Source organism: Mytilus californianus, unplaced genomic scaffold (genome assembly GCF_021869535.1).
Source record: "Mytilus californianus isolate M0D057914Y unplaced genomic scaffold, xbMytCali1.0.p SCAF_18, whole genome shotgun sequence".
In the NCBI taxonomy this organism is placed as follows: Eukaryota; Metazoa; Mollusca; class Bivalvia; order Mytilida; family Mytilidae; genus Mytilus; species Mytilus californianus.
The window spans coordinates 9,155,328-9,299,506 of NW_026262666.1; the positions used below are offsets into that span (position 1 = coordinate 9,155,328).

Sequence of the window (144,179 nt, forward strand, 5' to 3'; positions counted from 1 at the left end):
TCGGAAAAATCATTTATGTCATAAAATATTGTTCAATGGAGGAAAAAAATTGTCCATTTTTTTTAGGGAGTGCATTTATTTCATTAAACTGAAATATGGAAATTGACATGGGGTTTGTTTTGATATCAAAAATAGCCAGAGGAAAGTTAATTGGTTGTTAACATGCTTCTGACGAGAGTTTCTATTTCATATTATTCTGAGGAAATACGATTATAGACAGATAAGCATATACCTAAGGTGGTATTATGGATAAATATTTTCCACATTAAATTAATTAGAAATTGACTCATCCTTCCCTATTTGCACTTGTTAAATCATTTTGTACTCAACTATTTATTTTTACTTTGAATTTCCAAGCAATTTATGTTAAAAGCAACAACAAAATTACATAATCCTCTTTCCATTCCATTATTTCTCCATTAAAAATATTTTAATATTTTATGGTACATTTCATTTTTTTCTTTTAAAATTCCCTAATCATTTTAGTAAAAGACAACAAAAACAGCACATACATATAAATCTTCTTTTTCTCCCTAATGTGTCACCCAGTTTAGATAAGTTGTGTACTTTTATATTAATCTATTTCTATCAAAGAGCTGCAATCAAGAATAAATTCTTTTTGAAAAACTTTAAAAATTTCAGTTCTTTTGTCCAAAGGTGCCATCTAAAACCTTTCCTTTTATAATTAAAACTTTTGATGTGTGTATTGTTTTCACTGTTGTTAGGCTGCTGCCTCATTGACATTTACAAGGGTCTAGATAGGGTGTAGCTTCATTTCTGTATTCTTTAATATTTCAGGTCATTTTTCTCTTTTCTTTATATTTTTTGTCCATTATTCTCTATTCTTTATTTTTTCCCCCCTTATTTTTATATTTTTTATGATTTTTGTCCATTTTCTGTACAATTGGCCCATTATTTTCAATTCTCTCAACCCTATCCAGACCCTCATGATCACTACATGTACCCCAAATCTACTTTGAATATGATTTATTCTGATTCAAAAAAACATTTTTAGCCTGTTTTGTATGAAAACAAGACCAATGCCGACACTCTGCATCGCTGTGTACAATTGATTGAAATGTCAGACTATCCGTAAACAGGAAGTAGCTGAATGGCAATTCTAAAAATTGCTTACATGCTACAACAACATTATCAAGCTGCAAATCAAATTCAAAATCATAGAAGCCAAGAAAACTTTGAGGAAAACTTTCTTTCAAAGGTATCTTTGACAGACAGGCAGAATGGTAGGTAACAAGACTCAAATACCACGTCCAGACTTGTGTCACTGCATGGGTCCAGACTTGTGTCACTGCATGGGTCCAGACTTGTGTCACTGCATGGAATTGATTGATGTCAACAGAAGCAAAACTGATGAAGATGATTTCCAAAACTATATTTCAATTGGATAAGAATTAATAAAGGACTTTTATTGATGTAATGTTTTTTTGTAAAAGGAGAAACATTTTCCTTGTACAAAATGTATTAAAAGTGTTGTTAAATTTCAAATTATTAGCCAACATGAAGTGGCTGCACTGCAAATGTAAAAATTGCTTACATGCTAAAACTGAACATTATAAAGCTGCAGATCAAATAAAAAGTTTTTGCTTCTGTTAGAAGCTGATAAAAGATTGATGAACATTTTTCATGTACAATAAGGGTTGTCAAATTTTTAACTGTGGGCACATAAGAAGTAGCAGCATGACAGATCTAAAAATTGCTTACACACTACAACTCAAAATGATCAAGCTGCAGACCAAATAAATAAATATTCCATTTCATAGAAGCCAAGAAAACTTTAATGAAAGTTTATTATCCAAGGTCTTTTAGACAGAATGACAGAATAACTGACAATGTCGAGCGGATACTAGACCTGCTTTCACTGTTATCTTAATATCCATTTGATTCAAGGATATAACAAATCAACAGATTTGACCAGGAGTTATACACGACAGGTTAATCAGTGGAGCAAGAACTGCTGACCTTTCGGGATAACTTGAGTTCATCCAGGTTGGCATCACTTCTGTGTAGAATTAAAAAAAATTTTTTAACTCGACTTTTTTTCACAAGTTTTAGCTGATGAAAATGGGGTGTGTATTATACACAACTGCGTACTATATATAGCTGATTACTGTAGTTCATGTTTTATGGATTGTTATTTTCATCTTATTTTTGGCAATTGTGGTTTCTATAAAAATAAGAAGATATGGTATGATTGCCAATGTGACAACTCTCCACTGGAGACCAAATGACATAGAAGTTAATGGCTATAGGTCAACATACAACCTTCAACAATGAGCAAAATTCATACCACATAGTAAGCTATAAAAGGCCCCAAAATGACAAATGTAAAACTTTCTTTCTTCACATATTTACCCCCTTCCTTCCCCTTTGGACCCTCATACTTAATTTTGTAAGAAGAAAGATTTTCTGTATGGTTGGTACAAAATATTAATAAATAAGATTTTACAAAATGAAAAAAAAAAAAAAAAAACATCTTGTCATATTGTTGTAATAAAAGAGGTTTCATGTTCATTTCTGTCTGATAAAATCGTAAAAGTTATATAATTTTAACCTAAATCATCTGTTAGCTACTCCTTTATTACATGAAATTTAGTACTTGAAATGTTTCTTAGAAAAAATAACTATCTTCTCATGACCTAATTCACGACCTTCCTCTTTGTGAAAAGTTGTATATATCAACAAAAAAAGGGAGGACTCCCCAATGTCTCACAAAGGAAAACATTTAGTATAATTATATAACAATTTTCGTAAAAAATCTAATTAACTTCCATATCGTGTGTCGAATTCTTGTTTTTCATCAAATAATCGCTATTTTATGGAGAAAAAAATTGATTATATTGTACGACGCAGCAATAAAAAACATAGTTCATTCATGTTAGATTTTCTATAAAATGCATTCAGATCTCTTTAGCAGTGTTTAATGAAATCTGAGCTGCTTAGCTTAATGTCATTTCAAGTACAGTAGAAATTGTGTTTACGAAATAATTCTGTATCATAAATACTCTCTATACTTTCATTCCACTCTGACAAAGCCTGATGAATTGTTAGACAATAAAGATAGTTCTGATAAGCTTTTCCGCCTTAAAGGTATTTTTCTCTGTTGGATTATTTGAATCCCAAATTGGTCTTAATGACTATAGCGGCAATCAATTAATCAATTACCTGCTACGACCTGATTAGCTAGCAGCATTGATGTGGGTAATTGACATAAGTAGTTGATGACATGCTTCCTACAATAGATTTGTAAAGGATTTGAAAGTGAAAAGGTTACAACTTAGGAGTGTACACATTGAAATTGATAATAATTATTAATAGAAATATTGAAATACAAATTGATACATTACAAAATTGAAATACACAAACCAGTCAGGAGACAACTCATGATACATTATTTTTTTTAAAAATTAATAAATATGGTTCATTTTCAAAAGTAACTCAAAGGGAAAAAACCTACATCAAAATCGCACTTAAAATTAAAAAAGTTGAATTTTGGATTTTACCCAAATTGGGAATTGTAAGTGTTAACATATACTCAGAAGCGATTTTTTTTTAAAAATAATACCAAGAAAATTACTGTTTGACACATGAATTATATAACTTGTTAAATGAGAGTTAAAATTCAATGAAACAAGTAGTGACCACTTAAAAACTTTCCAAGAGTAAATTACTGAAAATATGACTTAAATTCAAAGACATTAATGAAAGCATGATATAAATGTTAAGAAGTTTATTTTGGTTGATTAAAAATTTTGTGATTTCTAGGGCCAAACTGGTTTGTGAGGTTGTTTTCCTTTCCTTTGTTTTTTTTGTTTTTTTGTTTTTTTGTTTGTTTTTTTTTGGGGGGGGGGGGGGGGGGGTGTCCAATTATGATTTTTTTCTTTAAGATATCTTTTTATATCTTTTTTATTTTATCATAATCACGAAAGTAGCAAAAAAAACCCTCTATATGATAATTTTACACTTTTGCAGTACTGTTGAAACCAACAAGTTTAGCTCTACACGTTGTAAAAAAATCAGCAAAGAGAAATTTAATAGAAAAAGGATATGGGGTATCCATTCATGACACAAAAATCAGTATATTGCACAGCAAAATACATGAAAAAGGAAAGGAACAGTGCTTTAATTGCTGTTTTCATCTCAAAGTCACAGTGAGGCCGTCAACACCAAGCAAAAAAACTCACCTCATTGCAAGTTTAATGTTTGAGCCAAATTTTACAGTTTCATTAATGATAATTAAATTCCAATATTGTAAATATATGATGAGATAAGATAACCTTTTGACACCATTATTAATCAAGCAATCTCAGAGGTCTAATACACAGAAGTTTGATTGCAAACCTTGTTAAATCTATTGAGTATTTATAACATCTATCATGTCTATACTGTCCTTGACTTGTTGTAATGTAAGATATAATTTCACCCAGGTGTGATATTAATATATTTGTGAAATACTTTACAGCTATCCAGAGATGGGTATATTGTTTAAATAAATATGATAGTATAATATTTCATAGTACTAGCTAGTTCAAGTCATGAATTTTTCATATTATGAAACTGGGATCTAATAAACATATTATGTTACATGATATATGTATCATATCCAACTTTACATCCCATTAAATTAATGTTTTATTTCCTTAAAACTAACATTTTTAGATGATATCAAGCTCAAATTGTTTTTTACTGTTCCAACACCTCATTCATTTTCATGTATAAGAACAATATTATTAATAATACTAATTTAAAAAAAAAAAAACAAGATATATAACAATAAAAAAATTTTTTTTAATTTTCTGTAAAAGTTTCATAATTTTTTAGTAATTTTTTAATTTTTTGAAGGTATTCGAGGTAGACAAATATGGTCCATGCAAACAAATTCCTATCTCTTTCTGTGGCTGTTAAACTTTGATTACTTTAATGTGAGAAATTATCACTAATTTTGCATTTAGATAGAATGGTGAAAATATCCCCACGTGTAAAATTGATCTCTGAATTAAAGAAAGATCAGAATATGATACAAAAACACAAAAAATAAAACCTTGTTTGGGCTCTGACATTTTCTAATTTCAACTCTGCATAAATAACCCATTTTACAGTATTTGTATTTCATATGTTCTTACATCCAGACTGAAATCAGGAAATTTACTAAGAAATGTCATACCTATATATTACTTCTGAATAACTGTGATGGCTTTCAGATTAAACCGCATGCAGTCGGATTCCTTATATATCTTGAAAGAGGTCATAATCAGAAAAATCCAGTATTTGTATTGTAATCTACAACAGAGATAAAATAATAATGAAACTTACAGCCATTATACACAATATGAGATGATTTTTCGAAAAAGTTAAACTGTGTTTTTAACTGTTGCTTTTGAAAGTACAAGTTACGAGGAGACTTTAATTAATTTATATGTCTGCTAGATGTATCACGATTAGGTTTATATTGTATACCTTTTTATACTGCATCTAGCTGTGCTTATTTCCTAAATATAGTAACAAAGCTATATTTTGTGCAATGTCAATTTCATCATGGATCACATTTTCCACAATCAGGGGTTCATTTAGGGATGAAAATATATTTGAGATTTATGCTACAATTTAAATAGCTATCAATGTATTAATTTAAGTTGCAGTATAAAAACAATATTAGGTCAACGTCAGAAAAATATAAACTTTTTTATATTTGGCACAAAACTGGGGAGGGGCTCATAACAACATCGCCCTTCCCCAGTTTCTCAGCCTCATACAAAAAAGTCTATATTTTTCTGACATTGACCTAATATTGTATATATATTTATAGTGAAACTACTACTGTAAGCCTGTAGTGTGGATTAGTGTCACAAATTTAAATTTGCGATGTCTGTAAGCATAGTTAGTTTTTGTGATTTCCTTGTTCCTGGTTAAGAAAAAATTTCGCAATGGGACATATTTTCAATATTATCTTCATCACCATATAAGGGAAAATATATCCTTTCATCGAGAAATAGTCCCTTACACAGTAGATGAGATTTTTTGTTATCTATTGAGATTCTTCCAAAGGTATTTCTAAATGCATCGTAGAAATATTGCGGATTTACCTCATCAAATTTTAATATTATTCAATCAGAGCAGTCAAGTCACAATGAACTAAATAACATTAAAATAATTTTCCTATTAAGAATTCAACTGGTGTAACCTCAGTTGACCAATAAAAATTACTCCATTACCAAGTATTAACCAAGAATGCCCCATAAAAGTTTAGTATTTCCTGTTATAATATTGGCCAAATGGGAAATCTGTGTACTGGTTATATGACTCAGGGGCTGATCCAGCCATTTTTAAAAGGGGGGTTCGCAACCCAGGATAAAGGGGGGTTCCATCTATATGTTCCCATTCAAATGCATTGATCGTCAAGAAAAAAGGGGGGGGGGGTGTGTTCCAACCCCTGGAACCCCCCTCTGGATCCGCCACTGTGACTTTCAATACATTCAATTAAATTACTCCAGCTTCAAATCAGTAAGGGGGAGGTAACTCATTGTGTAATAAGGGGACGAAGTCCCCTATAACAGTAGAAAAATCAAAAAAAAAAAAAAAAAAAAAAAAAAAAAAAATCGGGAAAATTTCCCGAAATTTTCATTGTACTAATGAACTCAAAATCGTTAACTTTTTTTTTGTAACTTTTTTTAATTCCCGCATTTGCCCAGAAATCTACTTCCTTCTTCCGGTCTCATTTGTCATGAGACTGAGTGAAATATATATTTATCAGTCCAGTAAAATATAGGAAGGAACACAATAACAATTTCATTTCTAATTATTCTTTGATATGAAAAAACGTTACCTGATGATAGCGTTTCTTTGTTTACATTGAATATGACGTCATAACTAAAATAACGTCACAACTAAAATCCCTAACAACAGAACCAAAATCGGAAACGTTACGGTATTTCCGTTTCTTTTTTTAACAGATTTAGAACTTAAAATATGTTTGAATTAAAAAAAAATAATTTATATAGACTTCGTCCCCTTTCACAGGTAATGCCTGCCTCATATTAAATTAAAGGAGGAATATATAATATACATTTTGATTTATACATATGATATCATAGTTTGATATACCCAGTGTTAAGTACATTGTATAGAAAACTGACAAAATATGTATAACATATAAGCTTAATGAGTCATACTTTGCAAAAGTTAATATTTCAAACGGATTTTTGCTGGTTTTTATTTTCAAACATAGGGAAATGTTACATCCTGTAATGATCTGTGCAAAAATAGACGTACTCCATACACATTATCGCTATTATTCCGCCATTACTGGACATCACAAAGGTAACCGTAAAATTTCGACGTCACCAAAGAAAATGTCTGACCCCACAATGGAAAAGTGAATGTTGTATGACGTCTATAGTTCAAGTGTCGCAGAGTCTTGGGTCATTAAGCGTCGCAGATTCCCAAATAGCAATAAGGTCTATTTTAGTACTTGGTATTTAAAAATATAGAAAAGTTAAATTGACAATTAGAAGTGCAAAAATACAAGTACTCCATTGTATTACTTTTTTTTTGGTATTTAAAAATATAGAAAAGTTAAATTGAAAATGGAAGTGCAAAAATTCAAGTACTCCATTTTATTACTTGATATTTAAAAATATAGAAAAGTTAAATTGAAAATGGAAGTGCAAAAATTCAAGTACTCCATTTTATTACTTGGTATTTAAAAATATAGAAAAGTTAAATTGAAAATGGAAGTGCAAAAATTCAAGTACTCCATTTTATTACTTGATATTTAAAAATATAGAAAAGTTAAATTGAAAATGGAAGTGCAAAAATTCAAGTACTCCATTTTATTACTTGGTATTTAAAAATATAGAAAAGTTAAATTGACAATGGAAGTGCAAAAATACAAGTACTCCATTTCATTTCTTGCTATTTAAAAATAGGGAAATGTGAAATTGAGAAATTGGAAGTGCAAAAATACAAGTACTCCATTTTATTTCTTGCTATTTAAAAATAGCTGGAAATGTGAAATTGACAAATTGGAAGTGCAAAAATACAAGTAGTACATTTTATTACTTGCTAAGCAATCAATAATGACCAACAAGTATTAACAATTTCAAACCAGATGTCAAATGATGTATTATTAAATCATTATCGCCTATTACAATTTCTGTTGACAATTCCGATATAAGCTGAAGTGGTTTTGTGGTTTGGCAAAAAACCAGGTTGCAGCCTAAGCAAAATGAAAGTACAACACTTATTGGTATTTGTATTTGGGAAAAACATATGTGAGTTTACTTCAACAACTGCTTACTTTTCCTTTTTAATCACTTAATTTAAGAAACAAGGCACAAATAAAAAAAAACCTTTTTCCAATATCCCCCTTATTGTATCTGTAGAAGAGAATTTAAAACTAAAAAAAAAATTTTGTTCTTTCATTCTCATCAAATTTGAGTAAAATAACAATTAAAAAAAAAAAAAAAACACCATATAATAAAAAAAAAAACATTTAGAGGTCAACAAACAGTCTTCCAATTTAAATCTGGATTAAGGAAAATAATTAATTGAATTCGAAATTAAAATATGTGGAAGCCATAAAAATATTGATGATGAGTTCCATTTCTTTTTAAAATGTACAGTAAATGTAAATCCTGGAGATATACTTTTTTTTATGACATTACCATTGAAAATTGCTCAAATTTTTAAAAGTCAAACATGACTACTTGCCATTGAATGATAAAAAAAATATTAAGTATACTGAATCCATCAACACCAGATGAAATTGGGGCTGTTCATCAAGGTTATGAAAGGAGATCCTATAATGATTGATGGTTTATTATAATTTCATTATTGTAATATGAATGATGTTATCATGTATAGTACCCAATATCTCATTAAATTCAACCTCTTTACCTTTGAGGTGTTTTGCAAAACTGATATTAAATCTTTATTTCTTGCTATGGTAATATATATTTATTTAGAATTAAAATTTTGTCCTTAAAGTAAACTACTAAGTTCAGGGGAAGGGGGCAATATGTCTAAAACATTTAAATAAAAATATAAACCATTAACAACTGGATGTTTTTTTCTCAAAATTATCGCATCATCAGCAAACCATTGGGATCAGAAAACATTGCTTTGTTAATAATAAAAGATTTAGACCATGACCCATGACCCACACCTACACAAGTAATACCATATATACTGATACATGCCCTGTTACATTTAACATCAAAAGACTGGAAACTTGAACAAATTATAGAACAGCTTGTTGACTTGTAGTACATGCAATGTTTACAGTCTGTTGATCAATTATATACACTGAGTCTGCATCATCGACAGACATGAGAAAGTTTTTATAGATTTGAGAACAATGCCCTCTAGTTCAGTTTTTTTACACTTTAGTCTTAAGTACCTCAAGTGACTTTTATTGAATTTTAGAACAATGCATTCTGGACCAGTTTAAGTACATTTAAGTCTTAGTACCTCAACTGACTTTTTGTAGATGCTAGAACAATGACCTCTGGTCCAGTTTAAGTAAACTTTAGTCCTATGGACCTCAAGTGGCTCTGAGACTTATAAACTAGAGAATTGCAACTTAGTGAAATATTGTGATATCATGCAGCCCTCAACATTTTTTAAAAAATATATAAGTAAGTTTTAAAATCATGATTTTCAAAAATTCATTAAATCTTTCGTGCAATATTCTAAAAAGAAATTTTAAGAATTTTATCTAAAAGTTTGTCAGGAATTGTTATTAACTGAAGGCAAACATGGTTTCTTTATATGCACTTATTTAACAGAACTATAATTGTAGTAAAAATATCGGTTGATTGGGGGTGTTTAACATCATTACACTGAGCAACTTTAAATGCTCTCAGTTGGATGGTGTAGTAATAAACTAAGTTATAGACTATGCTATGGGGCCCAAAAATACATCCTTGTTTCATGCCTCCTGGCAGAAAAAAGGAAACGTTTGAAAAATAAATTTTAGTTTTGTAAATATTTTGCATAGACTTTATAGGGAAAGGTTATGGACTTAAACAGTGCTTAACTAAAAATGTATTGACTTTAACCGTGCTTAACTAAACAAGAGGCTCCTAATAGAGCCTGAATCATTCAGCTGTTATATAATTGAAATAATAGGCAAAAAAATCGATAGTTTGTGTAATATTGTCATTTATAAGGGAGCTACCATTTGATTTTTAGGGGGGGGGGGGGGGGGGGGGAGAGCTAGGATGAAAAATTTTGTCCTGCATTTTTTTTTTAGTTGTAATCTCAGTCCTGCATTTTTTTTTTATTAGTTTATTGTGACTTTTTTTAACATAAATTGTCATCCTGCCTTTTTTTTTTTGCAAAGTGTCTCATCCTGCCTTTTTTTTCAAATTTCATCCTTTAGCCCCCCCATAAAAATCAAATGGTAGCTCCATGTTGGCATTCTTATAGATCTTGTTTACCAATTGTTGTACCTATCTATTATTTTCTCAAGATAAGAGGCAAATACACGAAAATTAGAAAAAAAAGTTAAAGGACAATAAATCCTATAAGGAGTCCTCTGATAGTAATGTTCATAATAGAATATTTGTAGATCTTGTATAGCTGATCATTTTTGCTGTTTACAGTTTCTATCTATCAATTATAGTTTTTGAGATTATAGGCAAAAACTCGTAAATTAGTCAAAAATTGTCTATTAAGGGTATTGTTCCTACATCTTTTGTATCTATATTGTGTCATAGATCAAACTTATTCGTTCAGTGTATGTTTACTTGTTTTTGTTTATATGTCTTTTTGATTGAGTTCAATTGATATATCATAGTGTGTCTTTTTATGTTGTAATGATACACTACTGTTTCAGGTTAGGGTGAAGGTTGGCGCCTTTTAAAACATTTAAACCTGCTGCATTTGTATGCACCTGTCCTAAGTCAGTAGCCTGTTGTTCAATGGTTGTCGTTTGTTGGTGTGGTTCATAAGTGTTTCTGGTTTCTAGTTTTTTATATAGATTAGACCATTGGTTTTCCTGTTTGAATTGTTTTACACTTCTAGACATTTCGGGGCCCTTTAGAGCTTGTTGTTCGGTGTGAGCCAAGGCTCCGTGTTGAAGGCTGTACTTTGACCTATAATTGTTAACTTTTCATACATTGTGACATGGAAGGAGAGTTGTCTCATTGGCACTCATACCACATTTTCTTATTTATAGTTACTCCTAGGAGAGTCATCCAATGGGTTTAGCTGATTTAGTATGCAGGGGTATAAAAACATGAAAACATCTTTAATCTACTATTTTTTAGTCAAGTACAGATTATTAGGTCTAGTTTTCCCATGTTTTTTTTTAAATACTTCAGGTACAAATTTATATTAAATATTACAGTACATATATAGATGTCCTTTACTTAAATCTGGTAGGTTTAAACTCAACGTGTATGTCATTATTGACGCCTATTTATCTTCTCGCTAGGATTCGGCTTGGAAAATAATGAGTACATTTACTTCATTTGATAAATCCTGAGTCCTTAAGGAGGCCAATTAATAGCAATGATTTAACAATAAATAAACCTAGGGATATGTTAACACTTTCCAAATTTAGTATTTAATTTTCTATAACAAGAAAGAAACTCGTTAAAAATAACTTTTTTTAAGAAAAGAAATTAATCTTCATTTGGCAAGCTTTCTATACAACCTAATTATTCTAATTATAGAACGGATCTGTGAAAAAATCCTTTCCCAGGACAATTTCTATGCTTAATTACGAATTGACGTGCAGTCTTCTATTCAATTTCAACAAATAGTATTGTAAATGATTGTATTACGCCTAGGTGAATAAACAAGCACTAGATATACCTGAATGACGTACAATTAAAGACGAAACAAAATGACGTGACGTAGTAATTTCAGTATCGTGATTACTTCACAATAGATTAAATCTTCTATATGTTGGGTAGTGACGTTTTACAGGTAACCCTCACATTTAAAAATAATTTGTCTACCCATACGTAACATCAAAATATAATTTGTTTATTCTTTAAACTTTTGGCGTCATATCGTTCATCTGATTAAATAACACTTTAGGCCATGTTTATAAATCAACTTGTTGATTTGATTTTTTAATGAAAATATAGTCTATTTCCAGGACAGTGCATGAAATGAAATGTGAAGTGCTTTTTTCTGGATTAATCCTCTTTTGGAAAACTGCCAAAAACGAAATACAAAGATATATCGTGGATTTCGTGGGTATAGGGAAACAACGAAATTAAATGTTCAACGAAGTACAAAATTATTATAAGTTTGTATGTAGATTTTGACAAAACAATAAAATCAAATATCCACAAAAACTATGTTTTTTCCACAATCCACGAAAATTGGTATCCACAAAAATAAATGAATCCACATTATACCTGAATATGTGAGGCTCTATATGGTGACCATAAGGGACCCAAAATTTTACCACACCAGCTTTTGTGTCTGTCCATCATTAAATAACTTGAATGAAATCTATAGTGTTACTATGTTGTGTTTTGTGTACTGTTGTTTGTCTGTTTGTCTTTTTCTTTTCTAAGCCATGGCATTGTCAGTTTATTTTTGACATATGAGTTTGAATGTCCCTTTGGTATCTTTCGCCTCTCTCTCATGAAAAACATGCAGTATACAGGATACATGTTTTTACTTAATGTCAAGGAATACATATGGAAATCTTGCTAAATTATTTTTTTTATCCTGATTTGCTTTCTTTTCTGGTTAATTTAATTTTTGCATGCCAATTACTTATTTCTATTATGCTGAGCTACTTTTCAGTGCCTTTTCTCCATGTTCTTATCTATGATATGCTATAATCTGTGCTTTTGGTCTATGTTCTTATCTGTGCTTTATGTCTATGCTTTCATCTGTGCTTTTTGTCTATGCTCTTGCCTGTGTTTTATGTCTATGCTCTTATCTGTGCCTTTTGTCTGTTCTTATCTATGATATGCTCTTATTTGTGCTTTTTGACTATGTTCCTATCTGTGCTTTTGTCCATGCTCTTATCTTATTTCTGTGCTCTTTTTGTTTATGTTCTTATCTGTGCTTTTTGTCTATGTTCTTATCTTTGTCTATGTTCTTATCTGTGCTTTTTGTCTATGTTCTTATCTGTGTTTTATGTCTATGTTCTTATCTGTGCTTTTTGTCTATGTTCTTATCTGTGTTTTATGTCTATGTTCTTATCTGTGCTTTTTGACTATGTTCTTATCTGTGCTTTTTGACTATGTTCCTATCTGTGCTTTTGTCCATGCTCTTAACTTATCTCTGTGCTCTTTTTGTCTATGTTCTTATCTGTGCTTTTTGTCTATGTTCTTATCTTTGCCTTTTGTCCATGTTCTTATCTGTGTTTTTTGTGTATGTCTTATCTGTGATTTTTATTGTCTATTTTCTTATCTTTACTTTTTGTATTTGCTCTCATTTATGCACTTATCTTTGCTTTTTGTCTATGTTCTTATCTGTGCTTTTCATCTATAATAGTATCTTTTTGTCTGAGCTCTTTTTGTGCTTGTTTCTAAGTTTTTTTGGGGGGGCTCTTTCGTCTATGCTTTTAATTACGCAGATCTTTGCTTGTATAGTTAGTAGTAAGAGCATCATTTTGTACATTTGTCAGTACACATGTTCTTGGTGTACTGTACTTTGCATCTATCTGTATGTTTTGGTAATTCTACTTCAATGTTAAATATATGACATGCACAATTTTTTACATAATGTAAAGGGTACACTACTGCTAAATTCCTGTTTAATTTGCCATGTTGGGCTATGATTGCAAAGTTTTCTTAAAAGCCTACAAATTTAGAATGTGCTTGGTTTTTCAACTTTACATTTAAAGTGTTTGTAAACGAATGTCAAAAAAATAAAGGATGATAAAATTTAATTACTTGAAATTTGAAATGAACAAGAGGCAGATTTTGCCTCCAGTCAGAAATGAACATTCAAACAAATATGTTATTTTCAAATATGACCCTTTTAACTTTGACATTTAAATAGATAATTAATAATCCAAGGCTAACATAAATTTAAAATCACTGAAGGGTATATATGAACTTTTTAAAGGGGTAGTCTTTTAATGAAAATAATAATATACAATTTCATTTAAACAGTAAACAAGAACTTATGACGAGAAAGCATTACCATTTATGATCACGATTCTGACCTTTAACTGGTGGGAAAAATAAATATTTACAAAATTAAAATGTCCAGCCACATGTGTGAAATCATATTTGTGGAAAAAAAACTTTGCCGTAGGATAAAGCATGTTAGTAAATAAAATTAAAATTATCTGCCTTTCCTTGGGGTAGGTAGATAAAATCAATGGTGACAAGTTAATATTAAATATTCGGTAGATTGCTGTTGTAACCGTGAAAAAAAGCGCTGTAGTATGACTGAAATTCAATTGTTTGCATTGACGTGTTAAAATATGAAACCATAATTTAAAGTACATGTAAACTACTGTTATGTTAAACAAGCTTTTAAAGAGTATTGCATGGCAATGTCAGTCCTCTACTGGCTAAAAATTCATTGTACTGGAAGAAAATGACATAAAAAGTGTGGAAAACTGATTACTTGTGTGTATTTTCTAAGTCCAAGGACCATAACTTTACAAAAAAAATCATCAAAACGGAACAAAATTTGAACTTGATCTATAACTTGTTTAAACTATATAACAAATATCAAATCAATATCTTCAAGCATGACGAAAAAAAGTGTGGAAAACTGATTATTTGAGTGAATTTTCGAAGTCCAAGGACCATAACTCTGCATAAAAATAATCATTTTAATTTGACTAAATTATTAATCCATTATTTTTTTTTCATCTAAGCAGTTATCTCTTTTCTTGCTTTCTAAAAATGTATCTCTTTTTTTTTTTGGCAGTCTAAAAAATTATCCCACTTTTGCTATTTAAAAAAGTATCCTTTTTTTGCAGCTAAGTATCCCCTATTTTGCAATCTTAAGTGTTATCTCCTCTATGGCAACAAATGACAACCACTGAATTAGAGGCTCCTGACTTGGGACAGGCACATAATGTGGTGGGATTATACTAGTTTGGTGGTGCCAAACCCTCCCCTTACATGGATAGTGGTGCAACAGTACAACATAAGAACAAAGTAATAAATCAAAGTACTGAAGTACTGAACATCGGATGACCACAAGTTCTTGAGGATGGTCAAAAGCACTTGTCTCAGAAAAAAAACAACATATCTCTTTACCTGAAACTGAGGTAAATGTGCAGAGATATATTTTTTTCTGAGACAAGTTCGTGCGTGGATGATGAATAAATGACAGGAAATTCATCTTCACCGTAATAACTACATGTATTATATTGTAGTGATACAAATCAGTATACACTGATTTGTTGTTATATATTATATTAAAATAACAGTTACATACATATATGATTTGCATCCATTTGTATATCATTCTATTCTACTATTCTAATAATAGTGCAATGCAAGTGCATGGTGGACACTTTTCTGTAATAATTCGATTTTTCTAAGATTGGATACGAGTAGGCATTCATATTTTCCCGCAAAAACAATTACAGAGTTACCGGTCCTTCAAAACGTTCTTTGAGATATTCTCCCGCATGCTTTAACACAATTTTTCGGTACGTGTGCATTGATATTATCAATGATTTTTTACTTATATATATATATATCTAACTACAAAACATTTTCATATTATTAATTTATGTTGTAAACAAAAATATTTTTATCAGTATTCATTGAAGAGATGTATTTATATCAAACGATAAGGAATGTTATTTTGCATTCGTTTATGTGCGCATATTTATCATGTTTATAGATCGGTTACAAACCCAAAACTAATTTACATAATGGAAATCTAGGCGATAGCAATACATCGGGATGACCTCAAGGTCATCGCGATGTAAAAAAGTACATGTTGTAGTTAGTCCTGTAAAAATTAAAAGAACAAAGGTCAATAATATTTACAGCATTTAGTTGAAATATTGTTTTAGCTGATGGTTTATTTATGAATCTATTCATTTGAAAGTTTATTAAATTAGTTTAAACATACATAATTGAACTGGGAAACATAAGATAAAATTTTACCTAATAGTACAGAAAACTTCCCTTTAGAAAATCATCTGCTTTGGAATTTTGAATAGTAACCTACTTGACAAAACTATAAACAAAATATTTAAATCATGTTCTGACAAAAATCTTGCTATATCATTGGATGAGAGCAACCATATTGTGATATTTCTTAGGAATGATTTATAATTTCGGTCCTTTTCCTTGGGTCAAACACATAATCTTTCATTAATTGACCTCAAAATCAACAAGCTTATTTCCTCGTGTACCATTTTATGAAGTTTTATAAAAATCCCTCATATGTACCTCATATAATCACCCGTTATTCGCAGAAAAAAGAAATTGCACCTCATATTTCTATATTTTCAGCCAATTTTCAGCAGCTTGACTGTGGACCTAGTTATTGATACGGTTTCTCCCATTCCCGCAATCTTTCATCTATCTTAAGTAACAGCTATCTTGAAAATTGACATATTGACCCAAAAATCATCAGGCTTCTTCCCAGTCCCCATATATTACAGTGATATAAGTTTCAATTCATTTGAACAAGGGGAACTCAAGATTTCATCCAGAGAGCATTTGTGTCTGACCAAAAGCAGACAGATCGACAGATTGACAGACAAGGTGACAACTTTGTGATTCAATCTTTTTACAAAGCATTATATATAAAAAACACTTGATATACTATTTTTTTAAGAAGAGCATTATATATAAAAACAAGAATGTGTCCAGTTGACTGTGAAATTTGGGTAAAACCTCTAATTTGGCATTAAAATTAGAAAGATCATATCATTGGGAACATGTGTACTAAGTTTCAAGTTGATTGGACTTCAATTTCATCAAAAACTATCTTGACCAAAAACTTTAATCTGAAGCGGGACAGACGGACGAACCGATGGAAGGGCGAACGGATGCACAGACCGAAAAACATAATGCCCCTAGGTGGGGCATAAAAACCACTTGTTTTAATATTTACCATGACACTGTTATTCATGTTGAAACCATTTCTTTCTACTGTTAACTCATGTCAGAATGATCTCCCCTACATGCACTTTTCACCATTTACACTCTTCGGTCAATTAATCAGGAAACAGTTCTCATTTTTTCTTCTGTAAAAAGAAAAAAAACAAGACCTTGAACCAAAAAATAATAACATCAATTTTCATAGAAATTTTTGAACTGACATTGAATTTTTCCCATTATTTTAGATTCCAATCCTTCCTAATTTGCCAGATAATCCGTCAAAGATTACAAAGTACATCTGAAGCAATTACGGAGTAAAAATTTGCTTCAAGCATTTTATGATCATATCCCACTCATTTATATATGTTACAACATATACAATTATTGCAAACTGATTTATAAAATCCCTAGTAGCACATAGTAATCAATTTCTACTGTCATTTTTCATAATTTGAAAATTATTTTTCTTTCCTCTACGCTGAGGGATACATTGGTGATAAAATGGTCTATTCTTTCCAGATCAAACCTTGTTATATTCATTTTTTATTATATAAATTTTAAATGTGATTCTTGAACAGACACCCTCATTATACATTATGTCTCCTCTACAGAGAGTACTTAAAATCTCTTTATAATAATGCCTGAATATCTCTTTTAATTCTCATATTTTTTTTTTTAATTTGACATTTATGATTTCTGTCTTTAGACTTTTTAATTAATACTATGAAGTAAGAAACAATTGTCTGCATTCATTATTCAAATAATAATATTAATCAATGGATAAAAATATGACTCCCATAATGCAATTTTCAGGAAAGCTATAAATAAAGAATGCAATCATAATCTTAGATGTTAGTGATACAAATCTCATCGCATTTATCACAATAAAACCATCACAAACATTTCCAAACTTACAGTAAATTATCTTTTTATTGCCCATAGATTGTCTTTTCTTTATATTCTTGCAGTCCTTTACACGATTCTCCTTTCAAAACATATAAAATCAAGCTTTTGAGAAAAAGATGGTACAATGGGCAAAGAAAGGAAATGTGCCTTGTAATACCAAAATCATCTATGGACCCCTTTAAAAATAATTTGAAATCTTTTTTCCCTACACTGAGTTTTAGGGTTTAACTTTATAACAACCTTATCATGACCAGAATGTTATTCAAAGTTTTAAGATGTATCACTTTCAAAATTGCTGTAATAAAATATGAAAAACTTTAACAGTCACCAAAAAAATCACAAAAGTTATATCATCTTATTTATTTATCACCTAAGAATTAACATAATTTTGACAAGATTGAAGAATGTTATGTATAAATAGGTATAAGGTTGCTTGGGTTCACAATAAACTAATGTTCTACTTCTTTCTACTGCAGTTGCCTTTAATTCAAGTGACTTTCTTACATAATGGTCCTCGTCTGTCTCATTAGGGGAGGTGAGGAGACCGAGTGGTCTTAAGTAATCGTACTACTGTATCACTAGCCTGTCAACACTGAGGTTGTGAGTTAGAATCCCACAGGTGGCAGGTGCGCTTGACTCCAATCTTAAATTACTAGGATTTACGGTTTTCCTACTGAAGGTCGGTGGTTCTCTCGGAGCGCTCCAGCCTCCTCCACCAATAAAAACTGACTGTCACGAAATAGCACAAAAGTGTTGAAAGTGGTGTTAAACACCAAATAAACAAATCAATCTGTCTCATTAGATTAATTGATTGGTGTTTAATGGTTGTGCTCATTGTTGAAGGCTGTATGATGACCTATAGTTGCTAACTTCTACGTCATTTAGTCTCTGGTGGAGAGTTGTGTCATTGGCAATCATACCCCATCTTCTATCTTTATATTACCTTAATCATGGCAGCCATTTTATTAGGTCAAGGAAGCTACAGTACCCAGAGAGAACCATCGATTGACCTTCAGCAGGAAAAGTGGTCATCTTGGTCAAATAAGAATTAGAATGCTTGGATGAAGATATACTTCTATCATGTTTTCAATTGCCAAATAATCTCTCTCTGGAAAATCTTTGCTTGTTATGTTATCTACTGAGATGTAAGGTACCTGTATATCAAAGAAACAGCAACTCAATGAAAAAAAAATGCATCTAGAAGTTGATGGACAAATTTTCTTACTGAGTTAAAATTTGTTGCAAACAATTGTCATACATTATTAGTGACAAACTGGAATTGGAATTCCTGAAAATCATTCATGCATGGAACTGACTGCTGTTTTAAAACTTTATATATATTTTACTTTCAACACCAGCTATGATTCAGACAGGAACAATTTTTAAAGTGATCTATGAACAAAATGTTTGGTGAACTTTCCTAATTATAATTAGTAACAACAAAGATCAAAAGAAAATTATCATTACCAAAAAAAGTCTATATATAGGTTATATTATGTCATGTTAAGATATGATGTCCATTCTAATATCCTAATTATAGATGAAATCTAATTAAATGAGAAATCATTGTGTATCTGTTTTAAGTGCACAATTTTTGATAACATCTACAATGCATCAAAATTACTGTATCTGCACAACATGCACATTTTCTTTACATTTATTAACAATTTATTTCTGTCAAATAACATTGGGAATCCATGTAAATATGCAATACACATTCAATATCTGGTTCTAACATACCTGTGGCTTAACCCTGCACTTCCTTTCCACTTGAATGACATTGTCAAGTTGGGGCCTTTGGCCTATTATAGCTTTCTTAGGTATAGGCATACATGTTCAGTGTCGACATACCTTGAACGGTTGAAACCTACATTTGGTCTCTGGTGGATAGTTGTCTCATTGACACTCATACCACATCTTCTTATATCTATATACATGTTCAGTGTTGACATACCTTGAACAGTTAAACCCTACATTTGGTCTCTGGTGGATAGTTGTCTCATTGGCAATCATACAACATCTCTTATTTTTATTAAAATGTTCAGTGTTGACATACCTTGAATGGTTGAACCCTACATTTGGTCTCTGGTTGATAGTTGTCAGCATTGGCAATCATACCACATCTCCTTGGTCTCTGGTGTATAGTTGTCAGCATTGGCAATCATACCACATCTCCTTGGTCTCTGGTTGATAGTTGTCAGCATTGGCAATCATACCACATCTCCTTGGTCTCTGGTTGATAGTTGTCAGCATTGGCAATCATACCACATTTCCTTGGTCTCTGGTGAATAGTTGTCAGCATTGGCAATCATACCACATCTCCTTGGTCTCTGGTGGATAGTTGTCAGCATTGGCAATCATACCACATCTCCTTGGTCTCTGGTTGATAGTTGTCAGCATTGGCAATCATACCACATCTCCTTGGCCTCTGGTGTATAGTTGTCAGCATTGGCAATCATACCACATCTCCTTGGTCTCTGGTTGATAGTTGTCAGCATTGGCAATCATACCACATCTCCTTGGTCTCTGGTTGATAGTTGTCACCATTGGCAATCATACCACATTTCCTTGGTCTCTGGTTGATAGTTGTCAGCATTGGCAATCATACCACATCTCCTTGGTCTCTGGTTGATAGTTGTCAGCATTGGCAATCATACCACATCTCCTTGGTCTCTGGTTGATAGTTGTCAGCATTGGCAATCATACCACATTTCCTTGGTCTCTGGTGGATAGTTGTCAGCATTGGCAATCATACCACATTTCCTTGGTCTCTGGTGGATAGTTGTCAGCATTGGCAATCATACCACATCTCCTTGGTCTCTGGTGAATAGTTGTCAGCATTGGCAATCATACCACATCTCCTTGGTCTCCGGTGGATAGTTGTCAGCATTGGCAATCATACCACATCTCCTTATTTTTATATAGAAGGAATACTATAATGGTGTATAAACTCAGGACACAAAATTATTACACACTTTCATTACTGTTCTTCATCTCAAAGTTACACTGAAGCCACACTTACCTCTACGAAATATCCCAGCTGGAATCTTAGACAGAATCATGTAGGAATCTGTCCATATTTTCCTACTTGGAATTTTATTTTAACCAAAGAGTTATTATATTGCGATAAATTTGCATATTCCTGCAGGAATGTAGCAGGATTCATACCCGAAAAAATGTGACAAATTTTAATTATCAGGCTGCACATAGGACTTATAAGAGCAGAATTTTTTGCTTTTTGTGGATGATGCTACACCTGTGCATTATAAAGAACACAAATTCTGGATGATATAATCAACAAATTAAATAAAATTGAGAATGGAAACAGGGAATGTGCCAAAGAGACAACGACAAAGTGCAGAAAACAGCCCAAGGCCACCAATGGGTCTTCAACACAGCGAGAAAATTCTGCACACGAAAGCGGGCTTCAGCTGGCCCCTAAACAAAAATGTATACTAGTTCAGTGAAAATTGACATCACACTAAACCCAGAAACATATAAATGAACTAAAATTAAAACGAATACTCACAGTAAACCAACTTATTTTCATGGAAACTTTTGTGCTTAACCATTTCTATATAAAAAATAAGTTTTTGTGCTTAGCCTTTTCTATATAAAATAAGTTTTTTGTGCTTAGCCTTTTCTATATAAAATAAGAAGATGTTTTATGATTGCCAAGGAGACCAATGACATAGAAGTTAACAACTATAGGTCACAGTACAACATTTCTAGCTGAATTCTAACCAATTTACTTTTTGCATTGTTGTTGTCTTTGTTTGTGTATTCATATAAAATAAGATCCAAGTTTGAAATGTATTTATCTACTTGCTAATAAGTCCCAATAATTAGTTAGGTGTCAGTATTTATACAGTTTGAACTTAAGCATAAGTCCCAATAATTAGTTAGGTGACAGTATTTATACAATATGTACTTAAGCGTGTAGTCAGAACAAACTTCGAAACGGGAGTGATGTTGCTTTGCTAAACTATCAGTAGTGTAGTGTAGCATTAGGACGTTACCACTGTTTTGGAGTTTGGGTACCGAACACCCAAGGGAGTTAACTCTTTAAAAATCAGCTGAACATTACATACTCTAGGTAAAGAGAAATCAAGCTTCTCAATGATCAAAATTAGTGTTTGTCAAACTGCTATATATCCAATGAAATTATTGCTGTAAATTATGTAGTTCAAATTTCTTGAAATATTTATATTTTTTCAACAGGTCGAAATAAATATTTTGTCAACATTTTATTAAAATTAAACAAGCCAAATCTATTTTAAACCCCTTAAATAGCTTTCAATCAATATATCATAGGTTCATATAGAATTATTTTCTTATTTGAACCATAAATCTACACTTTTATCAAAAAAAAAAATGAATTAAGCAATTCAATGACAAAAAATACAAAATAAAACACAAAACAAAAGAACAATAATTGTTTCAACCTCTTGCAAAAATACTCTAACAGGAGCAGGCCTTGTAAGACCCCTTTTTGGCCCCAAAATATAGCATTTTTACAAATTTGTTAAAAATATAAACTTTAGCTATTAATTGGAAAGAAGAATACTTTTGTTACATAAATATGGGCTGTTTTTGACAGTACAATGCACATACGTCAGGTACAAGCATCATTAATTCATGCAAAATTACTGAAATCTTCACAATTTTAGAATTTGTGCTAATATTTAGACGTTTTTTGTCTATAATGGAAGTGGCCGCATTTGTGTTCTGTCTTTTAATATTTCAATATATGTTGTATTTGATGATATTGCATAACATATATAAAGGTTGAGACTGAACACCAATGCGGCCACTTACATTTTTGACAAAAACCATCTGAAAAGTGACGTTTTATGGCATATTTGATAGATTTTTCATATCTAAGCTTAAATTTAAGCGTCTGTAATGACCAAATCAGTTCTTATCTTTTACATAAACTAATTGAATCGACTGAAGTAGATACTTAAGTGTTTTAAAAATGTCAAAAATCTTTCATCAGATGTACTTTAAATTTTAGGCCAAAATTAGCCCTTACCTTACCTTCTCCTTTTCCAAAATCATACAAATATATAGAAAATAGCCAGACCTGACTATAGTTTAAAATTTAAGTAATTACATGATCCATTCAACTTGCTCACAAGGGAAAAAATAACCTTGAACCAAAACTATTACTTTATTCAATTACCAATGAAAAATATGTTACAGTGATGTCAAATTACAAATTCATTTACAACTACCGTTAGACAAAATGAAAATATTATTAAACTAAATTAGTCAATTTCACATTGAAACATGAGGAACCTTTAAAATAATCAGATTATTGTCATGTAAATAGTTTATTTTTACAATTTAATCCAATCAAGTTCCTGTTATAAGAAATAAATTACATTATCTGAGCATATATAAATTTAACCTTACTATGAATGTACACAATATTAGCAAAGCTAATAATCGGCCACTCAACTAATTTACTTTGCAAACTTGACATATATCTCTTGATCTTGTAGCAGAAAATTATTTACCTATCCTGGAAATAAAATGAGATCTTTGATGTAAATCAGTTAGACAGTAACCCAAAGAACAAAAAAATCAGAATAGATAAAATTGAGTTTGGAAACGGGGGATGTATCAAAAAGACAACAACTCTACCAAAGAGCCGAAACCAGCTCAAGGCCACCAATGGGTCTACAACACAGAGAGAAAATCCCGCAACCAGAGGCTGGTTTTAGCTGGCCCCTAAACAAAAATGTATACTGGTTCAGAGAAAATGGATGTCAGACTAAACTCCGAAACATATAAATGAACCAAAATAAAAAAAAAAACATACAAGACTAACAAAGGCCAGAGTTTCCTGACTTGGGACAGGTGCAAAAATGTGGCTGGGTTAATCATGTTTTATGAGATCTCAACCCTCCCTATACCTCTTGCCAATGTAGAATAAACAAACAAACAACAATACACACAATAAAACTCAGTTTAAAAGAAGTCTGAGTCCGATGTTAGAATAGGTAACAGAAGAATCTAAACAAAATGACAATGATCAACATAAATTAACAAAGGACTACTAGCAGTTACTGACATGCCAGCTCCAGACTTCAATTAAATGGAGGAGTAGGATCTGCTTACCCTCCTGGAGCACCTGAGATCACCCCCAGTTCTTGGTGGGGGTTCCTGTTGCTCAGTCTTAAGTTTTCTATGTTGTGTTTTGTGTACTATTGTTTGTCTGTTGGTCTTTTTCTTTTTTAGCCATGGTGTTGTCACGTTTATTTTTGACTTATGAGTTTGAATGTCCCTTTGGTATCTTTCAGAGGCGGATTTAGGGGGGGGGGGGGGGGGGGTAGGGCCCCCCCTTTTGTTTGAAAAATTTGGTTGATTATATAGGGAATCACTGGAGCATGACTGGAGCAGGCCCCCTCTTAGGCAGTCAGTGGGCCCCCACTTATGAAAATTTCTGGATCCGCCACTGTCTTTCGCCTCTCTTTTTAAACTAATTAAAAGATGTTTATTTTTTACATTCTTTCGTCTTCAGTGGATTAATGTCAACTTGTTGTCATACCGCATTTCCTTGTTTTCATTAAAGGAACAAATGTATGCAAAAAACAGCTCCAGATAAAGTAGTAGGGGAGATAAGGCCCTTATTTGGCCCAAATATTAGTGCAAATTGAAAATACATATTCCTTGATTCGTTCTAAACTACCCTAGGGTACAAGGTCACTTAGGTGTTCAGAAAATAAAAACAAATTTCACATATAATGAGTAACTATGGCTACACACCATGAAGAAATTTGTATATTGTCTCAATGTAAGTTTAATGAAAGCAGTGCTTTCAAAGCACATTTGGCAAAAGCCCTTTAATAAATATTATATTTTAGTTTACTAGAACAATTAACACTTTTTCAAAACTTTTTTTTTTTTTTAAATAAAACATTTATTCAAATTCTACAATGACCTGGTTGTTTTGTTTTGTTCATATCTACACTATTGAATTTTGATTTAAAAACCAAATTTTATAGTCACTCAAACTATTTACTCATTTGATTTTCATTTTCCAGTTAGAATAAATTAAGTTATGAAAGCAAATAGGTTATGGCTTTAATGACACTTTTCCAAATTGTCCCCAAAGCAAGGTGGCAAAGTTTCAATTTATAACTACTGCGACATAATTTTTTTATAGATCACCCTGTGGCATTCATTCAAGTGTGACCACCCACTATACCTTACCTTACTCAAGGCTGTTTAAAAAAAAAAAACATGACCTTTAACATTTCATGAATAAAATTCAATACTAGTTTATTTTGTATTCAAATAAAAGGCTTTTGTGTCCTTTTCGTGTTAAGGGAGATCAAGTTTCTTTATGTCACTATAAGTGTTATGAACAGTATGATAGGATATTTTCTTTACGTCAGGAGGAAAGATATACGTAATTCTAGCTCAATCAAGAAAAATATGACTGGTTAATGAACCTCTCCCGACAACAAATAATTTTCCCATTCTATCGAAAAGACATGCATTGTGTTAAAAAAGAAAAGATTTCTTCACAAGTATAGTTTAGTAAGGTGAACTTGTTTTTGGACCTCTTATGAAGGTAAATAATTTCCCCATTCTACCAAAAGAAATGCATTGTGTTACATTTCTAATAGAAAAGAAAAGATTTCTTTTCTAATGTATAGTTAAGTAAGATGAACTTGTTTTTGGACCTCTCGATCATGGTATTAAATAATTTTCCCTTCTATCAAAAGTTTCACATTGTGTAAGAAAAGAAAAGATTTCATCTAAAGTATAGCTTGTTATTGAACCTTTCATGACAAAAATAATTTTCCCATTTTACAGAAAAAGAATTACATTGTGTTAGAAAAGAAAAGATGTCACAATTTAGTATAATAAAGTAAGATGACCTTATTATTAGACATATCCTGACAAAAAATTATTTTCCCATTCTACTGAAAAGAAACCCATTGTGTAAAAAAAGAAAAGATCTCATCACAAGTATAGTTAAGTAAGATCAACTCGTTATTGAACCTCTCACGACAGTAAATAATAACCCCACTATGCCTGTCGGCCAGTTTTAGAAAAGAAAAGAAGATATATTTACTATTGTATAGAAGTCATTATTTGACATCCACTTTTGTATAAGTTAAATTTTGACATTCACTCAAATTTCATCTCAACACTTGTAGTATTAAAGAAAATACAACCACAATACCTACGTGATTCCGAAATCTTTCTTTTCATCTTAACAGCAATACTTAATCGTACCATTCTGTAATATACACAGTTACTCAACCTGAAAATAATAAGTTGATTGTTAAAAAGAAAATTAAACAAACAAGGCTTTCGAAATAAAAAATAAAAAAGTTTTACAGAATACTGGTATTTCGGTGAGAAGTGCAAAAATAGATTTGGTGGTCTCCCTGACTCAAAGGCTTGGGGATTGCAGGGGTATTCATAACTCACCATTGCAAATTATTGTCATTTATTAAATTTTTTTTTAACAGTCTGTTGTATTACTTTCAAAAGTATTCTGGATAAATGAGCTTCATCACAAATGTTGAGTTAGATATTCAGCAAATGAACATGATTGATCCTAATGGAGTAATAATTTCCTCCCCACTACTTAGGGTCATAAAGAAAGGACACTATGGCTGACAAAAAATATGATCTTTCAATGTTTCTCTGTATATTTAAGATGCAGTTCTAAAATTACTTTGGGTTGACAAACTGTCTCATTTCATGATCTGTTTTTTATTTGTTTTTTTTTTTTTAGAGCAAGTTCAAAAACAAGCTTCAGTTCTCAACCGCTTTTCTAAACATTACCATTTTTTTCTAAAGCAAGTTCAAAAAACAAGCTTGCAGACATAATCAAGTGTTTTCTTTTTAAATACATCTGTTTTTTTTTAAAAAGCAAGTTCAAAAACTAGCTTCAGTTCACAAGCATTTCTGATTTTCCAAATTATTATGAATTCTAGCATTGATCTAGAATATCAGACAAAAGCTGTCAATATGTTACAAAAAATTACACTGGTTATTAAAAGATAATCAAATAACTTTTTAAAAATATGTTTAAAGCATTATTTCCAAGTTGGCAGAGTGGTCTAACTTGTGCTGGTAATAATGAAAATTAACATGTTGTTGCTGCTCAATGTTGCTTAAATTAAACAATTTCAGTTAAAATCCTGTTGCGGGAATGATTAAAATTTTGCATTTGAAAAAATGCAGTGAGTAACATTCATGTTTCTGACAGAAAAAAACTATTTACATATTTTACAGTCCAAGCCAAAGATTAAACCTGGTAAAAAATTCACTTAGGCCCTTAACACTGACAGTACATATTTGTAGTTTAAGCTTGTCGCGATGTTTGGTGTCATGGCCTAGATGCCCTTATTGCTTCGTTGTAATTTGTTCTCTGCTTCTTTTGATGCAATGTAAATTACAAATAAAGTAACTTCAGAAATTTTGTGAAGTTTTTCAAATATCACAATAATAAATGCATTTCTGTTTTGTATTGAATTGTAATTGTAATTGTAAGAATTGTATTGTATTGTATTGTATTGTATTGCATTGTGTTGTTATTGTATTGTAATTGTAATTGTAATTGTAATTGAATTGAATTGAATTGTATTGTATTGTATTGTATTGTATTGTATTGCATTGTATTGTATTGTATTGTATTGTATTGTATTGTATTATATTGTATTGTATTGTATTGTATTGTATTGTATTGTATTGTATTGTATTGTATTGTATTGTATTGTATTGTATTGTATTGTATTGTATTGTATTGTATTGTATTCAGGCATTGGTATTGATATTGTATTGTATTGGTATTCAGGTATTGGTATTGTATTGGTATTGTGTTGGTAATGTATTGTATTGCATAATCCATTTCATGTTAGTGCAACAAGTTCTGCATATAAGCAAAGCATCATAAAAATCAAAGAGATACATGCATTTAGTATTGCCAATCTTTTGACAAACAACAGTCCAATGACCATATATAAGAAGATGTGGTATGATTGCCAATGAGACAACTATCTATCCAAGTCATAATGTGTAAAAAGTAAACAATTATAGGTCAAAGTACGTCTTTCAACACAGAGCCTTGGCTCACACTGAACAGCAAGCTATAAAGGGCCCCAAATAGACTAGTGTAAAACAATTCAAACAGGAAAACCAACAGTCTAATCTAAATAAAAAACGAGAAACACTTATGAACCACACAAACAAACGACAACCACTGAACAACAGGCTACTGCATGCATTCAGTATTACCAATCTTTTGACAAACAAGTCCAATGACTGCATGCATTCAGTATTACCAATCTTTTGACAAACAAATCTAATGACTGCATGCACTCAGTATTGCCAATCTTTTGACAAACAAATCCAATGACTGCATGCTTTCAGTATTGCCGATCTTTTGACAAACAACAGTATGATAAATGAAAGATTAATTAATGTAATTCCAATTCATATGATGTAGTTAAATGTCACTGTTTAAATCATTGCATTGATCATCCTATTTACAATTTTCCCATTAATAAAAACATTACTGAATTTAGAGTGTGTAATTGGAGATTTGGGTGTATATAATGTCAAGGAGACAGCAACCCAAGTGAATTTACAATATGTGTATTTAGAGATGTGGGCTTATATAATGTCAAGGTGACAGCAACCCAAGAACACAAATAACCAATAGAGAAATGTAGGTCAATATACACAGTCTTCAACAATAGACAAGTGTCTATACAATATATACATTTCAAAGTGCCACGTCTTTGTAAGAATCAGGCAATTTAGAAGAATTAAAAAAATGGCTGAAAAAAATAGCACACATAACCATACTATTTTGGAGTTACCCTCATCCTGAGTTAGAAATGGTAGGTCTTTCGTTACTGTGTGTTTGGTAATTCAAAGAAATCTCTAGATAAGTTTTGGTTAGAACGATAGCAAATTAAGGATTAGGGTTCCTTAATTGTTAATTTCTAGTGCATTTCAACTAAAGTTTATCTGGAAATACCACAAAAGGAATAGGAAACAAATGTTATATTTGTGCATCAATATACATTGTGAGTAAGGATGTTAGCTCCTCTTGTTTTTGAATTTTGACAGATTTTCGGAATCCTCTTGTTTTATCCATGTTTGGCCATTAAATAATTTTGTCCACTAACCCCTACTTTTCTTTTCAAAATTTGATTACATTTAGTTTAAAAAGCCATATTTGAAAATCTTATAAAATCCTTATTATTTTTTCATTGTTTTTGAAAGAAAAAAAGGTGCCAATGTTAAATATATGAAAAATCTAGAGAGAATCGTTTCCGGCCAAATTTTCAAAGGCTTATATCTCGAAAACAAGCACACGGACCCTTCATCTTTTTCTGCTTTTTTAGTTCCTTTATCTATATACTATCAATTTATAACAGTCTTTTAAAAAGCTTGTTATTTTGAAACAGAGTAGCAAACATCCTTAATGTACTGTCAATTCAGAAATTATTGCGTGCATTTATTATTGCGATTTTGTCATTTTAGACTAAAATGGGATTTTAATTTTTGTGATATTAAGAAAAATCCTGTTTAATTCATATAAAAAATTTCAAAATGCAAGTTAAAATTATTGCGATTATAACCCTGTCGCATTTTTCGCAATAATAAAAACATCGCAATAATTTCTGAATTTACAGTACTTGTCACTAACACATATAGAGCTGGATATTTTTTTAATAATAGTTCACAAGGTAACAGTCAACTGAAACCAAATTTGTCACCTCATCAGTGTTTTGTATGCTGTTGTCTTTTAGTCTAATTTTTCTTTTTTTGCCATGGTGTTGTCAGTTTATTTTCAACTTATGAGTTTGAATATCCCTTTGGTATCTTTCGCCTCTCTTTTATCAGAAATCTAGCCGGCCAGTTTTTGCTCTAAATCTTTTATGCTGCATGCTTAATGAATAAGCAGCAAATGCTATCTATTTCAAAGTCATGAATGACCTGGCTGAGGGTTGTAGCCATGACTGCCTGCATTCAAACAAGCAATCCTCCACAAAAACATCTAGACTGTAATATTTTTCCAAGAATAATACCTAGTTTTAACTTTTGCTTAATCACTGTGGCTTTTCTATAGGCAATGCATTACAAACATTTTGCCAGGCCAACTGATGATCATGGCCAAGGTTACCGGTATTTGCAATTGGCCTAAAACTATAAAACAATTCAAACCAGTAAAAAACCAATGACCTAATATTGGACAAAAACATCAATGAAAAACAGATATGACAGACAGCAACTAATGATCTAATATAAATGCTGCCAAAAAATTGTATAAAACTCATTCATTATAATAAATTATATATATTCTATACTCCATGAATGGCATATAGACAATTCTCCTAATGGTAACCTATATTCAAAACATAAAAATGTTGTTTTTCTCACAATAAATATTTCTTTTGAAGTATATCACAAAAGAATAGGTGTAATTATCAATAAAATACTCATAAATACTGTATTACATTGTTTTATGTGTATTTTACTGTTCTATATATCAATAGCTGACATTTGCAAAATAATTTCATGAATTAGCATTTTCTGAGATATTCACTGCAGTATCAATGAAGCAGTGCTTCCAACAATGTCAAAGATTTGATCAATGTTTTTTATAGGAAGATGGGATATAGATGTCAAAGATGGGTATCAATGCAATAATTCTGAACAAAAATTACTTTATAAATGAAAGTATATATGTGTGTCCTTCCTCAGGGACTTATATCACAGGTCAATATATTAGTCCTAGGTCCTTCAATAAATATCTCTTAAGGGGTACCCAACACTTTGCCGGAAATAGATTTGGCTTGTTTAGTTTTCATAAAATTTTGACAAAATATTTATTTCGACCTGTTGACAAAAATATGAAAAAATTCAAGTAATCTGAACCACACAATTTATAGGAATAATTTCAATGGATATATAGCAGTTTGACAAACACTAATTTTGATTTTTGATTTCTATATATGAGCTGTGTGGATAGAAATCAACCTTATATATAAATGCAAATGAATATCAATACATCTGTTTTCTTTCGAGTTGTAAAAATCACTCTATATGCAAAGTGTGTAACTGTTTGAAAATTGATATTACAACCCTACAAATCAGACCAAAATTCATCTTTAAATATGTATTGCAATGTTCAAGAATCAAAGTCTTTTTAATTATAGGTGCACTTGCATTAATTTAGGTTGATTTCTATCCAACGCAGTTCATATACTAATAGTATGTGATTAAAACATTCAGCTTATTTTTAAAGAGTTAACTCCCTTAGGTGTTCTGTAACCCTTTAAGGTACAATTCATCTGATATATTTAGATATGAGATAGAAGCAATTCACTCTCAACAGAGAATATACAAATGACTTATTAAATCTAAAAGGCAAATCTAGAATGGCAGGGTTGGAATTTTGGTCTTACCTCCCTTTCTTAAATAAGTTCTTTTTAATCATGTAAAAATCAACTTTTATTTAAAGTTAGGGTTGGAACCTTCACCTCCTTAAAGTATCCACAAAAATGTAATTTTTCTAATATCCACAAAAAAATTGGTACCATGAACGAAACAAGATGAATCTACTGAATCATACTTGCATGTCTGGTTTAGGTTATAAACTGTGCTACATTTAACATATCACATGAATAAAGTTTTAGATGAGAAAATTCTCTATCAATATAATCATGGACCCAAGGCATGAAATACAGCTTTCACCAGATGCTACTCTTCAGTTTTTTTTTTCTGTACTCCTTCATCCGGTTTTGTCTATTGAATTTTAAACAAACAAAAATACATTTCACCTATCCTTAGGAAATATATTAAAATGCATTGACGTCAAATAATCTATAATAGGATACAGTTTTCTGTAAATGTGATCGTAAAAAGAAAATGAGACAAACAAAGCAAAATAAATTTATAATGCACAATTCTAAATTTAACTTTATTGAAAAAGAAATCGAAAGAAACAGTATAACGATTTTGAAATATCTCTAGAATTGACCAAATAGAATGGAATATCTGTGTACTTTTAAAGTTAAAACCTTACTAAATACTTTTATTCACTGAAAGAACTTATTTCATTCAAAGATATTACAAAGCAGACAGCACTTTTTAGGGTTTATGTAAAACTGTAAATTTAATTACTACAAGTAAAAATACCGATCCTTCTTCTTAAACTCCAGAATTAGGAGTATGCTGATATTTGCCCAAGGATGATGACCTATAACAGAGGCTTCATAGAGAGATTGACCAATTATAATCTTGGACCAAAAGCATGCCCTAATATCATTTTTTTCTTTATATGCACACAAACATACCATCTATGAGAATATTTCTTTGAAATGGCTGTGCTCTAGAATATGCCATTCAAATGCAGCAAGATTTTGTGAAATTTTTCTATTTATCTTAATTAATGCATTGTGACTTCAGCCTTGAGTTAACATCCCTTTATAAGAAAATATATCAAAACAATTAGATTGATCGATTGATTGTTGGTGTTTTAACCAAATAAAAACTGACTGCCACAATATGGCTAATGGTGGTGTTAAAACACCATCAATCAATCGATCAATCTAATTGTTGGTGTTTTAACACTACTATTAGCTATTGTGGCAGTCCGTTTTTTATTTGGTGGACAAAACTTGACTGCTCATAGAGAACCACTCACCTTACTGACAATCCTAGTCAATGAAGATCATAACACAACTGCATATATCTTAAATTTTCTGGAATTACACACTACCCCCTTACTGATAATCCTTAAGTCAATGAAGATCATAACACAACTGCATATATCTTACATTTTCTATAATTTTACACCCCTCCCCCATTTTTCAAAAGTCCTGGATCAAACCCTGGTAGGCATTACAAAATATTTTTTTATTTTTATACTGCCAATAGGATTACAGTTTTGTTGAGACTTGTTACAAGTTTGAACCAGTTATATCTGTTGAATCTAAATGTCAGAGCCAGGCAGTGATACTTGAGAAACAAATTATACAGTTAAATTATTGTATATTTATGTGTCTTTCACAATTAGATTCTATAGTACCTTTATACATATCTACTTAAGTTTATTTGATGCATTATTATTCAATGTTTTCAGTTTATTCAAATGAAGTGAAACTGATTGCTAAAAAAATAACATTCATGCATAAATAAAATGAAAATTTGTCAATTATACCTGTACCACACACGTACATTAATCATATGACAGTAATGTGATATGTCAATAATTCAAAATGCATCACAAGACATGTTTTTTGTTTCAATGTCATTTTCGGTATTGCTGCACATGAATTATATGCAACTTTTGCACTTCTTTACAATATTTTTATATTTCTTGATGCTTTTACAATGTTTTTTTTTTTTATATTTCTTTGATTAATCTAAAATAAGTTGATTTGCACATGAGCTTTACATTAGGTCTGAAAACCATTTAAAAGGATTTTATAGAAAATTAGTAGTCAATGTTTTGACTCTTAAGGATGTTCGCTTATCTGTTTCAAAATAACAAGCTTTTAAAAAGACTGTTATAAAATGATAGTATATAAATCACGAAACTAAAAAAGCAGAAAAAAATGAAGGGTCTCACAGTGACCGTGTTTTTGAGATATAAGTTATTGAAAAATTGGCAGAAAATGATTCTATCTAGATTTTTCATACATTTAACATAGGCACCTTTTCTCCTTAAAAAACTATGAAAAAATAGCAAGGATTTTATAAGATTTTCAAATATGGCTTTTTAAACTATATGTAATAAAGTTATTAAAAGAAAAGTAGGGGTTAGAATACAAAATATTCATTAGCACTACATGGATAAAACCAGATTCCAAATATCTGACAAAATTCAAAAACAAGAGGAGCGAACATCCTTAATGACATCATATTACTACTTTTAATATACTGTGAAGTTAATGATCCTTAACTACTTTTTTTGTTTTGCATTACCCAAAATTTGAAATAGACTTAAAATCAAGAAATTATTTGAATCTGGAATAATTTGTAATTCTGGCTATGGTTCAGGTTATAGTTTTCACTCGGATATTTCAGTATGAACTTACTAACTCCCTTAGCCATGCATACTGTCATGGCTAACACTCAAAACTATTCAAAATTATTCCAGATTCAAATAATTCCTTGTTTTAAGTATTATCTAATATTTTGATTACAGTACAAACTTCAGTTCAAAGTAAAGAAAAGTAAGGCTATTATGATCACCAATTGTTCAATCTTTAACAAATCAGGTATTCCTTGCTGTATTTAAACTGTTAATTACATTACAATGAGAAGCACTGCATAAGAGTAACTTTACATAAATTTAACAATGATGCCTTGATCACTCTACCAATTTACAAAGTCCCTTTTTTTAACCAGTTAGAGTACCAGCTGGTAATAATATAACCAAGTCGTTAATATTATCTATGCTAAGATAACTTTATCAGCAATATAAACATATTAAGAAACATGAATAGGTAGTCAATTTTGATGTGTAATTTTTTGCTAATATTTCATACTTCAATGGAGCAAATGTGAACAAAAACCTATAAATGTTTATCATTTATATAAAAATATTAACCTAATTTATCGGAACTAACGACATTATAAAATTACATAAGTACTTGCTTTAACAGTGATATCACACATAGATAGAATTTCCAATGCTATTTTGCTGTAAACATGTACATCTTACAGAAACCCTATTTCACTCTTTTAAGCTCTTTCTAAGTAGAGAGCTAATACCATTTTACTATTTATTCCAAATTCAAGATATCTCAAATAATATATGACATATATCTCATATAATATATCAGATATCTTATATAATCTAGTTTTTATAAGATATCTTATATACTTTATTTGATTTCTAATATAGTTTATAAGATATCTTATATAAAAAAACTATATAAGATATCTTATAAACTATATGAGACATCTTATAAAGTTTATAAGATATCTTGAAGTTAGATTAAATAGTAAAACAGCTTGCCATACATCTTCCTATTTGTATATTCAAGCATTATAAGTCTCTGATTCAAGTTAAAATTTATTTTTGTGATTTTCTAATTTTCTTAATGCATTTATATAATGGAAGGTCTTTTCACAGGCACTTGTCTCAGAATTTTTTTTTTCCTATATACCTTATTTTAATTAAGGTATATAGGATTTTTTTTTCTGAGACAAGTGCCTGTGGGTCTTTCAGAGCTTGAAATATTTGCGACAATTAATTTTCATGTTATTTTTCTCCTTGCTAAAGCTGTGAAAATATATAACTAGAAAAATTTTTGTTGGTTTACAGAATATATAAACACTTTATAAACTTGGTGCATCTGAAGTGTTTTTCTGGATTATTCAACCTTTATCAGGAATCAGTGGCGGATCCTAGGGGAGGGGGGGGGGGGGGTCCAGGGGTTGGAACCCCCCTTTTTTTTGACGATCAATGCATTTGAATGGGGACATTTAGTTGGAACCCCCCCTTTATCCTGGGTTAGGAATCCCCCCTTTTATAAATGGCTGGATCCGCCCCTGGGAATGCTCATGCCAAAAAATTTGATATATTTACAAATAAGAATTTAAGAAACTAAGCTCCCTGAACTCCCTCATGCAAAGTTGTCCAAAGATAGATTTGGCTATTATTTATTCAGGTCCCTTTGGGTTCCAAAACAGCTCCAAGTTTAAAATGAAAAAAAAAAATAAATGAAATTTGTTTATCAAAACTTTGTGTTGATCCTTAAATATGTAATACAAAAGTACATAAAATATTAACTTAATTTCTGCATGCAATGTTCAGGTTCTTTCTATTTTTATCATTTTATGACTAAAAAAAAGGTCAAAGATCTGTCTAACTCCCCTAATCACACATGGACAAAGAGAAGAACAATAATTATCATAGCTGCATGGTTATTTCATTTTTCTGATTATGATGGGCTTCTTGCTGGGCTACATAAATTCCATAGTACATAATAATTTACCCACTTGACTTCATAAATGAAAACACATTTATTATCATATTTCATCGTGATTTATTTAGTACACAAAGAGAATATGTTTTTCATTACAATCAGTGCAATTACAAATCGTTGTGTGAGTCTGATAGTTTTCTAAGTCCACATTTAATAAAAATTAAGATATACATTTGAGATCCAGGTGCAATATAATCTATATCCCAATAAAACTAAATACAAGATTTTTTTCAAGTACTAAAATTTTTACGGTTAAATTTCCACACTTCCCCTTGCATTATAATGGAAAAGCCTATCCATCTAGTTGCAAACTAGAAGTTCAGAGAAAAGTATTGTTATGGTGTTGTATCTCCACTATTTTTTGTCTTGTCTACGAGAAAAAAGTCACGGAATTCTAGACATAGGTGTTGCTTTAAAGGCAATGGCGTCAACAATTGCTAAGTTTTCTGCTTAATTTAGTCAGTTATAAAGGAACTATTTGTCATAGATCAATGAGATTTTCTTTAAAGTTGCATAACTATCAGTACATATCAGTTTGACAACTATTTCAAGCCCCTGCCACCATGGTGATGCATGGTCTAGCAACTTTGGATAAATTCGCTATATTGCTTTCCATCAGACTGTCTTTTTCTGAATTATCTGCTGACAGGCAAGTCATATTGCTCTTTGTCATCAGTTTATTTAGATATTTTTGCTATTAACTTTTTTGCATTATTTTGAACTTTGAGTATAATTGTCAGAAAATCATGGATTGCAGAATTACCCCTATCAATGTGCACTTTCCAACCATGGTTAAACCATGATCAACCGTGGTCAACCATGGTCTAATGGAGATGGTTGACCATGGTTGACCATGATTTGACAAAAATTTTAAATGGCCGACCATGGTTGAAATCATGCTTTTTCCTCATTATCAACAACTATGGTCAACCATGCTTCCTATCATGGTCTGAGGGAATATATTACAGATTTTCAATTCCATTGTCACAGTCTATCTCCAGAAAAGATTTTTTTTTTTCAATCTAAACAAATATTAAAAACACAAGTGATCAAAATGTTGCTTAATTCAAGTCCATAAATATGATTTCTACATAACTTTTTATCTCTCAGTCAAAAATTTAAGAATTGGCAGTTACAGCTTTATATCAAATTTACCAACATTTAGAAAAATGGGGTGAAGAATGTATCACAACACTCAGACAACAAAATACTGAATTCCAAAACATGACAAGAGTCTAGACCTACATGTATTATGAAGATTTAGCAACTGGATCCCAGTTTCTACATTAATAGATTCTCTTTAAAGTTCAAAATGTGGTTAAGCTGAGATTATATCTAGTGTTCCCTTACATTACATCAAAGAGAGAATTAATTAGATGGATAGGAATACCTCTGTGTCAATTCAGATGTACTGTTATATAGAAAGCAGTTATCTGCTTTTAGTCAAGGATTCATCAAGGATTCCATCATTTTCATTACACATGCTTAACATAAAACATTCTGTTTGATCGGATTTCTTTAATATATTACTTTATAATAGCTGAACAATGTTGCTAGGCCAGCCAGGGGTGAATATAGAGTTCAAGGAAAGGATGGCATAATTATAATTGTAAAAATAGCCTCAAGCAGCGAGTTGAAACTGCTCGATCTATGCCTGGTTCCACCCAAATCCACCATTTATGGCTAAACCAAACTAATATCAGGTCTCTTGGATTCACTTGCACCAATAATTGCTTTGAATAATTATTATGATACAAATTTTTTAATATATTTCAAATAGTTATTTTTTAAATTTAATCCAAAAGAAAATGAAACAGATTTGTCCCAATTATAATTGAAAATTGAAATTTTATTTTTATTTCCTTTAAAACAAATATTATAATTCAAGTATCTACATGTATTATGATATGCTACTTTCAGAGTTTGTTTAAAAAAAAATTAAATGAATTGAAAACTTTAATGTTCATGCTTTATTAATTCTTCTTGTTTCCCCACAAATCAAAAAATCTAGTATCAAAACATCTAACTGTATTACATAATTCATAGCTATGAATACAACTAAACTGCAACAAATATTCTAAGGACAATCAGCAACTAATAAAAGTCGCATACAAAATCCTCTTACATAATTTTCATTTTTCAATATCACCGATCCAGTGAATCACCTTCATGGATAGTCAATGTTGTTAAAATTCCCCTAGTAGAAGTATTTTTCAATGTGAAAATAAAATGACACATAATATCATTGGTAGTTGCTGTTGAACGTGTAACATAAAGTTTTCCCTGTTTTCGTTAGAAACAAAATGGCAGTCAAAAAATAACCATGCGGATCATAAATTTAATATAGAAACGGATGAATAAGATTTTGCAAGATTTACTTATCTGTGTTTAAGCAGCATCAGCTTTTTTTTTGCGTTTTAGATCACAACTGATCTTTTCAAGTCATTTCATTTACAAAAGTATATTTATATAAAATTTCCTAAATACATATTATTTCTCAAGATTTAACTTATCTATATATGTACAGTAATATAAAATTAGATTTTTGCTTTGAAGATTACATAGATTGTGTAATTATAAATCTCTTTTTTGTCTCGCCTTGATGGAGTCAAAAGCCCGTTACATGATGCACGCGTGCGCACCGCTAGTGCTATATAAAGTTATATGTTGAGGATTGGGAGATATTCAAATATACCAAGAGAAAATAGATTATGTAATTATTGTTATATGAAAAGTGTTGATGATGTGAGTACCATTTTACTCACAGGTATTTGGGGCATGGACTCCCCTTTTTGGGCCCAAATGTAAAAAAAAAAATTTATTTATTTTTCCATATTTACCATTTTCTCCAATGTGTAGACAATATACCAAGTCTCAAAAAATTGGGGTATGCGTGGATAGAAGAAAAGGTATTGTAATCGACTAGTTATGGATTTTTGAGACTTTGTTTACATAATAATGTCTACATATTGTAGAATTTTTTTTTTTTAATTGGGGCCCAAAAAGGGGGGGGGGGGGGGGGGGGGGGGGGGTCCATGCCCCAAATAGCTGTGATTTTACTTTGTGTCCTGGGTATTTTTAAAGGCTGAAGTTTTTACCAAAATACTATTGTTCGTGGCCAAAGATCACCTGATTATTTGGTTTTTTGTTTATTGTACTATCTTAGAATATTGTTCTTAGCTGTTTATTGTTTGTCTAAATGTAAATATGTTTGTGTTACTATAGCATGTAACTACTGCTTTACAGTAAACTTTATAAAGAGTTCATTAATTCATTCACTCTACATTTTTATGCTCCCATTACCCTTGTCCATCAGTACGTCCCAAAATTAGTTTCAGTTCTCGAACTTTAGTTTGCCTCAACCAAATGTTATGAAAATTTATACATAATGCTTATTACCACAAAACACAGATCAAGTTTGATTTTGGTTTGCGTCACTTTTACTGTTCTTGAGTTATGTCCCTTTATAACGTAATATGAAAGAGGGGGCCTCATGTCCCATGGACACTTTCTTCATTTATTTTAAACAAAATTTTATACCATTATTTCAAACAGTACATAATCTATTTACTGTAAAATACACCCGTTATTTTACTCTAATTTTTCTTTCTTCTCATACAGTAAGACAAAAATCCTTCAAATCATAACAAAAATCTTGCTGGTATATGTATAACAATGATTTACATAAAGGACAAGGTTCACTTATGACACAAAATGGCCTAAAATATCAACTTTATCATAAAACACCAAGAAGGCACAAATTGGTTCGTAAATGGGTCTATTTCAAAGCCTTAATGCTAAACAAATCAATTCTTTTCATTAAAGTAAATAATATTCTCAAAAGTAAGCCCATTTTGGACATTTTGTCTAAATGTGATGATTTTGTGCAATTTTCAGACATAAAAGCTTTAGGAAATCATTGGCCGCCACCTACGATCCAAAATGTTTTGTAACCAAAAGATTTCAATTTTGATATAGAATTCATCAATATATATATAAAAACTTTTTGGATCGTGGATGGCGGCCAATGTTAATTATGCCAAATACAATTAAACTTATGGAAGATTTTTACCAAAATTGACCTTAAAATGCAAATATTGTTTACTTAAGGGGTCATATCTTAATAAATTTTAAAGGAAAGTGCCAAAAAAAATTATTTTTGTCTTAATAGTATTATCAAAAGTATTTCTATGTGAAATTAGTAAGTGTTTGGCCAAATTTAAAAAACATCAAACATTTAGGGCCAATTTTATCCCTTCGTGAACCTTCTCCTTTGAGTGCTATTTTAGACATGACTTCAAAGAAAATGAAAGGACATTTACATTTTTATGTTGTTTCATCTCCTAAATATCAAAATGCAAGCTTAAAAACAATTTTTGTTTGTTTGAAAATATCAGTCAAGGATTTCAGTAAGTAAAAATGATCAATTAAATGGCAATTATTTTCACAGTCACAATATTACATAATTGAAAAAATACAGCTTTTTCTTTACTTTATTTTCTATTACAGGATAAAAAATGATACACCAAGCTCGAACAATTTTCAGTGCATATAAATTAAAACATTCATAGCAAAAAATTGTACAAATTGTATTTAATGCATATTCAAGTAAATAACATGTGAATATTATTAATAAACTGTTATCACAGAGATATGTCTCGCCTTTTTGTAATTTTGATAATGCAAATGTTGAAATTAAAATAGCAATACTTAACATGTAAGTTATGCAAATATTCAAAGTCGATGAACCATGACTGAAGGTACATGGCTAAACAATAACCATGGAATGAGATGTGCCAATGCTAATACAACTGCATACCAAATACCATTGACTTATCATAAGTCGTTCCCTTTAAATAAACATAAACACAAACATTAACTTGTAAACTATGTAAAAGTTTCGAAGTCAATGAACCATGATCAGGGATGGGGCTATATCATCTCCATGGAAACGATACTTGCAAATGCCAATAAATTTGCATACCAAATATCATTGACTTAACATTAGCAGTTCAACTTAAACTGATTTAATCACAAACTGATACATGTAAACTAAGCAAAAGTTTCAAAGTAAATAGACCATGACTGAGGGGGCGGGGCCAAATAATTATGGAAATGAGATGTGCTAATGCTTATACAACTGAACACCAATTAACATTGGCCTACCACTAATGGTTCCCCTTGAACTGACCTAATCACAAACTAATACATGTTAACTTAGCAAAATTTTCAAAGTCTATAGACCATGACTTAGGGGGCGGAGTCAAATAATCTCCATGGAAATGAGATATGCCAATGCTTATACAACTGCATACCAAATATCATTGACCTACCACTAGTGGTTCCCCATAAATTGACCTAATCACAAACTAATACATGTAAACTATGAAAAGTTTCAAAGTCAATAGACCTTGACTGAGGGGGCGGGGCCAAATAATCTCCATGGTAATGAGATGTGCCAATGCTAATACAACTACATACCAGATATCATTGACCTACCACTAGTGGTTCACCATGAAGTAGACCTAATCACAAACTAATACATTGTTGACGCCGACGCCGCCGGAAACAGCATACCTATGTCTTGCTTTTTTATTCCGTCAAGGCGAGACAAAAATAAGATGATGTGGCAAGATTGCCAATGAGACAATCAACTCTACTCTCCTCCAGAGTATATATAAGTATATTTTTTACAGTAGAAAAAATATTACAGTATATTATTTCCTGACCGAAAAGATTATAGAATATTTGTTCCAAGTTCCCAGGGTCACCACTCCAGGGGAAGTGAGTGATTTAGTCGCCCTATGATTCCAGACTTCTCTCTAAGGATGCTCTAACGTCTAAGGAGAAGTTTTTGTTACCCTCGGTTTTCAGTAAAATTCCCCAATGTCACCTTGTAATTTTGAAAAAAATTTTGAACAAAATACATATGATTCCAATATTCCGTGAAATAATAGTAATGGTAGCCTCGAATTTCGGACTTAAAATGTCTGTGGTCTTTTACTCCATCATTTAAATAGCCAAGTAAGAGTACTATAAGCAAGAAACAAGAGAAAAACAAGATTTTCCAATGTTAGTTTATATACCCCCCAACTTGATCTGTGTTTTGTGGTAATAAGCATTATGTATAAGTTTCATAACATTTTATTGAGACAAACTAAAGTTAAAGAACAGAAACAGTAAAAGTGACGCCACCTAAATTCAAACTTGATCTGAATTTTGTGGTAATAACTTTGTGTATAAGTTACATAACATTTGGTTGAGGCAACCTAAAGTTAGAGCACCGAAACCAATTTCGGGACATACGTACAGACAGACAAGGGTAAACCTTAATGGCAACTACGGCATGGGCATGATTAGGAAAATCCTGATTCCTACTCTGTAAATAACTCATCATAGATACCAGGATTAAAATTTTGTATGCCAGACGCAGATATCGTCTTCAAGAGACGACATCAGTACCGGTAATACAGATACTAAATAATCTGTTGCTATGGATATCAATTTTACTACCTTAATAATTCTATATTAAGTCATATTTACTTATCTTTGAATGTGTACTTATTTTTTAACCTTTGACCTTTAACCTTTGACAGTTGTCACTACCAAAGAAAAACAGGAATAACCAACAGAGAATGCAATAAACATGTGCCTGATCCAAGTCAGGAGCCTATATGATTTAGTGGTTGTCAATTTATTGGTTGCTGTCTATCAAATTTGTTTTTCGTTCTGTGATAAATTAGGCCATCGTTTTTTTTCTTTTGAATTGTTTATCATTTTGTCATATCTAAACCTTTTATAGCTGACTATACAGTATAGGTTTTGCTTATTGTTGAAGACTGTACGGTGACCTATAGTTGCTCAATTCAAGTTATTTGGACTAACACACCCCTTTAGTCTATATAATTAAGGTTAAAACCTGTGTTTAAAGTTATTGCAAATGGATGGTATTTTTGTTCGAGCATATTGTTTTTCTTTAATTGTTTAACATTTCTTACCGATATAACATGTTACTTTTATCATTCTTCCCTTAGTTTATTTATTTTGTATTTACATTGTATCATAGGTCAAATTTATTTGTTCAGTGTATGTAGTTGTCGTTTGTTGATGTGGTTCTTAAGTGTTTCTCGTTTCTCATTTTTTATATAGATTAGACCGTTGGTTTTCCCGTTTGAATGGTTTTACATTAGTAATTTTTTGGGGCCCTTTATAGCTTACTGTTCGGTGTGAGCAAAGGCTCCGTGTTGAAGACCGTACAGTGACCTATAATGGTTTACTTTTATAAATTTTGACTTGGATGGAGAGTTGTCTCATTGGCACTCATACCACATCTTCTTATATCTATTAAAAACCATGAAATACCAAAAAATACAGAAGCATAACACCATAAAGATTGAGCAAAACAAACCCCCTAAAAAAACAGGGAAGACCTCGGGTGCTTTGAAAGGGTTCATAAAAATGTAAGATCTTTTAAAGAAAAACTTGGCTTATCAAAAAATGGTTTGGTACAGAAAATAGCTTTTTATTATTGGAACTTAAATGAACAGCAGTATGTTAGATAATCTTCTAAAATCTAAAAGTCTCTGTCATTACAGACCTGTCAAGTTTTCAAGTTTAGGGGCTTGTTGTTCATCAGACTGAATAAAACAGACACAGGCTGATCCAAGGGAAAAGAGGGGGGAGGCTATGACTGAAAACTTTTGTCTTTTAATGAATTCTTTTTTACTTTTGACTGAATGAATCCATTTTAATTTTCAGTTGCCCTGCTTTGAAAGTCCTGGATCTAATCCACTGAATAATACATTAATGTTTATCTAAATTGTTATGTAGTCCCTTTGATATATTGGCTCAATTTGTATTTTATTACCAGCTAGGTTATTATTAGAAATACTGTCAATCAGAAATCATTGCAAGGTTTTAATTACAAAATGTAATTGTGACAGTATAAGGATTGCAGTTACTGTAGTCCGGTTTCCCATCATATCATTAAATATAATTTGTTATTGCATTAATTCGGTATCGCATGTTTGCAAATAAACTCATCATAGACACCAGGATTGAAATTTTGTATTTGCGGCAGACGCACGTTTTGTCTACAAAAGACTCATCAGTGATGCTCAAATCAAAAAAGGTTAAAAAAGCCAAATAAAGTACGAAGTTGAAGAGCATTGAGGACCAAAAATTCCTAAAAGTTTTGCCAAATACAGCTAAGGTTATCTATTCCTGAGGTAGAAAAGAGTTCAAGGATTCGCAATTACAAATGCACTCATTAATTTCTGAATTTATAGTAGAGGGTAGAAATGCCCTCTAACGTCAGTCGTCAAACGGTCATTTTTGGCTACCATTAGCATCAAATTGGTTAAAATTTCATCCTGATTCGTCAAAAATCCTTATCATGATTCGTCAGAGGTCTCAACTAATTAACTGTTACAATGTTTTTGGAAAGAATTTAACGTAATTCATCAAAATCAGACAATTTTTTTATTGTCATAAAGAAAGTGTACATTTTAACATCATGCACCCAAAACTATGGATGATGTCATTTAGCTAGATTTTTTACCATTATTTGTCATGAAGGTACCCCCATTACGACCCTTATAGTATCTTGATGTGCCCAGTGGTTGCCTAAATGTTCTTATTGTCTGGGCATTTTCTACTGAGAATATCAGGCAATTAATACCATTATTTTTTTGATAATTTCTTTTCCATCACTAAAATCTGTAAGTTGTGTATATTACCCCACATCTGTTTTCTTCTAAACAAGTAGGTTAACAACTATTACATAACATAAAAAGATGACATTTTTTGAAATTTGGAATATTGCTTTTAAAAGTCTACCACAGCTGTCAAAAGTTTAATCTCTTTGCAAAAAGGAAATAATTATATAAACAATATAAGTACCAAAAATTTAGAAATTATTGCGTGCTTTTATTATTGCGATTGCTCACATTTTGATAGTTTAATTAATAATGGCAATTTCAGTAATTGCTGCACAGGGGCGGATCCTGCCAGTGTTCGGTAAACAGTTCCTGAGAAAAATATGACGAAAATTTCCAACTTGGCTATCATGTGTAAATAATACAAGTGTTCGGTAAACAGGAAGTTGTTGAGTGATGAATCTGAAAACCCATCACACAGTGTAACTTACTTATATAAACCCTGAAAACAAATTTCAGAAATCCTTGTTAAGTAGTTCCTGAGAAAAATATGACGAAAATTTCCAACTTGGCTATCATGTGTAAATAATACAAGTGTTCGGTAAACAGGAAGTTGTTGAGTGATGAATCTGAAAACCCATCACAGGGTGTAACTTACTTATATAAACCCTGAAAACAAATTTCAGAAATCCTTGTTAAGTAGTTCCTGAGAAAAATATGACGAAAATTTCCAACTTGGCTATCATGTGTAAATAATACAAGTGTTCGGTAAACAGGAAGTTGTTGAGTGATGAATCTGAAAACCCATCACAGGGTGTAACTTACTTATATAAACCCTGAAAACAAATTTCAGAAATCCTTGTTAAGTAGTTCCTGAGAAAAATATGACGAAAATTTCCAACTTGGCTATCATGTGTAAATAATACAAGTGTTCGGTAAACAGGAAGTTGTTGAGTGATGAATCTGAAAACCCATCACACGGTGTAACTTACTTATATAAACCCTGAAAACAAATTTCAGAAATCATTGTTAAGTAGTTCCTGAGAAAAATATGACGAAAATTTCCAACTTGGCTATCATGTGTGAATAATACAAGTGTTCGGTAAACAGGAAGTTGTTGAGTGATGAATCTGAAAACGCATCACACGGTGTAACTTACTTATATAAACCCTAAAACCAAATTTCAGAAATCCTTGTTAAGTAGTTCCTGAGAAAAATATGACGAAAATTTCCAACTTGGCTATCATGTGTAAATAATACAAGTGTTCGGTAAACAGGAAGTTGTTGAGTGATGAATCTGAAAACGCATCACACGGTGTAACTTACTTATATAAACCCTAAAACCAAATTTCAGAAATCCTTGTTAATAAGTTCCTGAGAAAAATATGACGAAAATTTCCAACTTGGCTATCATGTGTAAATAATACAAGTGTTCGGTAAACAGGAAGTTGTTGAGTGATGAATCTGAAAACCCATCACACGGTGTAACTTACTTATATAAACCCTAAAACCAAATTTCAGAAATCCTTGTTAAGTAGTTCCTGAGAAAAATATGACGAAAATTTCCAACTTGGCTATCATGTGTAAATAATACAAGTGTTCGGTAAACAGGAAGTTGTTGAGTGATGAATCTGAAAACGCATCACACAGTATAACTTACTTATATAAACCCTGAAACCAAATTTCAGAAATCTTTGTCAAGTAGTTCCTGAGAAAAATGTGATGAAAATTTTCAACTTGGCTATCATGTGTAAATAATACAAGTGTTCGGTAAACAGAAAGTTGTTGAGTGATGAATCCGAAAACACATCACACGGTGTAATTTACTTATATAAACCCTGAAACCAAATTTCAGAAATCCTTGTCAAGTAGTTCCTGAGAAAAATGCGTTGAAAATATTCATGGGACAGATGGACTGACGGATGGACTGACAGAAGGACAGACAGAGGTAAAACAGTATACCCCCACTTTTTTAAAGCGGGGGTATAAAAAGGGGGGTTCCAATCCGTGGACCCCCCACACCCCCCAAATCACCTACTGCATACAAATAATGCTATCAAATTTCAAATGGTTTTAAAGATTTTTCTTTTTGGCAATAATAAAAACATCACAACAATTTCTGAATCTACAGCATATGTGGTCTATTGAAAAATCTGGTGTAATTTCATTTGGTTTGATGTCTAATTTACTACTAAATCTGGACTTTGAAATATACATGGAGATAAGAACATTTGTCTTTCCTGTTTTCAAAGGTATGCATCACATAAACCTTGAATTAGAATACTAAGGATTAAGAAAAACACCCAGCAACATTTTACCACATAGAAAATTTGTTAATTGACCAAAAATAGGTGTTGTTCGCTTCCTTTTTCATGTCTCATACAAAACTGAGTGATAAACTCCTTATTGACCCATCAAAATATTAACCTTGCATAAACCAGATATTAACAAAGGAAGCTGAGCCCTGTTGAATTACATTTCATCTTGAGAAAAACAGATCCATTACCTAACATTAATTTTCATTACTTTTCCTGACCAAGCATTAACAGACATTAATCTTTTTGTTTGGGTTGTCAATCACATAGGATATGTCAATTTCGTCCTCAGTAATTAGCTAGTGTCTTTTCCATACCACTTTGCCTTTCAAAAAGTAGAAACATACAATGAAAGAAAATGTCAATGAGTGGGAAAGTAAAGTCTTTTATAGAAAGATAATTTACAGAATGTACATGACAAGCATGTTACTGAACAAAATGTCATACAAGATAAGCCTGACTGTGCAAAAATTAGGCTACATAAAAACTTGTTTACTATCTTATCTTCATCATCTGCTTGATCCTACATTATGGAGCAACTATTTAATATTCCAGGGGGAGGGGGTTGTGGATTAAATCTAATGACAAAAAGCTCTCAATCAGAATTTTTTTAACCTTCTCCCTGATCAAAATATTCTTTTGGAAAATAACCATAAGCATAAATCTAGCATAGATCACAACCCCTGATCTGATTTGAATAGTCTTTTTCTTATAATTTCCTTATAATTCTCAACCCAAATTTTTTTTTTTCAATTTGAACTTTCTTGGCTATAACCCCAGGATTCCATTCATGTGTATTGTATACATACCTGTCAACATATGAAAATGAAAATGCAGGTCATGACCTGCATAGAAGAATAAAATCTCAGGTAATAACGCATACGAACATTTTTCCAGCTGAATTTAGGGGACATCTTTTTTATACTTTAAAACAAACAGTTTCAAAAACCTGTTCCCATGGTTAAGTATTAACTGAAATTAATTTAAAACTTCTAGTATTGCAATGAACTTATGGCTTTGATAGATTATTGTTTTTAAGACTGTAACAATTCAAGCCAAGCCATAACCCCTTTTCCTTCACTACAATCAATTCACGAGTCACATAGTCTCAGTGTGTATCTATCTGTACAGCCTAAAAGTTGTTGATGTTAGAGTATAATAAAAAAAAAGTTAAACATTTAAATGAAGTAGAGATGAAAATAATAGTTTTCAAAATATTTATTTTTTAATTGTTCTATTTGTTTTAGATTTAATCTTTTTATAAAAATAAACATAAATTTAAGGAGTATATTGTGAAAGCTGACAAAAAAGGGGCCACTTACCAGTACCTAAGTATATTGTTTTGTACGTAAATCGGTCGTTAGTTTTCTCGTTTGAATTGTTTTACATTTGTCATTTTTCTTTTATAGCTTGCTATATGTATATGTGATAATGATTTTGCTCATTAATGAAGGTCCAAAGGTGACCTATAGTTGATAGCTTCTATATCATTTGGTCTCTGGTGGAGAGTTGTCTCATTGGTAATCATACCACATATTCCTATTTTGATAACACTATGCCTAAAAGAAAAGGATGAAAAGGCGACCATCACAGTCTACAAAGTAATACACAGAAAACTAAATACTGTACAACAAGAACCCTGCCAATACCAGGGGTGATCTAAGGTGCTACTGAAGGGTCAAAAGGTCATTCAAAGGGAGGCGATCGTTTCCTTAACTTGTTTTAAAAGACTATTAATACAATATAAGGAATTAGATATATATAAAATATGATTTTTTTAGATTTTATTATCAAAGAAAATTACTTAATACATTCATTTGAGGGTCTCTTCAACAATAACATTGTATTTCACATTTATAGAGATACAATACCATATCAATGACAAATAAATAATTATGTAAAATATTACTGTTTTTGTTTACTTGTTAACAAAAGAAAATATTAAAAAAATAATTTTTAAGTCATAATTCATCATAAAACGCTGTTAAATACAAAAATTTGATTACAGTTTTGATATCATTGTTTTTTTATTCAATGATTCACACTTATGATCACTTGTTACCTAAAGGGTTGATGATCTGTAAATCAACATGAAACAGATTAAAAACAATTGGCCATTAATGTGTTGTAAAAAAGATACAAATATCATTTTGCAATACTTACAAGGCACAACATGGTTTATGCAGTTGACCCATAGGGGTACCAAATGGGTTTGATCATAGGTATGAAATAGTTTACTGGTACCAACTCCCAGCATGCAACACAACTTCAAACTGCAATGATCCAGTAACAATTCTTTTTGTGATAAAGGTATATAGGTGTAATACCACCATTGTTTTCCACCTATTTAGTCTTTGTTAAATTTGCACTTCTCAAAAAAATTGTGCAGAATTTATCTTTGTTTCAAATAAAGAAATACTTGGCATGAGTAAAGTTTTATCCTGTCCAGTACTACAGACAAAATTTCACATAATATTTTGATCATTGCATATAAGAAAATAACCATCACTGGAAGTTAACCAATCAAATTTTCACCCTTTTTTTCCTGTGTACAAGCTTTAGTAACCATGTAACCTCAAGTTTCCAAAGTATTCTATAGAAACACCAAATAAAAAAAGAATGGTGCTTTGAACACCCAAGATATGTGTTTATGACTCAGAAATTTTTTATAGCAATGAAATGTAGGATAATTTCCTTCAACTGTCAAATTCAAGGGAATATTTTTTTCTACCCTTTTTCTTATGCAACTCGTTGTGACATACTATGATTTTGTGGTATTACACCTATAACATGAGTGGAGTTGTCCATTTCATTGTTGAATCCATGGAACTCTCATTCTTTTGATAATCAAGGACAAAAAACTGATAACTAAACAAATCAACATTGAAGTGTTAATATATAGATGAGGATCAAACACTAAATGCTTACATTGCTAGAAAAAAAGAAAATTTATAAGTTCTTGCTTTTAAACAGAAGAAAAAATTCAGAAAGCTTTGTCTTGCCTTTTACGTTTTTGGTTTCTAAAGCTTGTACAAATAAATTTGATATTTTCTCACAATGCAGACATATCATATGTGACTCATAAATTATGAATTTCACCAAAAATAGACAACGGTCATAATTTTTGGTGACTTGTGTTTCTTTAATATATACAATTGTAATATATATATCAATTCAAAATCATATTTCAAAAAAGTATTGTTCGGTGATTTTTAGTTAAATTCTCAGAAAAAAGTGGTTTCAATTTCAAAACTGTTTATGGCTAATAGCATGTTTATCTATGGTATCAATTTTCCTGTAGGTAAATTTAAAGTGCATGTCAAACACAAAAAAGTCCTAAAAATTAAATAGTAAACACTTAAGATATCAATCATCAAGGAAATATTTTTGACTTACAAGCCAGAAAATCTGTCTTTTATAAAATTTCTTTAAATTCAGACAGCTTGTGAGGCCTCTTTTCTGGAAAACCTTACTGGCCGACCACATTTTTTACTGGCTAGAGCTTGGTTCTGGCTTTATAGAGATTGAGACATAATTTACTTACTGTAATTTCCAATGTATTTCTTAAGTCAATAGCAGAGTCAATATCAGAAAATTGTTAAAATCTTCAGAAATTTGAATATAAAAGATTCTAATTTATAAAATATCATATAAGCCTTATCTTACCGGTTTCCATAAAATCAACACCACATTGTGCTGTGAGGACAATTTTGAAGTAATGTCTGTTAAATTTTACATATTTTGGTAGAACTTTGTGCACATCTGAAAGAAAAAAGAAATGTTAAATTACACTTGTTTGAGAATGTTCTTGTTTAAAATATTTTCTTGATAAATACTAAGTAGTTCCCCCAATTTATCAAATCTGCTGTTCTGAGCTATCTCAATAAGGCATTTTTAATTTGGTTATATGTTTAGAAATAAGGCATTATGTTTAGAAATAAGACATTATATTTAGAAATAAGGCATTATGTTTAGAAATAAGACATTATGTTTAGAAATAGGACATTATGTTTAGAAATAAGGCATTATGTTTAGAAATAAGACATTATGTTTAGAAATAAGATATTTACTGTTTAGAAATAAGATATTATGTTTAGAAATAAGACATTATGTTTAGAAATAAAGCATTACGTTTAGAAATAAAGCATTATGTTTAGAAATAAGACATTATGTTTATAAATAAGGCATTATGTTTAGAAATAAGACATTGTTTAGAAATAAGACATTATGTTTAGAAATAAGACATTGTTTAGAAATAAGGCATTATGTTTAGAAATAAGACATTATGTTTAGAAATAAGATATTTACTGTTTAGAAATAAGATATTATGTTTAGAAATAAGACATTATGTTTAGAAATAAAGCATTACGTTTAGAAATAAAGCATTATGTTTAGAAATAAGACATTATGTTTATAAATAAGGCATTATGTTTAGAAATAAGACATTGTTTAGAAATAAGACATTATGTTTAGAAATAAGATGTTATGTTTAGAAATAAGACATTATGTTTAGAAATAAGGCACATTATGTTTAGAAATAAGACATTGTTTAGAAATAAGACATTATGTTTAGAAATAAGATATTATGTTTAGAAATAAGACATTATGCTTAGAAATAAGGCACATTATGTTTAGAAATAAGACATTGTTTAGAAATAAGACATTATGTTTAGAAATAAGGCATTATGTTTAGAAATAAGACATTATGTTTAGAAATAAGACATTATGTTTAGAAATAAGACATTATGTTTAGAATAAGATATTTACTGTTTAGAAATAAGACATATTATGTTTGGAAATAAGATATTTACTGTATAGAAATAAGACATTATGTTTAGAAATAAGACATTATATTGTTAGAATCTTAAATTACATGCATGAAGCTGTGATAATGTGAATTTTACTAAAGATTGAAAGATTGTTTTAATGACCCTGATGTGAAATAAGTTCAGGGGAATTGGTCCTACTTCTAAATAAATATCAGACTGTTTTGGTTTTTTTTTTTAAGTAGAAGGTAAGTTTAGTCTATTATCAAAGCTTTTTTTTTTCATTTCGAAGAGTTTTGTAATTTAAAGAAGAGAAGATGTCCAAATCTTGAAGTGGGAGGCAGTTCAGCTGAGCTTAAAAGAGAAGGAGATATTTATGTAACCGTGAGTGATTCTAAACCATAAGTCGAAGAAAAACAGACATCACCACCATGGCAAAAATGAAAAGGACTAGAAAAAAACAGTCCAAATACACTATATAGTTACTTCTTCATTCAATGGTGACAACTGCCATGTTACTCCTGTCAAAATATATTTTTAAGTCAAATCACTTTAGATAATGCATCATATGAGTTTTACAGCAGATTGGTGAAGTAAAAAAATTGTCTTTTGTCTAATCCTTAGACATTACCAAATTCATGGTTTAAAGGAAACTTTAAACATGGCAGAAAAATATAGGGGGAAAAACACCTACATTTCATCAATACCTGCAGTGCCAACAGACTAGATATTAATAGCTATAACTCATAGAATGATAGCTTATGGACATTATGTTGCTACTCAAATGTGCTATTAATAACAATAATTTTGATTTAACTTATTAAAAAACAAAAAATATAATCACAAAAATTAAGTGTATTTATCTTATCCTTTTTCTTAATAAGTTTACTCATAATTATTGTTATTGATAATTGTCTAATACAATTGATCACAATTGCTAACATCGCAAAAAAAATTAGATCATTTAAATAGTTCAACAGGATACAAGCATCCTTACTACATGTGTAACAAACAAAAACACTTCTTATTACCGGTATTATATAAAATTAGAAAAGTTTTAAAAAAAAACCATAATTTTTAGTTAAAACATACAAGCATAATATGACAACATTGACCTTGACCTAAAACATTGAATAGGTGTTAAATTGGCCTCATTTGGTAACTTATAGTGACCTGTTTTGTATCTTATGACCCATAGACCAGTATCAAAACAAAATGTCAATTGTTATTAAATTATTTTATTACTTTTTAATTTTCCTTATTATTCAAATTTTTATCAAATTTCACTACTGGTAGTTATCACAGAATCATTTACAGTTTCATTCCGTATGAATACTGACTGAGACTACTATAACAGATGTGTTATAGTAGTCTCAGATACTAACAATAATATTTTTGATTTTTTTTTTCTCTCAAGAAGTTATGATTTTCATGATTTATTTATCAAGTATAATTTAAAACTCTCAATATTTACTTGTCTGTTGATAATTGAATTCTTGTTATTGTTAAGTTAATTGCTTCTGATTAAATATTCCCAAAATCTCCTTTTATTCATATAAAGAACTTATAGATGTCTGTCTATACGGTATTGGTTTTCTCATTGTCGAAGGCGCTGTACAGTCGCCTATAATTGTTTACATCCACTTCAATTGAACTTTGGGGAAAAAAAGTTGTCTCATTGGCAGTCATACCACATCTACTTATTTTATTAAAAAATATGACTTTTGTGTCTACATGCTTTTTTTTTTATATCTTGTCATTAGCATTTATTTAATGATGGTTTATACTACTAAATGTAGTCTTTTTGTTATATATTCAATAACTATGTGAAGCTAATAACCTGAAAGCCAATATTCTCAGTATCTATAATACTGATCACCTCAGTGATTTAAAATCATGTTATAATTACAGGGTATAATATGTAATCTTTTGTAAAAGTATGTTACAAAACTGACTTAATCAATACTCAAGCACTTAGAATTTTATGCAACTGTCATACAAGTGAGAGGTTTATAAGCTCTAGATCTGTATAAAACCAGGTTTAATCCACCATTTTCTACATATAGAAATGCCTGTACCAATTCAGGAATATTCGTTTGATGTGTTTGAGCATTTAATTTTGCCATTTGATAAGGGATTTTCCGTTTTGAATTTTAATTGGAGTTCTTTATTTTACTTTTAAGAAATACAAAATATACATATCTTCTCTGTTCATACTAATTAATGGATCACAACAAGCTAATTTAAAGGGTGATGTTCTTCGATCCTCTCTTAAATTTTTCTGCATTAATCTAAATTTATAAGATGATTTGAGGTTAGTTTGCAATATATTTCTTAATCAGTATAACTTTCATTGATTTTTAAAAGGATATAATGAAGTTTTAACTTTGTTTGATCACATTAAGATGTATATACATTTTGTAAAATACTTTTTTTATAAAGTCCAGCAATGAAAACTTAGGGAGCTACCATTTTTTTTTTTATTGGGGGGGGGTGCTTGGATGAAATTTGAAAAAAAAAGGCAGGACAGGAGTTTTGAGTTAAAAAAAAAAGCAGGATGAGCAACTTGGCAAAAATAAAAGGCAGGATGACAATTTTGGTAAAAAGTCAGGATAAACTAATAAAAAAAAAGGCAGGACCAAATAGAGTGAAAAATAAAAAAGCAGGACAGAGATTACAACTAAAACAAAATGCAGGACAAAATATTTCATCCTAGCCCCCTCCCCCCCCTAAAAATCAAAAGCTCCCTTACCTCCAGTGATCCCTGCCTAATTATTTATTATCTGAATTTCTACTCATACAATCTTTTTATTTCAATCTTTTTTTTAAAAGAAGTGATACAAATGCTGTCATTATAAAAGATAAAAGTGGTCCAAAAATCATGCTGTAAAATATAGAAACAGTACAAACATTAAGATACCATTGATCACCATTAGACACATGAAGTTATATATATGTTAGATAACTCAGAAAGAAATTACGTAACATTCCATTACGCCTATCTAAATTGACACTTTTCATATTTTTTTCTATCTTTGACATTTTTATACTACATTGAAATGTCTCAAATTATTTAAAAACAAATTTGTCACACTTGTCGAATTGAACTCTTTTTAGTAACTGTATCATAAATAAAGTCAACTATTTGAAATCAGTAAGGACATTTAGTTCAGAAGAAGTCTACACCATCATGTAGGAGCAGTCACAAAGAGTCACTTTAGGGTACCAGTTTATAACAATGGGAAACAGTAACTGTAAATTTAGAAATTATTGCATAAAATTGAGAATGGAAATGGTGCATTTATTATTGCGATTTTTTAAGGAATGACTGTAATATTTTTTCTGTCTATGAAGAAATAACATAAAAAATGTGGTGCACACTGAATAACCCGTGTAGCGTGTTGCAGGTTATTTAAAAGTGTGCACCATATTTTTTGGGTTATTTTGAATAGACAGAAAAAATATTACAGTCATTCCTTATAATTTAATTCTAAATTCCATTTTTAAGGAGTAAATTTTGAAAAAAAACATTGGTGACATCATGGTCACATGACAAAATTATGTCTATGAGCTGATAGACAAAACACTTTCAGCCAATCAGAAGATGTGTTACATCCAAAATTAAATTATTGAAGAATAAACAAAAATGAGAGATTAATTATTGCGATTTCTGGAAAATTTTCATACAGATGTCTGTTTCAGATACATGTCCTTCAATTCTGTATTCTTTAATTTTTAATGTCATTTTTCTCTATAATTTATTATCTTTGACCATTATTATTCTCAATTCTTTATATTTTTGCACCCCATTATTCAGTTTTCTATATTTTTTTACCCTATTTTTCTCTTTTTGTCCATTTTGCTGTAGATTTGGCCCATTATTCTCTATTCTTTTAACCCTATCCAGACCCTCTGATAATGGATGCCCCTTATTAGCTCTGACCAACCCAAATTACACCAGAATTCTGACATATATATCTAAAGAAACATTGAACAACTGACAAACACCAGAAACTGTATAATTGATTGTTGTTTGATGTATGTCCAGTGGCAAATATTTCATTCATGTTCAGGAAGAGAACAAATTATCAATGAATACAATAGGTAAGTCCTTCAACATGAGGTCATCAGGGATAAAGGACGGGAAATTAGGAATACCACTACAAAATGATGGTATATTGGATATGGACAGAAATTTAGTCTAAATGTAACTGACCACCTACTGACCTATCCTACCTCTAATAAACTGATACAATAAAACTACCTTCAACAATCCCATCATTCAAAATAAATCAATTACACCAATTATGTATCATAATTAGGATATCATAATGAGATAAGGAATAACTTCATAATTACACCAACAATTACAATTATTTATGATATAAGTCACCCACTACTTTCACAGTTATTGACTTACAGAAGACATAATGATCATTGCTGTATGTCTGAATTGGTCTCTCCAAATACTGATTTCATGAGTTTCACTTTCAAAAAAAAAAAAAAAAAACGTATTCTCAATTAAACAAATTTTGCACAGGTATAAAGTCTGGGTTCCTTTTTAGGTTACCATTAAAAAAAAATTTGTTTGATGTTGTCTACCCATGCCTTGTAGGGTTGAGTAGGTTACATAGGGATTTTTTATTTTGACAAGCAACATAAGTTACATGTTTTAGACAAGAATACAAAGTAAGAGCAGAATTTAAAAAAAAAAAAAAAAAGATCTGAAACGATATGTGTCATTAAATTTTCGGGTAGGCTGCTTTTTAGGAGGGTAGGTAGGGAACATCAAACAATTTTAATTTTATTTTTGGCCTTAAGATCAGTTTAAGATGCAAAAATGTCCTTGGAATACTGGGTCATTGGTTTCATTCTTTTCATTAGAAATACTGTATACTGTAAATTCAGAAATCATTGTGTGGATTTATTATTGCAATTTTTAAATGGAAAGGAAAAAATGCTAGATTATTTTGCAATGTAGGAAATTTGCTCTCAGATATCGGATATCAGAATGTGAGTTCTTATTAATTTGAAATACTTACCCAGTCGCATTATTGCACTAATAAACACCTTGTAATAATTTTTGAATTTCCAGTATATGTTTTATGTAATGTATATTTTGTTTGTGATAAGCTGTACTGAAATTAAAGATTTCTGTTATATAACGTTAAATGAGTACTGAAAATAAAGATTTTTGTTATATAATGCATAATGAGTTTACATAATACCAGACAAAACTTTGTTATATCATCAGAACATTTTTTTCTCCATTGCAAGTGAAATATGGTTTTCTCTCAATTTTCCTTTAGAAATCGCTTTAATTAATTGCTAGCATTCATTTACTCACAAAAGTGTTGAAGTTGATTTTAGGAAGGTGGGATTCTCTTTAACATCAAATAATGGCTAAAGAAGAAAAGACAAATAGATAAACAATAATCTACAAATACTTTATGGAAAACTATTAAGAGGGGGAGGGGGGTCATTTTTTTTAATAAAAAGTGACAAGAAATATGTAAAAATCATAAGAAGTGGACAGAATTACAACAACAGAAAAACTGAAAGTGGTGACCTATTAATGTACTTTACTTGACCTACATAAGGTCCTTTTATTTCCACAGCCACTCCCTTTCTATTGAAGTTTTTACAAATTACTGTTCTTGATCAAAATTGCTCTTCCTATTTTTTTGTGATTCTCTACTCAACATTTTGAAAAGCTACAATAAAAACCAATATGTGGGTTTTTCTCATTATTGAAGGCTGTACAGTTACCTATAATTGCTTACATCCACTTCATTTGAACTGCGGTGGATAATTGTCTCATTCGCAATCATACCACATCTCCTTATTTCTATATGAACACGCTGAATTGATTTATAAAATAATAATTACTGTATATAAATATGATTTTAATATTTTCTATAGGATAATTGATTGAACATTACTTAGCTTTAACATCCAATCTCATTACATAGATAATATCTTTATTGTACAATAAAAGTATACATATATATATATAAAATTGCAGTTTTTATCCAACGCAATCATAGGTTTGAACGTTGTTTTCAATTTAGACTTGTTTATATTTTTTCGTTTGGGCTTGTATTATATTTGCCTTCGAGTTTATATGATCCTTTCATCCTATTTTGACTCTTTCAAAATTCAAGAGTCTATCCTAAATTGAGGGAAATTATATGGCCTTCCAAATACCGTTTCGATTCCTAACATCACTGAAGAGACATTAATTGTCGAAATTCCGGATATGGTGTACAAAAACTTTTGCACCTTTTGTTTGCGGTATACCATCTTTTCCGCAACTTTATTGTTTTCTGTTTAGTATTAAATTTATAATTAAGATCCATTTATTAAATCGGTCATCCGTTTATTTGGCAACCGCCAATGGCAGTCAGCAGGGTTTAAGAACATCAGTTGTTCGACCTGCTAGTCAAATGTGTTTTGTTAAAATATACTTTTTCACTCATTTGGTCTTTTTGGAAAATGTTGTTTGTGCTGTATTTAGACCCCTCTACCAAGAAATTTGTTTTGCATGCATACGTATAAAAATTGCGGTTTTTATCCAACGCAATCATAGGTTTGAACGTTGTTTTCAATTTAGACTTGTTTATATTTTTTCGTTTGGGCTTGTATTATATTTGCCTTCGGGTTTATATGATCCGTTCATCCTATTTTGACTCTTTCAAAATTCAAGAGTCTATCCTAAATTGAGGTAAATTATATGGCCTTCCAAATACCGTTTTGATTCCTAACATCACTGAAGAGACATTAATTGTCGAAATCCGGATATGGTGTACAAAAACCTTTGCACCTTTTGTTTGCGGTATACCATCTTTTCCGCAACTTTATTGTTTTCTGTTTAGTATTAAATTTATAATTAAGATCCATTTATTACATCGGTGATCCGTTTATTTGGCAATCGCCAATGGCAGTCAGCAGGGTTTAAGAACATCAGTTGTTCGACCTGCTAGTCAAATGCGTTTTGTTAAAATATACTTTTTCACTCATTTGGTCTTTTGGAAAATGTTGTTTGTGCTGTATTTAGACCCCTCTTCCAAGAAATTTGTTTTGCATGCACACGTATAAAAATTTCGGTTTTTATCCAACGCAATCATAGGTTTGAACGTTGTTTTCAATTTAGACTTGTTTATATTTTTTCATTTGGGCTTGTATTATATTTGCCTTCGGGTTTATATGATCCGTTCATCCTATTTTGACTCTTTCAAAATTCAAGAGTCTATCCTAAATTGAGGTAAATTATATGGCCTTCCAAATACCGTTTCGATTCCTAACATCACTGAAGAGACATTAATTGTCGAAATCCGGATATGGTGTACAAAAACCTTTGCACTTTTTGTTTGCGGTATACCATCTTTTCCGCAACTTTATTGTTTTCTGTTTAGTATTAAATTTATAATTAAGATCCATTTATTACATTGGTGATCCGTTTATTTGGCAATCGCCAATGGCAGTCAGCAGGGTTTAAGAACATCAGTTGTTCGACCTGCTAGTCAAATGCGTTTTGTTAAAATATACTTTTTCACTCATTTGGTCTTTTGGAAAATGTTGTTTGTGCTGTATTTAGACCCCTCTACCAAGAAATTTGTTTTGCATACACACGTATAAAAATTGTGGTTTTTATCCAACGCAATCATAGGTTTGAATGTTGTTTTCAATTTAGACTTGTTTATATTTTTTCGTTTGGGCTTGTATTATATTTTCCTTCGGGTTTATATGATCCGTTCATCCTATTTTGACTCTTTCAAAATTCAAGAGTCTATCCTAAATTGAGGTAAATTATATGGCCTTCCAAATACCGTTTTGATTCCTAACATCACTGAAGAGACATTAATTGTCGAAATCCGGATATGGTGTACAAAAACCTTTGCACCTTTTGTTTGCGGTATACCATCTTTTCCGCAACTTTATTGTTTTCTGTTTAGTATTAAATTTATAATTAAGATCCATTTATTACATCGGTGATCCGTTTATTTGGCAATCGCCAATGGCAGTCAGCAGGGTTTAAGAACATCAGTTGTTCGACCTGCTAGTCAAATGCGTTTTGTTAAAATATACTTTTTCACTCATTTGGTCTTTTGGAAAATGTTGTTTGTGCTGTATTTAGACCCCTCTACCAAGAAATTTGTTTTGCATGCACACGTATAAAAATTGCGGTTCTTATCCAACGCAATCATAGGTTTGAACGTTGTTTTCAATTTAGATTTGTTTGTTTTGCATGCACACATATAAAAATTGCGGTTTTTATCCAACGCAATCATAGGTTAAAAAAAAAAAAAACAACATTTTCCAAAAGACCAAATGAGTGAAAAAGTATATTTTAACAAAACGCATTTGACTAGCAGGTCGAACAACTGATGTTCTTAAACCCTGCTGACTGCCATTGGCGATTGCCAAATAAACGGATCACTGATGTAATAAATGGATCTTAATATATATATATATACATTTACGATATCATTGAAGAGATATTGATCTATTAAGGGAGTAGATGTACAGATTGTTATAAACTTGTAACATAATGCAGGTGAATCAAAGTGATAAGTTTATTTATGTACAAACACCGTGATGATGAAAAGACAAAATGCAACATTTTCCAGGAAAAACTATAAAGTGATGTGAAAAATAAATTCCAGGATGTAGCTCACTTAAAATAGAGAGTAAGGTCAGGTATCGGGATGCATACCGTTCTTCAATTATTGCCTGATCAGAATTTTAACCAACATATAGAGATTTTCTCACTGCGTTGAAGACCCATTGGTAGCCTTGGATTGTTTTCTGGTCTTTGGTCGGGTTGTAATTAATTGTTTCTTTGACACATTCCCTGTTTCCATTTTCTATTCAAGTACTAGTGAACTAAGGTGAAGTTTTCCACATTTTCATCATGAGTAACTTTCCATCTATTTTGGTATGTTATACAAATGATTGTGTTGCTATGATACAAGTATAGCAAGGTTTAACAAATGTCACAATTTAAGGTTGAAAACTACATCACAAGTTATTTAGGTGATCCAATGTGTACAAGTTATGACCATGACTCAGCAAGAATAGAGAAGCAGTTAGATAAACAACAACAATATGACCATGACACGGCAAAAATAAAGAAAAAGTTATAAAAACATGGTCAATATTACCTTTGCTGGATCAGAATATGTTTCCTTTATTTGTTAAAATTTTGTGTTTTGGCAAGCATCTTTAGTTTGTTCTTCTCAGCTTCAAATGAAAAAATTAAATTTATAAAGAAATCATATGATCATAAATGTGTGGAGAGCAAAATAGACTTTAAAATAATTTTTTTTTTTTTTTTTTTTTTTTTTATTAGAAATATCTGATGTCATATTAAGAATGTATGCATATGACCTATATTTACTTAAGTGGACCCACCATTGCTTATTATAAGGGCTTTACTAAAATAATCCTCAACTTTACCTTACCCCAACACTTAAGTCCAAACCCTAAAGTCTAAACTTAACCTAAAACAAACCTTATCCTAACATTTTACCAAAGTTGAACCATTAAGTACTGCAGGGTCCCCTATTTTGAGAAAAGAAAAGGCCTCTGACACTTATACAATGGTAACTGGTTTAAGAGGAATTTACAAATATGCTGCATCATTATTTTTCAAATTTTGAAAGAAAAACATAAGTTGAAATATGCTGGCAGTAAAGGGTAAAAAATACTTACAATGCAGGGTCAAATCCAGGATTTTTGAAAAAGGGGGGGGGGGGGGATAATTTCATAATAAACATGATTTATTACTTTTTTTTGTGGTGATCAAAGGAGAAAGGGGGTATAGAATCTACACCAGCCCCTGGATCTGCTACTGCAATAAATCAACCCTAAATATAAAAATAAACTGGTCTACTATTGAACTCTCTCACCTTATACATAACAAGTGTTTCAAGTTAAAATTTATCGTTTGGTATATACAGGATATTTCTGGTGGACATGATATCGTAGAAACAGGGGCATTGAACATACACGAGGGTCTGAATGGGGTTTAAAGAATATAGAATAATGGGTTAAAAGTGCAGAATAAAGGGCCAAAAATTTAAAGAATAGAGAAAAATGGACCCAAAAAATCAAGAATAGAGAATAATAGGGTGCTAAAATATAAAGAATAAAGAATTATGGACCAAAAATATAAAGAAAAGAGAAAAATGGGCCAAAAAATTGAAGAATTCAGAAATGAAGGACCCCCCATCCACACCCTCATACATGATTTAAACAAACCTAATACAATTTAACCTTATTCTATATGAGAAAGACAAATGAAATATTAAATAGGTAATGCCAAATATAGACCCAAGCTGTCTAATTAAATTCCTTATAGCCTTCCAATAAAAGAAACAAATTGATTATGGGTTACAAGTGTTTGTTTTTGTGACAGATTTAAGGACAGATTCAGGACACCACACTTTATAACCTATATACTGATAAGACAATTATAAGTACATGTATACAAATCATGATATATTTATATTTATATCTTATCATGGGAAAGAATTTGTTATACTGCTTGGACAAGATATAAAAATAATGATTGTTTCACACTTTGATTTATAAATATTTTCTCAACTACTTTTTTTTTTAAATTTAATGATTGTTTCACACTTTGAATTCCAAAAAATAAATTTCAACTACATTTTCTGGAATTCATTATGAAATTGAAAATTAGCTTGGGATTTAATATATATAGAGTTGTGAAATTCATTCTCTTAATGACAATAAGGACATATGATCTATCGGCCATGGCAATTTAATTTAGTTCTGCAGTTCTGTCCTTACTTTTGGGCTTAAAGTTTCCTTTATTTTCAAATTAATATAGTTTTTGGAAGCATTCAAATCTATCACTGTTATATAATATACTTATTTTCTACCTCATTGATAAGTAATATCAAATTAACAAAAAAGTGATACATATATATATATAACTTTGTCTAGTCAAAAATGACATTTACAGAAATTCAATACATATATCTGATTTGAAATTATCTTTTACTTTCACTTTTGTTTTCGACACACATATACTTCCTGGATATCATCTGATTGTGCAATACATTAATATCAACTCTTGAAATATCAAATTTTATTTCACAATTAATAAATAATTATTTTCCTGAAAAATTAAAGGGATTTCATGAAAATTTTTCATAAAGTTTTAAACTCTGTACAATCAGTTAAAACAATGAATTAAAAATGTAAAACCCTTGTTAAATTTTACGAAAAAGGTCAAATTCCCGTTTGTTATGAAAATTTAGAAAAAAGGTTATTGAGAATTTCAACACAATATATAATATGCATTTTGTGGGCTTTCAAAGAACACTCCCATTCCCTTGTGGATCCATTTTAGTGGAGAAGCCATCAAGAATTGGTTATTTAGTTTAAAATAATATTTATTTATGTATTATGTGGGTCTCATTGGGGTCTAAGCGTGACCCGGGATTTCTGATTTTTTGTAAGCGTGACACGTGAAAGTCAAATTATTGTGCCGTGAAAACGGGAAATGAAGTCTAGCGGGACACGGGAAATTACAAAAAAATAAGAATTGCTTACGTACATAGTGTAAGCGGGATATGGGAATCTGACAAAACAGTAAGCGGGATCCGGGATCAGAACCCCCCTATGAGACCCCCTATTATAAATGTGTATTTTCCAGGTAATTTAAGTCTTTTGAGGATTATTTCAGATATTTTGGTTCATTTCTACCTCATTTTCTTGCTTAAATTTTCTAAATGACCTTCAAATATAATATTAATGAAAAACAAATCTTTGCCAAATCAATGAAACATTTTTTTTTAGACAAGTAACACATGTTTTGTACAAATATCTACAATATATGTCAGTATATCAAATAAAATAATTCAATAAATCTAATTATATACATATATATGTCAAGGAAAAAACAATATTGCATGTTCATCTGGTAAATTATTAACAAAATATGAATTATTGATCAATATCATATTTCAAACAGAGAAAAACCAGTCCAGGGGTATACATGAACCTAATAAAATCTATGCATTTCTTACCATAAGCAACATGACAGGTACCACATGTGGAGCTGGAGCTGCTTACCCTTCCAATGCACATGAGAACCCCCTAGTTTTGGTAAGGTTAATGTTGGTCAGTCAAGCTTTTTATGTAGCTTTGGTGAATGTTTACAGTACACTGTTGTTTGACTTATCATTGATTTTCATTATTTGCCAACCGCCTCGGTGGTCTCATGGTAGCATGTTCACCTCGAGTCAAGGAGGTCGTGGGTTCGGTTCGCGGGTAAGGTGATATGTCTTTATGAGAACTGTTACCTTGTGAACTAGCACGTTAAAAATCAAGCTCAGCGTGACGGTCTAGTACAAAGCAGGGCTAAATTTTGTATTACAGTTACATGTTCTAGTCCTGAATATGCATATTAATTTGCCGCCAGACGTTAAGCAGCCATTCATCATCATCATCATTATTTGCCATGATGTTATAGGTCTCTGCTAGACATTTTGAGTTTTGATTCTCCCTTTTGGTATAGTTAGCCTCTTTTTTTTGAAGGTCGAATTTCTATTTGCAGCCAAAGTTCATGAGATTTGTTTTCAAATTAGTTAATTTCTTTTCAATAAGTGAAAGTAGTCTGAATTTGCCACAGACAATGTTGACAGTCTTGAATAGACTTGCTACATGTCCCATCCTAATTTTCTTTCTTCTTCTTCTTCAATTTTACCTCTTCAACAATTTCACTGCTATAACAAAGAAATTGCCATTATATTCACACCTTCCCCAAGGGCAACCAGTATACTCCGGCATTCAGTATCATGGCAGGAAAGAAATAAAAGAAAGGGAATTGTAGCAAGTCTAAGTCCTGAAATAAAGACCAATTCATATATTTCTGTAACCCTTCTTGATTGTTGCATGGTAAAACCTGAATTTAAAAAAAAAAAAAAACTTCATTTGAACTTTAGTGGAAAGTTGTCTCATTGGCAAACATACCCCATTTCAATATTTTTATATTTATACTGATATTGAATGAATGATGTGGCACCCATAGTGTTCAACTCATGGTAAGTACGCTGTATCTAACATTTTATTTAGTACATGTATACCCTTAAATTAGTTTTTCTTGGCTTGAGATATGATCTAGATCTATTATTCATATTTTGTTCATAATTTATTGGATGAACATATAGTAAAATATAATCTATAAATATAAGTGTTTTAGATTATGAAATGAAAGATATAAATCACTAAATAGTTAACCTATAGTAAGAAATAAAGTTCACTTGTACAAAAAATTTCATCATTGATAAATATAAGTTTTGGACTTTTGGAAGTTTTCAGAAACACTTGATAGGATAATATAACTAATTTCATTTTGAATAAACATGCTCCTTCAGTACATACATGTATTGGATGATACCTGTGTTATCTAACCAAGGTCAACATAAAAACAGTTTGTGATGTCATTGTTGACACTTCTAGATAAGTGACAAGTTATCAAAGTATATGTGAAATATTACTGTTAATCTTCTTTTGATATGCAATTTTTTATATAATGTTTTTTTTTTTACCATGGAAACCAAGCAATTTTATAAGAATATGGAGTTGTGGTGTGATTGTCAATTAGACAACTATCCATCAAAGACTAGAGGAAAAAGATGTTGACAGCACAGGTCATTGTTCAGCCTTCAACAATGATCAAAACCTAATTTACTGTACTGTATTTGGCTATAAAAAGTTCAAGGATAACGAAATGTGAAACAATTAATTCAAAGAGACAAACTATAGCCCACACATTATACATATTTGGCTGTTGTTTTTAATTAGTATATATTTGCCCAGTTAAGCAACTTACATTCATCTTTTTTTTTTCTTCTTTTTTTGGGGGAGGAGAGGCGGGGGGTGGGTATGAAATTTTATAAATACTCTGTTCCAATTAATGTCTTGAAGAAAAAATACTTGATTCTGTCAGAAGGTATAGTAAAAATAATAGATTGTTGCCATTGAAAATTAGTGGGAGATAAAAAATTCTAGTCCATTATAAATCAGAAAAAAAAAATTCAACATAAAGTTTCAAAAAAAGTTTTTTTTTTTCCTTTTTTGATTACAACGTAAAAAAACCCAATCCCCCTACAAAAGACGAATAGTCAATGCCATACAAAATGTTAGTGATAATTTGGATCATGCAATAATAATAGCTATTCCACAATACTATCAGGGTTAGATTGTTTCCACTCTTATATAATGAAATGCTTGTATTAGTACACTTTTGTCCTAGAACATATCCTGTTATCGGAGACAAACACAGACTTATATAATGAAATACTTGTATTGTACACTTTTGTCCTAGAATATATCCTGTTATCGGAGACAAACACAGAGTAGTTTTGAGACAGAAGTATTGATTTTGTCATTTAGAATGGCCAACAAGCATTTTGTTATGTCCACTAATAAAATCAACAGATGGTTAATAAGTACAAGTTTTAGTTCCATAATTTGTTGGGCGATATTTACTGTTCGAATTCTAGATAAAATCACTAAAAACCGACAGGTATTTTCACTTTTTTCTGTTTGAAATCATTCGACAAAACACTGGTACTAATAATTCACAGTGTGAATAGGAATTTATGAACTGATGTCAGGCAATGCTTTACTTGTGAAAAAAAATGGTTTTATTTGTGTAAAACAGTATTTATTTTTTTTATTCGGCGGGGTGGGGGTTCATGTTGCTTAAACTTCAATATTCTGTGTAGTATTTTTCAGACTTTTGTGTTCCTTCTTTCTTTGGGACCTCAATGGTTTTGTCTATTTTTATTTGACTTATAGGTTACTTAACTGTGACCCTTATGAAAATAAGGATATGTGGTAATTTCTGCCAATGAGACAACTATCCAACAGAGTTCAAAAGTGAAACAGTTTGGCCTTCAACAATGAGAAAACCCATACCGTATATTCAACTATAAAAGGCCCCGACATAAAAAATGTGAAACAGTTCAAACTAATGGCCTAATTTATAACAAAACAGTTTATGAAAAACAGTTTAGTTTAGTTATCGTCTCCACTTTTTTCAAAATATATACTTTGTAAAACTGCATATACAATAGAGTTACTTGGTACTGTTAAGTTATTTTTGTTACAAATATATACATTTTATCATCAAAGTCCCATTTACAAAATTTCAAACTGATCATTGGTGAGCAAACATTAAATATATTACGTAAGTTGGGATATCATCAAGTGACCTTGTCTTAAAAAAAAACCATATACCTTTATGTGAAAAATATTGTATTTGAACTGGGGGAAGTAAACATACTACAGTTGGAAACAACTGCCGATTTAACAATGCTGTGTAACTAAGTCTAGCATGCTACATAAGAGTATGGATGGATGTCTAGATTGGGTTATATAGAATAGAGAATAATGGACAAAAAGTGCAGAACAAAGGGAGAACAAATTATTTAATTAGCGAAGAATAATGGTAAACTTAAAAAAGAGTAGAGAAAATTGGTCATTAATGTTAAAGGAAGAAATAAAGGACCTGCCCCACCCCAAACCTAGAGACCTGAATTGAAGTCAAATTTGTCTGCTGTTATCTGTCAACTTGTAAAACTCGGGTCCTCCTTTTTTGACCAGACTTTTAAGCTTCCATGATAGTCTCAGAAACAATGTCTTGCTTAAAATAATTTGTTTCCGGCTTAACTGACACTAAATAAATAGTTAGAAATGTCATTTGATTAACAGCAATACCGTTACAGACTTGTATAGACTTGTTACCTCATAATGCATAGCATATAAACAGGTTCTAATATCTGTCAAGGGCAGACAACTCCATTGCCAGACTGCCTTGAGATAATTAATTCACTTAAATCCCTCTTCAGACCTAAAACTACATAATTATATATATATATATGTATAATGAATTTCACAGCAGCAAGTTACTGATTTATGCATTTAGACATTCAATGGCATATGACATTTTTGATTTATTTTTCAAGGTCGGATTGATTTGAAAACTGGAAAGCAAATTTACTTTACTTTACAGTATATTTTGGAAGATCCCTTTAAATATCAATAAACTCATCAAGATACCAGGATTAAAAATGTGTATGCCAGAAACGTGTTTTGTCTACAAAAGACTCTTTAGTGACGCTCGAATCAAAAACGTTAAAAAGGCCAAACAAAGTAGGAAGTTGAAGAGCATTGAGGACTCAAATTCTGAAAGGTTTTGCAAAATACAGCTTAGGTATTCTATTTTTATAAGTATTTCGAAAAAAAATCAAAGTTTTGTAAACAGTTAATTTTCAATAATGACCATATCAAGGATTGATAATTCATGTCAACACAGATGTGCTGACTACTGGGCTGGTGATACCTTAGGGGACGAAACCTCAACTACCAGTGGCAAGGACCCAGTGGTTGTAAAATAGATACCAGGACTCAAATTTTGTACGCAAGAAGCTTGTTTCTTCTACAAAAGACTCACCAGCAACACTTGAATCAAAAAGGTTAATGATGGTCTTGTTTAAAATGGTTCCAATTAGAATTCGAAAAAAATTCTACGGTAAATGTTTAAATTCAGAGATAAATTGATAAAAGTACAAAAGTGGTTTATAATCACTAGATTTCAATGAAACCCTAAATATTAGGAAAAGGTGTTCAAAGAAAAGGCAGTCTTCATGCTCAACCACAGGCCCATCAGCCCAGATTTATCAAAATGCCTTCGGGCCTGTAAAAATCATCTCTACAGGCCAATAGAATCTGACTTAAATTTTCGTAAAATTCAGCTTTGGGCGTGTAGATTCAAAAGTTTATCGTGAAGACTGAAAAGGAGTTTCAAAATCCAGATTTTAATTTATTGATGTCAGGCAATGAATTCCATGTAACACATCTACTTTAAAACTTCCTTTCATAAATTTGATTTATACACTGATATAAAATTTCCTAGAAACACAGACCTTTTTTTCTTTTGCACAAAACAAGAAATAAGTCAAATTTTAAAACAGACAAAATCAAACCCTTAAAAAAACATTTTCTTATATATCTCTTTTTTTTGCATAGTCTTTTATACATTAATCTTCCTCTTCCTCAGTTTCGTCTGCATCACCTTCTCGTCATCGTCATCATTATCAGCATTTTCACTATTCATTTCAAAGTATACCTCATCGAATAATTCATTAAATTGATGCCAATTTTTCCTGAGAAAATTTATTATGACCAACTTCATCCAATCCAATTATAACAAATGTCAATAAAAGATCATATTCTGCACAACTGCATATGAAAGAGTCAAAGTTGGTATTTTATCCTGTGTTCTATTTATAGTAACAGTAACCATATTGTTTGGTATACATAATCAGCAGATATATAATAATGATATCTAACTAAGTCACCTTTAAGAGATGAATCAAATGAGGTCTGCTTCCCATTTACCTAGTAGTTTAGAGGTGAAGATTTTAAAAAAAACTTATGATGGATAAGCGACAAGCAATGTGCCTGAAATAGATCACACTATAAAAATAAGGAGATGGGCTGATGGGGTATGACTGCCAATGAGAAAACTATTCAACAGAGACCAAAGGACATGGGCGTAAGCAGCCATAGGTCATTGTACAGCTTCAACAATGAGCAAATCCCATACTATTATAGCTTAATTACTATACATGCAGTTGTGCATATGAGCCAATTACAAAATAACCATAATATTTTTATTCTCTTTGAAAAACTGCATATACAAATTGAGCAAGTGTAGTACCTTGGTACTGGCAGTTATTTTTGCTTCTTATATTTACATTTTGTCATCAAGGTCCCCTTTTACAAAATTTCTAACTTGTCACAATTAAAGAAACAAAGAAAGTAAGTTTGAATATCATAAAGCGACCTAATGTTTAAAATAAAACTAGAATGTGTCTATTTCCATATATAAAGGGACAGTAACTCAAGAACAGTGAAAGAGACACCCCACAAACATGAATTTGATCTGTGTAAGGTGGTAATAGCATTGTGTATAAGTTTCATGACATTCGATTGAGGCAAAGTTTAGTTAGAGTGTGGAAACGGCAAATTCAGCAATTTTTCCATTTTTTAAAGGGACATTATATATATAAACTTGAGAACTGTGAACGTTGCTCCATCTAAATTCAAATTGTGTAAAAGTTTCATAACATTTGGTTCAGGCAAAGTAAAGTTAGAGAATGGACACCAATGTTGGAACGTACACCAGTACGGATAAATGGACAGACAGATGTGCAAGGTTTACACTTACAACTGTACTAAGACAAATTGGTTTTACTAACATTGACCTTGATTACACTTAATTAGCCCATAGTTACACTTACATTTACCATGGTTACAAACTTTTATCTATGTTTACCATTGTTGCATTGTGAATTCTTCACTGGCCATAGTTAAACAAAATCTTGTCGAGGTTTCCAGATTTCTCTTAATCTAACCAGGCAAAATGATGTCATGAATAGGTCGAAAAATCATGTTGTACTGTAAATTTATTGCGAGGTTTTTATCAATGCAAATAATGCGACTGGGTGAGTATCGCAATAATAAGAACTCGCATTCTGATTTGGATACATTTATCTGTATACCGATTTTACCGAAACTGCAATAATTTATCTCGCATTTTTGTCCATTCCTCAAAAATCGCAATAATAAATGCATGCAATGATTTCTGCATTTACAGTACATTATTTTCATTCATATACTTTTTTTAACTTTATTTGTTATTTGTGTTTAGATTTATAATCTGCTTTACTGATCATGATTGATTTTATGCTGAAAGTCTTTAAGATAAAGGTTTTACTACCAGCATCACAGGTATAACAGAATCTGAACATTATCAGTGATCCATGTAAATGGGATCAAGGTCAGATGATCAATGCCAGAAAGACATGTACACCTTACATTAATCATTCCATACACCAAGTTAACCTATTAATGATAGTATATATGAAACAGACTTAAACAGGAAAAACTAGATATCATTGAGATGGGAGCCATCTCTGTGGGCCCTGCTGTGAATAATGTGTGGTAAAAAATTTGTATCTTTATCATTGGACATAAGATTGTCAACTGAAACCGAAGTTTATGACCTTGAACTTTGACATAGAAAGTTGTACATAAATTATGACACACCCTCTGGTGTTGGTTTATATACATGTCAAGTATGAACTTTAAAATCATAACGGTTCTCAAGATATAGAGCGGACACGATCTTTACCATAGGACATTGGGTTGTCAACTAAAACCAAAGTTTTTGACCTTGACCTTTTACCTAGGAAGTTGTACATACAATATTACACACCCTCTGGTGTTGGTTAAAATACATGTCAAGTATAAACTTTGAAATCATAACGGTTCTCTAGATATAGAGCGGACACAATTTGTTACGGACGGACGATACGACAGATGGACGGACAGACTGATCACTATAGGGCATCCGCCATTCAGCGGGGCCCTAATAAACAATTAACAATGAAACATGAAAACTGTGGTCAAGGTGGTCAAGGTCAAATGATACCTACTAGACAGACTTGTACACCTTACAATCATTCCATGCAACAAATATAGTTGACATATTGCTAATAGTATCTAAGAAACAAACAGAAACTTTCAGCACTATTGTGCTATTTTGTGGCGGCCAGTTTTTATTTGTGGAGGAAGCCAGAGTGCCCGGAGAGAACTACAACCTTCGGTAGGAAAACTGAAAATCCTAGTGGATTAAGATTGGAGTCATGTGCACCTGCCCCAAGCCAGATTCTAACTTACAACCTTAGTGTTGACTGGCTAGAGATACAGTAGTTGGACTACTTAGACCACTCTGCCACCGAGGCCCCAGATTGAAGTCGAGCACACCAGCCTATGTGCAGGGTTTCTAACTCACAACTTCAGTGTTGACAAGCTTAGGTAATATGGTAGTTCATTGAGTCACAGAGGCTCAAAATAAACATTGACTAATGAATTATGAAAATGAGGCCAAGGTCAGATGATACCTACCAGACAAACATGTACACCTTTTAACAATCATTCCATATATCAAATATAATTAACATATTGCGTTTAGTATCAGACAAACAAACCAAATCACAAAAACTTAACATTTACTAATGAACCATGAACATGAGGTCAAGGTTAGATGAAACCTGCCAGACAGACATGTAAAGCTTACATTCATTCTATACACAAACTATATATGAGAAAAGGACATAATCATGTAACTTTAACCTTCATCATTTGTTTATGAACATAATGAAATAAGGTTAAGGTCAAATCTGACAGACATTTGGATCTTGCAAGGATCCCATATACCCGGTGAAAGATTATTTGTCCATTGTTATAAGTCATAAAGTGACTTGCTAATTTGAACAATGTTTGATTTTTTGTTTAATATAGCTATCATACTAAAGACTCAAAAGATAATACAAGCTTTAAAATTGTTTAGAAGCTTGTCTATCCATGGCAAACATATGATGCATCAAGCTTAGGATTACTTTTTTGATGAACTTGTGTTATTGTGATATCTCTTCAAAATTGATCACCTCTTAAAAATACTATAAGCAATTATTATTTAAAACATAATTTATTAAAAAGACAGAAACAACTACTTAGACAGACACTGTCTTTGTACAAGCATCCAAAGATTTTTCCTCAAACGAATTGAAATTTTTCTAAAGTCATGAAATATTCACTTCATATATTTTGGCTTAATCACTACTGCCTGGAGCTGTACATCCTATGAAAATATGTCCAGAGTCAGCAATAGAAAAAGAAAACGAAGAAGATATTCCAACTTTGTTTAAATCACACCATAAAATAAAATTTCCAGAACTGTTAAAAAAATATAAAATGGAAGAAAATGTGTCTGAAACTACAATATTGTCAGAATGTGTAGTGAATGCACATAATGGTTTATAAGGAAATTTGTCTGTGTTAACTTCTGGATGGCCACTGAAAGTATTTAGAACATTTCCATCCCCATTCAGTATTACCACTCTACCACTTAAATCTTTAGATAAATGGTCCACTACACAGATATTACCATTTTCTGTTCTGGTTACATTACGAATATATGTAAATATAGAATTGCCTTGTCTGTCATATTCATAAGTAGTTTCATGTTTTCCACTTTTATCCATAACAATGACAACCCGTCTTCCTACAGCTGGAAAGCTTATATTCCCACCATAAGCACCAACAGTGACTTTTCCATCTGGATTTACATGAACAGCTGATATTTTTAGTCCTTGTTTTACATCATAAATGGAATCAGTCACTTCACTGGTTTGGCCACTGATCTGCTTCAGTACAGATTCTCCAGACACAAAAAGGAGATCTTTAGACGGAGTACATGCCATACCATAGACGTCAACCTCTTTTTGATCAATTACCTTCAATCTACACCCTTCTATTTTAACTTTCTGTAGTATGTTCAGGTCATTAATCCACAACATATCTTCAGAACATGCTGCTATATGATCTATGCTGGACATTTCAGAGTAAAATTGTTTTATAATTTTGATTTCACCCTTCGTTGTAATATTTTCTAATGAACCAATGTTATAAGCAGTTATGATTCCAGGAAGAAATGTTGGAATAGAATCGAACTTTGTACAAGGTGGTGTGATTGTTTCCTCCATTGATTTAACTAACCCCAAACCATCCACAAAGACTCTCTTGCCGTCAGTGGATTGGATGATATCATCAACCTCTGAGTTTTGGGATTCCAAACTTCCAATGAGAAGTGTCACTTCATTTTCTTCTTTTTTTGTAGATTGAAGAAGAGCTTCCCATTTTTTCATTATTTCTGATTTTAATTTCTCTATGTGTTTATCAGCTTCATTCTTTAGCACATTTTTCTGAGTTTTCATTTTCTTCATGATATTTTCCAATCTTGAATGTTCAGTGCTTTCAATATCATTGACTTCTGCTTTTCTTTTCTTCAGCTCATCTATTTTAGTTCTTATATTCTTTTGCCCTGTCTTCAATTTACTGGTATGGATTTCATATCCCTCTTTGATGGCTACCAAACCATGGCCATTATGTGTTTCGGAGATACAAAGGGGACATACTAAACAGTCACATGATTTGCAAAACATGAAGCAAATCTGTTTTAAATGATTTTTACAGCTAATACTGGAAAAATCTATTTCTTCTACATGAAGCCCCACCTCCTGGATAGAAACAACTTTATGATCCTTGGCAAATTTGAATTTCACATGGATTTTCTCTTTACACTTGTCACACATGAGCATATCACAGTTTAGGCACTTCCATTCTATTCTAGTGTTCTCCTCACAAAGACTTCAGGAAACTGGAACCTGTCCCCCTCCACAGGCCATAATGAATTTGTAAAACTTCAAATATGTCTGCCAGATTTTACTTCCTTATTTTGTAAAATATAGACTGATATCTGACTAAATATAGACAATTGTATATCATGTAACAAATACAATTTAAATTCTCTAAACTACCTGTAATAAGATTTCTTTAACAATTTTTGATCATAGATAAGATACACTTATTGTATAAAGATCAATTTAAATTTTTATAAAGCACCGGCCTTGATTTGTTTTAGTAAAATGTTTAAACCATATACCCTAATGATGATTGTGGCCTAGTTTGATGAGAGAATTAAAAAAAGTCAGACATCTAGCAGAGCAAAAGGAAAGTATATGCCATTGCATTGAGAACAAAGAACCTGGTCGTAAGCAACTATTATAGTTCACTGTACAGCCTTCATCAATGAGCAAAACACTTACCACATAGCAAACTATAAAAGCTCAGACATGCTAAAATTTAAAACAATAACTAATTTACATACCCCTGACTTATCAAAAGATTAGGTAAATATTTGTAATTTATTTGTTTATATAAACATTGATCTTTTTGGGCTAATTTCGGTGGAGCTTTTGAAGAACCTGTTCTATTGTAAAATGGAATCTTTGACTAATTGTAGTCAACTTCATATTATAAAACCTCTACATATTTTTTATAATCTCTTATGTCAAATGTGGCTAAACATTTATACAATTGCATATATATGTAAACCAATCAAATACAAACATTTTCATTACAAATACAAATTCAACTTAAATGTTTTCTTTTTATTAAATACATTGATTTTCATGTGTTGATCAATAAAAGTTAAAAGTCTTGACCTACAACTGATATATAAATTATAAGGTCATTTAAATTCAGGACACAAGAATTGTCAATTTTGATCTACTTTTTTTCCCAAATGAATAACCTAATTTTACATTGGGTATTTGTAAATTTATCATTGGATATTATATTGATAAACTATGCATTCATGTGATTGAAAATTAGCAAGATGAAAGAGCAATGCAGAGTACAGGTGCTTTTGTAAAAGTCAACACTGCTCTTGTACCTGGATTATAATCGGTTCTTATCTATATAATAATGAAATATACATCTATTTCTACAAAATAATTATAATAAAATAAACATCTTCTCTTATCTTGTTAATAATGAAAGTAACAAATAAAGAAAGTTAGGCTTTTATAATAAACTTATTTCTTCCTATTGAATTTAAACCAAATATTTGACTAAATATATTTACTAAAGTAACTCAGTATATTTGTTTGCGTCTGAATTAGAACTTTCTTTGTATGAAATACATTCACTTACTCAAAATAAATCAGTTCGTAAGAATTTTTTTTTCTTCAAATTTCAGAGCCGAATTTTATTCTTGTTTGTTTTCATATCATGACATATGCAATTTTATTACAAAAGCTACAAATAAATATTGATAGTCACTGTAATCCAAAAAAATTCTGGATCAACAATACCCCTCCAACCAAAACCCCCACAGCAAAAAAGACAAAGCTTTCAGGTATGAAATCCAAGGGAAATAACTCTATTAAAAGTAAGTACTTGACTGAACCACAAACTTGATCTATTACTCCACATTATATATTACAACAAACAATTAGTCTTTCTCCAAAAGCATGGCAAAAAAGAAGAAATTACTGATATAATAATAATTTAAACACAAGTGAACCAACGCCTGGTAAATCTTCTGTCAGTAGATTCCATAAAGTGGATACCTCGGGTATGCAGGGTCGTTATGATAAAAACATAAAATGAAGAAGGTCCTATACCAACAACACTTCAAGGAATGCTCCAGTATAAATTTACTGAGATGGACACGTTTCAGTTGATCCTGATGACGGTGGCCTAGCCACTGAAACATATCGATCTCAATAAATTACTGGAGCATTCCTTAAAGTGTTGTTGTTACTGGAGCTTCTACATGATATAATAATAGTTGACATGAAGCCCCCCAAAAAACTGAACTGGAATGCAGTAATTGATTTGTAACCAAAAGTAGGCCAAACGTCCTCTATACAACTTGAACAGAAATACAGGTAGTATTATGGGCAGATGAAAGTCCTGAGAAATGGACAAACACTGATTTTTATATCCACCAAATCATTTCTGGGTGGGTGGGACTGTTAAATGAACTTAATAATTATGCCATATTATTTGACCAATGAAGCAAAAAGTTAAATTTTAAGATTTTTACATAAATTTTTTATCGCATACTTTACTATTCAACATTGCTTATTCAAATTTCCACACACAAAATATTGACACCAAAGTAAGGGAATCCAATATCAGAGAACACTTAATTTTTTTTTTTGGAAACAGGTCTTATTATATAATACCCATCATATATATGATAGGTCAGTCTGTGCAGCCCTATTATGAACCTCCATTGGACTTTTTAAAATGAAAAATTCTTAACTTAGATTTATCAATATCTAGTTGTTATTTTTTACTTACTTATCATAAATCACAACATTTTTGTAGATAATGGTTTAAGGTTATAAATTGACCTCTACATGTTACATGTAGAGGTCAAATTGTTTATATTTGATAAACTTGTGTTGTTGGGTTACTGTCTCATAGATGATAGCTAAATATTTCCTTTTAATATAAATATTAGATCTGGTATGATTTCCTATGAGACAATTATTCGCCAGAGATGAAAGGACAAGGATATACACAACTATATATAGGTCACCGAACAGCCTTCAACAATGAGCAAAACTCATACCATACTATAACTATAAAGGGCCCTGCATGACAATTAGTTTTCACGTAACAATCTCATTACTTGGTTCCCAAGTGCTATGTTTAGTAGGTTGGTTTTTTACTACCATACATCACAAACAATTTAAAACAAAGACAATTTCCAAAATGAAAATGTTCATTATAAAAAAGAAGATACTAAAACGTCAAAAAAAATCATCAGCCAAAGAAAGGCAGACATTACCATGGCTAAACAGAGAAAAAGGAAATGATAAATATACAAAGAACTTCAAAGAAAATCGAAGACTTGGGAAATTGACCCCTAACCCAGGTGCATAACTTTATAATTGGGTGCCAATTAGGAAACAAGTACTTTATAGCCATTGGCTTTTACATCACTAAAAGAATAACAAGGTCAAACAGAGATTCTGACCTTGAAACAGAATAGTTCAAGGTTTTGATCTCATCACGGAAAAACAAGAGTTTTATATAGAATGAATACAAATATAACAACCCTATTTTGCCTGGATGCATATTTATTATTATGGCATCTATATATAGTTTTCAAAGCTCATCTTGTCTTTCTTGTATTGTAAAACCTTAAAGTATCAAAATTAGACCAATTCTTTACTGTTACATGTCAAAATAAAATTTACAGTAGAAATCACTCCTGTATTAACCAATTTTCTTGCAAGGGTCAATTCTTTTTTAAGGTTACAGAAACATTAAAAAAACAAAAATTTGCTAGCTACTGAAGTCAAAATTTCTCTATTGAATGAGCTCTGATCTTTTGTTTATTCTGGATCAGTTCTTATAATGAGAACTTAGGATTTCCAATCAAACTTTGATTAAGAAAACTTGGTCAAAGAAAACTTTGATAGTGACAACAGGCCTTGAAGTACAAAACACTTTTACTTTTTCAGACAAAGTATGAAGAAATACTTGACCAAGTACTCATAATATAAAATAATTAGATGTGGTATGATTGCCAATGAGACAAACTATTCCCCTGTCACTAAATGATGTAGATGTTAGCAACTAAAGGTCACAGTACGACCTTCAACAATGAGCAAAAACCATACCACATAGCAAGCTATAAAAGGCCAGATATAAGTTCATATATGTTGGTAACTGTTTTTAGTAATATTTTGATAAGTACCAATTTCTTCCACTATTTTGATTATCAATTACATGTACTTCTTTTAAAATTACTGTTTAATCTTTACTGATGAGGGGTGGAATGAGAGGTGTCATCTCTTATTCTTAAGAAATATAAAGCATTATTTCCTGGATCACAAAAAACAAACAATTAATTCCAGAGTCGTGATAAGGCTAAATCCTGAATTCCAGTGAAAAAAAATCTCAAATTCTCACAAAAATAAAGGCCTAATCCCTGAAAAAGGGCCCCTCTGCCCTTTACTAATGATACATTGAACTATACGTAAATTGACAATGTGTAAACATCTGTTTTTGCTTACATAAATGTATATGAGGGCCTGTAGCTAGCTACCCTCTTTAAATAAGAATTTTGTTATTATTATTAATTTATTATCATTATCATTATCAGTATACCATTATCATTATGAATTATTCAAGTGAAGGACAAGTTTCATCATCATCAAGCACAAATATTGACTCTATTTTGTAATTTATCTATAAAATTAAAAGTGGTTATTTGATGTCTTTATACCATCAAAGTCTGAATTGAGAAAAGTTTATTTAAAATAAAAATCTTCAGTAATTACTAATTTATTTATGATCGTCATATTGTTTAACCAGCACTACAATCATTCTAAATCTGTCAATGTATCAATTGAAGAATGCTTAAATTTATATGATTTCAAAGACTTTTTTTTCTGAATTTTTAAATAATCCTTTATTCAAGTTTTAGAACAAAACTAATTCCATAATGAAAGACCATCATCAAAGAATGTTTACATAAAAGAACTTCTTGTTATTTGCATCTGGCAACAGCTGTTATCACAAGTAATATGTAAAAAAAAATATGTGTTAGCCAAATAAACTTTCACATAATTAGAAATCGTTAAAATTACATACCATTAATTTTACACTGCTTTACGTTACAAACTCTAAATTATACATGAATTTTATTTTATCAAAAGGCATTTACTTATTTACTAAAAGACAATTTCACAACTAATTCTTGTTCCTTTAACGAGATTTATTTTACCAAAAGGGATTTCCTTAGAGAGAATTCACAACTGGTTCTTGTTTCTTTATCTTTAGAGTATTGACTGAATTTTTTTTTATTTCAATAGCATTCGAACAGCTGTTTAAAAGAATTTTAAATTTTTTTATTAAAAAAAAACTTACATAATATGACAAAAGACATTAGTACTGGTATTACAGAACTATAAGTTCTCAATTATTTCACTATTTGCATGTACATGTATGTACCACGTAAATCAATTTTTGTTTCGTAAGTGTAAATATTGATTTACTGTAATTAGAACAGTGACTGACCCTAATCTTAAGTAAATATTTTCCACAAAATATTTGGAGTACAGTGAATGTATTTACCCTGTTTCATCTGAAGAAATAATCAAGGTCATGTTTATATGTTTAGTAAACTAGTATAAATTATAAATTATTTGTTTGTTTGTTGGTGTGCAATTAAATGCCACTTCAAGCTACCATATAAAAATAAGGAGATGTGGTATGATTGCCAATGAGACAACTATCCACCAAAGTTCAATTGAAGTGGATGCAAACACTTGTAGGTAAGCGTACGGCCTACAACAATGAGAAAAACCCATACAGTATAGTCGTCTATAAAAGGCCCCTAACAAAACAATTTATGAAAAACAAATCTGACAGACATGAACCCATGGCTATATCGAGGAGGACAGTTTTTATTGGTGGAGGACTATCGTCAGGATATAAATAATACATGTATAATACTGTGGATTCATTATTATTCGTGGGATACCACTTTTCTTGGATTCCGTGGGTAAAGGTGGACCACGAATTCAAATGTTCAACCAAGTACAAATTTCCTAAAGACATGTACCGGTATGTAGACTTTGGGAAAACCATGAAACAAAACATTCACAAAAATACAATTTTCCCTAAATCCACGAAAATTGGTACCCACCAAAATAAATGATTCCATGAAGTTGGTGTGCCAGCGTAGACATGCTAAAAAATGTTGTGCAGAATTGTTTTGGGTCATGATGCTCTGACCTAAATAGTCAAACTTCAAGACTTTAAAAGCCCTTTGTAATATATTTTGTTTTTCAGGAGGCATTTGTCAGAAACCCACTAAGCCCTCTGGCCAACAGTGTGATCAATTTACTATTACTTTTAGTTTAATCGTTCTAATTTACCAATTAAACACATAACTTTTACATAAGCAGGCGGAACATTTCAGACTTAAAATTGAGAAGAAAAAAACCAAGTCAATTGATCGATCTTGTTTATGGTGACACATAAACACCAAAAACCCCTCTATACACAAACTCATCTATTTACTGGTGCCAAAGTTATATAGGTGTTAAATGATAAATGATCTTAAAAAAACGAAACAAATCTAGTCATAATGGTAAAATTCACAGTTTTTTCTTGTTGTCACAGTGATGAATGTGTATAGATTACATACTGAACAAGGTCACCATAAAAAAAATAGACAAAAAGAATTAGCATATAAAGTGTGCAGGTTGACACCACACATTCTTATTGTTGAAAAGGGGGAGGGGTAAATAATTGAAAAAGGGGGATAGGTTTTTTTTTTTGTAGAGGATTTTTCATTCATGCACCATATGGAAGGGATTTAATGTCTGCCATAATTATACATTTCTTAATTTGTAAAATGCAATTTCTTAATTTGTAAAATGTAAACTCTTAATTTGTAAAATGCAATTTCTTAATTTGTAAAATGTAACCTCTTTTAATTGTAAAATGCAATTTCTTAATTTGTAAAATGTAACCTCTTTATTTGTAAAATGCAATTTCTTAATTTGTAAAATGTAATCTCTTAATTTGTAAAATGCAATTTCTTAATTTGTAAAATGTAACCTCTTAATTTGTAAAATGCAATTTCTTAATTTGTAAAATGTAATCTCTTAATTTGTAAAATGCAATTTCTTAATTAGTAAAATGTAATTTCTTAATTTGTAAAATGTAATTTCTTATTTGTCACATGTATTTTTTCCACTCAATACATTTTGTTTCAAAAGCAATAAGCAATAATTGAATAGTTACTTTTTTCAATTTTCACTTTCAGAGGTTGACAGACTGGTATGTATAATTTATGTTGAAAGTCTTCAATATCAATGTCTTTTTAACTACAGGTATTACAAAAACTGAACAATATCAATGATCCATGCCAGGCATATATTTTCATCTTACAATCATTCCATGTATACAAATAAAATAAAGTATCGTAAACCTATTCTTATAGTATCTGAGAAACAGACTTAATCACATTTCATAAACATTACCCAAAAAACATTGTGAAATAAGGTCAAAGTCAAATGAACCCTGCCAGACAATCAGGCCAAAAATAAAATTTAAACTGTTTGATGTTACCTGACCTATCCACCTAAAATGCAGCCTGCCCAAACAATTTTATGATACAAATCGTTTCAAATCTTATTTAAAAAGATTTTTCCTGTTCCTACGACGTATTCTTGTCAAAAACATGTTACTTATGTTGTTTGTCAAAAAAATAAATAAAATGCTTACGTAACCTACTCAACCCTACAATTAAAGCATGGGTAGGTAACATCAAAAAAAGAATTTTTTAAGGGTGGCCTCATGTACTTTTTGCAATCATTCCATACACCATATATAGTTGACATACTGCCTACTAAGTATCTGAGAAACTGACCTCATTGAATGTTATTATATATTGACCAATAAACCATTAAAATGGATACTGAATTTTTGTCATTATATAAAACAAGCTTCTGTTCAAATTTCATAAAGTTCTATGTAGGTTTGATGTATTGATGTCTAAAAAACTTTAACCACAGGGTGAACCTAAATGTTGACAATGCTGACGGCATCGGTATCTACGATAGCTTTGTCTTCCTTTCGCAATATAAATGTAGCAGACAGGACAATAAACTCTTTGATATCAGTTTTAAACAACTGAAATACATATTATTCACAGTCATAAACTTTACTGAATTGGGAGATTTACCTCATTTCTCAAGGAAAAAGTTTACTAAAGAACAAAATCATGTGTTACTTAATAACTCAGTAGTAAGTTACTATGGTCCAAGGACACAGTTATCGTCCTTTGGTTTTCGTTGTCTACGAATATAGTCCCTAGTGTGAACAGTGTATAACTTGCATTTTTTTTGATACACTTTCCCAATTTATTTCTTGATATTTTATGCATGAAATATTAAGTAAGGGGATGAAATTACATGTTGAAAAAAATTTGGGTTCTGAATTTTTATGTTAAGTAGTGATTTGGTCCAGTTAAAAAAGGTAGAAAATTAGAATGTCTGAAGCTGTCAAACTGAATTTTAGCCCCCTTAACACAGAATTGTCAATATTTTGAGTTAGAGCTGGTAGAAGTTTCTATAATTTTGATATTATTTGTATCAATAGTAGTACACTACACTGTAAAAATCTTTTTGAGATAGAGCAGGTGCGATTTTTTAAATTTGAATTTATTGTCTAAAAGAAATGCACTACGAAATAACTGTGTTCTCGGGCCTCTATGATAGGAAACCATTGTAAAATGAACTTGCCAGACTCACGACATGTAAATAGCAAAATTCATCAGTTATTAAAGACCCTTTAGTGAGAACTCAGAATTATACCAAGATACAAAATTAACCTCCATTAGCTGGAACCGAGACAATATATTTGACCACTTGCATGTCCAAGGTTAAATTTAACAAATGCTGGAATAAGAGATACTTGATACTAACTACATGTATTAGAAAAGAAGTCAACATAAAACAATTAATAGAAGGCCAGATGAAAATAAACAACTTTGATCTTACACTTAGCTGTAAAAAAGAACACTATTATGAGACAAAATAAGTTTTCTTGGTCAGTCATCTGTAATTTATTATGACCATCATGTTTTATTAATAGGCATAAAATTGAGAATGGAAATGGGGAATGTGTCAAAGAGACAACAACCTGACCATAGAGCAGACAACAGCTAAGCCACCAATGGGGCTTCAATGCAGCGAGAAACTCCCACACCCGAAGGCATCCTTCAGCTGGCCCCTAAAATGCACATAAATTGACCCAAAAAAGCATGAACCTGATACAAATAGTAATTAAGAATTGACAAATTGTCAAAGCATTATGAAAATCATGAAACAAAAAACAGAACAATGTGCCATAAACTTTATGAAGGGCAAAAAGTATATTATGTTAATCTATCATAATTAAACTTTATCATCCTTAAAGGTTTCTTGGTGAAACTTCATGCCTTACCAAATTAACTGCTGTCATTTTCATTAAAAAAAATCAGTGTTTACATTGGTTGAAATTTTCAAGGTCACGCTGTCATAAAAAAATTGGGGCCTATTTACAAATTTAACATGTTCTTCAGATCAGCTGCATATTATTCTAGCATCAAAGAGGGTTCAATGAGAATTAATTCAAATTCATGTAGGTTTCTCAACAAATATCCACTTTTTAATCATGAAACAGTTTTGCTTCACCATCAAATCAAAATGGCTATCTTTCAAATGTGTCTCAGCTTCAATTGACAAAAATTTTTTAATATTCCTATAAGAATCTAGATAATTCTTTCAAGTCCTACTCTATTACGATGTATAATTGTCAACTATTTCAACCTTGCTTATGCTTAATTGTACAGATATCAACAAAAATAATGCTAACCATGCTAAAATGAGCATGACATGAAAGAATTATTTCTTTTAAAATAAAACTTAATGCCCCCTCTGCTACAGCGAGGGCATAAAAGTTAAGAGCTAGGACAAAATTATACACCCATCACATTGTTTAAATCAATGTCTAAAAACAATATGCCTAAAAACAACTGTAATACGTTATTTAACCAAATGCTCATCTCATAATGTTTATCATCAAAGAAATTTTTTTTGTGGACTGATAATAAAATTGTTGATAATAAAACTTTTATTTCTTTTATAAATATATATAAAACCTTTAAAAAAAAGGTAATGTACTGGCTTTGAAGTATATTATATATTAACTTAAATATTCCATTTTTACATCGCGATGACCTTGAGGTCACTCCGATGTATTGCTATCGCCTAGATTTCCATTATGTAAATTAGTTTTGGGTTTGTAACCGATCTATAAACATGATAAATATGCGCACATAAACGAGTGCAAAATAACATTCCTTGTCATTTGATATAAATACATCTCTTCAATGAATACTGATAAAAATATTTTTGTTTACAACATAAATTAATAATGTGAAAATGTTTTGTAGTTAGATATATATATATAAGTAAAAAATCATTGATAATATCAATGCACACGTACCGAAAAATTGTGTTAAAGCATGCGGAAGAATATCTCAAAGAACGTTTTGCGACAGGACCGGTAACTCTGTAATTGTTTTTGCGGGAAAATATGAATGCCTACTCGTATCCAATCTTAGAAAAATCGAATTTTTACAGAAAAGTGTCCACCATGCACTTGCATTGCACTATTATTAGAACAGTAGAATAGAATGATATACAAACGGATGCAAATCATATATATATGTAACTGTTATTTTAATATAATATATAACAACAAATCAGTGTATACTGATTTGTATCACTACAATATAATAGTTATTACGGTGAAGTTGAATTTCCTGTCATTTATTCATCATACTCGCACGCACTTGTCTAGAAAAAAATATATCTCTGTACATTAACCTCAGTTTCAGGTAAAGAGATATGTTGTTTTTTTTCTGAGACAAGTGCTTTTGACCATCCTCAAGAACTTGTGGTCATCCGATGTTCAGTACGTCAGTACTTTGATTACAACTGTTGAAAATACATGTATACTTCATTGATTGGCTTTTACAATATGTTGCATGATGTATAATTTATAGATGTGATGAGGCAGCAGTTTAACAATGAAAATAACCAAGTCAGCAAGAAATCAAAACTATTTAATATTTTCTATGCAACCTTCTGTCAGTTAGTACCCCCCCCCCTTTTTTTAACAAAAAAAAAATGGTACAGATTTTAATATTTTGATACAGAAATCATTTAGCTTATTGGTTTTTTATTGGGGGAGAGCAACTTAAATATTTGTCCTGAACTATTGAATACTCAACTGTCCATTATCAGGAATAGATTGTTTTTTGTCCCAGATAAAAGACAATAAATATGTAATAGTGCACTACTATAAATTGTGATATGAATAAGGAACTGTCACACACAAAATAGAACACCTAGAGGTCAAAAACAGTACTTTATAATAGACAAGTGTCTTTACAAATTCACCAGGCTCTATGTCCTAATGGGTATTGAAATGTTGAGATAATTTACACAGGAGCTTTTATTAAAGATCTGCATTCAATGCCAAAAAAAAAACAACATAAAATATAAAAAAGGCAAACTCTACTTTTTTCTGCAAATTTTCTGATTTTAATAAAGTTTACTTTCTTTTAGTCAGCATCTAGTACAAAGCTTTTGTTTCAAATACCTGAACATGCATGAAATATTTGCCACTGGATATAAAATATCCAGCAATTCATCTACATCTACATTGTACGTTGAACTGTCAATCTTGACCAATACTCAACGCTTACGGTGGGCACAAGAAAATGAATAATTTTATAAGATAAAACCAAAGATATATAAAGCAAGTATAAAGTATGAAATGAAAAAAAAAAAAAAAAATAAACAGAGAATGTCTTTAAAAAAATGAGTTATCTCCCTTTGTACAGAAATATGGTTTAACATAGTACTCTAACATTAGATATGGTCCAGAGTTATGGTCCATAACTCTGGACTAAATCATCAAAACGGAACAAAATTCGAACTTGATCTATAACTTGTCATGATAAAACTATATACCAAATATCAAATCAATATCTTCAAGAATGAAGAAAAAAAGTGTGGAAAGCTGATTTACCGGACAGATGGACAGATGGACAGACGGACAGACGGACAGACAGAAGGAGTGCAAACCTAAAGTCCCCTTCGACTTCGTCGGTAGGTGACTAATAAAGTAAAATAATATAGAAAGGGGGTTTCCCATTTTTTCGTTCAATTGTATCAAATAAAAATTTAATTTTTGAATGTATAAAGATGCCGATGCAAGACATATTTGCAATTCAATATTTAATTTGTTGCGGTAATATTTGAGTAAAAAAAGAACCCTATTAATACTTCTATATCCTTTCTTTTACTTTAAACTATATCTTGGGCATAGTATTTTGTTTAACTAACTCCAACCATTTAATTGAAATTTTCTCTTTATAGAAACCCAGTGAAAAAATCTATTAAATGAATTGTATTTCATTATAGAACACAATGTTTAGGATCAATATTGTATGCAAAATAAACTGTTTAATAATGTCAAACAATATGTCATTTTATGTAAAAACAGCCAGTTTTTTAGTACAAAAAATTACATTACCAATCATTAAGTGATTAGTATTGTACAGTTATTTGATAGTAATTATAATTTATTAGACAAATCAATTAGAAATATAATCACTTAATTTGTTCATTGAAGTAGTGTTAAATTTGATACATTAATGGACCATTTAATTTAATTGGATTTGATATCTTATGGTTTCCAGATTGAAGAAAATAAAAACAAGACACAATACACAGAAACAAGAAATAAGAAGGCGGAAGAAACCAAGAGAGACATTCAAATCTCACAAGTCAAAGAAAAACTGACAACGCCATGGCTAAATATGAAAAAAAAACAGATGAACAAGTCCATAAAAACTCCTATGAAAACTAAAGACTGGGCAACACTGACCCCACAAAAAAATCAGGTTCAAATTCAGGTGACAAGTTTTGTTGGGTGTTGTCACAATTGAGGAAAAGAGGACAGAGTTGACGGGTTCTGACAACTGAAATAAGGTATCACGAATGTATCTATAACAACTTAAACTATGTTATTTCTAAACAGTCAAGGAAACAAGTTAAATAGAAATATATGGCAAGCCGTTTTACTATTTATTCGAACTTCAAGATATCTCATATAATATATAAGTCAGATATATCTTATATAATATAAAATATGCAGAAGCATGACAATACATTAATGATAAAATGTGTAAATATTTCTGTAAAAGAATATAATTTTACTTTCCCAGTATACTTCACTTAGAATTACATTTGAGCGCAAGAAAGTCTCCTTGTGAATCGGCCCGGGGTCGAAGTTCAACATATCAACGGAAATTTTTGAGTGTGCTTGCGTTGCTTTACATCGAGGCTACAGCTTTTCAACCAATCGGGGAATGTTTACCTAGGGCATACATCTATTTTTACTGCAGATTTTGACATGTTTAAATCGGGATTATAGAAAAATGGAATGTTGTTGGTAAATACAAAACAGAAAATGATGACCACTTTTAGCAAAAGATAAATTGGATCGGGGGTCTGTGAATTCACATTATTTATACAACTCTCCTTACTCTTGGGAAGCGTGTGCTTTACATCGAGGCTTGCGTTGCATTACATTGACGCCATAGTAGTTCAACCAATCGGGGAATGTTTATTTGGGGCATACATCTATTTTTACTGCAGGTTTTGGCATATTTTAATCGAAATTAGAGAAAAATGGAATGATGTTAGGAGATTTAAAACAGAAAACGATAAATATTTTTAGCAAAAGATGAATTGGATCTGGGTTCTGTGTATTCACATTATTTGTACAACTCTCCTTACTGATGGCAAAAAATGGAATTTCCGTGACCTAAATGGTTCGCGAAAATTAATATTTTTATATATATATAGTAAATACATAAGATATCTTATATAATCTAGTAAACTTTATAGGATATCTCATATACTTTATAAGATATCTACTAAAGTTTATAAGATATCTTATAAAGTATATAAGATATCTTATAAATATTTTTTATCTCCTATGATTTATAAGATATCTTATAAAGAAAATTATATAAGATATCTTATAAATTATATGAGATATCTTATAAACTATATAAGATATCTTATAAATTATATGAGATATCTTATAAACTATATAAGATATCTTATAAACTATATAATATGTCTTATAAACTATATGAGATATCTTATAAAGTTTATTAGATATCTTGAAGTTAAAATAAATAGTAAAACAGCTTGCCATAGAAATATGTATAAAAGATCATAAAAGGATATTTGGGATGTACAATGAAACAGCAACCCAACACAAGAGACCTGAAATTAAACAGAAGTTATTAAAAGATCTGCTGTCAAAAACATAATTCCTTGAAGACTAAATATAAACTGTTGACACAGAGATATGTCTTGCCTGTATAAAATTTTGATAGTACAATGCAAAAGTTGAAAATTAAACAGCAACACTCTAATATGTTAACTATGCAAAACGTTTGAAGTTGATGGACCATGATTGAGGAGCCATGACAAAAATAAGTCCCTCATGGAAATGAGATGTACTAATGCTACCAAATAACACTGACTTACTGTAAGAGGTTATCCTTAAACTGACCAATTCAAAAAAAAATTAACATGTGAACTTAAATGCAAACCTTTCAAGGTCAATTTACCATGACTGAGGGACATGGACCAAATAAATCTCTAAGAAAATTAGCCAAGGGTAATACAACACCAGACCAAATATCATTGGCTAATACCATACATGGTCTTCCTTAAATTGACCTTATTAAAACTTTGACAAGCTGCCGCAGGTAGAAAAACTCAAAACATTGAAAAAGACAACTAAAAATTTGACATCACCACCAAAAGTAATGTCACGACTGTGGTTAGCTTATAAGCTAACAGGTTTTAGCCAGTTTAACAAGTTTTAGCCAGTTAAAAGCAATATAATGTTTTTATTAATAGTAATAAGATAAATTATTTATTTTGTAAAACTTAAAATGAAAATTTTGTTAAAAAATTCAGGTACCAATGTTTTAATTTTTTTTGAAATTTTACATAATTTAAAATCTATGCTTTAAAAGTTTGTTATCATTATGATTTACTATTATATATGAATAGAAATATGATATAAACAAAGATTTTATCTATGGTAATTATATTAGATAAAATCCTTGTTTACACCAATATTTCTGTGTATTCATAGTATGTGATTGGATTTTGATTATTGCTTGGTGTTTTGACAAAATTTGTTCTCATTGTGATACCTAAAGCCCATATGAGCTGATACAGCTTTAAATTGCTATCAATCATTTTTAATTTTAATAAGTTGAACAAAAATTTCGTCAATATTAGAATAAAATTTATGATTTTATGTTGATGTCCTATATTAAGGATATTACAAGGCTATGATCACATATGGGCCTATCCTGACAATTAGATTAGCTAAAAATCAAAGAATGACAAAAAAAAAGCACCTTAATAAATCTAAGCAATGTTTTTCCTCTCATTCCTTTTTAAACATTTGAGGTGGCAAATCCAAAAACCTGAACCATCATATCTACTGCCTAAACAAATCAAAGTACTGAAGTACTGAACATCGGATGACCACAAGTTCTTGAGGATGGTCAAAAGCACTTGTCTCAGAAAAAAAACAACATATCTCTTTACCTGAAACTGAGGTTAATGTACAGAGATATATTTTTTTCTAGACAAGTGCGTGCGAGTATGATGAATAAATGACAGGAAATTCAACTTCACCGTAATAACTATTATATTGTAGTGATACAAATCAGTATACACTGATTTGTTGTTATATATTATATTAAAATAACAGTTACATATATATATGATTTGCATCCGTTTGTATATCATTCTATTCTACTGTTCTAATAATAGTGCAAAGCAAGTGCATGGTGGACACTTTTCTGTAAAAATTCGATTTTTCTAAGATTGGATACGAGTAGGCATTCATATTTTCCCGCAAAAACAATTACAGAGTTACCGGTCCTGTCGCAAAACGTTCTTTGAGATATTCTTCCGCATGCTTTAACACAATTTTTCGGTACGTGTGCATTGATATTATCAATGATTTTTTACTTATATATATATATATCTAACTACAAAACATTTTCACATTATTAATTTATGTTGTAAACAAAAATATTTTTATCAGTATTCATTGAAGAGATGTATTTATATCAAATGACAAGGAATGTTATTTTGCACTCGTTTATGTGCGCATATTTATCATGTTTATAGATCGGTTACAAACCCAAAACTAATTTACATAATGGAAATCTAGGCGATAGCAATACATCGGAGTGACCTCAAGGTCATCGCGATGTAAAAATGTATTCAGAAATAAGATGGATGGCTGTTTAAGGTCCATCTTCAGAAATAAGAATGCAGTCAATAACATTTAGTCAAAGGAAATATATTATATAAATAACACATAGCTGAGAGGGTGATAGAGCAGATTGTTACCCCGAGAAAACATTGTCAACTGAGGTGAAGCCAAGGTTGACAATGTCTTTTCGAGGGGTAACAATCTGCTCTATCATCCTCTCAGATATGTGTTATTTAATTTATTATACTGAATGTTCTGTTACTACAGTCTATTCAATTTCAAATTCAAAGTAATAAACTATGTCGTCTTGTACATAACAATCATCCATTTTATTAAAGCGCACACTTGATCAAGCATCTCCATGAAGGGTAATAGAATATTTGCCATGGGATAGAGTAAATTGTCTCCCTCATATTAACCAATCAAAATCTGGCATTTTTACATGAAGTATAATATAAACTCTTATCATGCAATCAAATAAACAATACAATTAAATAGTTAAGATGACTTGATGAAGAAACACTGTCTCCAAGCCTTAGGTAGCCGAATGTAATTTCATACGAATCATTCAATAAATCTTGGTATTGATCGAAGTAAAGTCTCACCAAAGGACGCTGACAGAACTGTGGATTCATAATTATTCGTGGGATACCCATTTTCTTTGATTTGATGGGTAAAACTTAACAGAGTTAAGTGTTCAATGAAGTACAAACTTTCTTTATGTTTATAAATATGCAGTTTTTTGATAAAACCACAAATATCCAAGAAAATGCAATCTTTCCTCAATCCACAAAAATTGGTACTAATTAACGAAAATAGATGAATCCACAGTATACGTCCTGAATCTAATACATGTTCACAGAATCTAATACATGTTCACAGAATCTAATACATGCTCACAGAATCTAATACATGTTCACAGAATCTAATACATGTTCACAGAATCATGTTCACAGAATCTAATACATGTTCACAGAATCTAATACATGTTCACAGAATCTAATACATGTTCACAGAATCTAATACATGTTCACAGAATCTAATACATATTCACAGAATCTAATACGTGTTCAGAGAATCTAATACGTGTTCACAGAATCTAATACGTGTTCACAGAATCTAATACATGTTCACAGAATCTAATACATGTTCACAGAATCTAATAAATGTTCACACAGAATCTAATACATGTTCACAGAATCTAAAACATGTTCACAGAATCTAATACATGTTCACAGAATCTAATACGTGTTCACAGAATCTAATACGTGTTCACAGATCTAATACGTGAGGAGATAGTGGGGTATGTGAGGAGATAGTTGGGTACACATTATTCTCTGAGTATTGTAGACTGTTATCTATTTCATATATGCAGTCTTCACATTTAACCACTGAGGCCCAGCATCCCAGGCTTGTAAAATTGCTTTCAGGCCTGTAAAAATCATCTCTACAGGCCAACAGAATCTAACTAAAATTTTTCAAAAATTGAGCTCCTGGCCTGTAGATTTAGAAGTTTATCGTGAAGACTGCATATATGATCAGACTGAATTGAGAATGAAATGAATAAATAAGTGATACAAAAGATGCATTAATTTGATTGGCCTATCCTGCAATGTGATAAAAAATTATGAAATTTCCATTGGCTAGAATTCATTACTGAATTTCAATAATAAGAAACTTGCAATAAGCTGGTTTATCATTATACTGAAATTCAATAATTTCAATTAATTTCAAGCAATATCTAATTTTCACTTGTTATGAAAACTATAAACAAGACAACACCACAATAACACAAAGAACCAGTATCAATATTTTTCTATTGTTATTGAACCTATGCTGACCTTTGTATATATTTTTCGATTATTTAATTTAGTTATGAAGGTTTACACAATTTTGGCTACTGGATCCCAATTATTGTCACGTTAACCAATTATTTTGTCAATATAACAGAACTATATACAACTGTCATACTAGTGGGAAGTTTAAGAGGGTGGTAAAGGGTTATTTACGTGCAAAATGTTTTGCCATTTTTATGTCATGTGCAGCCGTGAAAAAGGTTCGTTATTCACTGTGTTTCTTGAAATCTGTAAAAAATTTTAATTGTTCGTTCATCGTGAAATGGCAACTTTATTTTGCATTCTTCCGTGCAGATACCCCCCTCTATGCCCCCATGTTTAAGGCTGAGCTAAGCCATAAATCCAGTCATAAAACTTTTGAGTACAATTTTCAAATTCAGACTCAGAAATCAACCAATCATAATACTGGATTTGGTGTTTCCAGCACTATTTTTGTACTAAGAGTACTGAGTAAAGTATCATGACTGCCAAGCCAGGTTCAACTCAAAGTTTTCTTTGGTACGCCTGGACCAAGTCAGGAATGACAGCTGTTTTTCAGTCATTCTGCTCAATGATATAATTACTTATTTAGTTTAGTCAGTTTTTATATACTTCCCCTTTTTGAATTTATCTTTTCAAGTTGGTATTTTTGTTTATCTATTATATCTGATCTGGCTTTCTTTTTTTTTTTTTGGCTGGCAATCTCATTAATGTGTATCCATTATTCTCAGTTATTAATATAAATATAAATATATGTCAAGTTCAAGTTGAACCAACACTCTTCCTATCAGACAGATTTCCCTATCCTGGAGTAAAAATAATATTTCGGATATCCTGAGAAAACCACAACCTTGTAACTTTATTTATACATCAAAAACTGTGTTATTTTGTACTGATTAAGTACTTTTATATATAGATTCACAAGACTGGACAAGAGCATGGACCATGGTCTAGATATCTATTTTTTTTACCACTAACCCTACTTGACAGTGGCGTATCCAGGGGGGAGTCTGGGGGTTGGAACCCTCCTTTCTTTTTGACAATCAATGCTTTTGAATGGGGACATATGCTTGGAACCCCATCCCCTTTTAAAAATGGCTGGATCCGCCCCTGCTTGATTACTAAAATATTGTTCAATTCTAAATCTTGATAAGCTCCCATGTTACCTTCTCCCTTTTATTGTATAGATTCATTTATTTATTGAATGTTGGTGTAATTAACACTGTTAACACACTTGGCTGAAACATGGCGCCAGTTTTTATCGTTTGATGAAGCCAAAGTACCTGGAGACAATCATGAACTTTGGCAGGAACATGGACAAGCCAAGTCAATTAAGATCTGAGTAAAACATATCTTGCAATGAACTCTCAACTTCAGTGTTGATAGGTTAGAGATCACTATAAATGAACTTTTTCTACAACTTGGTCACCAAGCAGTCTTTGTGCTCAACCACATGGTCAGCAGCCCAGACTTGTAAAAATGCTTCCAGGCAGGTAAAAATCATCTCTACAGGCCAATAGAACCTAACTAAAATTTTCATAAAAATTCAGCTTCGGGCTTGTAGATTTTGAAGTTTATTGTGAAGACTGACCAAGGCCCCTTGTTTGAAAAGAAGTAAATTCTGAATTAGATGTGTCGAAAAGACATGAATGGCCTAGCTCGCTAAAAATGCTTGAAGCCATTTTTAGGAGTGGAAATTTTTAAAGTCCAAAGCCCATTTCAGCAAAAATCAGCAGAGTGCAACCAAACATAAACTTATATCTGTAACTCATCTTTGTAGACTCACATACTAAAAATCAGCTCAATATGTGAAGGGGTTTAGAAAAAAGTCTCTATAATAATAAAACTATATGACCCAAACCTAAGTTGGCGGGACCATAAAAAAGTCTGTATAAATGTTTGTTGTGGAATGACTGAATGACGGACAAAAGTAAAACTATATGGCCATAAGAATATACACTGGGCTACTAAAAATAGTTTTAAAGAAGCCCATCTGGCTGTTACAGTTAAACCATTAATATTTCAAAGACATTTTACAATAACATTTAAGGGTACCTCATGATTTAACTGCTCCACAAATCTATGTTAATTAATGATCTGGACTCCAATTATGTCTCTCCAGTAATGCTGGATGCCAAATGAATAAAGGATTTCAAACTCTGCATGATAATTGATATTAACCCTTTTCTTGTAGGGTTGATGCTTGACATATTAATATCATCAATAGAAAATTTGAATTTTCTTAGATAACAACAATAAATGAATCGGAATTAAAAGAACAGGACTTTTATTGCTATTTGTCATCTCAACTTTTACTGCAAAGATTTTAAAACAGGTCAGACCTCAAAGCATACATTAAAATCAAGTCAGGATGTTACAATAATACATCAAAAAGTGTCAGGAATTACCAAAAATATTGGAGAGACCACACCAACTACCAACACCGGACTAATCCAAGAAAATAGACATACAGACAAAGATTATAAACGATAAAAAACAATGGTTTAGCTAGTCTAACTTGGAATAGTCCCACAATGTGGTTGGGTTAAAACACCATTAACTCTACCAATGCATATGCTATACTATTTTCCTGATGTGACCTTTTACTTTTGTATGCAGTACATATTTCAATAGGAACAGACACTTAGGGCTATTCCATTAAAATGTATGTGGGAGGGTAGGAAGGGACTTTCAAAATATCCCTACAACCAAGAACCATTTTTTAGATAATTTTGCATAATGGTAATAGACACATACTGAAAAAAGACCCATGACCCACATTCAATAATTAAACTTCCCATCCTACCCTCCCACATACATTTTAATGGAATAGCCCTTAATAAGCCGTTACAACTCTTATCTTTTAGAATTTGACAGATGCCTTTTACTTAAATTGCAAATACAAATCTGTATGATACTTTTTTTATTTCCTATTTTTGATTGATATAAGTCATTACAATTCTACTCAATTTCCATTTTAAGTAGGTCATAAAAATCGAGAAAACTAATACAGGACCATAATTAGACGGGATATTTTGTTTAATACTTGCTGATGCCTTCCCATGGGATCTGTATCAGACGGAGTTGTCCATTAATTCTGACAGTTATTCATGGTTTTTTAGTTAAAGGATAGAAATAATAGAAGCTGCTTTGAGTATTTTATGGACGGCCAGATCATTGGTATTGCTGCTTTGTTTTCATCATCAATTTCAGTCCGAAATTGACGATAACATCAACAAGAACCTATGACCTTGTGGACAATTTGTGATAAATCCATCACAATAACGTTATGTCTTTTCCATAATATCATCACAATTTCAATTATAATGCGAAACCATTGTTATTTAGGTCTCATTTGTCCTTGGGATATTCCAATCATAGAAATTCATCCTTCACCAGAGTCAACAGAACTTTCATCGCTACAGTTCAAAACCAGCAGTGTTATGGCTTGTAATACATCTTTCTATTGTAGGAGCACTTACCCCCTAGAGATTTCACTTTCTCCCCCATTAAACAATTGTAAAATATCAACAAATGAGAAAAACTCTTTTTAAATTACGTTTGTTGCAATGCTAACTGATTTTACCTTCATCGGGAACGTTCAACCCTAAACATCTAAAAGCCAGGGATGCATAAACTTTAAGAGCTATATGACCATAAGGGACCTAACTAGATGCACTAAAGAGCCTGTGTCGCTCACCTGCATCTTTAACAATGGCCACTTTTTAGTAAAAATCATTATTAAAGGGGAATAACTCTATTAAGAGTTAACTGACAATTTCAGACATGTTGGCATATTTGTAGATCTTATCCTGCTGATAATTTTTCCTTTTTAAAGTTTCTAATTATCATTATAGTTTTCAAAATTATAGACAAAAAATGTTAAAAATTATCAGTAAAGGGCAATAACTCCAATAATGAGTCACCTGTTGTGAATCTTGTCTTGGTAATCATTTATGCTATTTAAATAGATCTATATAAGAAAATGTGGTATGAGTTCCAATGAGACAACTCTCCATCCAAGTCATAATTTGTAAAAGTAAACCTTTAAGTTTCTATCTATCTATTACAGTTTTCAAGATAATAGGCAAAAATGGGAAAAATCGTCATTAAAGGGCAATAACTTCAATAAGGAGTCGACTTACAATTTCCGTCATGTTGACTTATTTACACAAGTACATCTTGTCTTGCTGATCAATTTTGCTATTTAAATTTCCTATCTATCTAATATAGTTTTAAAGATATTAGGTAAAAATGCAAAAAAATTGTAAAAATCATCCTTATAGTGCAATCACTCTTATAAGGAGTTGATTGGAGATTTCAGCCATTTTGACTTATTTGCAGATCTTGAGGTTGTCAAATTCTAATAACCAATAAAATGCTCCGCAGGGCGCAGCTTGATACGACCGCAGAGGTCGAACCCTGAACAGTTGGGGCAAGTATGGACACAACATTCAAGCTTGATACAGCTTTGCATTTGGATTGTGATTAAATATTTGACACAGCATAGGTTTCTGACACAGAATGAATGTGGTCTAAGAACTTAAAAATTTTAAATTGGACATTCACCTATTATGGTCCAATATCCAAAATCTAAATACATGGTTAGATTCAGCATATCAAAGAACCCCAAGAATTCAATTTTTGATGAAATCAAACAAAGTTTAATTTTGGACCCTTTTGACCTCAATGTGGACAAACTTGATAACGGGGCCAAAAAATCAAAAATCTAAATACATGGTTAGATTCAGCATATCAAAGAACCCCATATATTCAATTTTTGTTCAAATCAAACAAAGTTTAATTTTGGACCCCGATTTGGACCAACTTGAAAACTGGGCCCATAATAAAAAATCTAAATACATGTTTAGATTCAGCATATCAAAGAACCCTAAGAATTCAATTTTTGTTAAAATCAAACTAAGTTTAATTTTGGACCCTTTGGACCTTAATGTAGACCAATTTGAAAACGGAACCAAAAATTAAGAATCTAAATACACAGTTAGATTCGGCATATCAAAGAACCCCAATAATTCAATTTTTGATGAAATCAAACAAAGTTTAACTTTGGACCCTTTGGACCTCAATGTGGACCAATTTAAAAATGGGGCCCAAAATCCAAAAACTAAATACATGGTTAGATTCAGCATATTAAAGAACCCCAAAAATTCAAGAATAAAACCCCATTGAAATTTGTCAAGAAATAAGCAATTTATACGAAGTATCTTCTTTTGAACAATACTGTGCAATTAAATATTTCTTGCTATTGTGCAATACTGTACAATTGACAATTTCTTGCTATTGCGCAATATTGTGCTATTGGAAAATACTTGCTATTGCGCAATACTGTGCAATTGAAGATTTCTTGCTATTGCGCAATACTGTGCAATTGAAGATTTCTTGCTATTGTGCAATACTGTGCAATTGAAAATTTCTTGCTATTGCACAATACTTATTATATAATAATTTACACATCCTGTTTGGTGTGTATCTCCTACCATATCATTATTATTTGCTTTTAAATATAAATCAGAAATAACCAACTTAAAATGGAAAATTTTAAAAGAAAAAAAAAAGGAAAAAAAGAAAAAAAATGAAAAAAAAAAAAATCCCCCCCCCCCCAATTTTTTGAACCCCCTTATGATTCATCACCCCCAAACTCAATCCCAGCCTTCCCTTTGTGGTATGGTACCTTGCACTACAATTTCAGAGAGATCCATACACTTAAACACAAGTTATTGTCTGGAAACTAGAAAAATGCTTATTTTTGGCCCCTTTTTGGCCCCCAATTCCTAAACGTTTCGGCAATTACCCCCAAACTCAAACCCAGCTTTCCCTTTGTTATATGGAACCTTGTAGTACAATTTCAGAAAGATCCATACACTTACACACAAGTTATTGTCATGAAACTAGAAAAATGCTTGTTTTTTGCCCCTTTTTTGGCCCCGTATTCCTAAAATTTTGAGGCAATTACCCCCAAAATCAATCCCAGCATTCCTTTTGTGATATGGAACCTTGTGGTACAATGTCAGAGAGATCCATACACTAACACACAAGTTATGTCTGGAAGTTACAAAAATGCTTATTTTTGGCCCCTTTTTGGCCCCTAATTCCTTAACTATTGGTACCATAACCCCCAAAATCAATCCCAACCTTCCTTTTGTGGTATTGAACCTTGTGGTAAAATTTCATAGAGATCCATTCACTTAAACTAAAGTTAGAGTGCGAAAACCAATGTGTCTTCGGACGACGACGACGACGACGCCAACGTCATACCAATATACGACCACAAAAATTTTTTTGCGGTCGTATAAAAAATAAGAGTTGTAAGGGATTATTAAGTGTCTGTTCCTATTGAAATATGTACTGCATACAAAAGTAAAAGGTCACATCAGGAAACTAGTATAGCATATGCTATGGTAGAGATAATGGTGTCTTGCTGATCATTTTTGCTATTCAAAGTTTCTGTCTATCTATTATAATTTTCAATATAATAGGCAAAAGTTTCAAACAAGAGTGCACACGCTGAAATGTCTCTCCTACTGTACTGACCATTGATTTTATGTTGATAGTCCTACAATCATTCCATACACAGAATATAGATGACCTATTGCTTATAGTATAAAAGAAATAGACCAAACCATGGAAATTCTATATTGACCAATGAACCATGAAAATGAACTCAGACAGACATGTACATCTTTAAATCATTCCATGCATCAAATAAAGTTGACCTATTGCTTATAGTATCTAAGGAACAAAGTTAACCAGGAAAACTGAACATTGACCAATGAACCATGAAAATGAGTTGAAGGTCAGATGATACCTGTCAGACAGACATATACACCTTACAATCATTTTATACACCAAATATAGTTGATCTATTCATTGCTTAAAGTTTAAGAAAAACAGACCAAAACACAAAAACTTAACATAAGCAATGAACCATGAAAATGAGGTTAAGGTCAAATAAAACCTGCTAGACTGACAAGTATATTGTAGAACATTTCCATACACCAAATATAGTTGACCTACTGCATACAGTATTAGAAAAACAGACTAAAACCCCAAAAACTTAACATTTAGCAATGAACTGTGAAAATGAGGTCAAGGTCAAATAAAACCTGCCAGACTGACATGTACATCGTAAAATATTTCCATACACCAAATAAATTTGACCTACTGCATACAGTATTAGAAAAACAGACCAAAACACAAAAAACTTAACATTGAGCAATGAACCGTGAAAATGAAGTCAAGGCCAAATAAAACTTGCCAGACTGAATGTACATCGTAAAATATTTCCATACACCAAAATTAGTTGACCAATTGCATACAGTATTAGAAAAACCGACCAAAACACAAAAACTTAACATTGAGCAATGGACCGTGAAAATGAGGTCAAGGTCAAATAAAACCTGCCAGACTGACATGTACATTGTAAAATATTTCCGTCACCAAATATAGTTGACCTACTGCATACAGCATTAAAAAAACAGACCAAAACACAAAAACTTAACATTAATGAACCGTGAAAATGAGGTCAAGGTCAAATGACACCTGCCAGAATGACATGTACATTGTAAAACATTGCCATACACCAAATATAGTTAACCTATTGCATACAGTATTAGAAAAACAGACCAAAACACAAAAACTAACCACTGAACCATGAAAATGAGGTCAAGGTCAGATGACACCTGCCAGTTGGACATGTACACCTTACAATCATTACATACACCAAATACGGTAGACCTATTGATCATAGTATCCGAGATATTGACTTGACCACAAAAACTTAACCTTGTTCACTAATCCATGAAATGAGGTCGAGGTCAAGTGAAAACTGTCTGACATGCATGAGGACCTAAGCAAGGTATGCACATACCAAATATAGTTATCCTATTACTCATAATAAGAGAGAAATTAACATTACAAAAAATCTTAACTTTTTTTTCAAGTAGTCACTGAACAATGAAAATTAGGTCAAGGACAATGGATATATGACAGACGGAAACTTCATATTATATGGCATCTATATACAAAGTATAAAGCATCCAGGTCTTCTAACTTCTGAAATATTATGCTTTTAAGAAGTTAGTTAACACAGCCACCGCCACCGGATCACTATCCCTATGTCGAACATTCTGCTACTGCAACAAAAGTCGCAGGCTCTACAAAAATGGTAAAACTCATCTAAGGGCAATAACTCCTACAAGAAGTCGTCTGATAGTTTTGACTTAAATAAACAATAGGTAGAGCTCAACATTCGGAACATTTTCGCCCTGTCAGATTTTCTCTATTCAAAGCGGTTTTCAAAATAATATGCAAAACTTGCAATTTACTCCGATGTTCTAATTTTTGCCATGTCGGCCATCTTGTTTGGTAGGCGGGGTCATCGTACAAATTCATAAACTATATACCCTAATGATGATTGTGGCCAAGTTTGGTTAAATTTGGCCCAGCAGTTTCAGAGAAGAAGATTTTTGAAAAAGTTAACAGACGACGACTGACAACTATCCACCAGAGACAAAATGACGTAGATATCAGCAACTCAACTTTGTTTCATAGAAAAGAATCGGAAACGAAATACAAGCAGTATTGATACGGTTTAAGTACAGAAATATAACATTTAACTTATTGTGTGTATAAGATACCTGACATGGTATCAACTTTTATCTCTTGCAGGGAAGCATGTTTTTTTTTTTGTCAGGACAAGTAATTTTGATTGAACACAAATTTGTATTTTTTATATCAATGTTTTTGGGCTTTTTTAACAACTAATCATTACTAATTTTCAATGGAAAAAAGCTATTCTTTCACTTCAAGTCTGAAACAAACTTATCTGAATTTTTTTTTTAAGAAACAAACATGTACTTTCAAAAAAAATTGCATACAAGTTTAAATTGTGGTTTGAAAATAATTGGAGACAAAAGTCTTTGCCACAAACACAAAGAAAAATACTTTTCCTTAAGATATTCTAATTATTCAAATTTATCCTTCACCAGAGTCAAGATAACTTTCATGCTACAGTTCACGTCTAACAGTGTGAAAATTCGTCTTTCTATTGTAGGAACACTTACCCATCAGAGAATCCTATCCCATGCCTTCATATTCTAGCTTCACCATCAAACAATTCTAAAATATCTACAAAAATATTACATTTGTCTTATTGTGTGTCCAAGATACTGATAAGGCACCAGCTTTTGTAATTCTGTAGGGGTGCATTGTTTTTTACTCGAGGCAAACATATGTACATCAATATTCTTATTTTTAATTCTATTTTTCTTTTTTAAATAATTTTCAATAAAAGAACAGAGTTCAAATGTCCCCCGCATTGCACATATTTTATCTATCCAAGGGTAATAACTAAAACTAGAGGCTCTCAAGAGCCTGTGTCGCTCACCTGACTCTACTTTGGTCTTAGAAATCATGTAAAGATAGATAAAAATCATAACAGATACCCAAATAATGATTGAGGCCAAATTTGGATTAATATTGGTCCCGTTATTTAATACAATATCCTGGTGGCCATCTTGAACAGTAAATCGGCAACAAAGTAGCAACACTTGGTCAGCACCTCATAAGGAACATTCATGCCATGTTTGGTTTCATTCCATTCAGTGGTACTCTAAAAGAAGACATTTGTATGTATTTCCCATAGGGTCCTATGTTAAACTAAGCCCCCCCCCCCCTAGCGGCCATCTTGGATGATGGATCAGCTGCAAAGTAACAACACTTGGTCAGCATCTCATAAGGAACATTCATGCCATGTTTGGTTCCATTCCATTCAGTGGTTTTCTAAAAGAAGACATTTGTATGTATTTCCCATAGGGTCCTATGTTAAACTAAGTCCCCCGCTGTCGGCCATCTTGGATGATGGACCGACTGCAAAGTAACAACACTTGGTCAGCACCTCATAAGGAACATTCATGCCATGTTTGGTTTCATTCCATTCAGTGGTTCTCTAAAAGAAGACATTTTGTATGTATTTCCCGTAGGGTCCTATGTTAAACTAAGTCCCCCGCTGGCGGCCATCTTGGATGATGGATCGGCTGTAAAGAAACAACACTTGGTCAACACCTCATAAGGAACATTCATGCCATGTTTGGTTCCATTCCATTCAGTGGTTCTCTAAAAGAAGACATTTTGTATGTATTTCCCATAGGGTCCTATGTTAAACTAAGTCACCCACTGGCGGCCATCTTGGATGATGGATCGGCTGCAAAGTAACAACACTTGGTCAGCACCTCATAAGGAACATTCATGCCATGTTTGGTTCCATTCCATTCAGTGGTTTTCTAAAAGAAGACATTTGTATGTATTTCCCATAGGGTCCTATGTTAAACTAAGTCCCCCGCTGTCGGCCATCTTGGATGATGGACCAACTGCAAAGTAACAACACTTGGTCAGCACCTCATAAGGAACATTCATGCCATGTTTGGTTTCATTCCATTCAGTGGTTCTCTAAAAGAAGACATTTTGTATGTATTTCCCGTAGGGTCCTATGTTAAACTAAGTCCCCCGCTGGCAGCCATCTTGGATGATGGATCGGCTGCAAAGAAACAACACTTGGTCAGCACCTTATAAGGAACATTCATGCCATGTTTGGTTCCATTCCATTCAGTGGTTCTCTAAAAGAAGACATTTGTATGTATTTCCCATAGGGTCCTATGTTAAACTAAGTCCCCCGCTGGCGGCCATCTTGGATGATAGACCGACTGCAAAGTTACAACACTTGGTCAGCACCTTATAAGGAACATTCATGCCATGCTTTGTTTCATTCCATTCAGTTGTTCTCTAAAAGAAGACATTTGTATGTATTTCCCATAGGGTCCTATGTTAAACTAAGTCCCCCGCTGACGGCCATCTTGGATGATGGACCGACTGCAAAGTAACAACACTTGGTCAACATCTCATAAGGAACATTCATGCCATGTTTGGTTCCATTCCATTTCTTGGTTCTCTAAAAGAAGACATTTTTATGTATTTCCCATTGGGTCCTATGTTAAACTAAGTCCCCCACTGGCGGCCATCTTGGATGATGGATCGGCTACAAAGTAACAACACTTGGTCAGCACCTCATAAGGAACATTCATGCCATGTTTGGTTTCATTCCATTCAGTGGTTCTGTAAAAGAAGACATTTGTATGTATTTCCCATAGGGTCCTATGATAAACTAAGTTCCCCGCTGGCGGCCATCTTGGATGATGGATCAGCTACAAAGTAGCAACACATGGTCAGGACCTCATAAGGAACATTCATGCCATGTTTGGTTTCAATCCATTCAGTGGTTCTCTAAAAGAAGTCATTTGTATGCATTTCCCGTAGGGTCCTATGTTAAACTATGTCCCCGCTGGCGGCCATCTTGGATGATGGATCGGCTACAAAGTAACAACACTTGGTCAGCACCTCATAAGGAACATTCATGCCATGTTTGGTTTCATTCCATTCAGTGGTTCTCTAGAAGAAGTTCAAAATGTAAAAAGTTAACGACGACAACGGACGCCAAGTGATGAGAAAAGCTCACTTGGCCCTTCGGGCCAGGTGAGCTAAAAAGTACTTTTTTTTTTTAAAACAATTTATAAATATCTTAGAGAAATAAAGGCTCCAGAGCAAATGCAATGCAATTTCCATTATAATTAATTTTTCCAAGGGGCATAATTCGTCAAAAATATTTGATCAGCACTTATTTTCAAAAGTGTCAAAGACATTGCTATTATAAACCTATGATATAAGTTTCATAAAATTCTGGCAAGAATTGTACACATGATAGTGCTAACAATGCAGTTTTCCATATAATCAATATTTCCAAGAGGCACAACTCTTTTAAAAAAAATCAATCAGCACTGATTTTCGAACTCATCAAAAATATTGATCATAGAAACCTATAATATAAATTTCATAAAAATATGGCAAGAATTGTACACATGAGAGTGCTAATGATGCAATTTTCCATATAATTAATGTTTCTAAGGGGCACAACTCTTTTAAAAATCATTGATCGCCACTGATTTTCGACCTCTACCAAGACATTGCTTATATAAACCTATGATATAAGTTTCATAAAAATCTGGCAAGAATTGTACACATGAAAGTGCTAACGATGCAATTTTCCATATAATTAATGTTTCCATGGGGCATAACTCTTTTAAAAATGACTGATCCACACTGATTTACAAAATCGTCCAAGACATTGCTGATATAAACCTACGATATAAGTTTCATAAAAATCTGGCAAGAACTGTACACCTATAAGCACTAACAAGACCGAAACTGACAGACACCCAGTTTTTCCATGTCCCCCGCAAAGCATTTCGCAGGGGACAATAAAACAAGCTTATTCTTTCACTTCCCTTTACTCCCTCTTCCAAGAAAGACTAAAGTACTTATCATGCATGCTTCTGCATTTAATTTATTCCAGAAAATTGTGTATTTAACATACAAAAAAACAGCAATTAACCATCAAATTTTTAAACAGACCTGACATCCATCATTCGTTTCCACAAAAGTTTTGTTGTTTTTGAAACACAACAAAAATCACATATACAATTGTGGTTTGAGAATAATTGGAGACAGTTCAATGCTATTAAGGTGAATTCATTTTGCAAACAACATGTACTTTACAGTAAAAACAAGAGGCTCTCAAGAGCCTGAATCGCTCACCTGTATTTCAGAGGAGAAGATTTTTAAATGTTAGCAAACTTGATGAACAAATTGTGTAAAATTGTCTTTAAAGGGCAATAACTCCTTAAGGGGTCAATTGACAATTATGGTCATATTAACTTTTTTGTAGATCTTACTTTGCTGAACATTATCGCTGCTTACAGTTTATATATATCTATAATAATATTCAAAATAATAACAAAAAACTGCAAAATTTTGTTAAAACTACCAATTCGGTGGCAGCAACCCAAAAATGGGTTGTTCGATTCGTCTGAAAATTTCAGAGCTGATAGATCTTGACCAATTGAACAATTTTACACCGTGTCAGATTTGCTCTAAAAGCTTTAGTTTTTGAGATATAAGCCAAAAACTGCATTTGACCCCTATGTTCTATTTTTAGCCATGGCAGCCATGTTTGTCGATGGATCAAAACTTCGGATACAATTTATAAACTAGATACCCTAAGGAACATTTAGTTAAAGTTTGAAGGTATTTGGCCCAGTAGTTTCAGAGGAGAAGATTTTTGAAATAGTTTACGACAACAGATGACGACAGACGACGGACGACGACGGACGCCAAGTGATGGCATAAGCTTCGGGCCCCGGTGAGCTAATAAGATAATACCATGGAGACCCAAAAAATCATAAGTTAATAAAGGTCAGACAACACAAAGGTCAATAAGACACAAACAAAGATTATAATATTCGAAAAACATTGCTGAGAAAACCATAGATTTTATATAAGCATCACAATACCACCATATCATAGTACGTCACATCTGGTTTCATATGAAAAAGGGTTGAAAAAAAATATTCCCTTGAATTTGACAGTTGTAGGAAATTAATCCTACATTTCATTGCAGTGAAAAATTTCTGAGTCATAAACATATATCTTGGGTGTTTCAAAGCACCATTCTTTTTTTATTTGGTGATTCTATAGAATATTTTGGAAACTTGAGGTTACATGGTTACTAAAGCTTGTAAAAAGGAACAAAAGAGGTGAAATTTGATTGGTTAACTTCCAGTGATGGTTATTATCTTATATATGCAATAAAATGTTCTGTGAAATTTTGTCTGTTAAGTACTGGACAGGATAAAACTTTACTCATGTCAAGTATTTCTTTATTTGAAACAAAGATAAATTCTGCACAAATTTTTCAAAAGTGCCAATTTAACAAAGACTAATAGGGAAAAACAATGGTGGTATTATTCCAAAAGAGGGGATGAACTTAAAGAGCTGTTGAAGTTCCTGTTTATACACATTTCAACCATTCAGAGTTTTCAAAAATATTTCAATGTTTCTGGATTTTTAACTTTTGAAACTTCCTTTAGAGTCAATAATACTATCCATTTGAGAAAATAAAATTAACCTTTTTTTTTATCATATTTGTTTTTCAATTATTGTTTTGTACATAAAACAGGCTGTTCATTTTCTCATTTGATTTGTTTAAAATTTTGTTATTTCAGGCCTTTTATAGCTTGCTGTACCATATGGTTTTTGATCATTGTTGAAGGATAAACGGTAACCTACAGTCTACATTGTTTGGTCTATGGTGGAGAGTTGTCTCATTGTCTCATTGGCAATTATACCACATCTTCTTATTTTTATACAAACATTTCAAATTGATCAAAAACCACTATTATTGTTACCAACATCTTTTTAATTCATAAAAATGGACAAAACAATACCAGACAAAAAAAAAAACAACTCTTGTTATTAAGTAATACTATGACTAAACAGTTGTTTTTATTTCAAACATTGATGATACATACTCTAAAATGACAGAACAAATTCAAATACTGGTGTGTAATGGCTTTTGTTTGTTTTTTTAATTATGAATGATTATATTTTATAACTAAATTTATGTTTGTCAAAATGTAATATTTTTCCCTATACATCTTGTATTAGATCAACATTAAGAGCATATCTGAATAAACAACTACCTGAGAATATGATTTATAAACAAGGAGCCGTGTTATCACCAAGGTCAAGAGGCCACTTCAAAAACAAGTTAAGTCAAGGGAAACAATCTTCATCCAATAGTTTTTTAACTAGATTAAAAATAGAATATGTGAAATGTGCTAAGTAAATAAAAATATACAACAATTTTATGAAGAATATTGTTTGAATGCATTCTGAGACCCGTAAAGTAAATCGCAGTAGCCTCCTATCAAAAAAGAAAATAAATCATGAATTTGAAATGTGTTACTATAGTACTGGTAATTAGTAAATAAAATTATATAACAATTTCTAATAATAAGAATATTGTTTGAATGCCTAATTATGAGACCTGTAAATCTGTGTAGACTCTTAGTAAAACAGAAAATAATAGCTCCAATTAGAATTTGATTGATTGATTGTTGGTTGCATAACATCCAGTGGCAAATATTTCATGCATGTTCAGGACGATAATTTGAAATTTAAATTTGTTACCAAATAAAAATATATCGCAATTTTATTAAGCATATTGTTTAAATGTTATCTGGGAACTGTAAATCAGGTAAAAGACTTACAAATATAAAACAAAAAATTAATCTAATTTGAATTTGAAATGTGTTAGTACTTTAACTTAACATTCCTGAGAACTGTAATCTGGTGTGGGACTATTAAAACTGAAAATAAATTCAAAATGATTTTTTTTTAATTGCAATTTTTCATTCCTTTATTTGAGGAATATAACATCATGAGGCTTAACATTTGTAAGTTACAAGGCTTCATGGTACCAACTTCATTAAAATTACAAAAAAAACAACATGAATATTTAAAGGCATTACAAAACAAATTGCACGAGATTTAAGAGTTACAGCAGTGAAGAAATTAGTACAAAACTGTGACTAACCAATTGATGTCAGTTTGTTTTATTATGCTAACTTGCTGGTTCTCATGTATGTTATAATTATCAATATCATAAATTTTGTTTGAGGGTCTATAGGAGAATTAGTTAACACATATCGATGAATTTAATAACTTTAACTGTTACTATGCTTATTATTACCATTAACAGTGGTGGTTTTGTACAGGGACTTGAATCCACCCTTTCTTCAGAATTCCTTTTAGAATTTGACGTAAAAATCAACTAAAATTAGGCTAAACCACTTCCTTCTCTCCTTTCCCAATAGAATCTCTCTAAAACCCTATTAACTCTGTTTCCATATGTCTGATGATTATCTTATCAAGCCTTAAAAAAAAGAACTTTACAAACACTAAACTGTCATCATCAACAAGTGGGAAAATATATCATTGAATTTTTTTTAAAACCGGCATAATCTGCTGTGAATACTTATTTTTTTATAATATAATATATGGGTTTTGCATATTTTTGAAGGCCATATGGTGACCTATGGTTGCTAAAATCCTTGTTATTTGGACTCTGTTGCTTAGTCATGATAGTTTTTGTCTCATTAGCATTCATACCACATTGATACAGGAATAAATGTGACATTTTACAAAACTTTTTTTTAATCTAGAACAATTTATGAGATTATCCTTGGAAAAAGTTATATATATTGATTAATTGCACTTATATAATAATCATTTATAACAATAATTACAAAATGTCTTTTTCAGCATAAGTCATGCAGCATCCTGCTGTGTGACAAATCCTTCATATAATTTGTAGATAAATTATATTTTACTTCCTTCTATGAGCAAAAAATAAACATTTTCTAAAATAAAAAGCTCCTACACACATCCTGAGCTCGTACAGCTTTATTATAGTATTATATCATATAAATTACCAATATTCTTACAATTTCTTGCACTTCAGTGCGTCTCCTTTTATAAAATATACAGTCTGTCTGCACTGAGCTTTGATTGATAAACTTGGACCTTTGAGGCAAGAGGTTGTGCAAATCTTCATTGTTTCATGAAAAAAAGATCAATTTAAAGACAAAATGATAATTCGATGTTTTGATGTATTTGAATATAACAGTCCAACAACTAAGCCCAAGAAATCACATCAAAATGATGTTGGGTTGAAAATCAGTTTATCAGATACACCACTTAGAAAACACAAAATTTTCAAATAAATTTGTCACTTCAATTATAAGTTTGTTTGTTGATGAATACCATATGTTCGGTTTTCTTGATAATAGGTGGTAATTGTTGCATGAAGGAATTAATAGCAAATACACAACACTTATCAATATTTATAAATGAAAATATTTAGTTAATTACAAACATAAACATGTAATACAAATTAGAAATTATAGGAAGACAAATTAAAATTTCAACTTTTTTTTTATGTGTAGGGAAATATAACATCACAAACTTTCCTTCATCCTTTATAATATTTAATTTCAATGATTTGTTATAAAAATATTAAAATAAACAAAATTTCAATTAATTTCATTGTTCCTGTCCGAAAGTGGTAAAACCAGAAACTGGACACATTGTGTATTATCATCTCTACTGAAAAGAAACTCAGTTTTTTTGTTTTGTTTTAAACATCTGTTTGTTAAGTAATATTATCTGTCCCTTTATCAGCATGAGACGACAGATTTACAACTCTAGATAACCATTTTATAATTGAGAAAAGATATGAAATTTTCACTCTGAAGGGCTTATATGCAAGACTGTATAACCACAAAATACAACTTAAGACCTTCGAAAAAAAGTGAGTGATACCTATATTGAAAATATAAGGTTAATGTGAACTAAGTGTAGCAACCGAATTTAAATGTAGCAAATTATAAACAAATCAACACTATATCTATTTAATGTTATTTTAATCAAATGCAAATCTATCTTATATTCATATGGTCTTATAATTTTTCAAAGAGGATTTTCTACCCCAGAAATAGACAACCTTAGCTTTATTTGGCAAATTCTTTCAAAAATTTGGATCCTCAGGGTCTATGCTCTTCAATCTTGAGCTATATTTGGATTTTTGGGTTTATTACACAAAACGCACATCTGGCATACAAAAATTTTAATTCTTAGGTTATTTTTCTCTCTTCTTCTTATTGTTTGCCCATTATTCTCTATTCTTTATTTTTTTGCAAATTATTCTCTATTCTTTAATATTTTTTGCCCATTATTCTCTATTCTTTATTTTTTGCCCATTTTTCTCTATTCTTTATTTTTTGCCCATTATTCTCTATTCTTTATTTTTTTTTGCCCATTTTTCTCTATTCTTTATTTTTTGCCCATTTTTCTCTATTCTTTATTTTTTGCCCATTATTCTCTATTCTTTATTTTTTTTTGCCCATTTTTCTCTATTCTTTATTTTTTGCCCATTATTCTCTATTCTTTATTTTTTGCCCATTATTCTCTATTCTTTATTTTTTGCCCATTATTCTCTATTCTTTATTTTTTGCCCATTTTTCTCTATTCTTTATTTTTTGCCCATTTTTCTTTATTCTTTATTTTTTGCCCATTATTCTCTATTCTTTATTTTTTGCCGATTAATCTCTATTCTTTATTGTTTTTTGGCCTATTTTCTCTGTTCTTTATTTTAAGACCAGATATTCTCTATTCTATAATCCCAAATTCTCTTTAATTATATGCAGAATTTTTGTACTTTTTTGTACTTGAATCCACGGAAATTAGAAACCCAAAAGTATAAATAAATGCATATTGATGTTAGAGTGTTATTTTATCTTCTACTGTAATTAATTTTGCCATATTAAAGTTTTAGTTATCATCTGTTAAAGTCATTAAGTCAAATGGCTATCCTGTAATAAGAGATTAGCATAGCATGTTCTCTAGGTCAAATCATCCGTCAATTCAATGTACCCGGCCTGACCTGAAAGTTTTATGATACTCGAATGCCATGGCATTGAATAGTAAAGCTCTTGTACCTTCTAAGATACTTGTAATACTGTAAACCTACCTCATTACTTATAGTGATTTAACTTTGCCACTTTCGAAAGTACAAGTAGAAATATAACTTAAATATAAATCATCGTGAATATTACAAAATCGTTGCAAAATCTGCAAGAAAGGGCTAAAGGACTCATGTTAGTTAGAAGAAGTATTTAATCAGACTGATGTTTGGAATCTACTGCAAAATTATAATCGATTAATTTAAATAATCAGACAGCATGACCTGATTCAATCTGTTTCTAAATAAACATGAATAAAAAAAAGTCTCTGCAAAAGTTTACAGTCTATAGATGTTCAACATGCTGATGCCATTACCAGAACATAATACCTATATATATATATATATATATATATATATATCGGTATAAGTAAACATCAAATGAACGAAAACCTATTCAAATGTCACCTAATCCCAAAATACCTGAACTCTTGAATACCTAAGCTTACAGAAGTGGAAAAAGACTAACTCAAACAAAGAGAAAGGATCATTAAATACAAAGTAGTTTGATAACCTTTAATTCAAGGTCAATGATTACACTGAGAAATCTGTTAAACAGTTACAGAGATCTGACAGACAACATAACAATATATAACTTTTATCACACTTCAATTGCCCTCTTTCATTTTGATCTCATTAATAATGTTTAAAAGATTACACCTTTTATAAAACAGTTGGTTTGACTGATAAGAATTAGTAATATAGTACATTGGACATACTAATGATTTGTCAAATGGTGAGGGAAGGCATGCTCATCGAGCATTTAAGAAAAAAAAAAAAGAAAAACAAACAAATAAACATAGATTTAAAAAAAATATTATTTGTAAATGTAATAATGTTACATATTTGTATTGTTTAGGCCAAAAATAAAATTAAAATTGTTTGATATTCCCTACCTACCCACCTAAAAAGTAGCCTACCCGAACATTTTTATGATTCAAATCGTTTCAATTTTTTTTTTTTTTTTTTTTTGGGCTCTAGCATCATTTTCTTGTTTAAAACATGTAACTTATGCTGTTGGTAAAAAAAAATACCTACCTAACCCTACAAGACATGGGTAGGCAACATCAAACAAAGAATTTGTTAAGGGTGGCCTTATTGTTGTTTATTTTTGTTATTTAGTAGCAATCTGATTGTTCAGATTCTATATTAATAAATATCTTATCATATCATGTGATTCTTTTACTATTTAAAGTATTTTTTTCATATATAATCACATTAAAAAATTTTTAATCACTTTTTTAAGGTCTTTATCAATTAGTTGTATAGTAAAATTGACCTGAAAGTGGTATTTTCATCTAAGTTGGCAGGCCACCACTTTTTTTTGGCATTTAATTACATAAAGCCCTATTTTTCAATGGATAATAACAATATAACTGTTATCTAGTTACTGTGGATTCATTTATTTTCGTGGATACCAATTTTCGTGGATATTTGATTTTGTTCTTTGCCAAAGTCTGCCTACCAACCAAAAGAAAATTTGTGCTTCAGTGAACATTTAAATAACCTTTATCAATGAAAACCATGAAAATTGGTAATCCATGACTAAAATGCGATATTGAGAAAAATCTTGTTGAATTCATATAAAAAATTTCAAAATGCGAGTTTAAATTATTACGATTATAACCCTGTCGCATTTTTCGGAATAATAAAAACATCGCAATAATTTCTGAATTTACAGTATTTAGAAAGACTAATAATTCAGCTTTAAAATGAGTCAAAGAATTAAAAAAAAAACATTATCAGGCCGTTAATTTTCTTGTTTGAATTGTTTTACATTTGTCATTTCGGGGCCTTTTATAGCTGACTATGCTGTATGGGCTTTGCTCATTGTTGAAGGTCGTACGGTCACCTACAGTTGTTAATTTCTGTGTCATTTGGTCTCTTGTGGAGAGTTGTCTCATTGGCAATCATACCACATCATATTTTTATATTGTGCAGTTTTGGATAAATTAACCTATATATAAAGACTGTTGATAGGAGAAAAAAATCAGACAGTGTTCACAGTGCTACTTAAATGTTGGTTTATGATGAAAGTTAGTCATAAATCCTTTATCATCATGATATATGTGTATATTTATTTATAGCCACAGAATTTTTTTTTCTCACATGATCCTCACACCTTTTTGTTTTTTCTCACCTGACTGTCATGTGGATATTGACATTTGTGAATGTTCGAGTAGGTATAAATGTACTTTATACTTGCAATGATCTTGTCTTTTTCTCCCCAGGAGATACATTTACACCACAAAAACTTCTTTATATTCTTATATTCTTTATATTCCAGGTCTAAGGGGACCATTTCACAAATTGATCTGAAAATATTAAAAAAAATTGAATGTTATTAAAATTTCTTATCATTCTACTGTTTCATACAAGGTACATACACAGATGATGATTATAACACTAGAACATTATCAATGAGATAAAAATTTGAGAGCTAGAGCAATTTCAGTGTGAAAAAATTTGTATATCATTTATGTATTTAGTCAGATTTGTAAATGTGCAGACATAGTTAAATTTATCATTAACTTCAGAAGTTAAGATGACCATACCAAACTTTTTAACAAGAGAATTGCTGGAATTGGAAGAAATAAAGCATATCAAAAAAACTAAATGTTTTGGTATGACATGAATATCCACTTACCACTTTAAAATATTCCATGGACCAAAAACCATCAGTGGTGTAATAATTTCAATTTCATGGAACACTATTGGTCAGAGAGCAATTTGCATAAAGTGTGTCAACATAAACAAGTATAAATATATATGATCTTTACTGGTAACCCATTTTAAAACAAACATATAAGAAACAGTGTAGATCTGGCAATAGAAATAAACAGGGACACAGTAGAATGTGGCACCTGTAATTTGCTTTTTGCTAAGCACTGACGATACAAGTTTTATGAGCTGTCATGGTGGTTTTTTTTTAATAAATTGTTTGATTCAAAAGCTCTCTTGAATCTTTGTGAAATCTTCAAGAATGGCCAATCTCCAACCTTATAGACTAAAATATAATTCAGAAATAAAATTCTCTTTTTTTGTCAAACATTTTGTTGTTTCTCTCTTCTATAGTTTTTGCAAAAATTCCCCCCAAAAAGGGTAAAAAAATTCACCATTTAAGGACAATAACTCCTGTGCCTAAAGTATTTTTCTGAATTTTACTTCATCAGGAACACTCACAGCAGAATATTTGTAAGCCAAGGATGTATAAGAACCAAAACAGTTTAAGAGCTATACCGCCTTGTTCCAACTTGACAACAAAAACATTTAAATGCTCACCAAACGCCTTCGGGCCCCGAGCCGACCGTGCTAGGGCATACCAGTCAGTCAAGGTCGTTAAACACCACTAGTTAGTTAGTTAGCTATATGACAAAAAAGGACCTTAAAAAATTATAGCCAAATCCATCTAAGGTAAAAGTTGAAACCTTAGTTTCTTAATAATTTCTAAATTTGCAAACCAACATTTTTAGAAAGGTTTGTTATGTAAAACCGTATCAGTATATGAGTACCAGTACTATTAATATAGAACTGCCAAATTCCTTACAATACACTATTTGTGTGTGCCAAAAAATTAACTTATAAGTCAGGAAAATTTAAATTCTTTTGAGTTAGGTATATGATTATAAGTACCCTAGGATTAAACACAGTTTTTAATAAAAAGTAATAATGAAATCATTCACCACATCATGAGTAACAATGATATTAGAATAATAATATGACAGGTTTATACCAAATATTACCAGTTTATTAAATCATTAATCGATAACCATCAATATAAATAATACTCGATGTGATAATATCTTTATAATGGACATTATTACGCATTCTTGTAAAATGACGCTGGTTGACTGAACCTATCAAATGCCAGATTTTTAACAAATCAGTGACATATAAAAAAAATCTTTTTTCTTCGTGTGTGTAACTGATTTAACCCTTTGAAGTTTTTAAAGTTAACCCTGAGTTAAAATCTATTTCAAATACATTTTCTGACGTCATATCTTTCACAAAGATTTAACACCGTCATAACTTTTTCAAATTATTAAATGAAAAGTAAAACAACAAAAAAACTGAACTCCAAGGGATATTCAAAATGAAAAGTCCTTTAAATCAAAAGCTCAAACACATCTAACAAACGAAAAACAACTGTCATATTTCTGACTAGGTACAGGCATTTCCTTATGTAGAAAATGGTGGATTAAACCTGGTTTTATAGTTAGCTAAACCTCTCACTTGTATGACAGTCGCATAGAATTCCATTATATTGACAACAATGTGTGAGCAAAACAAACAGACATAATACGTCATTTCTGGAATCATGTCTTTCACCGGAAAAGATTGTCAATTTCACACGCCTTTATGACATCATTTACCAGATAGAAGGCGCGCCTGTATCCCTGCTCTATTAAAAGTTTCCAGCACTTTCATAATCGTCATTCTGTAGGGTAGTATGGAAATAATTTATGTTCCGTAATTACGTAATCTTGATTCCCATAAGACTGAGGGAGGGTGATCATCTTATCAGAATATAATTTTCCAAATATTTTGTGCAGAATCAAATCAAATTTTTCACCCGTTTGCTCAACATGTGTTGGAAGTGACGTTGCCTACATTTTTGTCACATGGTGATGGAAGTCACATGACAGATTCAACTAAAAACCGTATCCTGGAACTGCCGTATAGGTAAAAACATCAAAAATTGGGGTACAGCAATCAACATTGTAATATAATCTTAATGAATTTATACCATTATTGTTTCCATTCAAGGTCCAAAAATATATCTTTTATAATTTGTAATCAAGTACATGTAGTAAAAGTTTTTATCTATTCTTTAGTCTGTTCGGAACACTTTCCTTGTCAATTGTCTATTGAGGGACATAGTCATGCCTAAGCTGTCTGCCAAAAATTGATATTTTACATTTTTTTTTAGTACTGTCAACAGGTTAATCTTTATTTTAAGCATCTCACCATCAGAGAAAATGATTGAGAAAATGGTAAAGAATAAAAGATGTTGGGGTAAAGCTCAATGATACATCAACCCAGCAACACAATGACAGATGTCTATACAATATATATCATGCAGCAAATTACCAAGAGTCTAATAAAATTTTGACAAAAGGGACAAATTTCTGCCATCAACACCAATTCCCCAAATGACAAAAACATATTAAAATATACAACAAAATTACACCAATGTAAGATAACTTTTTCAGATTACAACCCTCAGGAATTGATCCAGCCATTTTGAAAAGGAGGGTTCCTGTCGGGGCTAACTCAACTATCGTTATACAGAAAGAACACAACCATACAGTTTAACGTTTACTTCATATATATTCGAGCTGCTAAGGCTACGTCCCGCATTGACGTCAACCCTATATACAATTGATAAAACGCGACGTCTTAACTCCCGCAGTATTCTCAACATTCTCCGGGCCGCTAAAAGTAAATATTAAAATTAAACTACAATAAAGTAAAAATGAATGAAAATTACTGTCTATCAAGTCTAAACTTGAATTTAACTTAATAATTTTAGCACAGTCATTAACTTCCAGATTAGTTATCTTCGAATTAAATCACAATGAGTCTATCTCGTATACACAAATCACAGTATGTCTATATTTTCCGTGCACCTGTTCCTTCTTTCAATGAAATAGTATCATATTATAGGTTTTTGAAAGTAAGTCAATAAATCAAACATTTCGTAACAGTCCATAATAAGTCACAACAGTTCATTAGATACGTATCATTCAGTCCATCTTTTAATATTTTCCCTGTCGGTCCTGCTTCCTCATCTCTCTCGATAAATCCGCGACGTGTCTGTTCCTTTATCATTTCTTTTAAGCCAAATTCCTCTGATTTATTCGAAACCAGTATGTTCAAGATGCTGGATGTCGTTGACGAATGTACCCTTCCTGGTTGTAAGGGTCCTGATAGTAAGTATCCAAGCTTTGACTTAACCGCGATCGGTCCGTCTCCTCTTATTACTTTGTCTTCGATAAAATTCCAATAGTAGTCGGCACCAATAAGTAATGATATCTCAAAAGAATCGTCCTGAGTAACTGGATCAGCGAGTCTTAATCCTTAAAGATAATCCATATTTCGGTTTACGTACCACATATGATTATGTATTGGAACTGCTATAGTAGGAACAATAAGGACTTCAATAGGAAATTTACGCCTATTCTCTGTTTCAATGTGTACGGTGGATTTACGTAGTTCGCTCGTGCTGGTGTTATCCTTTCCAAATGCCGATAAATGTACAATTTCAACTCCTTCAGTTTTCAAATTCAATTTTTTCGCTAGATCATCAGTTAAAAAAGATCTTTGTGCACCCTCATCAAATAAAACATTCGTATCCATACATATATTACCTGACCATACAGGAGCTACAGCAGTCTTCAATAGCACATTTGTACGCATCTGTGTCGATGAATGCAAAACTTTAGTATCTTCCTCGTTTTCAGTGTCATTTATAAGATTGACGGGTATAGATTGAATCTGTTTATTTGTATTGCTTGTAATGAATGCTAAACCTTCGCTGTTAACATTGCTACTTGCACTACATAGGCTGGAATGATATCTCTGGTTGCAGTGTCGACACGTTCGTTTCGATTGACACTCATTAGCATGATGATTACCTAAACAATTAAAGCATAAATTATCACGTTTTACGATAGACATGCGAGCTTTATGATTACTAACATTGGTACAGTGTGCTGGTGCATGTATCTCTTTACAAAAAACACATGGTCTTTCTGTAATATTCCGGGGTTGGCTCTTCGCGTTGTGTGATGTGTTTTCTCGCGGTGATTCTGTTCCTGTATGAAATGTACATGTAGATGCAGTTGCGAACTGACGGTCTAAGGACTCGAGATATGTACCTGTATTTTGTCCTGCCTCCATGATTTGAATTTCATTCAATATGCTCCTTCTCAGATCTTTCAAATTCCAACTGGACGGACAATGTTCTCTTGCTAAGTGTTGTCTGATTTCACTTGGTAACTTTCTCATGATAATCGGTACCAGTAAAGTTCCATATGACGTCTCAGGTTGTCCGAGCGAATCTAAACCTCTTACGTAGGCTTCACATCGGTCATAAAATAATCTAAAGCTTGACAAGGTGTATCGTGGTTGGGCAATATCTAAAAGTGCCTGTAAGTAGGCTTCCGTAATTCTGTGTGTTTGTCCGAACCGTTCCTTGAGTACATTTATAGCCTCCATGTAATTACCATTTGTAAGCGCAAATCCAGTTATCGTATTTAATACCTCGCTTTCAAGTTGCGATTTCAGATAATTAAATTTCTCAATGTTTGTCAAAGTAGGATTAAAATGTACAGCAGATTCGTACGAGTCCCAAAACCTTTGCCAATCTAAAATGTTGCCATTAAACTTCGGTAGTGATAACTTGGGTAAACGATGGTTACTAGTACTAGCTATATTTTGTGGAGCAATATGACCTGTATCAGAGCCATTGTAGCTTGTCTGTGGTTGAGCGGCGGATGAAGCATAGAATGGTGTTGCGTTTTGAAAGTTATCAACATTTGCCGGGCGGAAAGGAGGGCTTTCTACATTGAGTACTTGATATGAAGATTGTGTTACATTGGAACTTGCTGTACGGTTTTGACCAATTTGTATGAAATTACGAAAATGTCTAAGTTTAGTGTCTAAATTATTTGAATACTCATCTGTATCTACTATTTCACTTTCAACGTTGTCTGAATCCGTTGCTTCCAATATCTGTTCGTTCAGTTTTTCTAATTTTTTCTTCTTTTGTGTAAGATTATCGTATGTTGCAAGTAGTTCATCTCTGTCGAAGTCCGTGTTTTCCTTCGCCTCCTCGAATTTTCGGAAAAGTCTCGTCACTTCACTTCTATTTCCAGTCCTAATATTCTTTAACTTCTCCATCTTCGATGTAATCCTTTGGTTACGGCACCATAAATGTCGGGCTAACTCAACTATCGTTATACAGAAAGAACACAACCATACAGTTTAACGTTTACTTCATATATATTCGAGCTGCTAAGGCTACGTCCCGCATTGACGTCAACCCTATATACAATTGGTAAAACGCGACGTCTTAACTCCCGCGGTATTCTCAACAGTTCCAACTCCTGGAACACCATGAAATGTTCACATAATTTAAAAATAAAAAAAAAAAGAATTGAGAAAAAAAAAGGAGGGGATTCCAACCCCCCCACCCTGGATTCGCCAATGCTCCTCCTGATATCAAACAGCTCTACAGAATTTATGTTTGTAATTGTCTTGTATATACTGACTTTAATTAAAGCCTTATATCTTATGTCTGGATCAATGGACTATCAAAACAAACTTAAATCAATATACAAATAAGTACAGGAAATGTTATATCTACGGCATGTTCAATAACAGTCGTCATACTTGGCCAAAGGTCTACTAGGCTTTAAGGCTTGTAAAATTGATATCAGACCTGTAAGAATTTTCTACTGAAAGACTATAATTAAATATATCAACAATTTCTAAAAGTAAGTGTCAGGTCAGTGGTTGCAGAGGTTTATTGTGAAGACTGCAATAAAGTCAGACACTAAAAAATTAGATTGGTTTAGAAAAGTTATGACATCAGACCACCATTCTTTATAAGAATAACTAAGGATAAAAGGATTACCTTTTAAATTCCTGTCTTTAAGTCTAAGCTGGGTCTTTATAGTTTAACTTTAGAAGTTGCACTTGACATTTCCAACAAAACATTCCGTAAACACCTGTAAAACAAAAACAAAACAAATCAAATCTAAATCATCGAATTCAAACCAAAACAGCATGAAGTCAGTTTCAGAATATTAAGTTGCCAGATATCCCTGTATAAAGTTTGTATTGTAATTTAAATTGGTTAATTTAACTTTCTTAACTGGGTAACAAATTATTTTCCGATGTGTAAATATTGATAAAGAAATTCCAAAAACAACACTTCGCAGATGATAAAGATTGAAAAATTAATTTCAAAATTTCAGCTGTACAAGTTAATAAGTAAATAAACAGTAAAAGACATATTTATCTACATGTAATTAATGTCATAATATTTCGGTCTGATGCAGGTGTTTTACAATTTATTTTTGTGCCAAAATCAATTGGGTATTCCCCTATTTTTTAATATGTTCTGATTTCCGGGTGCTGTTCAGCAGCTGCCTTTCCAGTGCATTTTCAAATGAATAAATCAACCAATATAGTCATATTTATAAATTAACTGTTTACAAAACTTTAAATTGTTCATGATATTAAGGATTTTCTAGCCCAGGAATAGATTACCTAAGCTGTATTTGGCAAAATATTTCAGAAATTGGGTCCTCAATACTCTTCAACATCAAACTTTATTTGGCTTTTAACTTTTTTGATTTTATCATTGCTGCAGGTTGTCTTTTGAAGAAGAAACACTTGTATGGCCTACAAAATTATAAGCCAGGTTATAATATTTGATGAGTGATTTTTTAAAACATTTTCAACTAAGTATCTATATGTCTTTTGTTTTTTGTGTTGTTAGCAGGAGGTTACTGTCTCCCAGATCTAATATATTGTTATTGATGTATATCACACACCTCCTTTTATTCATATCAAATATTATACCAATTATTTTGTTTGATATATATATATAATATATAGAATAGTATCGATTTTTATTCATATCAAACCAATTATCAAGTTTTTTACAATCATAATGACACCTGTCTATTGTTGAAGACCATAAATTGCCTTTACAATGTACAAAGAACTTTTCATGTACCTAAACATGCAAGACCCCTGAAGTTTTAAGGGAAATAGGTTCAAATTCCTGAATTCCGGCAGTTTCTATATATACAGTATATAATAATACGCCGAGATACAAAAGCTTTAAATTCACTTTTGTTCTGACTGTTTCTACAAAACTGACAATTTAAAACCCTATATGCTATTTTCTGTTTAATATTCTTTCCTTGTTTAATTTGGAAAACAAATTTAAATCTTTCTAATCATGCAAAAAACATACTTACCCCAATTCGTGTAGTTTTAAACTGGTAAAATGTTTCTATCAGCATCAACAAAAGCTGTAATATCCATTTGACTTTAACTCTAAACTTCCTTCTGATAGATGTACAAATATCTCTTCTTCATACTTCTAAAGACACTCTTCTACAAACTACCAAAGACACTCTTCTACAAACTACCAAAGACACTCTTCTACATAAAGTACTAAAGACACTATTCTACATTAATACCAAAGACACTCTTCTTCATACTACCAAAGACACTCTTCTACATAATACTAAAGGCACTCTTCTACATTAATACAAAAGACACTCTTTTACATTCTTTGGTCACTCTTCTATATATACTACCATAGATACTCTTCTTTATACACATACCAAAGACACTTTTTACATATTACCAAAGACACTGGATTCTACCCATACCAAAGACACTCTTCTTCATACTACCAAAGACACCTATAATTCTATATACTACCATAAATACTCTTCTTTATACACATACCAAAGACACTCTTTTACATATTACGAAAGACACTAGATTCTTTATACTACCATAAATACTCTTTTTTATACACATACCAAAGACACTCTTCTTCATACTACTAAAGACACTCTTCTACTTATATTACAAAGGCATTGTTGATCATCTCCTTATATTAACAGCTACACCATACACAGGACTGAAATTTAATCTTTCTAATATCCCAAACCTTCCAATATTGATTTCAATTCATTACTAGACAGAACTTGACAAAATCACTGGCTTTGGTTAATATGAAGGTTACTGCATGCTAGTAACCCTTCCAGAGCAGCTAATATCATTTCTCAGAAAAAGGTTCATATTTTTTTTTATTTTGAAATAAAACTGTTATAATATCATTATACATGTATATAAAAAAGGTCTAATTATATGCATATTTTTTTGGGGTTGCTGTCTCATCCTCAATTAACTTGAATATATTTGCTTATATCATAGATATCTTGATGGCAGGGTTTTCCTTTATGCATTCTCTTTACTCTAGTGTTTATTTATTTACTAATTATTCTCTGAATATTATATTTAAGCACCCTTAATCTGTTCTTAATTTTTTGGCAAAATTTTCTCTTTCCTCTTAACCCCCACCTAGACCATCATATAGGTAAATTTTTCAAAACTTATTTCACAAAACTTTATTTTTTATTTGAATAAAAAATCATATTATTAATACAGATTTAAATATTCAGAATAAGACAGAAATCATCACATTAAAAAAAATATAATAAAATAAAAACAAACAAATTTCAAATATGAAACACCTCGACTAAATAATAAATTATTACTGTAATAAAAGCCAAATCTTGAGATTCATTGATCTAATATATCTGACTATCCCTCTGACTGTACACATCTGTATTGACAACTTTGTTTAGAACCATTTCCTTATATATCTCTTTCATTTCTGTTACTTTAGTAGCATCAGTTTATTGATCAAAGTGTTACCTTTAAGGAAATGAAATGACAAAGAATTCCTTTTGTGAAATCTGAAATCATTGGATTTTCAAAGGACATGATTTTGTTTTTAAATTTGTCTTCGGTATTGATTTAATGCTTCTTTTCATGCCTAATAACACTTACTTCACAGTAGGAATGTCCATTATCTCTCTATAATTAGTAGATCTAAGCCAATCAAGACTGTTTTATGAAATCTTGTATGGTATTGTCTTAAAATCTAATTTTGCAATGTTTTTCCCATTAAGGGGGTACTCAATTTTAATACAATACTTTGACTAAAATATATTTGGTTCATTTAATTTTCAGAAAATTTTGACAAAATAAATTAACTTTGACCTGTTGACAAAATTTTTTAAATTTCAAGATAATTGAACCACACATTTTACAGGAATAATTTCATTGGATATATAACAGTTTGACAAAAAATAATTTTGAACATTTAGAAGCTAGATTTCTATTTAGTATTAGTATGTGATTAAAACGGTCAGCTGATTTTTGAAGAGTTAACTCCCTTAGGTGTTTTCACCCCTTTAAACAAAAGAGCTAGTACATGCATATGTACAACATCTCTTAAATATTGAATGACCTGGTAAATGTGCAGTTATGCAGGTATGTGCATGTACCATCCTGAATAGGCATGACATATTTGCCACTGGACATTAAGTAAATACCATAAGCAATCAATTAATCAACCTCCATCCAAGATTTTCTACTTGGTAGAGTTTTCTAACAACGGAATTTGGAACCCTCAGTCCTGGTCATAATGGAACTCAATCAGGTTATGAGGTAACAGGTAATAATATATCAGTAGTTTATGTGGTCAGTCGATATAAATGAATAAATTTTATGTGACACACAATCCTGTTAAACAACTAGAATTCTTCCAACCTTCTACATTACTAAGTTTCAATCCTCAGAGGCATACAAATAACTATTTTTACCCAATGATCAATCAAATGTCCCATTTCTGGTAATAATAATCCAGACCAAGGAAATTACAAGCTATCTTACTATTTCTTTTATGGACTACTTAAACCATCCCAAGAAAATTCATCAACATTTGACAATTAATTTTCTGCATCAGACAAAACTTGTCAACATAAACAACTTAACCTATTTATTGTAGATTGATATGGAGACACTGATACATCAGATATTTGAATGAATAAAGTTAGAGACAAGAGACCAGCACCAGAGTTTGAAATTAGCAGGGCCTACTCGCCAATGGTCCCTAAAATTTGGTGTGGGCTACTAAAATTTCTGTTTTTCTTGGATAGAACTCAGTATATATTGCATTGGCTACCAAAATTTAAGCTGTGGGCTACCAGATAATGCCAAAATTTTAACTTCAATCCCTGAGCACAATAATAAAGTATGATGATATATTATAGAAAGAATATTAAATTAAAGTAGGGAATAGTAGTGTCACTGGGTAAGAACCCCCTCCCCCCACTCCCCCTTTCATCATAGGTCTCTTGAATCAAATTAGGAACATAAAATTTTCAATTACCACAAGAACACCCCCTCCTCACATGCTCTTTTTAATTTCTGTATCAATGTCATGAAAGCTTGGACGACTCTAAAATCAAGGTGACATGAAATCATTATCAAAATTAGAAAATAATATTCTCACCAAGTTTGAACTGTAAGTGTAAATTTATCCGGACAAAAATCAGAATAACATAATTTTCAACTAAAAAATATTAATTAAATAAAAAATAAAATCAAGAGGACACAACATTATATTTTTGGCAAAAACTAGTAAAAAGTTATCAGTCCCAAAAACAGGATGTTTCACATTCAATGATTACAGATGTTGTTAATAGTCTAGTTGGAAAGGAAAGGACCAGTTTAGTAGGTGTACCTTAAGTATTAGTATAGTACTTGTCTTTGTACTGTAAATTACTCTTGAGTGGATACCAATGAGGAAGAGGTAACCATATCCTATCCTTACCAATCAGGAAAATCAAGTAATCGTTTCCTATCTTCTTGCATTTTTACACAATGTACATAACTTTTAGGAACTTTTAGGTATACTCTTATCTTCCTTCTCCAATCCCCTTCATAACTCAAATTTCGTATTATTTATTTTTTTGAACATCATAAATAAGGGTATGGATGAGGGGTCCTTTATTTCTGTACTCTTAAAATCTTTCCCCACTATTCTCTATTCTTTAATACTTGAAGAACCTATTTTTCTCTAATTTTTTATTTTTTTGGTTAATTTTCTGCCCATCCAGACCCTCGTTCATGTGTAATTTTTCCAAAGTAGAATAATCTTGACTACATATATTATACTATTATGTGCCCACCCTCCTCTAAGATCTGGACCCTCAGTTGCAGTTAACCATTCCTTCCAGTTGTTGTGCCCCTCCTACCCAATGTGGACCCTCAGTTGCAATCAACCATTCCTTCCTATTGTTCTAAGTTATATCATTATTGCATCTCAACAGATGTTTTTTTATGTCTGAAGGCTGGTAATGATTATATATATATATCAACACATATATACATAGAATCATAGATCTGACATTAATATGATCAATGTCAGAACATAAAGGAGTCTATAATAGCTGTTACTGCAAATTCAGAAATTATTGCGATGTTTTTATTATTGCGAAAAATGCGACAGGGTAATAATCGCAACAATTTAAACTCGCATTTTGAAATTTTTTATATGAATTAAACAGGACTTTTCTCAATATCGGAAAAATTAAAATCGCATTTTAGTCTAAAATAACAAAATCGCAATAATAAATGCACGCAATAATTTCTGAATTTACAGTATTGATAAATCACTTATCCTCCTAGAGTCCTACAAAATTTGAATTATTGTGTAACACCCTATTTCAATTTCCCACTATTTTTCTGATTAACAACTCTAATTTCCCCCCTTTTTTCTGTTTGGAAGTCTAATTTCCCCCCTTTTTTCTGTTTGGAAGTCTAATTTCCCCCCTTTTTTCTGTTTGGAAGTCAAATTTCCCCCTAATTTTTCAGTTTGACACTCAAAATTTTTCTGCTTATCCATTGACAGTTGAAGATCCAGGATTTTGAAAAAGGAGGCCCACCAAGGCAGTGTTAGGAGCGAGCATTATCCATACATGTAGGTCCATATGATGTCCACCCCCTCCCACTTTTCCACTCCCCTAAATCTGCCTCTGATGGATAACTTCTTTATAATGAATAGTAATTGGATTATTCCAAGAATCCTCTCACTTTTCAGATTCAATCCTTTTTACTTTCAATGTTCCCAATCTGACATACAAGAATTAGATACGACAAATTTCTCATAGCTTTTTGTTTGACTATGTTGACACGTAGATTTTTTAAAAATTTTCTAATTCAAATTGTTTTTTTCTCTTTTTTTCTTATTTTTAATCAAAATATCAATAAAGCACAACCAAAATGTGAATGATTCCAATCAATGTATAACAATCCATATGTCACTGTACTGAAAAATCCATTGCCAACATAAATATTGAGTGCCTGCAAACTCAGATTCCAAACAACTTCATTGAGAGATTTTGTCAAGTGCCTTTTAAGTTGGGTTGCTTCCAGAACTTTCCAATATATATATATCTAAACTAATGCTATTTAAATTATAATCTATTTGTAAAGTTTTTTTTTCCTTGTTCCTAAATCAGATCATTAAGATCAAATCTAATGAATGGGATATTTTAAAGCTTTTATCTTTATTTCAAAATCAGTAAATACTATTTAAGACCTCTAGCATGTTCTTTTAAAATGTGTTTTAACTTTTTAGTTTTAATTAAATTTTGTGATTGACGATACAAATTATGACAATGCCAAAATAAAGCGTCAAACACTTGTACATCCAAGAAGTTAAAGTAGCCTGAAATCTTTTGAACCTAATCTCAATAATAAGTAAATAGTGAAGTTAGTAAGATTATTGATACCCTTATCATAAAACAAAAAGATAATCCACCAATTTTAAATTTAAATATTTGCCACTATAAGACATGTAAGAAGTTTAAAAGATTAGGACATGGTCCAAATACAATATTTAAGTTGAAGACTAGGTGACTGGGTGTTTGGAGTCAGTAACCTTAATTTCAACTGTAAACTTGGGACTAGTTTACACTAGAATTATACAATTGATTTGATATCAACATATTTTCTTGTAGGTAGTCATCCAAGGTAGTGACGATTGTTTATTTAATCAGAGGTTTGAAATCAAACTTTAATGTATACCTGATTTTTTTTTACCATGTCAGATATATATACTTAGTATAGGTCTGTTCTGAAAATATATTTTTTTGGACTCATATATGCATGCAAGTTAAATTCTTAGAAACACAGGGATATTTCTAAAGGCCTTTGGTTGTTTAAGGACTGTGATTTGATTATCATAGAATTTTTAATAAAAATGAAAGAAGTCAGCAATTAAGACTTAAATTATTGTTCACTTTCCTTTTTTTTTCTTTTGACCATGACCTTATCTGTGACTTTAATAGCCAATTTGTAATCTTGCTTTTTTTTTTACATGTAGTTCACTAGTCCAGTAATCCTTATACAAACATTAAGTTAATCAACCTTTTACTTTGGTTTTTTCATGCCATTGTTTTGCTAAAAAACTGAAGTTGAGAAAAGAGTACTTAAAAACTTTTTTTCAGCTTTAATAAAAAAATTAAGTGATGTGGTATGATTGCCAATGAGATAACTATCCACCAAATGGCTTTGATGTAAGAAACTACTATATCACTTATACATTTCAATTTTCTCCCCCTGATAAAAGTACTAACAGGCTAGTTACTGTTAAAGGTCTGACAATTTGTGATAGAATATAGGCCAAGACAGGCTATCTGGACAGTGCGTCATTATTTGTTGTTCGTCTTTGTATGTTTGTTTTCTTGTTGAGATTGGTTTGTCTGTTGTTATGTCCACTATTTTTCATAATTACTGCTCTATTTTTCAAGAAGGTTTTGAAAGGAATGCTTCAGCAAAATATTTGCTTCAGTATTTTCTTTTAATCAATGTTTTCAACTTCTTGGTCAATCAGTACTTTTGCAAGTGTTAAATGGTGTAACTTAGTGACCTATTTTCATTTTCTTGGTCAATCAGGACTTTTGCAAGTATTAAATGGTGTAACTGACCTATTTTCATTTCTTCGTCAATCAGTACTTTTGCAAGTGTTAAATGGGTGTAACTGTGACCTATTTTAAACTTCTTGGTCTATATTTACCATCAATAATTTTACTATCATCAGGAGCTAGCTATAGTGTTTGTTTGTTAAATGCATGATTCCTATTTTGTATATGAAGATCCAAGATATGCACCTAGTTTACAGTTGAACTTGAATACATATACATATCCAGATATGGTGACTAATTTTTGCACCTTTTGTTTGCGGTATACCATCTTTTCCGCAAGTTTATTGTTTTCTGTTTGATATCAAATTAATATTAAAGATCCATTTTGTTACATCTGGTGATCATTTTATTTGGCAATCGCCAATGGCAGTCAGCAGGGTTTAAGAACATCTGTTGTTTGACCGGCTAGTCAAATGTGTTTTGTTAAAATATACTTTGTCACTTTTTTGGTCTTTTGGAAAAGTTGTTTGTGCTGTATTTAGACCCCTTTACCAAGTAATTTGTTTTGCATACACACGCATAAAAATTGCAGTTTTTAACCAACGCAATCATAGGTTTGACATTGTTTTCAATTTTGACTGGTATATAAATATGCATGTATGTATTCAGTCTTCAAACAAGAGTGCACACGCTTAAATGTCTCACCTGCTTTACTGACCATTGATTTTATGTTGAAAGTCTTAAAAAGATAAAAGTTTTACTAAAAGCATTACTGAAACTTAACATTTTTAAAGATCTATGACAATGAGGTCAAGGTCAGATAAATCTTGTCAGACAGACATATATACACCTTATCCCTGACAATTTTTTTATACACCAAAAATAGTTGACCTACTGCTATTAGTATTTGAAAAACAGACCTTGACCATTGGACCATAAAAATGAGGTCAAGGTCAGATGATACCTGCCAGACAGACATGTTCACCTTACAATCATTTCATACACCAAATATAGTTGACCTATTGCTTATAGTACTTGAAAAACAGACAAAAATACAAAAACTTAACATTGACCAATGAAGCATGAAAATGAGGTCAAGGTCAGATGATCCCTGCCAGACTGACATGTACCCATTACAATCCTTCAATACACCAAATATAGTTGACCAATTGCTTATAGTACTTGAAAAACAGACCAAAACACAAAAAACTTAACATTGACCAATGAACCCTGAAAATGAGGTCAAGGTCAGATGAAACCTGCCAGACATTACAATCATTCAATACACCTAATATAGTTATCCTACTGCTTATAGTATTTGAGAAACGGACCTAATCACGTAACTTTGAACCTTGATCACTGATCCATTAAATGAGATCGAGGTCAAGTGAACTCTGTCTGACGGACATGCAGACATTGCAAGGAACCCATATACCAAATATAGTTATCCTATAACTCATAATAAGTGAGAAATTCACATGACAAAAAAACTCAAATTTTTTGTCAAGCGCTGAACCATGAAAATGAGGTCAAGGACAATGGACATATGATTGACAGAAACTTCGTAACATAAGGTATCTGCATACAAGATATGAAGCATCCAGGTCTTCTCCCTTCTGAAATAGAAAGCTTTATACAAATAGTTTAGGCCGTTGCCGGATAGTAATACCTATGCCTTGCATACTGCGATTTCGTCACAGGCGAGACAAAAAACCTGTTTTACTTGTAAACAACAGCTCAAAATCAGTCTGCCATAACATTTCATTAAATTTGGCTTGTGAGGCCTTTTTTCCAGTTGACTGGCCTTGAGTAGAGCTTGTTGTTATTTGTGAAAACTACATGCATTGAATATCATGACATTTTCTGTACTCTCTCTTAGGGTATTGTTTTACTTTGTTGCCATAAACATCTGTTATGCCAGTTTGGTATCTGGCAGTATAAATTTATTAAAACTGTAAAAGGCATTATACACATAAATGGCAATTTTTTTCAATCTTGTTTTTCTAATGACTTTGTACCTTAAATTAAAAATTACGTCAAAAGTACATTTTGTAATTTTAGTTCCTAGATAATAAAGTTAAACCCCAAAGGTGATGTCAAACAAGTCGACTCGCCTTCAGACTCAGACATTGGGAAGATTTATCAATTATCTATATTGATCTCTGTACTGTCAAGACAATTAAATCAGTAGACACACACCTTCAACATATTCTATCTTTAGAATACCAATGACTATATGAAGTAGCAAATTCATCCTTTAAGCTTATCTAGCTATTGAATCTCTGTATGACTATAGAAAGAGGCCAACCTTAATCAGTGGCGGATCCAGAACTTTTCATAATTAAGGGGGGCCCGCTGACTGACCTAAGGGGGGCCCGCTCCAGTCAAGCTTCAGTGATTCCCTATATAATCAACCAAATTTTTCCCACAAAAGGGGGGCGTGGGCCCCCCTGGATCCGCCTATGTTAATCAACAAATCTTACTAATAATTAATATGATTGGACTAATTCAAATGGACTTTCTTAAAATGTGACAGTTTTGTCTCTATGAATTAAAAAATAAAACTCAAGAATTTGAAGAAAAGCACAAATGATGACTGAGGTACACTATAGACAAGACATCAATGTGAGAAATTCAGTTTTTTTCTATAGATTTGACTGAACAAGAAGCCACCCATACCAAAAACAATATCACTAATTTTCATTTGGAAGAAAATATGTATCATGAATTGTTTCTTCGAGACATGACAATGTAACTCTATAGACAAAACTTGAATAAAAGAAATTAAAGTTTTCTACACTTGGCTGAAGAAGCCACAAATACCAAAAACAATATCACTAATTTTCATTTAGAAAAAAATATGTATTGAGATGGTCCCTTCGAGACATGACAATGTAACAATCACTAATTTCACTAATTATACCAGCAGTGTATTATTCTTACAGAATCTTAATCTGTAGGAGGTACATACATTCTACACTATGTATGAAATTTAGCATAAAGGAATTCACCTATAGATATTACAAGAAAAGGTAATACATGTACATGTAAATGTATATGCTGATCACTCCATAGATATTTCATTCAACCTTTCTGTGTAGGCTTTCACTGTGTGCTCAGATTGACATTTAGTTAGGACATAAATGGGGCAAATAGGGGGGTGGAAATATGGTAGCAAGAATACAATTCTTACCCCAATCACAGTCACCAAAATTTCTAGCAATAAAAGATTGAAAATAGGTCCAAAAAAAATAATGTATACTGCATAATAAAAGGTCATTTCATTTGTTCACCTATTTTCAATCATTCATTGCTAGAAATTTAGGTGACTGTGCCCCAACATATTTTTTCTGTTACAGGTCAAGGTTCTTTTTTGTGTGGGTGTACATGTATGATATTCCTATGATGAGTATTGCAGCTGTTAGATGATGAAGTAGACCAATCAAAATTCCAGTACATGCAGTGTCACACATTCCAGCAGATAATAACAATAATTGGTTCCGAGAGAATTTGCCTGACTTGATCGAGTTATACTGTAATTTCAGAAATTATTGCAAGTTTTTTTTTTATTAATTTGAATAATGTGACTGAGCAACTTTCGCAATAATAAGTACTTGCATTCTGATTTCTGATATATATATCTCTATATGCAGTTTTTCCTGAAATCGCAATAATTTCTGAATTTACAGTAATTCTATATTGGAAGTTCTAAGAAAATTTCTATCAGACATTTGTAAAGTCATCATGGAAACAGCCTTTCTAACCAAAATTTGTATATGGTGCTTGACATGTCACACAAATTTTGAGACCTCTGAATTGTGGTATTGTCCAAAATGACAGATGGTGTACATGCATGTAGTACCATGTACATCCACAGATCTATATCATAGTAAACTGCCCATTGTATTGTTAAACACTGAAATAAGTTTCTTGTAGTTACATGCTAAATGTACTTCATATTTTTGCTTGTTCGTTTGCGATAACTTGTATAGTATAATTATGGGGTTTTCTCATTGTTGAAGGCCATAGGACGACCTACAATTGCACATATCCATGTCATCTGGACTCTGATGGATAGTTGTCTCATTGGCAATCATACCACATCTCCTTTTTTTACAGGATACCCAGTGTGAAACTGGAAACAGGCATGTTGGAAGGTTACCTATTAAAGGTAAAACCATCTTATGCAATACAAGAACATTGAACAATTAACAATGTTACCATATTGGCAACTCAATAGAAAAAAAAAAAGTTTTCAAAAATATTTTATTTCTGGAATTCTGTGTTTATACAGATAATCATCCAGCAATGAAATTAAAATTTTGATATAACTTGTAGTTTTAACAATAATATATATTTTATATAGGGACACTGCTTGCCTCTCAACTTTCATGGTAGAATATTTATATAACAACATTTGTGCATTTATCACAAAAATAGAGAAAAAAAATCTTGTAAATACAAAAATATACAGAAGCTGTACAATAAACTTTGGCATCCATATCATACAATAACCAATCACGATCTAACTGCCTTAACATGGCTGCAGTGTTACATTGAAATAATGCTTAATAAAAACCAGAGGAATAGGGCAAAAAAATGTATTACACTGCATCTAAAAATACCATTGAGAGTGCATTATCTGAACCAAGAATATACTTGTTGCCACTCTTGACTTTTTTGCAGCAAGTTTGAAACACAATATTGTATGAAATTGATTAGTTGTCTATTCAGTAACCTGAAATTTAACTGGAGTATTTGTGTGAATTCATTTCTGCACACCTTAGAAACCTTAAAAGTACAACTTGCACAAAATGCACTTTCTCAATGGTATATTTAAACACTGAGTAAATTGTGCCACTTTTCTTATTTAACTGTGATGGGGAGAAGTTTTAACATTCTATGATATACATGATATAATACAGATCATTTTATTACAATATATTGACAGGTTTGTGCAAGTCAACAGAATACTGACCAAACTTCTCCCTAGCACACTTTCTACATTTATTAGAACCCTGGCTTATGAAATGAAAATGATTTGGATTCACTGACGGAATTTTTCTAAACAAAAATGTAGATTCAGATGAAATTTTCTTGGATTTCTCTTTAATGATGAATGAAATACCAAGAAAAATGACAATAATATGACATAATCATATTATAGATTTATCAGACATGGCAGGCTCAAAAATCTTTTTCCTTCTAGAATATGAGACAGAATCAACATGATCAATAATGACATTAGAAAAGGACAAATTCTGCAAAATCACTGATTAACATCTGTTTATAAATTTTATTGGTTTGCTCAATTAATGCAAATTATCATAGGCTATTATGTAACCTCCAACATTTCTGGTTTACTTCATTTATCCGGAAAAGAGGGCAAAGGTGACCGGATGGTACACCTTTGAAAGCAACACTGAATGTAATCACAAAATTGTGTGTTTTAAATAAAAAAAACAAAAAAACAAAAAGGGAGGATAAATGATTCCTATTAAAGATTTTTTTCAGTGTTACTTACAGTTTAATTTAAATTTTAATACATGTGTGCTTTTTTTTATTAAAAGTTAACATGAACCAGAACGAAAGTATATATATATATGAGAAAGGCTTTCCATTTTGCCACAATTGGAGCTCACACCTTGTCCAGAGATGAAAGTATATTTGTTAGGCTCTCTTAAACCATAATTGGAGATGACACCTTGTACAATATAATTGAAGACTAGAAATTGTTGATGCATTTTGTAAGACAGTGATACATGATAACGAAATTCTATTCAAACCCTTTGGTGAAACATGCTGCCTTTTTACGCTTACTTGTGTGCATGGGTATGAATCTAATCTTACTTGACAAGATCTTAGAACAGACAACCTTGGAATACATTCTGATTAAAAGTACGATAATATTTTTCAATAAAATTTCAGAAAAAACAGAGTGTTGTAATCCTTTAAGGTCAAGTGGTGATCATGAAATAAAAAAGCTTCCCATCTGAAAAGGTCAGCAACCTAGGGACCCTTAACGCATTTCATGAATATGAACAACAAAACTATTTAGGCTGGTAATATATTCTAAGGTGTGAAAACAATGAATCTATTACAAATGTACATGTAACAAGCTGTCACAACTTCATCAATAAGTTGTTAATGTATAATCCCTATATAATCATGGGCCCAAAGAGCAGAAAAACTTCATGGTCACAGACGATTTATTCATGAATAAATTCAAAACGTCTGAGAGTTTTTATAACCCATATAGTACAAGCTTAGTGATGAAAATCTTAAGGAATAGCAAATTTGTATTTTACAAAGTATAATGAAAACCAAGGGCAAAGGGCAATATTGATGGAACAATGTGAGCAAGGCTAATCTGTTGGAACCCAAAAGTACTAAGTGAATTTTTAAATCAATTCCATCAATCATTATCTTTTACAATCAATTTTCAAAAATTGTTTCCCTTGGCACAAAAGAAAAGGTTATTCCCAGTTTTTCTTTTAAAAAATGTACATGAAAGACTCCCCCAGCCCACGTTAGATTTAAAGTCCATTCATAATCAAAGTGCTGGTAAATGGTAAGGAGCACCAGTCAAAGAAAAATGTGGAGAAATCATTTTTTCTGGTGTATCTATTACACTGCACTGTGTTGATGAAATAATAACATCATGTGGAATCAATTATCTACATATATCTCTGATGAATAATTACAAGTGTGTACATGTAATTGACATAATTCATAATTAACTCTATGTTTGCCATGTTACACAAAAAGTGTGGATACACATACATGTTACTATCAAATTCAGAAAGAATGATTCATTTTCTATCCAAGCAAATTAACCAGTGAAAAAGTTGCTTAAAATAAACCAGCTTCCTGGCTACATATAAGCAGTAAAAAAATCCTTTGCCCTGGCTAAATATATAAATTCATTTACAAAGCAACTGCAGGCAACTCAGATTTCATCAAGGCTTTATATGATATCTAGATTTTGGGGCATATATTGTAAAACTGGGATCAATGTTATTCTATTTACATAAGATAACAAATGGAACTAAATTAGGCCTTGTACTCAGGGGCGGATCCAGCCATTTATAAAAGGGGGGGTTCCTAACCCAGAATAAAGGGGGGGGTTCCAACTATATCTCCCCATTCAAATGCATTGATCGTCCAAAAAGTGGGGGGGGGGGGGGTTCCAGCCCCCGGAACCCACCCCCCTCCTTGGATCCTCCACTGGTACTTGACAGGTTTGGATATTTTAGGTTCTTAATTAACCACAATGCATTGCGAAATATGTGAAAAAAATAACAGGTCTGAAATAATTTTTTCAAAGGTTATCATCAGAAAAATAGAACATTAGCATGCATAAGCATGCGGCAAAATTGGCAAAATTTCAAAAATATAAACTAGCATGGACCAGCTGTTACCAGGTGCACTATACGCTCTGACACAGGTCTTGTTAAACTGTTTAAAGTACAAAGTATTGGAACTACATGTATTTATAATCCGCATCAAATTTTTAATATTTTATGATCTTAAACTACAATGCTTGATAATCCACCTGTAAAAATATTAATTTATGCCTCCAATTGTAAATCTAAATGGATTTACTTGTAGGACAATTTACATTAAATTCCAAGGTTGTCTATTAAAAACTTTAAATTGGATGGGAGCCACATTTGCTTACCAGTGTCACTGTTATTTTAATACTGATTAAAACTTTCTTCAGGTAAATTTAAATGGGCCATGAACATAACTTGTAAAATGTTATTAGAGATTACAAAATCTAGTAGCTATCATGCTGTATTATAAAATTTATTATACCAAAATTTTAAACCTACTAGAAACATTAAGTCAACTGAATTTAAGAAAATTTCTTCATATACATGTATGTGTATATATCATGTATTATGATGTAGGATATATTTTCTTGATCATCTAAATTTTGTTTTTTAAACTCACACATTTGGATCAGACCCTTTTTTCTTAAAACTTATAAAGTTAACAAATATTGTACTAATAAAATAATTTCAAATTTACATCATTTAACTTTTTTTTAAAATGTATTATCAACATGATCAATGACTTATGAAGGTTTTAAATTGACCTACACTTAATTTTTACTTTTTCAATGCCATGTATGGAAATTGAGATGAAATTGAAATCTTGATTTAGTTTCAGTACCATAATGCTGTTAAAGCAACACTTTCTAAAAATAAAAAAAAAGCTGCATGCAAAATTCCATTTGTCATCAAGATACATGTAGATTTAGAACATGCACTTGTTCAGTACATTTATATCTTCAATAAGGGACAATTGTTGACTCAAAACAAAATTTACAAAGATATCTGACCAGAAAAACTTTTGGAAATAAAAATTAAAAAAAAGCTGCATGCAAAATTCCATTTGTCATCTAGTAGAATTATACATGTAGATTTAGTATGTGTACTTGTTCAGTACATTTATATCTTCAATAAGGGACAATTGTTGACTCAAAACAAACTTTACAAAGATATCTGACCAGAAAAACTTTTGAAGATAAAAAAAATGTACAGGTAACATCGACATGTTGTTCCCAAGGCAGTTTAGACTGACAAGGTGTTTCATTCACTATAATCCATCACTATAAATGACACAAACGTCCTGGAAGCCTCATAAAGAAGCTACAAATACACCATCAATTCTATCAGTACTCTTTATATATTCTTTGAACTCTCATAGGCCAGTGCATTCATGCCTTTGTCATGCTTTTTTTACCAAATACTGTAATTCATATCCATAGACCGTAGTAATGAGGTTTGGGTTAATCAACAATATTTATTATTTCCTGATGAATGTGAAACTTTGAAGCCTAAAGTTTATGCAGCATAAAAAAAAAAAGAGAACTTCAAAAGAACAAAATGAATGGTATAAAATCACCTTTAGTATGGTCTTTTAAAAGTTTGAAGCCTAAAGTTTATGCAGCATAAAAAAAAAATAACTTCAAAAGAACAAAATGAATGGTATAAAATCACCTTTAGTATGGTCTACTAAAAAGTTCAATGTCAAATTACATGGTAATAAATTTGATTCCATTTAATAAGATTTTGTTATGACGGCTTTGAAACTATCAGTACATACATGTATCTTTATTTTTATGCTTAAAGGTGGCCTGACATATCTTTTAAAGCTCTAGAACCAACCTCAATATTTGAAAAGACATTCAAACCAACTAACCATGACTGCTATTTATATTTATATATTCAATTAAACCAAAATAATCAAGTCAGCATTTTTCAAAATCTTAAATCTCATAATCTTTCAAAATTCCTACACCTACATGTAAATCATGAACATGGCAAGTTGCAACTTAAGAGATGAATGTGTGCATTCTTTTGTGGTCAAAGTCCAAATAAATTAGGAGATTCTGCCATACAGGGTCATGTAGACTTTATTGAAATATAAATAAAGTATGATGAGAGAATTGATGATGTATTCCTTGGTTAGTACAATGCACAAGTCTATGCAACAGACAAAAAATAATTCAACAAAGAAAAAGATCATGATCTATATAGGATATCAACAATTATAATACATTTAACACAGCAAAAAACACTGCTTGTAATATATTGCAACAAGATACCAATAAAATATCACAGTTTGCATAAATTCAATGAAAATACATAATGATCAATGATTTGTTTATTAATCTTTACACCTGGTAACACTTTGGTCTAATCTCTTACTCCAATCTTACACTGTAAGACTTTAAAGGTGTTATTCTTTTGAGGTAAAGATTTAATTCATGTAACTAAAAATTTATTTAGTTAAATAATATTGAATCCATGTAAAGATTTCTTAACCACAATTTTATGCAATCAAGGGTATCTTTATATAATACAAATGTACATAGGTATGCACTGAATGTTTGCACTGTGAATGTACTACTAAAATTTAATTACCAATTTTAAAGAGTTCTTATTATATTCTCAATTATGTCATGTTTATTGGAACGAGAAACTACTTCATTTTTCATATTAAAATTTGCTAATTTTTTTTTAAGATGCAGCATCATAGAATTTTGAACATATATTTATAAATGTCTTTATGGCTTTCATATATCTTTATTTCAATTATCATAAGTTTTCATTTATTGTACGTAAATTATCACTTGTTGTCATAATGTTCATTTCTACAACTTTTTTGGCCAAGGATAAAAATCAATTTTCCAATTTTTGAAGGACTGTCATGATCAGAGCTAATATTTCTTGGTGGTATCATTTTATGTGTTTTTCAACTAACTCTTGTCCTAGAACTATTCCATTTTGTTTTACTGTCAATGACTGTAAAAAGGCAACATATTTTATTGCTAAAGACAGCACCAGAAAATCTTAAATGTATATATATATATATTTATATTATTTACAAAGTAAAGATCTTTTACCAAAGAAAACTTCTTGAGGGATAACATGTACATACATTGTATCTATTACATACATGTACAAGATGGTTTCACCAACACAAACACAAAGTACGTTCCATGAAGTATATTACATCTTAGATCCCTCCTTTATACTAACAACATCATCAGTCTGGCACTGTTCACATAATTTACAAAATATACAATATTTGTATATGGTCCCTCTCTTTTTTCTTTTTAATTTCTTCCATTTTTACAATTTTTTTACTGAAAATGAGACATACCCTTATTTTTTTTTAAATGACACATGTGTGTATTTTTATTATTTTATTTTTGGTATGTTTGATGTTTGTACACTGACAATCATGTCATACATGAAGATGACACCTGAAGCATCCTTGAGATTTAAAAAAAAAGCAATTTATTGTAAACATTGTACATATACATGTACCACATTAATTATAACTGTAAATAATAAAAATATACATGTAATTACTTAATAAACAAGTCAATAAAATTCTTTTGCTGTAGTTGACCAATTTCAGCCAAACTTCCAAATTTGAGCGAAAAATTACACATATACATAGATGTACTTAATATAATAATACAAAGACATTAACAAGAATGTCACAATATGACAAATAAATGAAAGACTACATGTACATGGATGCAACATTTAATGTTTGCTACACCAAATCTGTCATATCATTCACCACTAAATCTCATTTTCACATCAAATACACAAAAAAAATCTTTATCTTGTTCTCTGACACAAACTTGTACTCATCCACAAAAAAATCTATGACATCCAATTAATATTTTTTGCAGTTATTTGTTTTTTTTCATTCACCTTTCGTTTCTTCATACAATTTACATATTTTTGACTTAATAATAAATCTTTCAGACCAAACTAATCAATTAATCCACATTGAAATTCTAAAGGTGTGTATGATCCTTTGCAAATATTTTTGTAGTTTAATACATCCTTTCGAATTAAATGTCTACAAACAATCTCCATTCGTCACGAAACATTCCAAATTCACTATGAGCACTGTAGAAACGAAGATGGACAAAGAGGACAGTTTGACGATCCATTCACTTGATACACATTTGGAAAATAACTGTAATACTGGCACCCATCAGAATTTAGAGGACTATGAAAGTACACTTGGTCAATTGTTAGATTGCTCAGTTGGTCGAAATGTTGCATTTCAAGGTATTTTGCATGTGCTTTTCTCTCCTGTTCCATAAGAACTTCACAGGCAAGTTGGTGGATGAGATTTAGAGTCTGCCTGCGTTCATGTCCCATCAAACATATGGTACTTTCATCGACGACTCGATAAAGCGTCAGTAGATATTCATGTTTCAAATTTTCTTCACCACTAAAATGATTATTTAGATAGGACTCAAGCTTCTGTCTCTGCTGATTTAAATCACTGAAATCGATGAAAAACCGAGAACACATGTACTTTTCCATTGCTTGACAGTTCACATTTTCAGCTGGGGTATAGCTCCGCACCAATAAATTGCAATACTTTAAAAGACCACCTCCCCTTATTTCTTCAGGATTACGGGTTGCTATCTGTTTCTTGTTTAAATGAACCCAAGCTTCTGAAAAGTCACCGTATACACTTTCTGCAACTAGAGTGGGATAGAAGTGTTCGCTCATGGGCGCGGACGAAATCTCATAGAAAGTTAATAAACTATCCAAAATGATCTGAAATGAGTCCACACTGAATTCAAACTGCCTTTTCATAGCATCAACAAATTTTAACTCCACATTTTTACCCTTGTTGTTGGAAAGTGAAATTAAACTCCATCTATCACCTCGTTCATTACATACTTTCACCATTTTCTGAACATATGCTTCCTTCAAACTGCAACTGCTCATTTTTTCTTTGTTAACTCCGTCTGGCAAATAATCCAAGAGACAACCAAGAACGCAATTTTTTATCTTCTGAAGCTCGTTATGATTTGTTAGATCCACACCGAAAATCAAATCCAAGTCATTGTAAGATTTCACGGTTTCGGTACCAAAAATGTAACTTGCTGCACCTCCGTTCAACCTAATGTCTTTAATCGTTACTCCTTCTTTTAGAAGTTTTTCTCTTACTGCTTTAACCAAATCCTTCAGCTTAATATCCAAAGTTGGAAAATTTCCCCGTCCGTGGATTGGAATCGCATCCTCCATAACTTCGTGCAACCGCAAAACTTGTTCATAACACAAAACCTGAAAACGGTTTTCACAACCCATTTTCAAGTGTCACTTTATAATTTCCAACTGAAAACAAAAAATGTTAAATGTAACTTGGATTCGTGGTAAAATGTGAAATGTATGTTCTTACCGAGATTCCCTTCTTTCCCACTGATTGTGTAAGTCAAACTGCAAGTTTAGCAGAATACACACGATTGTCAGACGAACTTTATGATATTCATACGCCAGTGGAAAAAGTTAACAGATTGCTTATGAAAATTAGACTCCAAAGGAAATTTTGATTATTTTGAAAATTATATTTCAAACCATTTGTGGGGTTTACGTAAATAACTAACCTAAACTGCTTTAAAATTTGACTCTGAATTGATCTTTCACACGAGAACTTTTTTATTTATCGGATGTCTATGGAAAATCCTATAAGTTTATCGTTTGTGTATTTATAGAGCATTACACTGATTGGTCGATAAATATGTGTATTGACAATTGAAAACCCCGGTCACGGAGATTTCCGTACCCGGAAAGTTCCGGAAAATTATTGGGTGTTTTGTTATGAAATATTGAAACCTTTGTACACATATAACATATATTATTCACTTAAAAAAACTGATTACAAAAATAGTTAAATTCACATACCTAAGTACTTTTGACCAGGAAATTCTCGCTATGTTGTATACCTAAAAGATAACAAAAATCATAAAATAAAACGGAAGATTCTTTTTTAAAGTTCTGTATATAGATTTATACATAATACAATACTTTAAATGTTCTCCAATGCATTAAATAAGATGCAATTTTATCCAATCTACATGACTTTCGTATTTGTATATATCTATTGTAAACATTTATTTGACAGTATCTAAGGAAATCAGAGACTTCCGACTGAAAAGTGAATAAATGAACAAAGTTTTTCAAGACCCTTTTATTTGATAAATTAGATTGAAATGTAATCATGAAACTATGCCATGATATTATAAGAAAACTTCAACAACTTAGCGTTTTGTTATGAATTTTCCCGACGGAAAAGTTTGTATGTGCCAAACATGTTAAAGGCAATTACTTGCAATTGAAACTCCATACCATTATATGCAGTAATGAAAAAGCAACGAACTAAGATATGACTGCATAGTTTATACTATTTCAACATATAATTCGATATACATGTATAAAGTGCTTGCTCTAACTAAAAAAAAAAAAAAATTTACCTTCAGCAATTTGGTAACACCAGCTGTTGAAAATGCTTGCTTTCAGACAGAAACAGGCCGGTCTTCTGTCATTCATAGAAAATTGTATCAATGAATACTGATCAGTGAATTTTCTCCTACGCAAAATATTCAATTTTCGATCGATCAATAATCTCTTGTACGTCATACAACTGATGCTGATGTTAGATTCCCTTATTTGGAAAAATCTATGAATGAAAATAACTTTTGTACTAACAGGCTAGAATCCAATTGGAGAAACGATTCAATTATCGTAGCCATATTCTTAGATCCATTGACACTACCATAGTGATTTTCCCAAGACTTCAAAGTGGTTCGTAGTTAAATATAGGATTTAATAAATCCCAAGATAATTACTTCACTGTGTAGTATTTTAAATTGATTTTTCCTTAGTATTGGGTATTTCATGAACTAATATTACAAACGATAACGTTTGGGAATAATAACACTTCCGCTACTATAACTTTTATTTAATTTTGAAACGACATGTAATATCCATTCCGTCCAGTAAAAATATTCGGCTAATGACCAATTTATTACATCTTTTCAAGTTTCGCCAGGTAAATTAATTTGGTCAAAGGGGGATAATTCAAGCTGATTTTCGACTAAAAGACAATAACCATATATAAGAAAGAAAACTTTCGTTTCCAATATAAGAATCATGTATAATGATTAGCACATTTCATATTAAAAATATAGGTAATGCAAATGAAAACAGTACAAATATTGGTATATAAAATTAGTTAATTGTAGTACTGTATTTATATAGAAGTCTTATCATTTATCATCAAAAAGTTCAGTTTTTGGCAAATAAACAAGAAAAAAACTTAATAGCACAGCGATTTATATTGTCGTACAAAAGCTGTGATAAGGTATCAATTTAATGACAGAAAAATAGGCGTAATTTAGATTTCAATCCAAATTCATAAGTATGAAACATCTTCTGAAAGTGTTACTGCATCGGGTAAATTTAAGATACTGGCACCATTCTAATTGCTCTTTTAAGAACAAGAGAAAAGATAAAATCATTATCTATTACTTCTATGTAAGTTAGATATAGTCGTCTCATATCTTCGTGGTTGAAACCACTCAGACATACAAAGAATCATCTGATATCTAGTACATATACTTTTAAAATTAGTCAATTGACACCTCTTCCAAAACATAAATTTTAACTTTGAGTGCCCGAGTCCATTTTAAATGTTCTGGTTCATTCTTGATGGCTTAAAATGAATTGTATCAAAAAGTATTTAAAGACTAATATAAGCTTTACATGTAAATAATTCTTTGCTGAACCAGTTTTCATGTGTTTCACCATTACCTCAAACTAATTCTCTTTTATATATAGTTATGAAGTCCGGAGTACTCTCAATCCATTTACAGCGCGTTTTTCCAATGGCATTCTTGTCTCCACGCGGTTGATTTTAACCTATCATATTCCTAGAAATGTATAGGAGGTAAGATAAAAAATTATGTAAGCGTATTCCCGGAACTCATTTATTTAAAGTGCAGTAATGTGGTGAGGTTTTCCAGAACTTGGGCGGAACTTTAAGAAATTGGAGCTTGAGAGTGTTATAATTTACAGTAATATGACATTTGTGTTAATCTTGTTATTGCGATCATTTTTGAAGCTTAAAATGTATGTTTATCGATAATCATTTTTCAAAATATTAAGCAAAAAGCTTAAACTGGTCAGAAATCGTCATTTGAGAACAAAAACTCTGTTAAGAAGTCAATTTATAGTTTCAGTCGTATTGCCATTTTTCTAACATTTGTCAGATATCGTCGTTATAAAACAGCAAAACCAATACGATTGAACGATTGACAAGTGTTTAACGCCATTTTCACTGGCACTGTTGGCTATGTCGTGGAGACCAGTTTTTATTGATGGAGGAGGCCGGAGTAGGAAAACGGACAATCCTAGTCAAGTAGTCAATTATATATATATAAGATTGGAGTCGAACGAACCAGCCACGTGTGGGACTCGAACTCACAACCTCATTGTTGACAGTAGTTCATCTACTTAGACCACTTGGCAAACGAAATCCACAATAGGAAGAGGAAGCAATATTATTATAATAAGTTGTCCTTTCTTGAGTAAATTACAGGTTGATTTACAAGGTAACCGATTCTAATCTACTATGGTAATCATCCCCTTGTTCAGTACCTAAAAAAATACTTATCCGTTAGTAAGTACTTTAGAATGTCTCAGCGGCACTTTTGTATCTTTAACACTGTTAATTCTTGCTTTAAAATTTGTTTATACATTGTATTGGTATTATGAAAGTCAATTGAGATGTAATTTGAAACCATACTGTTCTATTACATATACATGTAAACTGAATAAAAAAAGAAAGGAATCATCATGGTATATTTCCAATGCAACTACATAAAGGTTTCATACATGAATTATTTTCTTGAAATCAAGTTCATATAGATTGCAGCTGTACATTGAATAATTACATTAGATGTATGTTTCATTATTATACTTTATTTTGATTGGCTAACAGCAATCTCGCGTCATTCTTCATTTCAAAAATGAATTGCATGAATTGAAACATACATGATGACATCCGTTTCCACAATAAAGTGCACAGGTAAATAAAAGAAAACTTGATAGTAATCGTCTTTTCATGATCACAGCGAAACATGTAATTATAAGTATTGAATGCTTCTTTTAGTAATTTCATAGGGTTGTAAAAGCGTTGACCGTGCGTACATTTTTAGAATGAAGCGATTCCGCTTCATACAAAATGTACTTCGGTCAACGCTTTTACACCCCAATGAATTTACAAAGAGAAGCATTCAATTCTTAATTGAAGATAACTCAATGCAATATATCATATGAAATCGACACTGTATGTGTTGTCATTTAATGGGAAATTGCTGATTTTTAGATATGATTTGTGTCCCAAGAATTTGATCTTGTGTGAAAGAACTCCATTTAATACTGATTCTGAAAACAAAAGGTGAAAATGATAAAGATGGATAAAACAAATTCTCCATTTCAGGGTTATATGTCTTATAATACTCAAGTATTTTCAGTAAAATGACATTTCACTGAAGGTATATGGATGACCGTTCTTACTGCTTACGATTTCTGCCCACCTATAGCGATTATAACAAGATTATAGACTGAAATGCTAAATTGGTCAGAAATCATCTAGTAAGGATAATAATTCTTATATATATTAAAGGAGTCAATTGATGGCTTCAGTCTTATTGGCATTTCTATAGATTTCTTATTGCTAGTGGTATTTTCTTATAGTTTGTATAGATTTTAAGTTGATAAGCAGGAATACTAGAATTGAAAAAAAATATTCATTTAAGGACAATCACTTCGTAGACATCGATCATTAAAAGTGGTGTTCTATGTAAAAAAAAT

The 144,179-nt window shown here is 31.2% G+C and overlaps 2 protein-coding genes and 3 long non-coding RNA genes across 7 annotated transcripts in view; all 5 read right to left on the minus strand.

Annotated features, from left to right (window-relative positions):
- The window catches only part of LOC127726680 (uncharacterized), a 9,356-nt gene extending 6,009 nt beyond the window's left edge, over window positions 1–3,347 (minus strand). Inside the window, exon 1 of the long non-coding RNA XR_007993637.1 lies at window positions 3,184–3,347. This is a non-coding gene — a long non-coding RNA (uncharacterized LOC127726680). The remainder of the gene's footprint in view (window positions 1–3,183) is intronic.
- A 1,883-nt stretch (window positions 3,348–5,230) lies between these two features.
- Window positions 5,231–106,717, minus strand: LOC127726682 (uncharacterized). 3 transcript variants are annotated; one of them, XR_007993638.1, is made up of 9 exons: window positions 106,548–106,717; window positions 101,022–101,085; window positions 67,451–67,556; window positions 60,826–60,904; window positions 50,562–50,657; window positions 49,059–49,168; window positions 26,141–26,217; window positions 17,041–17,173; window positions 5,231–5,298 (listed from the first exon to the last, which is right to left on the minus strand). It is a non-coding gene; the product is annotated as an uncharacterized LOC127726682 (long non-coding RNA). The 3 variants fall into 3 exon arrangements; XR_007993639.1 differs by lacking the exon at window positions 49,059–49,168; XR_007993640.1 differs by lacking the exon at window positions 67,451–67,556 and having other exon boundaries at window positions 106,548–106,716.
- On the minus strand, window positions 72,248–74,098 carry LOC127726681 (uncharacterized). Its single transcript, XM_052234128.1, has one exon. It carries the CDS (start codon window positions 73,933–73,935, stop codon window positions 72,388–72,390), a length of 1,548 nt encoding a protein of 515 aa, XP_052090088.1. The 5' UTR covers window positions 73,936–74,098; the 3' UTR covers window positions 72,248–72,387.
- On the minus strand, window positions 101,304–103,139 carry LOC127726683 (uncharacterized). The gene is made up of 2 exons (XR_007993641.1): window positions 103,020–103,139; window positions 101,304–102,521 (listed from the first exon to the last, which is right to left on the minus strand). It is a non-coding gene; the product is annotated as an uncharacterized LOC127726683 (long non-coding RNA).
- Window positions 106,718–131,215: 24,498 nt separating the features above from the next.
- On the minus strand, window positions 131,216–140,831 carry LOC127726684 (terminal nucleotidyltransferase 5C-like). The gene is made up of 3 exons (XM_052234130.1): window positions 140,777–140,831; window positions 140,208–140,248; window positions 131,216–139,640 (listed from the first exon to the last, which is right to left on the minus strand). The coding sequence occupies exon 3, from the start codon at window positions 139,611–139,613 to the stop codon at window positions 138,402–138,404; it is 1,212 nt and encodes a 403-aa protein (XP_052090090.1). The 5' UTR covers window positions 139,614–139,640; window positions 140,208–140,248; window positions 140,777–140,831; the 3' UTR covers window positions 131,216–138,401.
- Between the last annotated feature and the right edge of the window lie 3,348 nt (window positions 140,832–144,179).

Excerpts from the sequence above, each read along its gene's own strand:
- LOC127726681 (XM_052234128.1), bottom strand. The coding sequence starts at position 73,935 with ATGCTCATGTGTGACAAGTGTAAAGAGAAAATCCATGTGAAATTCAAA.
- LOC127726684 (XM_052234130.1), bottom strand. The coding sequence starts at position 139,613 with ATGGGTTGTGAAAACCGTTTTCAGGTTTTGTGTTATGAACAAGTTTTG.